The 122,278-nt window shown below is 42.5% G+C and overlaps 1 protein-coding gene, 1 long non-coding RNA gene and 1 pseudogene across 2 annotated transcripts; 1 reads left to right on the plus strand and 2 right to left on the minus strand.

The window, feature by feature from the left end:
- The first annotated feature begins 20,804 nt into the window (after positions 1 to 20,804).
- Positions 20,805 to 22,386, plus strand: LOC118664107 (annotated as a pseudogene).
- A 20,337-nt stretch (positions 22,387 to 42,723) lies between these two features.
- LOC118662617 lies at positions 42,724 to 71,484 on the minus strand. The gene is made up of 3 exons (XR_004969810.1): positions 71,320 to 71,484; positions 69,769 to 69,886; positions 42,724 to 42,869 (listed from the first exon to the last, which is right to left on the minus strand). It is a non-coding gene; the product is annotated as an uncharacterized LOC118662617 (long non-coding RNA).
- A 10,087-nt stretch (positions 71,485 to 81,571) lies between these two features.
- On the minus strand, positions 81,572 to 94,690 carry REXO2 (RNA exonuclease 2). Its single transcript, XM_036324279.1, has 7 exons — positions 94,480 to 94,690; positions 93,425 to 93,508; positions 89,982 to 90,059; positions 89,305 to 89,416; positions 87,437 to 87,545; positions 85,564 to 85,617; positions 81,572 to 81,995 (listed from the first exon to the last, which is right to left on the minus strand). The coding sequence occupies exons 1-7, from the start codon at positions 94,624 to 94,626 to the stop codon at positions 81,866 to 81,868; spliced, it is 714 nt and encodes a 237-aa protein (XP_036180172.1). The 5' UTR covers positions 94,627 to 94,690; the 3' UTR covers positions 81,572 to 81,865.
- Between the last annotated feature and the right edge of the window lie 27,588 nt (positions 94,691 to 122,278).

Consider the following 122,278-nt stretch of genomic DNA (forward strand, 5'->3'; position numbering starts at 1 on the left):
CAGTCATTCTGCTGTTCGGTCATTTGGTCAATTTGCATATTATGCTTTTATTATTATAGATTTTGTAATTTTCAGATTATAAGATTTTTACTTACTTTATTTAATTTATGCCTAAGTATTAATTATTTTTTATGCTACCATAAATGAACTTATTTTCTTAATTTCACTTTCAGATTGTTTAATGATAATTTATAGAAATACGGTTGATTTTTTGAATATTGATCGTTTACCCTGTACGCTTGCTGAACTCATTTATTTGTTCTAAGTGGATTTTTAGTGGATTGCTTGGGGTTTTCTATATAGGGCATTGCCACCTGCAAACATAAATAGTTTTACTTCTTTCTTTCCTAGATGAATGCCTCATTTCCTTTCTTGCCTGATTGTCCTGCCTTGACTCTCCAGTCCAGTATCAAAGCACAGTGGGGGAAACAGACATTCTTGCTTTTTTTTCTGATTTTAGGAGACGCTTTCAGTCTTTTACCACCAAGTATGATGTTGGTTGTTTTTATAGATTCCCTTTATCAGTTGAGGAAGTTCCATTCTATTACTAATATGTTGAGAGTTTCAGTCATGAAGACTATTAAATTTTGTCAAATGCCTTTTTTTATTATCTATTGAGATGCATATGTGAGTTGTAGCACATTCATTTTCAGTGTTAAACTCACCTTGCATTATTAGGATAAATTCAACTTGATCATAGTATTATGAGTTAATGGATTTGGTGTGCTTATATTTTATTGAGATTTCTGTGTTTATATTCATGAGACATTGGTCTATAGTTTTCTTGCAGTGTTTTGTCTGGTTTTGTTATCAGAGTAATGCAGGCGTCATAGAAAAGATCTATTGTTAGATGCATGCATTTTTCTAATTGATTGTTATATTCCTGATGTATTCAATCTTTTATAATTAGAAAATGTTTTTCTTATCTCTAGTGTCTCCTATTGACAGTTTATAGTTGGAGTTTTCCCTACTAACCAATCTGGCAAGCTTTGTTGTTGTTTTTTTATTTCACATTTAGTATTACTATTGAGAGTTACCTTATGATTTGTTTTCAATATTTTCCATATCTTTGTGTTCCTTCCCTCTTCACTGCTTTATTTTGTATTAAATGAATATTTTCTAGTATAAGTCTTAATTTCTTTAATAATATTTTCACTATTTTCTGAATTTTTAAGGGCTGTTCTAGCAACATACACAGTAGATTCTCATTATTTATGATAGTTGTGTGTGTGTGTGTGTGTGTTCTGTCAAATTACTATCTGGGCCACTTACCATCAGCCAGAAGAACTCCTCTTACTGTTTCTTGTAAGTCAGGTTTGTTAGCAATAGATTCTCTTCATTTTCATTATCTGGGAATGTCTTTTTGCTGGATTCAAAATTCTGGTCTATGAGTTTTGTTGATTTTTTTGTTTTTGTTTTTCCTCTCAGCACTTTGAATGTCATCCTACTGCCTTTTTGCTTCATTGTTTCTGATAATAAATCAGCTGTTGAAGAATGAACTGGTGATTATAATAGAATCAGTTACATAGAAAGGGAATGGACTGACTATTCTTGGGGGGGAAAGGGGTGTGGGAGATGCGGGAAGAGACTGGACAAAAATCGTGCACCTATGGATGAGGACAGTGGGTGGGGAGTGAGGGCGGAGGGTGGGGCGGGAACTGGGAGGAGGGGAGTTATGATGGGGAAAAAAGAGGAACAAATGTAATAATCTGAACAATAAAGATTTAATTTAAAAAAATAAATAAATAAATAAATCAGCTGTTGATCTTACTGTGTTTAGTCAGTTTTTTATTTTTTTGTCCCTTTGTCTTTGTCTTTCCAGATAAAGATCTCTAAACTCTCCTCATTGGGGTGAGGTGAGCTTCTGGCATGTATAGATTATAGTGGGGTGTTTTTTTTTCCATCAACTTTGAGAACTTTTTAAGCATTATTTCTTAAAATATTTTTTCTAGCCCAAGCTGGTTTTGCTCAGTGGATAGAGCGTTGGCCTGCGGACTGAAAGGTTCTGGGTTCGATTCTGATCAAGAGCACATGCTCGGGTGGTGGGCTCAATCCCCAGTACGGGGGCGTGCAGGAGGCAGCCTATTAATGATTCTGTCTCATCATTGATGTTTCTCTCTCTCCCTCTCCATTCCTCTATGAAATAAATAAAAATATATTTTAAAAATATATATTTCTTCTTCCTCTCGTTTCCTATGGTTCTTCCATTGTGTTTGTTGATGTACTTAAAATTGTACCACATATCGCTGGATCTATTTTTTTTCTCATTATTTTCTATTCTTCAGAATGTGTTATCACTGTCAATTTTTCAAATGTGCTTATTTGCCCATTCAAACCTAGTTCACTGCTAGTGAACTTTCCTTTTCGGTTATGGTACTTCCAACTTTAGAATTTCCATTTGGTTATTTGTTTCTTCATTTTTTATAATTTCTCTTTATTGATGAGCTCCCTTTTATGAGCTATTGTCAGAAGTCTTTTCTTTATATCTTTAGGCAGTTTTCTTTCATTCTTTGAACATATTTATAATGCTTAACTACTAGACCTGACACCTTGTTCTCTCTGAGGTAGTTTCTGTTTTTGTTTTTGTTTTTCTATTTGAGGCGGGGGTGGGAGGGGGGCCAATACTTGTCCATTTTATTGCATGTCTCATAGTTTTTGTTGAAAACTAAATGTTTCAGATAATATATTATAGTGACTCTACACTCTGATCTCCCCCTATGGAGCTTGCTGTTGTTCGCTTTTTGTGTAGTGACTTGGAGAGACTATGTTAGCAAAGTCTATTTCTTCTGGATTACGCAGCCTATCATGCTGCTCCTCAGACAACGTAACCGTGGGTGTATGCACCATCACCCTGAGATGACTGGTTTTATTAAAGCTTCTTTGACTGTCTCTTATACTGATCCCTCCATTAAGCTGTCTGCATCTGTTGCTATAACATTCAGCCATTAGACTTCAGTGATTGCTGACTTGATGGCTCCATTATTTTTGACTGATCCAATTAAAGTGGGCCCCTTTGCAGGGGCAATCTTTGAGACTAGTCTTTTTTCAGAGCGTCCTTAGGCTTGAACTTTCCAAATAAAATTAGGTCCCTTTGGGAAATCTTTGAAGTATTCTGTTCTATATCCTGCCCTTCTCAAACCTCTGCTATTGCCGCAAAACTGAGGACAAGGGCAGCAGCCCACTTTTCTCAGAGTGAGACCCTAGCTTTGCACACAGATCTTCTCAAGTCACCTCTCCCAGCAAGTAAGTTGGCATGGGGGTGATGATTATTCTGCCACATCTGGAATAGTGAGGGCAGGGTGGAAAAGTTCTAGACTCAGCCACTCTTGCCTGGATTGGCGCTTCTGCAACATGAAGCCAGGAGTGAGAAATGCTGGTGGTTTGGCCCTTCTTGGAGATGCCCTCTACTAGGAGCTGGGAAAGGCAGCCCTGCGTTCCTGGTTGTGCCACCAGAGTAGTTTCTGTCATTCTGATGGGGCGGGGGGGTGAGGAAAAGAAACATTTTTTGGCTCAAATGCAATAGATCTTGCCGTTCATACCAAGATTTAGATTTGTTTTAACATGTTTATTCATTTGCTGTATGCCTTCACAATAATTTCCAGAGACTTTAAGTAATTGTTTGCTTTATAATTTTCACCAGTTATGGTTCTTTCCCTGGGAGGAGGGTCCATGTTGCCCCATCACCCTGCCATTCTAAGAGTTGTCTCTGGACCGTCCCTGAGCAAAGGGCTTTCCTGCGGAGCTCTGAACCAGGTCACCCCTCCAGCTGCCACTCACCATGGCCTCTGCTCCGTGGAGCTGGGTGTGGTATGAGAGCAGCCCTGAGAGTGTCAGAGATTCCGCTCTCCTGATCAAGATTCGTAGTTTTCCTCAAATAAACACTATTGTATTGATTGTACCATTTGGTTATTTCCAGAGTTCTAAAATGGTTGTTTTTGATCATTTTTTCCAGTTGCTTTGGGAGGGGGGATTTTCCAAGGGTTAGTGCTACTGCTCCATAAATCATGCCTAATAGTCTGATTTTATACTTAGAATATTCATTACAATATGAACTAACTATTGACATGTTGTGAAGAAAACTACAAAGATAAGTCATAATTCCTGCCCACATCCATTTATCTTCCTAGCTTGTTCCTTTTCCCACTTGCCCCCTATGTCATACCAGGTTCTAAAAATACCGGTGCTCTCATTCAGGCCTTCGTGGATTTGGTCTTCCTCTTCCTTCTCTCTGGAGTAGCCTTCACCTTCTTTCACCCGGTTAATTTCTACCTGTATCTACCAGAGTCCACGCAAAAACAGAATCCATACACTAGATATTTCAAGAGAGAAGTTAAATTAGAGAACAGATGTTGGCGGATTTAAAAAGCTGGGGCCGGGGGGGGGGGAAGGGGGGAGAGAGTGGGATACCTGAGACTAACTGCAGGAGGAAGCCACCACTCCAGAGCTGGGGGAGCACAGGGAAGCATGGGCGGGGGGGGGGGGGGGGCGGGGGGGTTCAAAACCCCTACACTTCAAGGAGGGTCCCAGAGAAGTAGGGCTCAGGACACTTAAAACAGGACATTGCTCTGTGGATGCTTACAATCAGAAGAGAGGTCACTGAAAGTAGTTCTGGAAAAGCCCAAAGAAACTAGATGCTACTGCCAGGAAGAAAGGCTTTTTACTCGTTTTTCCTGGCAGAATAGAAAGCAGAGAGGAAGGAACAGTTCCTTCTTCTTTCAGCCCCGAAGTCCCTTTCTAGTGCCCTTTAATGGCAGACCTAGCAAGGGCCCAGCTGACTTCTGCAAAGTCCCAGCCCCAACTCCCCAAAGCAGAATAGAGCTAGTTTGGATCTGCAGGGCAATAGCTTAATAATAAGCACATTATCCACCTGCCTAAACATACCTCAAATGTCATTTCTAAGAACACCTCCTGGACATCCTACTCCTGGTCAAGGCTAGAGCCCCTCCTTTGTGTACCCATAGAACACCAACCGTCAGTGGAACATCCCCCAAGGGCTTCCGAACTGTGAGAGGGTGCAGGTCAGGCTGAGGGACCCCTGAGTGCACAAATTTTGTGCACTGGGCCTCTAGTATAATATATTGAACAATGAATTTAGGATACAACAGACATTTTTTTAATGTTTTTATTTATTCACAGAGAGAGGAAGATAGAGATAGAACATCAATGAGAGAGAAACATTGATTGGCTGCCTTCCACATGCCCCCCCCCCCCCACCACCCCCCCCACCCCCCCACCCCCCCCCCCCCCCCGCACTGGGGATTGAGCCCACAACTGCAACTGGGGCATGTGCTGATGGGGAATCGAACCAGTGGCCTCCTGGTGCACAGGACAATGCTCAACTAATGCACACCAGCCAGGCAGAACAGGTCTTTTAGTTACCAATCCAGTCAATTTCAGTTATACCATGTTACCTTTTGAAAAATATCTATATATATAAAAAGCTAATTTGCAAATTAGCCTCGGGAGTTTGACCGGGAGACTGGGAGTTCAACCCCTCGCTATGACATGTGCTGACCACCAGGGGGCAGCACGGAACAAAGGAAGGCCCCAGCCAGCAGCCGGAAGGCTCCCATTGGCCCTGATCGCTGGACAGGCCTAGGGACCCTACCCGTGCCCAAATTTCATACACCGGGCCTCTAGTATATATATAACTACCTTTTGTTTGTGAGTCCATGGATCATATTTCAAAACAAATCAGAACTGATCTGGATATACACCTTTTAAAATCTGAGAATAACATAATTAAATTATGTTTAGGGGGAAATTTTCCCCACCCCCAAGTTAAGGGTAATTATCAACCTGTGGAGCTTTCACTGTAAACATGCTGCCGGTGGCTCCAAACAAACAAAAGCGAAATGCTGCTGTGAGTCAGGAAGATGATCTTATAAAGGGGAGTGAACCTGCTTCGGGGGAGAAAAGGTACGACACTGTCCTGGCCTTAGAGAGAAAGGACCTGTCTTTTCTGAGTCCAGATGTGCTAAGGCAGGAATGTTTGTCCAAAGATGTGGAGACGCTTCAGAAATTTGGAAGAAGTAAGTCTGGATGCTGGGAGGTTCTCAAAAGATGCAGGATATTGTTGAACATTGGAATCAAAATTATGTAAATTCAATTCTTGACCCTGCCTATAGTTCATCTCTTCTTCTGCAAAATGAGAATGATAACAACAAACAGGTTTGTCAGGAAGATACATGTTTTAGTGCAAGGATAGGTCCCAGTTCATTGTCCGTGCTCCATAAATAGTAGCTTTCCTTAGAGCGATGTGGTGTAGGAGGGGGCAGTTCTGAGGAGGAGCTTCTAATTTTGATCTTTTTAGCCCTCCTCTGAGTCCCTAGATTTTGACCTTCTCTTTGTCTTGACATTTGCCACCTACACACTCTGCCTTTCTGACACCCGATTATAAATGCTCTCTAGCACATCAGCTGCCTCCCACCTACACTGTACCCATAGCCGTCAGTTCTGGCTCTCCGTGTCCTGCTAGCACTCAGTGCTAACAAGGAGGGCTTCTGAGATGTCGTCACAGGGTTTTCAAAGGTACATGTCTCTGCATGCTTGGACATCTTTGGACTTTTCAAACCTGTTTATTTTTAGAACTGATATGTTGAGTACTGGTAGAATCCTCAGGAAAGTATGACTTTCAATGGGATAAAAAATAATGTATTGTGTCCATAAAATTTTTAAAGTTTAAGACACATTTTTGTTAACAGATCATGAAGATGTCGTTCCTGAAACATAATTGGAGGGATTATTGGGAGGTGAAAATCAGTATTTCAAATTATTTATCATATAACTGGTTAAAAGAATTTTTTAGAGAATATCAAGCATTTTTAAAATTATCTCAAAATGTATGGTAAAGCTATCGTATATATCTATAATAAAATTCTAATTGATGTTTTCATTGAAAATGGGGATATAAGGTAATATGACGCTATGTATTTAAGTGTGTAGAAAACAACATTTGTCCCATATGGAAGCTGTACCTTCAAAGAGCTGTGTGTGTGTGTGTGTGTGTGTGTGTGTGTGTGTGTGTGTGTGTGGTGGTGGTGGTGTGCAGAACAGTCTGACAGGAGCAAAGGTGAAAAATGAGTCTCTTCTAGGTTTTTTTTAAAGTCAATATATTGTGGTATAATTTATATGCGGTGAAGGTCACCATTTTTCTATACAGTTCTATGAAGTTTTGAGTGACGTGAGCATTACCACAATCAAGATATAGAACAGTTCCATCACCTGAAACGTGATTTCATGGCCCTTTGTGGTCCGTCCTTGTCCTATGCCCAACTGCTAGCAGCCCCTTCATCTATTTTCTGTCCCTGTGGTTTTGCCTTTTCCAGAATGTCATACGTATAAGCTGTGTTTGGCTAGGTTCTTTTTCTGAGCATAATACATTAGTGATTTACACATGCTGTGGGTCTATCCGTAGTTTCTTTTTATTGTTGAGTAGAATGGGCCTGGGTATACCCCAGTTTATTAGTATTTATCCAGTTGAAGGACATTTGGATTATTTCCAGTTTTGGGCAATTGTGAATAAAACCTCTATAAACATTCATGTACAAGTTTTTGTATGAACATACATTTTCATGCTTCTTGGGTGGTGGTCGTGCTGGCTAACATGGTAAGTGCACTTTAACATGATAAGAAGCTGCCACACTGTTTTCCACCGTGTCTGCACCGTTTTCGCATACACCAGCAGCAATGTCTGAGAGTCTCAGTTGCTCCACATTCTCGTCAGCATTTGGTTCTGTCAGGTTTTTAAAAAAACATTCTAATAGTTATGTAGTAATATATCTTCATAATTTTAATTTTAATTTCCCTAATGTGATGATGTTGAGCATCTTTTTATATTTTATCATCTGCATATCATCTGTGGTAAAATGTTTAAATTTTGCCCATTTTTAATTGGATTGTTTATTTGATTATTGAGTTTAGGAGGAATACATATACATGTAAGTCCCCATCCAAGTCCAAAGGCATAGGAACCAGAAGCACTGAAGCACTGATAGAAAAAGAGGTGTCCTGACTAAAGCAGAGAAACCGAATCCCACCCCCTCCACCTTTTCATTCTCTCCTGGCCCTCAGTGGATTGGGTGATACCCACCCACATGAGTGAGGAGTGAGGGTGATCTTTACTCAGCCTACCTTAATCAATAATCTCTTCTAAAAACACCCTCACAGATACACAGAAATAATGTTTTACCAGCTAACTGGGCAGCCTTTAGCCCAGTCAAGTCGATATGTAAAATTAGCTATCAAAGGCATACTTCTCTGTAACTGTACCATCTGATACTTCTAACATCTAGGTTATCTCTAAGTCTGATTCTAATGATTGCTTTGCTCCTTTACTGGGAATTTTTTTCCTTGAGTTTTTATTTATCAGAAATAAATTTTAGAATAGCATAGACTGAAAATTAACTGTATTTATACATAGAAATAGTACACCTCTTCTCCTAGGCCAGCCGTGGGCAAACTACGGCCCGGATCCGGCCCGTTTGAAATGAATAAAACTAAAAAAAAAAAAAAGACCGTACCCTTTTATGTAATGATGTTTACTTTGAATTTATATTAGTTCACACAAACACTCCATCCATGCTTTTGTTCCGGCCCTCCGGTCCAGTTTAAGAACCCATTGTGGCCCTCGAGTCAAAAAGTTTGCCCACCCCTGTCCTAGGCCATTACTATGGGGGGAGGAGGAGGACTTCACTTATTCTAGTCAGTTGAGCTGGGTTTGGGGTTTTTGTTGCTATGGCGACCTAAAATTCAACATCAGCTTTAAATTTCTCTGGAATTACTTGGTGTTTAGGGTGGGGATTATTTTTTTTAAGTATTTTTTAAAATTTTTCAATTAGAGTCAATGTATAATATTATATTTTAAAATATTTTTATTGATTTTTAGAGAGAGAGAAACATTGGTGTGACAGCACAGCATTGATTAGCTGCCTCCTTGCATGCCCCCTACTGGGGATCAAGAACACAACCTGGGTGTGTGCCCTGATTGGCAACCTTTTGGTGCACGGGATGATGCCCAACCAACTGAGTCACACTGGCCAAGGTCATACAAGAGATAGAAAAAGATATAATACAATGTAAATCAATATTATATTAGTTTCAAGTGTTTAGCCCAGTTATTAGACATTTATACAACTTACAAAGTGATCACCCTGATAAATACAGTATCCATCTGACATAGTTATTACAATATTACTGACTATATTCCCTATGCTATAATTTACATCCTCATGACTATTTTGTAACTACCAATTTGTACTTCTTAATCCCTTTACCTTTTTTGCCCATCCCTTCAATCCCCCTCCTATCTGGCAGCCATCAAAATGTTCTCTGCATCTATGAGTCTGCTTCTGTTCTGTTTGTTTGTTTATTTGTTTTTTACATTCCACATTTAACTGACATCAAATGCCATTTGTCTTTCCCTGTCTGGCATATTTCACTCAGCACAGTACCCTCTAGGTCAGGGGTGGGCAAACTTTTTGACTCGAGGGCCACAATGGGTTCTTAAACTGGACCGGAGGGCCGGAACAAAAGCATGGATGGAGTGTTTGTGTGAACTAATATAAATTCAAAGTAAACATCATTACATAAAAGGGTACGGTCTTTTTTTTTCAGTTTTATTCATTTCAAATGGGCCGGATCTGGCCCACGGGCTGTAGTTTGCCCACGGCTGCTCTAGGTTGTTGCAGATGGCAAAATTTCATTCTTTTTTATGACTGAGACATATTTCATTGTATAGATGCACTACTTCTTTACCCATTTGTAGGGCGCGGCTATAGGGTTAAGCCTCAGGCTGACCTGTTGGCAAAGCCACAAACAAGTCCCAGCTTAGAGGGCACAGTCCTCTTAGGATAATTAGGCTTGACCTTATGACCCTCCCTAGATCCTTCCTAGGTAGTTAATTGGCTGCGGAAGGTGCAGCAAGTGCTGCCAAAACAAGTGAAACCCACAAGAACATTGTAACTATGGTGACCACTACCTTGTTTACCTCTGGCTATAAAATAAAGGCTCAGCTTGCCTCTGGATCTCTCTCTGTGAGGCCTCAGCCAGGCACAGGAAGATCCACCTAGACCCAGCTTATTCTCTTTGTCTGTCATTTCTTCATCCTTCACCACCCTCCCTCAGGCTTGCAGAACCCTTGGCTGAGCTGGCTCGGCACACCCATTCATCTATTGATGGACACTTAGGTTACTTCCATATCATGGCTATTGTGAATAATACTGCAATGAACATATGAATGCATGTCTTTTCAATTTAGTGTTTTGAGTTTCTTCAGATAAATACCCAGAAGTGGAATTGCTGGTTCCTTTTTTTGTCTCTTGTTATAGTCTATTTTATCTGGTATAAATATTGTTACCCTACCTTTTTATGTTTCCATTTTCATGAAATATCTTTTTCTATCCCTTTACTTTCATCCTGTGTGTGTCTTTCACTCTGAAGAGAGTATTGTAGACAGTATATGTGAAGGTCTTCTTTTATCCATTCTGTCACTGTGTGTCTTTTGATTGGAACATTTAATCCATTTGCATTTAAAGTAATTGTTGATAGATACTAGTATGTATTTATTGTCATTTTATAATTATCTTTCATTTCTTCTTCTTAAAGATCTTTTAACATTTCTTGTAATACTGGTTTGGTGGTGATGAGCTCCTTTCACTTTTTCTTTTCTGGGAAGCTCTTTGTCCTTTGATTCTAAATGATAGCTTTGCTGGATAGAGTAATCTTGATTGTAGGTCGTTGCTTTTTATCACTTTGAGTATTTCATGCCTATCCCTTCTGACTTGCAAAGTTTCTGTCGAGAAATCAGCTGACAGTCTTATGGGAGCTCCCTTGTAGCTAACTGTTTTTCTCTTGCTGCTTTTAAGATTATCCCTTTGTCTTTAACCTGTAGCATTTTAATTATGTTGTGTCTTGGTGTGGGCCTCGTTGGGTTCATCTTGTTTGAGACTCTGTGTTTCCTGGACTTGTATGTTTATTTTCTTCACCAGGTTAGGGGAGTTTTCTTTTATTATTTTTCCAAATAGGTTTTCAAGTCCTTGCTCTCTCTCTTCTCCTTCTGCAGCCCCATGAAGCAAATGTTGGTAGATTTGAAGTTGTCTCAAAGGCTCCTTTTAGACTTTTTTTCTTTTTGCTGTTCTGACTGGGTGTTTTCTGCTTCCTTATCTTCCAATATACTTTACTATTGATTCCCTGTAATAGAGTCTTTATTTCATTTCTGACTTTTAAAATGTTTTCTATTAGTGGGTTTTTAAATTCTATTTGTTGAAGTTCTCACTAAATTCATCTACCCTTCCCCGAAGTTCATTGAGCGTCCATATAACCAGTGTTTTAAACTCTGCATCCGGTAGGTTTCTTGTCTCCATTTTGTTTGGGCTCTTTTTTTCTAGAGTTTTTTCTGTTCTTTCATTTGGGACATGTGTCTTTGTCTCCTCATTTTGGCCGCCTCCCTGTGTTTGTTTCCATGAATTAGGTAGAGCTGCTACATCTCCTAGTCTTGGCAGAGTGGCCTTATGTAGTAGGTGTCCTATAGGGCCCCGTGGCACAGCCTCCCCACTCATCTGTCCTGGGTGCGCCCTCCATGTGGGCTCTGTGCACCCTCCTGGTTTAACTGAGCTTTTATTGCTACTTGTCCATTCATGAGTGGGGTACAAGCCGCTGTGTGGGGGCTGACCACACAGAGTGGACTTTGCCCCACCAGACTCTGGTGCCTACCAAGGTCTCCCTTTGGGTGTGCCACTTGTGGAGCTAACTGAGTTGGGCTCTGGTGTGGTCTTTATCCAACTACCAGGTGTGTTGGTCTGGGACCTCTTGGGAGGGAAACCAGTACATGTCAATGTCAGGTGCTTCCTATGACTGGTCCTGAGCTACTTGTTTAGAGCTATAAAGGCAGTTTGTGGGGCTGCCTCTGCTGGGCCTGGGTGCGTGTGGCTGGGGCCAGCTTCCACTAGCACCAAGCCCTGGGGCAGGTCAGGAAAAGGTCCAAGTCACCCCAAGATTCAGCTTCACCTTCTAGCTGCATATTAGGCACAGTCACTAAAAGAGCATTAGGCAGAGCATGAGTTGCATGAGGTAGTTTCTCAATGAGTCACCAGGTGGGGGTGAATGGTGTTCACTATGTTAATACAGATTCACACTCAGTGCCAGTGCTGGCTCTGAGGCCACTCGACCGAAGTCTCAGGGTACACTGAGACCATCGCCACTGGCCAGGGGCCTGCAAACCTTTGTGGTGAAGTGGCGCCTTGGGGAGCCATCAGGATGAGGCCAGCAGAGTTCATCAGGCTAAAATAGGCCAATATTTGGTCATATGGAGGGAGGGCTCTGCACAGGAATGGTGGTGCCAGCCTGCAAAGGAATAATGGTCCTTGCTTTGGGGCCACACAACTCAGACTCTGCCACCCCCTGAGTCTGCCTGGACCTCCTCGAGCACCTTCCTAGGAAGTCTGCACCATAGGCTCTGGCTGGTGGCAGCCAGCTGAATTCTCTGCAGGGCTAGAGCTTGGCAGGGCACGGCCACAGCAAATCAGAGGGATGGGGCTAATGGATTTCCTGTGGGGCTGGCACCAGTCAGGCATGAGGCATAAAAATGGTCTTCACCCTAGAGCCACACAACTCAGTCTTTCCCTATTCATCTCTGATACCCCACGTCTGCTTGAACCTCCTTAAGAGACCTCTAAGAAAGTCTGTTCTATGGACCAGGCTGGTGGCAGCCAGCACACTCCTCCACATGGCACAAGCTTGGCAGGGCAGGGCTGGGCCACAGGGAGCAGGGAGGGTGGGTCTAGTGCATTCCCTTAGGCTGACACCGTATTGAGGGGAGTGCTCAATCCAGGAAAGATGGCACCTGTGGGTGATGTGGGTGAGGAGCTCAGCACAGGGTCCTTGAGCAGTGTCCCCTTCACCTTCTCCCCAAAGCCACACCTTCTCTCTGAGCCACCTTCCCTCTGCTGGAGCCCAGGGTGAATGGCTGCAAATAAGGTTTTGTGTGCTGGCCCTTTAAGAGGGCCCTTGAGTTTCTAGCAGACTCCTGTCTCTCCCTGGAGGACAGAATCCCTGCTGATTTTCACAGCCTGATGTTATGTGGCCTCCTCTTCCCCGTTCTGGTGCTTCAGTCTGGGGAGCCCATGTTCCCCAGGGGTTGAGAGTAAATGGGGTTGAGATCCCGCGTTCATCAGGGTACACATTTACATCTGAGATAGCCTCCAGATCCTCAACCACCACACATGCATATGGGGCCAGCTCATTTTGCATCTCCGCCCTTCCTACCAGTCTCAATGTGGCTTCTTCTGTAAATCCGTGGTTCAAAGACTGTTCATCTAGTTTTCAGTTAGTTATTCCGGCTGATTTGTTTAACTTGTAGTTAATTTGCAAATTAGTACTATAATTTCAGTTTGGTCCTGGAGGAGGTGGTGCAGCTTCCACCTACTCCACTGCCGTCTCCTCTATTTTTTTAATATATATTTTTATTTTATTGATTTTTTTACAGAGAGGAAGGGAGAGGGATAGAGAGTTAGAAACATCGATGAGAGAGAAACATCGATCAGCTGCCTCCTGCACATCTCCTACTGGGGATGTGCCCGCAACCCTGGTACATGCCCTTGACCGGAATCGAACCTGGGACCCTTCAGTCCGCAGGCCAACGCTCTATCCACTGAGCCAAACCGGTTAGGGCTGCCATCTCCTCTAATTCTTTTATTTCTTCTTCCATCAATTATGTTGTTATATTTTTTTGAAAATATTTTTTTGTCAGACTTTAAAATTTATGATATAAAGCAGGGGTGGGCAAACTTTTTGACTCGAGGGCCACAATGGGTTCTTAAACTGGACCAGAGGGCTGCAACAAAAGCATGGATGGAGTGTTTGTGTGAACTAATATAAATTCAAAGTAAACATCATTACATAAAAGGGTACGATCTTTTTTTTTTTTTTTTAGTTTTATTCATTTCAAACGGGCCGGATCCGGCCCGCGGGCCGTAGTTTGCCCACGACTGATATAAAGTCATTCCGGTATCCTCTAATGATTTAAAAAATAGTCCTGGTATCAGCTATGATATACCCTATTTTATTCCCCAAATAATTATTTGTATATTTGTTTCTCCATCAAATTTACTGGAAAGTTGCTTGGTTTTTAGTTTTGTTCTAAGAATTAGCTTTTTATTCTGTTGATTATTTCTATTGTTTCTTTGTTTTATCTTTCATTAGTATCTCTTCCTATATTATGATTTTTCTTTTACTTTCTTCAGCTTTACTATGCTCGTCTTTTTCTATTCCTAACTTGGACATCTAGCTCATTGTAATTCTCATTGCTATTTAGTGGCTGTATTTACAGTAATATATTTCTCTCTCGGTATAATTTGGTTGATATAAAGTGTTTTCATTGCTATTTACTGTCAAATATATTGCAATTTCATTGTGATTTACATTTAAATTATGAATTTAAAAGTTGTTGAGATTTCTCTTGTGACCCAGTATGTAGTCTTTTATTTTCACATTTACTTGAAAATAATGTAGTTTCTCTGTTTGTGTCTTTGGTTTTTACCCTTCTTTTCTAGGATTCTTGTTAAATACAGATATTGACCTTTTTATGTCTTTGCTGCATATCTTTTAGCATGTTTTTCATATTCTTTCAAATCCATACTTCCTGATGATTTCAGGGAGAGTTCCTCAACCTGATTTTCCAGCTCACCAACTTGATTTTTGTATACCTTCTACTCGTGCACCAGACTGCTATTTTTTCAGTTATTATATATCTGAGATCAAGAATCTTCAACTAGTTCTTTTTGACTGCTTGTTTCTGCTTTACAGTTAGACAATCAGTATTTCTATCTCTCTCATGATAATGATGTTTATTATGCTTAATTCTAACTCTTGCTCTATGTGGTCTGTTACCTTTTTCCTTTCTTATGTTGTAGTTGTGCTCCTCAAATGTCTCATTATTTTTTCCTGTGAGATCACATTTCTCTTGGATTATCTGTTACTATCAACAGTAATGTCTCCTTAGAAAAAGAAGCCAAATTCCAAGCTTTAGCTTATGCCCTTGGTACTGAGATTCTTAGATGGGTTCTTCAGTGCTAAGGTCCTGCTTTGATCTGTCCTCAACAGTTTCCCATTCTGTCCCTCACACACAAAGTGTGACACTGACCTCAGGTGACTTTTTGTACCTCCACCCAAGCACACCTTTTCTCAAGCGCTGTAGTCTTCTTGGGATCTAATCATCTAAACCAGAGGTTCTCGACCAAAGGTGGTATTTGGAAATGTGTGAAGGAGATTTGGGGATTGCTATAAAGATGCTGGGTTACTATATGCATTTTGGGCAAGGGGTTGGGGATACTAAACATACTATAGTGTATGTAAACCCCCACACAATGAAGTACTGTCCCAAACAAAATGACAGTAGCGCCCCTATACATAGAAATGGGTGAGGATTTAAACTTTAGGCCTAGCTCATTCATTTACACATGTAAGTCTCTCCTCTCTACCCGCAGGTTCTCTAGTTGTATCTGACGCTACTGCACTGCTTCCAGTCAACTACTTGGTAGATGATATGGGGGGAAATCATTTCATGGAGAAATAAATTATTTTTTTTAAAAAAAACCTTTGTTTTTAAATGTCTTGTTTTGGAATAATTTTATAATTACAAAAATGTTTCAAAAATAGTACCAAGCCCTAGTCAGTGGATAGAGCATCAGCCTGCAGACCCGGCTCCCAGGTTCGATTCCGGTCGAGGACATTTACCTTGGTTGCAGGCTACTCCCCAGCCAGGGCTCTGATCTCGGCTTGTGCAGGAGGCAACCAATCAATGTGTTTCTTTCACATCGATATTTCTCTCTGTCTTTTCCTCTCTTTTCCGCTCTGCAGTCTCATGCAGTTGGTGCATGAGATTAACCAGGAACTTATATGCATATATAAACACAGAGTAGTGTGGTGAAGACCTGGGACGAGTGGATGCAGGTTAGGGGGCTAATGGAGGGGAAAGGGGCACTTCTATAATACTTTCAACAATAAACTTAAATTTAAAAAATAATAACAACACCAGCCCCATGACACAATCACCACACACACACACACACACACACACACACATGCACATGTGTGCACATTGGGGGAGGGGGGCTGCAGAAAGAGTAGGTCACAAGTTTGAGAGTCAGGTTGCCTGGATCTGAATCTTGACTCTGGCAATTATTAATGTTATGGCCATAGGCAAATTTTTTAACTTCTTGTTTCATTTCCTAATCTATAAAATGAATAGAAGTTTGGACCCACCTCATAGAGCTGATTGTTTCCCCACATTCACTGAATAATTATGTAGTTGGCTAGGTCTTCATCTTCTCCCAAAATCCTTCTATTGCCCTGAAAGAATTTAGCTCCCATTTCCAGAGCAATTCAAACCTCGAACCTTCTGGTGATTTTTCTAAATACTAGTGGCCTTCTCATCCAAGGCGTCTGGACAACCCACTTTGAGGACCAGCCTGGAACCTTGTTATCATCACAGCCTCTTTATCTTCTATATTTCTTATACTTTTACTCTCATTACACCTCCCAGAAACCTGGATCCACCCTCTAATTCAGTAAACAAGTATGTGCCAAATGCCTTTTTGGTCCCAGGCACTGTTTCCTTGATTCTTCTATTTTTGTTCAATGTATAGGACACCCACTAGCCCCAATTTCCTTTTCCTCCTGTAGTTAATTGCTTGAACTTCTTTTCTCCCTAAGCCCTCAAATGAATTGAACACATATTGTTTTTTCTGTTTGAAGTCTCAGTTTCCTCAAAGGAAAGCAAATATTAAATCTCAGTTTGTCCTTGGACAGTTTCATCTTTCTGAAGTTAAAGAAGTAATCAGCAGAGGTGTTTTACTAGATATCATACATTACTGGAGGTTAGACGTTAATTTGTATCTAACTTCATAACACATATCAAATAAATCTCAGAGTATTTATAGACTCAAACTCTTTTTTTAATCCAACTATTACAACAAACTCAGGGAACATAGTCCCAATGAGCCCCTCTTTTAAAGATGTAGAAGACCAACTTCAGCTAAACAAGAGATAAATGGCAAAAACTCTTTAAAACAGAATGGTGACTATTACTGAATCCACTTAGTTATAGGACTCTCCAAACAAACAAAACTGTGGAGATTATTGCTAGGAAACAGAATGGTAGATTATAAACTGAGGAATGCTGTACATAACAAAAGTGGAAGAGGGTGCGAGAGAGATCCTTATCACTTTTAGTCTGGTATGAAAGGATACTTTCTTGTCCAGCCAATGTGGCTCAGTAGTTGAGTGTTGATCTATGAACCAGGAGGTCATGGTTTGATTCCTGGGAAGGGCACATGCCCGGGTTGTGGGCTCAATCCTAAGGAAAGACTCATGGAAAGAATATTCCCCATTGATAATAGCTTGTTGTAACTTTATGCCTGAAAATCATTTTGGCTAGATATAAAATTCTTAGTTTGTTTTTTTTTCTTTCAGTATCTTAAATATGTTTTCCTATTGTTTTTGGAATAAAGCATGCTATTTAAACACACACACACACACACACACACACACAAACAAAAAACAAACAAACAAAAAAAAACAAAAAAAACCTGCAATTATAGACACAGAATAAAAGTCCAGAAATAGACCCACAAAATACAATCAACTAATTTTCAGTGAAGGCACCAAGATCATTAAGTAGGAAGTGGACAGCCTTTTCTACAAATGGTATTGGAACATCTGGATATCCAATGGGGTGGGGGAGGGGAATAACAAATCCTGACATATACTTCATCCCAAGAGTTATTTTGGGATCAATATAGGATAAAACAAGAAGATGAAACAGTAAATCTTCTAGAAAAAAAACATATTAATATATTTGTGGTATTCAGGTAAGTAAATATTTCTTAAATGAAACACAAAAAGCAATGATTCTAAAAGGAAAAAGTATTAAACTTAATTAAAATTCAAATCTTCTATTCTTCAGAAAACGCTACAGACTAGAAGAAAATATTTACAATACATACATCTGACAAAGAATTTATATCCAGAATATATAAAGAACTCCTAAAATAAATAACAAAAGGCAAAAGGCATGAACAGACATTTCACACATGCAAAAATGTTATGTGAATAGCCAATAGGCATACAAAATGATGCATATCATAAGACACCAAAGATATACAAATTAAAACCACACTGAGATCCTATTTTATACTCAATAAAATGGCTAAAATTAGAAAGACTGACAGTACCAATTGCTGATGTGGAACTACTGGAGTCTGTGCAGTTCCAGACATAGTATATAATGGTACAACAACTAGAAAAACAGTTTGGGAATTTCTTATGAAATTACTCAAACATCCACGTCCTTCCTCAGAAATTCTACCAAGTATTTACCCAAAAGAAATGAAAACATGTGCACAGAAAAACATTGACAGAAATGTCAAAGTAGCTTTATTCATAAGAGCCAAAAACAGGAAAAACCCCCAAAGTCCATCCCAAGGAAATAGGATAAAGAAATTGTGGTAGTGTCATACAATAGAATTTTTTAAATTCAGTATTTTAAAACTCAGCAAGTTTTTTAAAAAATGAACTGCTAATACAAGCCATAATGTGGGTTAATCTAAAAAGCATTATGTGAGATTCCAAAATAGAGGCAGTGTAAATAGAAGTTAACTGACAAGCCCCCAGGACCAAACTGTAATTACAACTAAAATACAGAAAAACCACCCTGAAAAATCAACTGAAGACTAGCTGGAGAGAACCCTGATAACCAAGGATGGAAAGTGTAGACCCCATAGAGACTGATAGGAAGTACAGAATCATGAAAGAGTAGGCCAGGCCCCCAGACAGCAGCTGAAGGTCTGGAAGTATATCTCAGTTGTGGGGGGTTCCCACTGAGAACTCTGAGGTCTGAACCCCAAGCATGGCCTCCCAGCCCAGAGCACCAGAACTGAGGAAGTTTCCCACACAACATCTGGCTGTGGAAGGCAGCAGATTGCCCTCTGCCAGGGAGAGATGGCTGGAGATGCAGGCACCCTCTTAAAGGGCCAATGCACAAAATTCTGTGTGCAACCACTCACCTCGGGCTCCAGCAGAGGGAGGGCAGAGTGGACTGGAGCTGTGTGAGCAGAAGCCAGAGTTGGGGGTTATGGGGTTAGAGCTCTGAAGGCCGACACCCTGGTTTTCCTATGCTAAGTCATTCTATCATTCTGCAGAGGACATCTTCCTCCAGTAGGCAATACCATCCAGGCAGCTTTTGCCTGGGGGGGAGCATTTGGAAATTGGAAAACCCCTGGCCCCACCCTGTGGAGTTTCTGAGGCCAATTAAGAAACTGAGAATCACAATCCGCCTGTAGGCAGAAGCAATTGCCCCACCCTGTGTAGCCTATGCCTTGCTGTGCTCTATAGCCTGAGCCTAATCAAGACTGAATAAGGCCCTAGCCAGTTTGGCTCCATGGATAAAGTGTAGGCCTGCAGGCTGAAGGGTCCCATGTTCGATTCCAGTCAAGGGCACACACTGGATCAGATGGATTAAATTGACATGTATAGAACATTTCACCCCAAAGCTGCAGAATATATGTTCTTCTCAAGTGAATATGGGTCAACATAGTACTGGAAGTGCTAGCCACAGCAATAAGATAAGAATAAAAAAAGCTGTGGTATATTTACACCATGGAATACTATGCAACCGTAAAAAAGAAGGATCTCTTGGCCTTTGAGACAGCATGGAGAGACCTGGAGAGTATTATGCTAATCAAAATAAGCCAGAGAAAGACAAGTATTACATGATCTCACTCATATGTGGAATCTAATGAACAAAATAAACTGATGAACAAAATAGAGTCTGAGACATAGAAGTATGGAACAAACTGTCGATCTCAGAGGGAAGGCAGGGGTGGGTGGGAAGTGATCAATCAAAGAACTTGTATGCATATATGCATAACCCATAGACACAGACAATAGGGTGGTGAAGGCCTGGGGTGGGTGGCAGGGATGCGCTAGAGGGAGTCAAAGGGGGGGGGGGGGGACGGTGGGGAGAGGACATTAAATAATCTATAATAATAAAAGTGTACTATGCTAATTAGGCCAGACGTCCTTCCGGATGACCTTCCAGATGAAGCCAGGGCTGCTAGGGAAGCCCAAATCCTGGGTGCCAGAGGGAAGCTGGTGCCAGCAGCCAGGGGAAGGAAGGCCTACTCTTGCATGAATTTCATGCGTTGGGCCTCTAGTCCTATCTAATAAAAGGGTAATATGCAAATTAACTGTCACTTCATCACAAAGATGGAGGTGTCCAAAGCTGCCGGGGTGCTGGACGTTGGCGGTGTAGCCCCAGCGATGAACCCCAGCGTCCCACGTGCCCCGGCCCACAGAGGGAGGGAGGGTGGGCTGGTGGGCCTCTGGCCAGAGGCCAGCCGGGGCGTGCAGAATGCTGGGGTGGTGGTGCCCTGGTGACGAGCCCCAGTATCTCACATGCCCCAGCCCATGGAGGCAGGGATGGAGGATGGGTGGGCAGGCCTCGGGGCGTGCAGAATGCTGGGGTGGTGGTGCCCTGGTGACGAGCCCCAGTATCTCACATGCCCCAGCCCATGGAGGCAAGGATGGAGGATGGGTGGGCAGGCCTCTGGCCAGAGGCCGGCCGGGGTGCGGGATGCTGGTGTTGTTGCAGGCCAGGCTGAGGGACGCCCCCCCCCCCCCCGTGCACAAATTTCGTGCACCAGGCCTCTAGTAAAATAATAAAAAGCATTATGCTGAGCAGGAAATGCCAGGCATGAAAGAGGATACACTGTGTGATTTCATTTATATGAAGTTCATGAATCGACAAAATGACTGTGGTGATAGAGATTGTAACAGTGGTTGTCCAGAGCAGGGGACTGATTGAAAAGGGTACAAGGGAACATTCACAGGAGTGGGAAGTTAGGTATCTTGCTTGGTGTGTTGGTTACACAAATTTGTCAAAACTCATCAAATTGTACAATTAAGACAGGTGCATTTCACTGTGTGTAAATTTTACTTCAATTAAAACCTTAATTAGGAACCAGCCTAGGGCCTGATGGGATTGGGGCAGTTCTCTTCCAACCTGAAACCCACTGGGGCCTCAGAAGCTCTCAGGATGGCAGCCTCTGCAGAGCTGGGAGGATGCGGGCTTCGCCATTCTTGGCCAGGTGTGTCTTGGAGAAAACGCATATATCTGAATAACCAAAGAAAGGTATGGGAAGGAATGCAAAATCTGTGCCAGGCCATTCACAGTGTGTCGCTGGTGCCCTGGGGTCCACGTGCATTTTGAGAAGACTGACCTGTGCCAAACCTGTAGTAAATTGAAGAATATCTGTCAGACCGGCCTCTTGAATCTAGATCCGTGGTTCTCAACCTTCTAGCCCTTTAAATACAGTTCCTCATGTTGTGACCCAACCATAAAATTATTTTCGTTGCTACTTCATAACTGTAATGTTGCTACTGTTATGAATCGTAATGTAAATATCTGATATGAAGGATGGTCTTAGTCGACCCCTGTGAAAGGGTCATTCCACTGCCAAAGGGGTCGCGACCCACAGGTTGAGAACCGCTGATCTAGAGCATAGCTTGCCCATCCAGGTTCCTGATGCAGGGTTGTCTTTAAGGATGACATGCCAAAGCCAGATGTCAACAAGTGATACTACACACAGACAATGGAGAGGGAGATTTCTAACTCTTCTGGAACATGGCCAGTTGGCATGCTGGGGAAAGCCATGTCCACCAGCAACATGCTGCTCACACTGGCCCGGGCCACACCCTACTACAAAAGGAACCAACCCCACATTTGCACTTTCTGGGTGAAAGGAGGATGTAAGAAATGAGAGGAGTGTCCACACAGACTTGAGAAGCTTATGAATCCAGATGACCCCCCTTGCTGATCAGAACATTAAAAACCAGTATTATGGACTCAAGACCCTGTGGCAGATAAGCTCTTATAGCGGGTTTCAACAATGCCTCGTCTGGACCCACCAGAGGACAAGACTCTCACCACACTATATGCTGGTGGTCTGGGCGATACCACTACTGAGACCGATCTCAGAAATCATTCCTACCGGTTTGGAGAGAGCCGGTGATCGCCGTTGGGCAGAGACAGCAGTGTGCTTTCATCCAGTCTGGAGAGATCCGGACGATCGCCACGGTGCACAGAGAGCCGTGTGCTTTCATCCAGTCTGGAGAGATCCGGACGATCGCCATGGTGCACAGAGAGCTGTGTGCTTTCATCCAGTCTGGAGAGATCCGGACGATCGCCATGGTGCATAGAGAGCTGTGTGCTTTCATCCAGTGTGCCAAAAGGCAGGCTGCAGAAGTGGCCGGGGAGAAGTCCTTTACCAAGTTCATTGTCAATGGTGTAGACTCAACATGAAATGGGGAAGGCCGTTTCAGGGCTGTTAGGAGCTCCTCCTCTTCCTCCTGCAACAGAAGAAGCCTCTACCACAGCGGTTCTCAACCTGTGGGTCGCGACCCCTTTGGGGGTCGAACAATCCTTTCACAGGGGTCGCCTAAGACCATCAGAAAACACATATATAATTACATATTGTTTTGTGATGAATCACTATGCTTTCATTATGTTCAATTTGTAACAATGAAATTGGGGGTCACCACAACATGAGGAACTGTATTAAAGGGTCGCGGCATTAGGAAGGTTGCAATCTACCCCGCAGTGGCCCTCCAGCTGGTGACCACTGCCCTGCCGCCACACCCTGGCATTGTCCGGCCCCACACTCAGGTTTGGAGCCACACATGCTCCACCCAATGGGACCACCTCCTCCTTTCATGATGGCTCCAGGACTAATCCACTGTCCTTCTCAGGACCCTCAGAGAATGGGAGCTCATGCCGGGAACAGCAGCCCCTAGCACATTGTCACCACTCGGGCTCTACAAAAGACAGGGCACTGAAAAATCCCAGTACACAAATCTTGGAATAAATATTTATTTCCCTTTAAAAAAAAATCAAATTGTACACTTCAGATACTGCATTTTAATGTCTGTAAATAATACTCAATTTTTACAAAAGTTTAAAAATGCCGTGACAGAATAGTTTTTAAACTTATAAAAACAACAAAATCTAGCCCTGGCCAGGTGGCTCAGTTGGTTGGAGCATCATCCAATACGCCAAAAACTTGCAGTTCGATTCCTGGTCAGGGCACATACTTGTTTCAGGCTTGATCCCTGGGAGGCAACTGATCAATGTTTCTGTCTCACATCAATGTTTCCTTTTCTCTCTCTCTCTCTCTTTCTCTTTCTCTCTCTCTCAAAACAACAAAAACATATTCTCAGGTGAGGATTAAAACTAGTTTTTTAAATCTACAAATTAATATTGATATGATTAGGAAAACTATATTCAGAAAAAAATCTCATAGCCTTAAGTTTATGTATTTTAAAAATAGAAAATGATAAAATAAAATAAATAGAAAATGAAAATAAATTTTTTTAAAAGTGTCAAAAAAGAAAAGTCTAAGAGATCAGGAGAAGCAAATTAATAATAATATGAAGATAGAAATTATTAGAAAATAAAAGCAATAGATTTGATCAATCTACAGCTAATTTCTATGAAAATATCAATAAAATGGGCAAACACCTCATAGATTTAAACCATAGAAAACACACTGAAATCATTAAAATTGAGAATTGGGCTTTATGCACAGATATAGGAGCATGTTATAATGGCATAGGAAATTTAAATGTACCACTCTAAATTAAAAATTCTGAAAATAATGATGAAACACATGATTTTCTAAAAACCCATAAACTCCCAGAAATGATGAGAAAGTAGTCCATCTGGATACCAATAGCCATGGAAGAAATGGGCATTTCTGCCTAAATAACTCCAGATGCTGCACCACGTCTAGACAATTTATAGTGAGCTCTACCAAAGCTTTAAGGAAAGATAATTCACATATAATTTAGACTGTTCCAAATCACAGAAAAAGATGGCACACTTCCCAATTCATTTTCTCAAACCAGCAATACCAATTCCAAAGTCTAACAAATGGAGCACAACAAAGGAAATCACAAACTAATCTCCCTATTAATATAAATAGCATGCTAATCCAGGAGCATGTTAATATACCAGTCAATTAATTAGTCACTTCAATACATCAGAAGATTAAAAAGTAATTACTTTAATAAACACAAAAATCAAAAATAATTAAATGCAATATTTTAAAAATACAAAAGCTTCCTGATACTAGAAGAAAACCTCCTTAATCTGTTAGAAAATAGTTATTGTATATAAATAGCCAATATTATAGTTAATAATGAAATACGATAGCCTATTCCCATTAAACTCAAGACCAAGAATGGTGTGCTCATTATTAGTTAACATTTTTCTGGAAGTTCTAGTGAATTTAATAAGACAAAGAATTTTTAATTGATAAATTTTAGAAACACAGGAGAAAATTAATCTCTATTTTCAGATAATGCTTTTCTAAATAGAAAACCTAAGTTAATCAAATAAAAATTCACTAGTAGGAGAAGTCAGTAAGGAACTAGTTTAAAAATATACAATACTCAACAATTTTTTTCCTATAAACCACCAATAATCAGTTCAGAAATTTAACAAGTAAAATTCCCCATTTTATACAACCACCACAATCAGAATGCTTAGGAAACATACGAAATGTGAGGTTTTAAGAAAAATGGCTGCAGAGTAAGTGGAGCTCACAGACCCATCTCAGGACCAAACTGGAATTACAACTAAAATACAAAAAACAACAGACACACAAACACACACACACACAAAAAAAAAAGCCCACAAAAACCTGAATAATCAATTTAAGACTAGCTGGAGAGAACCCTGATAACAACGAACTGAAAGTGGAGACCACATAGAGACTGGTAGGAAGTGCGTAGGCGTGAAAAGTATGGCCAGGCTCCCACACACAGGAGCTGAAGTTTTGGAGAGATATCTCAGCTGTGGGGGGTTGCCACTGAAAACTCTTGGGTCTAATACTCACACTGGGCCCCCCAACAGAGAGCACCAGAACTGAGTGCTATGAAACCATAGCACCATAACATCTGGCTATGAAAAGCAGCAGGGATGCTGTCTGCCAGAAAGAGACTGCTGGAAATTCAGGCACCCTCTAAAGGGCCAATTTTGAGTGCAGGCACTCACCTTGGCCTCCAGCACAGGGAGGGCAGAGTGGACTGGAGCAATCTGGGACTGCTGGCTTCTAACTGCTCACCTGCCTGCCTGCCTGATCGCCCCTAACTGCCTCTGCCTACCTGCCTGATCACCCCTAACTGCCCTCCCCTGCCGGCCTGATCGCCCCTAACTGCCTCTGCCTCAGCCCCCACCACCATGGCTTTGTCCGGAAGGAAGTCGGACATCCGGAAGATGGCCAGTCAACCCGATCAAATTAGCATATTACCCTTTTATTAGTATAGATCAGCCGTGAGCAAACTACAGCCCACGGGCTGGATCTGGCCAGTTAGAAATGAATAAAACTATTGAAAAAAAAGACCGTACCCTTTTATGTAATGATGTTTACTTTGAATTTATATTAGTTCACACAAACACTCCATCCATGCTTTTGTTCCGGCCCTCCGGTCCAGTTTAAGAACCCATTGTGGCCCTCCAGTCAAAAAGTTTGCCCACCCCTGGTATAGATAGATTATATAGGATAGGATTGCTTAAATGGGATGGGAGGAGCCTTTTTCAGCAGGAGGAGATGCTCTTGGCAGAAAAAAACACATAATCCCTATATCTGGACTGATAGCCAGCTATATGCACTATACTGCCAAACCGGTCATTAAAAAATTGAACCGCTTTTTTACACCTTACACCAAACAGCTGTTGCCCTTAAAACCCCTCCTCAGGCCCCACCTTAGGTTCTGTCTTTGCAGTTCACCCAGATTAGGTTCTGACTGGTCAATTTCTACGCCCCTCAGTGTCAAAGCTCCGCCTCCCAGGCAGCCATTGGCTCCTCGCAGTTCATTCAGATTTGGTTCTGATTAGTCAGTTTTTATGCCAGTCAGCGCCTCCAGGCCTGATCAGAGAGGCGGGGCTGATCAATAGCCACCCCAGGCTGCTGGCGAGCGGGCTGAACTGCTGACCTCTCAGAGAGAGAGAGAGGCTCGGCTGCTGGCAAGGCCTGGAGAGGGAAGCAGGGTCTGATCCACAGCCTGAGCTATGAATCAGACCGCCTTCCCTCTCCAGGCCCCGCCAGCAGCTCCAGCAGCTGCAACAGCTGGTGATAAGCCCCACCTCTCTCTCTCTCCGAGAGGTCAGCATTTAAGCCCGCTGTCCGTGCAGCCTGGCGTTCAGTCGAGCCTTTGGTCGTTTTGGACGTTACAGACCCTGGCTCTTTACATATATAGATATGTATAGCCCGTGGACACAGGCACTAGGATAGTGAAGACCTGGAGGGGTGGGTGGGCACTGGGAGGAGGGGCAGGGGCGGAAGGATAATAGGAGATATCTGTAATACAATAAAAAGTATATTTAAGCAAAAAATAAATGTGAGCCTGGCCAATGTAGCCAGTGGTTTAGCGTCAACCCATGCACCAAAAGATGGCGGGTTCAATTCCCAGTCAGGGCACATGCCCAGGTTGCAGGTTGGATCCCCAGGAAGAGGTGTGCAGGAGGCAGCCGATCAATGTTTCTATCTCTCTCTTTCTCCCCTCTCCCACTCTCTCTAAAAATCAATAAAAAAAAATTTTTTAAAGAAATGTGAAACATCTTATATGATGCAAACTACCAAACATTACTGAGGCCCAGGAAAAAAAAACTGCTTATTAGAATGTTTGATATCATAAACATTAAGGCAGTCTTAATGAAAATACCAATGAAATGTTTAATTTTAAAGAACAAACAAGTTATAATTGGCAGAAGTTACTTTAAAAGATGTATCATATTTGTTTTACCAAATGTTAAAATGTACTAATAAGATATATACATTCAAATAATAGAGTACTACAAGAGGAATAGATAGAATCAGCACCAATTACATATAATCACTGCCTCTGTAATAAAAATGCCATCTTAAATTAAAACAACCCTCTATGGTCAGGCTGGCGTAACTCAGTAGTCGGAGCTTTAGCTGCGCACCAAATGGTCACAGGTTCGATTCCCAGTCAAGGGCACGTACCTAAGTTGAAGGTCCCTGAGCGCATTCGGGGGGCAACCAATTGATGTGGCTCTCTTAGAATGATGTCTCTCTCTCTCTCTCTCTCTCTCTCTCTCTCTCTCTCTCTCTCTCTCTCTCTCCCTCCCTCTTTCCCCCTCACCCTACCTTCCACTCTCTTTAGAAAGTGGAAAAATATCAATGAGAAAATATCCTCAGGTGAGGGTTAAAAAAAAACCCACCCTCTGTGAATGGAGGAGGAGCTATTCCCATTTAACAGAGGAGGAAACTGAGGATCAGATAGTAAAGTAACTTACGCTAGATCACCCAAATAGCACCCAGCTAGAAAACATTACGAACAAGGATTATTTCCTGGAGGTGGAATTACAAATATTATTTTTCTACTTTGTAATGATCCCTTTCTATAGCAAATTCAAATAATAAGGATAATTTTTTTAACTATTAAATGATGTCAATTTTATTTCTGATATGTTGTGTTATCCTGCCTAATCAACAGCATTCATCACTTTGAGGAGGAAACGCGTATTTCTCAGTGCAAGGACAGGGAAAAGCCTTTCTTTTTCCTTACTGTAACCTTCCACAACTTATGAGAAGCATCTTGTAATTAAACCCCAAGATTGTTAGCTCCCCTGATTCAAACAGCCATTCCGTTCAAACTGCAAGACAAGATAAGCTATTCGCAAAGCTACATTCTTGCATTCCCTCTCCTCCTGGCTGTTCTCATAACTCAGGGATAATTTGCACCAAGAAGTCTCTAGTTCAGTGGTTCTCAACCTTCCTAACGCTGCGACCCTTTAATACAGTTCCTCGTGTTGTGGTGACCCCCAATTTCATTGTTACAAATTGAACATAATTAAAGCATAGTGATTCATCACAAAAACAATATGTAATTATGTATGTGTTTTCTGGTGGTCTCAGGTGACCCCTGTAAAAGGGTCGTTTGACCCCCAAAGGGGTCGCGACCCACAGGGTGAGAACCGCTGCTCTAGTTGGTAGAAAGTTCCCTTCTCCCCTCCCCTTCAAACAAGCCTCTTTTGAACTCTTCATAACTTTTGCTCTAAGCATGTTTTACAGGCTTGGAGGAAATACTGACAAGACACCTCCCTAGGACATCTGCCCAACTGTCTCCTGGAAAGCAAACAAACTGTGACTTTTCAAGACAGCCCCTGGTATCTGCTCAACTTCAGCCCCAAGTCCTCCTCCCTTCCACGTCACCTAGCAAGAGCAGCCACTACTCTTTACAAATGGAAGCTGCTTTCTGTTCCTGCTCTTATTGACTAGCGATACACCAGCCCTTCCCTCTCTTGGAAAGTGAAATAAACTCCTCTCTGCACCTCTTCTTTCAGTTGTGAATTCTTTCGCAGCCGGTGTCACCGGCCAAACCCTAACACTCAGTTTTGATCTTCAAACCAGAATTCTAGCACACAGAAAGAGAAAAGACGTGAAAGCTAGGGTGGTTGGTTGGTTGGTTTTCTGAGGAGAAATACTCTCAAAAAGGAATTTAATACCCTCCATACATCAAAATAGTCCAAGTATGGCCAACTTAATCAGAGTCTTACAAAATCCATAGAGTATGCGAGAAAGCAGACATGGCATTCCCACAATTCAGACTCGAAAAATAGAAAGCCCACGGGGCCCTGGGGAGAGGGCAGAAAGAGGTCATCCAAGAAGTCCTCGATTCTGTCCCCACACCCCACGGCCAATGAAAGTGGGGAAGGTGCACTAAAATGCCCCAGATGGTTTGAAGTCATGCCAAAATTCAAAGGGAGACGCAAACCCCACTTTCTATTTGGAACTTTGATAAAAAGATCATCTGCAGGTCCCTTGTACGGTAATATACAGTAGGATGAAAACAATGACATGGGTAAACAACACCAAGGGATGGGGGTGTGGAAAGGGAATGATGCTACTGGGTCACATGAGGTCATCCACACAGTGAGCATGAAGAGGGGCTCAGGCACCAGTGGGACACGATGGAGACCTTTTCCAAGAGCAACCATCTTGAATTTCCCTTAACTGGAAAACGGGTCACAAGCTACACCAGCCACAAAAGCATTAGCAACAGAAAGGACAAAAGCATCTGCAGAAAGGACAGAAGCAGACACTCAAAGATGAGGTGGTGCCCTGGCCAGGTGGCTCAGTTGGTTGAGCATTATCCCCTGCACCAAAAGGTTGTGGGTTCGATTCCCAGTCAGGGCACATACCTAGATTGCAGGTTCAATCCCAGTCTGGGCAAGTGCGGGAGTTGATCAATGTTTCTCTCTCACATTGATGTCTCTGTCTCTCTCTGTGTCTCTCTTCTTTCCTCTCTCTAAAATCAATAAACATATCCTCAGGTGAGGATTAAAAGGAGGGATGAGATGGCATGAGTTACACATCAGAGTTCAGTGGGAACCAACAAAGGAAGATCTGTTTTAGGACATACATCTCTCCAGCTGCCAGTTGGTCATACAGCTTCTCTCTGAGCCCAGAGAGCAACCAGACACAGGGAAGAGGAGGAAGGGAGGGTGCCCAAGAGGGACATGGCAGGGAGAGGAATCCGCCAAGACTGTCCATTTACCAACAAAAGAAAATGGAAAGTAATCTGGAAGAAACCATCTGAAAACTGGAAGAGACATTGACCTAGGATGAGAAGTTTTATCTTAGCCCCCTCAACACAGGAAAGTCAGAGGAGCTACATTGCTTTACATATATGAGTTTTAGTTCATCAATTTTGATGCTGCTATGTGTCTTTCTAAGAATATCTATCATGTGTTTAGCACTTAAGGTGTTTCAGGCACTGTGGTAAATGCTTTACATGCAAATCATAGTCTATACAGCAATCTCAAGAGGCAGGTGCTATCATTAACCTTGGACTACGGAAGAGTAAACTGCGATTTAGAAATGTTAAATAAACTTCAGGTTAGACAGCAAAGAAGTGATAAAGATTTGAATCCAATGCCAGAACCCACACTCAAAACACTATGTAATCCTACCTATGTACTACCATTATGCTCACTCTTCAGATGTTAAATAACCCAACCAGCAAGTGGCAGAGCTGGGTTTCAACCAAGGCAATCTGGCTCAAGATATGCCAGTTTCTATTTCTTGAACAATTTTTAAGTATTTTAACAAATCTATTTATTTTTACAATTTTTTTTTATTGATTTTGGAGGAGAGAGGAAGAGAGGCAGAGAGACATCGATTTGTTGTCCCACTTATTTAAGCATTCACTGGTTGATTCTTGTATGTGCCCTGACCGGAGACTGAACCTGCAACCTTGGTGTATCGGGACTGTGGACTGTAAGGTCTGGGGCTGGGAAAATAGGGTCTTTCCTGATCCCACCAGCTGAGTTGGACAAAACAACCCAGAACTGCCGAGCCACATCCTGCTGGACAATAGCTGCCATCCTGGGACCCACCAGAGCATCCTGTTGTGCTGATGGCCAATGAATAACCACCGGAGACTTCTCAAGATGGCCAGGGTGCAGCTGCACCAACTTCCTGCTCATCAATCACCCGCCACAAGCTACCTCAGATAAACCTGATTGGTCCAACAGCAGCATAAAAATCTCTGCCAGGCACAGGCGGATGTGACTCCCCCGGCCTGCACCTCCAGACCATGGGACCTCACCCAAGAGCTTCCAATAAACGCGATATTTCGCTCTTACCCTGCTTGTCTTGGTCAATTTATTGAAACCTTACATTAAACGTAACATGGACGAGGCGGGGGGGGGGGGGGGGGGGGGCACATGCTAACCTGACCAGCTCAGGGAAGGCCTGCATGGCCGTCTTACAAACTTAAAGACCTAAAGTAACCACAAAGGATGGTCTGAAACTAAAACATTAACTAATAGCTATTATGGTGGGTAGTTACATCCTAGGTTGGTATCTTCATTGACAAGGTCAGCCTTTACCTTAACTGAGCCTATTGTCTTTTTGCATCTATGATAACATATCCTTGAAATGTCTGGGTAACTTCTAACTTCCCTTTTTCTGGATGCCCTTGGGGCACAAACTAATGTGCTGGGCGCCAGGACAGAGACCACAAATTCCTTCACTGTTATCATGTTAATTGTTCCTGCACCCACCTAAGTATATATCTATCATTTTACTTTTTATCCAATCCCAGGGGTTTCTCCCCCCCACCCCTTTGCTTTCTCCCGCCTCTCTCATTCATCACCAATGGATTTCATGTAGCCCACCTACGCCCCCTCCTTTGATTGCAATGTATAAAAATAGATGAAAACCCGCCATTCTCTGGAGCACTATCCCAATCCCTTGAGATACTGCTTCCCAGCAATTGTCGACAGCTGGCTCAAATAAACTCATAAAAACTCTTTACAGGTTCGAATGTTTTTACATTAACAGGACAATGCTCTAGCCAACTGAACTACTCAGCCAGGGCCTATTTATCAACATTTTAAATCTGCCTGCTGCTGTTATAACTATGAAAATCACAGGGAACACAAACTAGATTAGGGTAGTGGGTGAAAAATCAGACAGAAGCCGAAAACCAGGACCACAGGCTTTATTAGAGGAGAAGGACCTACGGGCTGCCTCGCAAGGGGAGGACAGCAGCATGCAGGGTGGGCACGCCTTTTGAGGGGCGGAATGGGAAGGGGTGGGGGCTGAGTGTACTCGGCGCGCACTGATTGGTGGCTCACTGCATGGTCCATATAGGACAAGGGCTTAGGGTATTTGGCAGGTGTGGATTGGTGGTCCAATGTATAGTCCATACCTGGTTAGTCACTCAGGTATTTCTGGGCTGCAGGTTACGTCATACTCTCCACCCACCAGTTGGGGGAAGGGAGGATCTATCAGTGGGAACTAAAAAATAACAGGATATTAAATTCAGCAAGGTTGTATGAATAGAAACTTTTTGAAAAAGAGACAAGCTGTAGGAAGGAGTGAAATTGTTGCTAGCGGGACACTAGGAGCTATGAGAAGAACTGTTATAATCTAGCAACGCAGCATTACAACTAACAGCCAGCTGCGTGAATCAGCAGGGAGCCCAGAAAGGTATGCTGAAAACCCCTGTGCATGGTACACGCTCACATCTCCTAAGACAATCACACCTCCTGCTGGAGAAAAGCTGAAGAAATGACAAGCATGCCGAATGGTGCAGGACAACCAGGATCTTAGTGCACACAAATTCAGAATACAGGGCGGAGGCGTGAACGACGGGTTGGACAGTGTGACAGTGTTTGGTGTGCACTGGGGGGAAGGTGGCTGCTCAGGACCACCAGTTGCCAACTCATTAGCTAGGGCACCTTGCACCTGCTTTCATGATAAGGATGAATAATACAGGAACATAATTTGCTGTACTGTACATAGGGAGAGAGGGAGGAAGGGAGAAAGATTTGCAACTGTTCAAAATACCGCTAAACCTAAGGAATAATGCTCCGAAATTACAACTAAACAAGCACGTGTAGATTCTTTTGTTTGTAAGGAGATTTCCTGAGAGTTATTTTCCAAAATCCTTTCATGAGTACTTAGTTAACATCTAGACTTCACAGGTAGCTCTACTTGTTTAACTCTGGTTTGTTAAATCACAGTTTTGACTAGGCTAATGCCTTGAGTGCCCCAGGGTGGTTAACGGCCTTGTCTCAGAGCTAAAGGCTGCATTCCTAACCTCAGAATCTCAGAAACAGTGGTGATGAGCCTTTATACTATTGTCTTCCACACTTGGATTTACACTAGGCTGCAGGCCACTTAAGAGCAGAAGATATTTTTTTCATCTCTCTATCCCTGAACCTTACATAGCTACAGTGTCAGCCCTTGATAAGTGGGTGAGGAAGGAGCAGTCTTATAAACCACCCCTTGGTAAAGAGCACAAATTGAGCAATTCTTTTGTAAAAAAAATATATATATATTTTTATTGATTTCAGAGAGGAACAGAGAAGGAGAGAGAGGTAGAAACATCAACGATAAGAAAGAATCATTGATCAACTGCCTCCTGCACATCCCAAACTGGGGATCAAGTCCACAACCCAGGCATATGCCTGACCGGAAATCAAACCCTGACCTCCTGGTTCATAAGTCGACACTCAATCACTGAGCTACAGGGATGGGTGTTGTAATGTACCCTGCGAATCACACAAGGCCGCCTCAAGAAGTCGAATTAAGGAGTCACATTTATTGCAAATCTGGGACTATGAGAGGGCATTTTGCTCTCTCAAATCTCGTAGTGATAAGTTGGCTGCAACACCAGATTTATATAGGCAAAAATCACAAAGGTATTGATTACATCTCAGGGTTTGGAATGAGGAACCTGGTTTGCAAAACAGCAGTTTACAGAAGCAGAATTTGAGCAAGTTAGTTAAATTATAGTTTTGGGTCTCCGGATCACTGAATCAATGGAAACACATTGCCTGGAGCCATGGGTCTTGGGACCACTGAGTTGACAGAAACACATTATCTGGAGCCATCGAGGCAATTTAGGATAATTGTGCAGTCCTGGTCTTGGGACCACTGAGTCAACTGGAACACATTATCTGTGGCCTCTGAGGCAATTTAGGATAATTGTGCTGTCCTGGTTCCCAGGTACAGAAGAATGTGCTTTCTAAAACCAGGATGACCACAACCAATGGGGTATTCACAATCAATAAGGTATTCAATCAAATGGGATGATTTATGTAATTCAGAAAATCAAAAATAACTTTTCTATTATTTTAACAAGCAAAGAATGGCAGAAGCCAAGTCAGCAGGGTTAAAATATTAAACATTTACCCAAACATGGTTGCTACCATGCTTCATGGGCTTGAGCGATTCTTTAATGCGTCTTCCCGCTACCTGTGCATGGATCCTAACAGTACCTGTGCTACATTCCTGCAGAGACCATAGTGAGGAGGGCTGTGCAAGTGCACAGGAAGGGCTGTGACAAAGGTGGTGCTAAATGCTGCTGATGAGGGCTGTTTGTTTTGCCAGAGAGTGAAAAGGTGGAAGAAAAATGCAAGGCTGAGACGAGCCCTCAGCTCCCAGTAGTTTGGAATGGAGACAGAGTTCACACATTTGCAAACAGCTTGAATTAAGTGCGTCAATGACCACTTGACGGAAAAACTTACTTCCTGGGAGATTCTGCACCAGCAGAATTACTGCTCCTCAAACGTTTTTAAAAATACATTTCTTCTAAATTTTAAAATTCAAGCTTTGTTTTTTTAATTTCTTTGAATGAGATCTTTCTATGCTTTTGGTCTTATTTGGATTTATTCACCTTTTTGACTTGTTTTTGTTTTTTAAATTTCACTTCTCCTGCCACAAGAAACATTAATTACTGAGTCTTCGTCACGGGTTCTGGTAAAAAGCCCTGTCACTGCCCTTGCCATTCACCTGAGCTGGTGTTCTGCATTTTCGGGCAACAATGCTCCAAATTTGAGTGTCTTGTGTGTGTGTGTGTTTTTCTTTTCTCAAAATAATTACACTTATTTTTTCATTTTTTATTAAACATATTGGGGAGACATTGGTTAATGGTATTATGTAGATTTTAAGTGTACAATCCTATGATACAATCTGGAGTGAGTTTCTTTTCAATGCTGGGCTTACTTTAAAATTTGTTAAACAATAAGATGGAAATTTCAGGACACAAACCAAAGGTCTCTGTTCTCTCTTGCCCAAAGCCACATTAAGCTATATCCCAACATTACATCACGGTTTCAGCTGTCTGCCACAGCGACACCTTCAACTCGCCCCACGCTACGCTAAGCACTCACTTGGCGCCAAGGGTTAGACACACAACTGCACAACAGGATGTGAGTTCTGACTCTACTTCCTCATTCCCTGGGATAGAAATAAATGGTCCTTGGTGAATCCAATCATATCTCTAGAATCGTGTTTGGGGCGAGTTCAATGGGCAGAATCCCTCTCTCTTTTCTAATTAAACACTAAAATAGCAAGCATGATTTCTAGAAAAAGATTTCTTAAGGGATCTAGCAAATATTGTGTATTCTCTACTAAATATCATTTATTTTTCTGAAAGGAAGCTTACCGTTCTTCAGGGACTTACCATTAAAATGCCACAACTTGATGATCCTGTTTTTGTCTTGGTAAGTATAGGGCAGTGCTGGCGAACCTATGACAGGCGTGTCAGAGGTGACACGCGAAGTCATTTTTTTTGGTTGATTTTTCTTGTTAAATGGCATTTAAATATATAAAATAAATATCAAAAATATAAGTCTTTGTTTTACTATGGTTGCAAATATCAAAAAATTTCTACATGTGACACGGCACCAGAGTTAAGTTAGGGTTTTTCAAAATGCTGGCACGCTGAGCTCAAAAGGTTCGCCATCACTGGTGTAGGGGGATAGAGTAGTAGGCTTTAGGCCCAGAAAGGAGTTTAATAAATGTCTCCCAGAACATTAGAGTGAATACTTTAACCACCGAGTCACTGGGTCAATTAGGACTCCTTCAGTTGCTAAGGACAAAAGTCCATGTCCAACCAGCCTAAGTGAGAGGGGCTGTTATCACATAACTGGCAAGTACGGGATTCAAAACGAGAGCCGGGCACACCACACGTGAAGTGTCACCAAGCTCCCCTGTCTCCGCCTCAGCTCCACGCCTGGCTGTGGCAGCTTCCTTCTCCAGAGCAGCCCTTGCCCTGCAGCAGGAAAGGAGGCTGCCCAGGGACCCAGATTTGCTTTCTTCCAGCTCAGCAACCACAGAGCAAAAAGCATCCCCGAACATCCATGTACCTATCCCAAGAGGAATCTGCGTTAGCCACGTGCCCATCCCTCAACCATCACTGGGCCTGGGGACAGAGTCGTGTGTCCAGAGCCCATGTGGTGGAGGCAGGGCACTAGGCTGGACAGGTTGACAGCCTGAACTTTTCCTGGAAGAAAGAGAGGAGATGGTGCCCCAAGAGGGGCAGATGTGGCATAGCTATGGCTACTACAGTCACCCATTTACCGGAAGCAATAGCTTTGTGGTTTGCTTTTTATTGTCATGGACCTGGATTACTTAAGAAACATGCACTTCTTCTGTCCCAAGCCCCCTTAGATGGGGCCAGTGCCTGCTTGAGACACAGACAGACACACCCAGCATCATTCCAGGAGCCTAGCACCGCCCTCAGTTCTGTTCTGAACACCCAGGTCCAGGCTGAGACAACTACGGGCCAATCCCACAATCCTGTCCCTAAGTGCCAATTAATTGTGGACACTGCCAACTTAGGTCAACCACATCCATCCCAGGCTCCCCTGGATTCACCAGAGCAGCACAGCTAGAGATGCGAGGCAGGCAGCGGGCCAGCCCCGGGGCAAGGGGTGTCAGCATCTAGACCGCGGTGCCACTGCTAACAGTCCCCACAGAGGCAGGTGGAGCCCACCGGGCTTGGGTTCAGATATGGAGCCAATGACGGCAGCCACACCGAGAGGGCACGAGGATCAGGAGGCATTTCTCACAGGAAACCCGTCTTTGGAGGAAGCCGCCTCAGCAGTCGTCATAGTCCCCTACTGTGGTATGTAAAGTCAGCAGGGGACTGTCACTGTGGACTCAAGTGCCTTTAACATAGTGCATCACAGTAAAGTTCAGGGGTCGGTCTTTAGGGGTGTTGGTTTGGGAGGCTTATTTTTAGCTTAAGTTGCTGCCTATTTGACCAGTGAAGATCTTGTATCTTTAGACACTGATCTCTGAGTCTCCCAGTTCCCAGCTTTCAGACACAGGTGCTCCTTCCAGCCTGAGATGTGGAGTCCGGCTTCTGTAAGGGACCACAGTTCCTTCTGGTGGTGGGGTGTGGTACTTAAGAAACCAAGATCTGGGTTACAGAAATGCTCATTGGTGCTGAGATGTCATTGCTTCTAGACCATTTTTGCAGACAGGCCTTGGAAATATAATTTTAAAAAATATATATAATGTCTAAAAAAAAGAAAAAGAAACATATACTTATGGTAAGAGGCTAATATGCAAAATATTTATATAAAGAACTTATACAACTCAATATGAAAAAACAAAACAGCCCGATTAAAAAATGGGCAGAGGACCTGAACAGACATTTTTCCAAAGAAGTTATGCAGATGCCAATAGACATGAAAAATGATGCTCAACATCACTAACCATCAGGGAAACCCAAAGTAATGAGATGTCACCTCACATCTGTTAGAATGGCTATTATCAAAAAGACAAAACCTGCCCTGCCTGGTGTGTCTCAGTTGGTTGGAATGTCATCCATGCACCTACAAGTCATGGATTCGATTCCCAGTCAGGGCAGGTCCAGGAGGCAACCAATCTGTTTCTCTCACATTGATGTTTCTCCCTCTCCCTCTCTTGTGTTTCTCTATCTCTAAAATCTAAAAACATATCTTTGGGTGAGGATTTTAAAAATTAAGTGTTGGATAAGATGTAGAGGAAAGAAACCCCTTGATGGTGGGAATATAAATTGGTGCAACTACAATGGAATACAGTATGGAGGTTCCTCAAAAAAAAAAAAAAAAATAGAACTACCTTATGATTCAGCAATTTCACTCCTGGGCATTTATCTGAAAAAAAGCAAAATACTAATTTGAGAGAATATGTACATCCCCATATTTATTGCATCATTATTTAAAACTAGAGGCCCAGTGCACGAAATGCGTGCACTAGGGGTGGCGGGGGGTGGCCTCAGCCTGGCCTGTGCCCTCTCGCAGTCCAGGACTTGTTGGGGGGTGTCCGCCTGCCGGTTTTCTTCTGACTACTTTTAAGATGTTCTCTGCCTTTGTTGTTGTTTTCTTTGGGGTTTTTGGGGGTTTTGTAGTTTCCCTCTAATGAACCCAGGTATTAATTTTCTTTCTCCTCACAGTCCTTGCAGCCCAGGACCCCTCACTGCTTACCACCCACCTGCTCGCTGCTCCTTACCACTCGGCTCTCTGCTCCTTAGTGCTGCTGCAGAGAAGCTCCCGTCACCGCAGCTGCTCTCGCCAGCTGTGAGCCTGGCTTCTGGCTTAATGGCGCTCCCACTGTGGGAGCGCACTGACCACCAGGGGGCAGCTCCTGCGTTGAGCATCTACCCCCTGGTGGTCAGTGCATATCATAGCAATTGGTCATTCCGGTTATTCCACCGTAACGGTGGCTTGGGCTTTTATTATATACACTAGAGGCCAGGTGCACAAAAATTTGTGCACTCAGGGGGGATGAGGGGTCCCTCAGCCCAGCCTGTGCCCTCTCGCAGTCTGGGACCCCTCAGGAGATAACGACCTGCTGGCTTAGGCCTGCTCCCAGGTGGCAGAGGGCAGTCCCAATCCCTAGGTGCAGCCCCTGGTCGGGCTCAGAGCAGGGCTGACTAGGGAGTTGGGGCACCACCCCCTGTCATGCACAGAGCACGGCGGATTGGGAGGTTGTGATGCCACCCTCAATCACGCTCAGGGTAGGGCTGACTGGGGGGTTGGGGCACCGCCCCGTCACACTCAAGGCAGGGTCGATGGGCAGGTTGCGGCGCCACCCCCTGTCACGCACAGAGCAGGGCCAATCAGGGGGTTGGGGCACTGCCCCCTGTCACGCACAGAGCAGGGCCAATCAGGGGGTTGGGGTGCTGCCCCCTGTCACTCACAGAGCAGGGCCCATCAGGGGGTTGGGGAGCTCCCCCCTGTCACTCACAGAGTAGGGCCGATAGGAGAATTGGGGCACTGCCCCCTGTCACACACAGAGCAGGACGGATCAGGGGGTTGGGGCACCGCACCCTGTCACACTCAGGGCAGGGCCGATGGGGAGGTTATGGCTCTACCCCGACACACACAGAGCAGGGCCTGTGGGGGGCGGTTGGGGCGCCGCCCTCTATCACCCACAGAACAGGGCCTATCAGGGGGTTGGGGCGCCACCCTCTATCACCCACAGAGCAGGGCCGATCAGGGGGTTGGGGCACCGCCACTGTCACACTCAGGGCAGGGCCGATCGGGGGTTGGGGAGCTCCCCCCTGTCATGCTGATCCCAGTGCTGGGAGGCTTCTCGGCTCCGCTGATCCCGGTGCTGGGAGGCATATTACCCTTTTACTATATAGGATAGAGGCCTGGTGCACGGGTGGGGGCCAGCTGGTTTGCCCTGAAGGGTATCCTGGATCAGGGTAGGGGTCCCCACTGGGGTGCCTGGCCAGCCTGGATGAGGGGATGATAGCTGTTTGCTATCACACACCCTTCAGGATGGGGGTCCCCACTGGGGTGCCTGGCCAGTCTGGGTGAGGGGCTGAGGGCTGTTTTCAGGCGAGCGGGTGAATGAAGCTCCCAACCGCTCCTTTCTTTCTTTTTTTTCTTTTTTTATTCTGGGCCAGCTTTAGCTCTGAGGCTTGGCTCCAGCTCTTAGGCCTCCACTACTGAAATCAGGTATCTGGTTTGTTTGGGTTCTATAATCGAAACACTGTTTCAACTCCAGCTCTGAGATCCCGGCTGGCTGAAAGCAGGTTTCTGGGGTTTTGTTTAGCTTCTATATTTGTAACAATGTTTCAAATGCAAGCTCAGAGGCCGGCAGCAGCAGGCGGGGAACGTTGGAGTCCTCCGTCACTGAAGCAAGCAAGCCAGATATTCACTTCAAGCTGCCTGGCTGCCGGCCGCCATCTTGGCTGGCAGTTAATTTGCATATCTTGCTGATTAGCCAATGGGAAGGGTAGCGGAGGTACGGCTAATTACCATGCTTCTCTTTTATTAGATAGGATAACCAAGACATGGAAACCACTAAGTGTCCATAATGGATGAAGGATAAAGAAAATGTAATACATACACACACAAATGGAATATTATTCAGCCATAAAAAGAATGAAATCTTGCCGTTTGTGACAACACAGATGGACCTTGAGGGCCTTATGCCAAGTGAAAATAAGTCAGACAGAGAAAGACAAATACTGTGTGATCTCATATGTAGAATCTTAAAAAAGAAAAAAAAGGAAAGGAAAAAAGAGCTCACAGGTACAGAGACAAATTGGTGATTGCCACAATAAAATGGGTGAAGGGGGTCAAAAGGTACAAACTTCCAGTTATAAAATAAATAAGTCATGGGGATGTAATGTACAGCATGATGACTACGGTTAAAAATACTATGTTGCATATTTAAAGTTGCTAAGAAAGTAGAGCCTAAAAGTCCCCATCATAAGAAAAAAAAAGTGTCACTATGTCTGGGGACAGATGTTAGCTAGACTTACTGTGTGGTCATTTCACAATACATACAAATATAAAACTAAAATAATATTATGACATGTTATGTCAAATATACCTCAAAAATTAAAATTAAAAATAAATAACTACCACTTCTCTGGACCCACTGCAGACATCAGACCGGGCGGCCATCTCCATTGGAGCATGCCCTCCAGGGAATTCTGACCATGCTCACATTTAAGAAGCACTGTCCTGGCTGACTTTCCCATTTGAGTTAAAAGATTTCTTTTCACTCTGAAGTAGCTAAGGAGTCAAGAACAGGGATTGCAAAATTTTTCCATTAAAGGCGACACGGTGAACATCTTGGGCCAAGAGGCAAAATCAAGGTATGTAGGTAATCCTTTAAAATGCAACCGTTTAAAAATGCAAAAATCATTCCTGGCCAGAGGGCTGTACATAAACAGGCAGCAGGCCACATTTGTTGACCCCCCGGGTCAAGAGTTTTGGGTCAGGCAGACTTATAAAAAAGAAAAGAAGAAAATACACCTACTTCTAAATGCAGGGGGAAAAAAATTCACATTCAGTAGAAAAGGCATGGACTCCCATGCCTCACTGTACAGCATTTCTCAGTGAAAGATAAATAGATCCCCCAAAGAAAGACATGACCCAGTAGCACAAACAATGGAGTCATGATCATCACCCTTGGACAGCACTTTAGAACTTTCCTATCAATGTTTTCATTCAGAGAACCAAAAAGCCATGAATGTCTGCTCTTGAAGGCCAGACCTAAGGTGAGTGGAAAACATTAACCATGTGCACACGGAAGGAGAGACTCGGTGACTGTCCTGGCTATAGTAACTGGCTTATGCTGAAGCAGATATTTTAAGATCTCGGTGTGAATGTGATTGATGCCTGGGATAAAACCACTGCATGTGGCACTAAGAATATCCGCCTTCCAGATCATGTGATTGGAAATCCGATTGAAATGTTTTTAACTTGCTTTTGCTAAATTACAAATACAGAAAAATCACCAGGAGCCACTCTCCATAGATATGTCTATGAGAAAACTCCCCCAGTTTTCCTCCCATCTCCCTAGCCATTTCTTTTCAATTTTTACTGCTGGCTCCTATTCATACCAAAATGTAGTCTGACACAGTCCATGTTTTGTTCCAGACCTTCTCTCCTCATCTCTGACCTTCCTCTGGGTGATCTCAGCCACTCCCTTTCAATTACTATCAGCTGACCACTCGCAAATGCACATCGCCAGTACAGACCAGTCCCGGAGCTCCTGAGCTCCCAACTGCTGTATCTAACTGCATACCAGCCATCTCCACAGGCTCTGTGTCCTACCCCTCAATGTCAATGTGCTTGTCACTAAAATTTGAAACTTGGGAGGCAGCCTTGATACCTCCCTCTCCTTCAGCATCCCCTTTCACATTTAAATGATCAAAAAACTCACTCAGTGGCTAGATAGAGCATCAGCCTGCAAAATAAAGTGTCCTGAGTTCTATTCCAGTCAAGGGCACATGCCTGGGTTGCGGGTTCAATCCCCCGTAGGGGGTGTGCAGGAGGCAACCAATCAATGATTCTCTCTCATCATTGATGTTTCTATCTCTCTCCCTCTCTGAAATCAATAAAAATATATATTTTTTAAAAATCACAAAACCCTATTCTATCTCCTAAATATCCCAAAACTGTCCACTTCTCAAGCTACCAAGAATTCCTTCTTTAATTACTGCAATAGCCATCCAACTGCCCTATGACAATTACTGTCCCCTCCCTCCACCAATCCATTCAAATCCAATTATTTCAATCTCTGCCTTTATAAATCCTTCAAAGGCTATAAAACCCAGAATGTCTTGAAGGGAAGTGTTGAAACTAACTATACCAGGGTTCTACAGAGGAGCTTGTTAAAATATTGGCTCTTGAGTTGCCCCAAAACCAGAGAATCTAAACCTCTAGGGATAGGCCCAGACACTGAAAATTTAATCCCAAATCCTTACTATGGCTTAGAGGTCCTATATCATCTGGCCTCTGGCAGCCCCAGCCAAGGGTGGGGCCCTTTCTTCACCATGCTGTGCCCCGGCACCTGTACTTCCCTGGGAGCAGCACTCACGGCATTGGTCACTGTGATATATGTCTGACTCCCGTCCCGAGGGTAAGCTCCGGGGCGAAGGCTCATGCCTGTTGTGTTCACCAATTATTCCTAGAGCCCAGCACAGTGGGCACAACAACAGTATTATTTAATTCATTGCCATTCAGAATCCAAGAGAATTTAAGGCAAAGGACTTTCTCCACGGTAAAGTTGGCTAAACATGCCTGAAAACATCCTCATTTGTTGAAATAGTGTATAGACCAAGAAGAAAAAAGGGCTCAGGTAACAATGACTGGAGAAATTAATGAGTGGCCTTGAGGAGAAAGTTTAATCTTCAAAATCAAAGTGCTTTTTTGAAGGTTGATAACAAGCTCTTTTCCTATCTCCAGTGAGATCAAATGAACAGAAATGAGCTTGGCACTACATTCAGCAAGTTTTTGATCATAATGAAACCAAAATGTGGGGTTTGAGTCTGAGTTTGCTGTCTTGTGAAATCGAAGATTGAAGTCGCAGACAAAAACAGTTAGCAGAACCAAAGTTTATTGAGAAGCCAGTCCTGGAAAAGGTGCAGCAGGGTTCAGGCCAGTGTCACGGCTTCTGTTCCATGTTGTAGCGGGGTGTCCTTCAGCATCCAGGCGATTAAAGCCTGTTAATCCATAGAGCAGGAACCTAGTGAGCAAGGGAGAGAGAAGAGAAGAGAGAGAGGAAGCACTGGCTTTCTAATCTAGGGGGTAGATACAGCCTTGCGAGCTCTTGATTGGTCCTTTCAAATAATTTTGCCTTAGCAACACCTTTGGGATTGGTTTATACCTGATTGCCTTGTGATTGGCTATCTGCAAGCTACCTGTTTTAGCAACAATCCATATATTTTAAAGTTTGTCTCTCTTCTTTCCCCTCGTCCCTCCCCCGCCCCCCCCCCCCCCGCCCCCCGTTTCCTTCTCCCCCTTCCCTCCCATGGTCCCTGTCCCTGTCTACCTAGCTTCCTTTTGTGTACTCAATAAATACTGTAAGGGTAAATACAAACCTTAAAAAATAAAGTTGAATTTTCTTGGGTGTGTAAAAAAGGAAAGAGATCCCCATCACACATACCTTCTCTTAGAGCATTTCCTTTAGAAAACTTATGAATTCTTTGTTTTTCCTTAAATGTATGTAAATATTTTTAAAAGCTAAACAAGCCTGCTATCAGTTTAACAACCCAGGAGCCATCTCTAAATGTAAACATCAGGAAGATAGCGCTGTGAGAGCTTAAAGTGGGCATCTGGCTCCAGTCCGCCTGTCTTGGGTATTTGAAATTTTCATGCTTCTTCTACATCATTGCTACGAGCAAACACAGGTGGCCACCACATTTCCAAGTGAGTTTAGGGTGAACTATGTGTGAGACATGGTGCCTGCCACCAGGTCCTCTTTTCCTGAGAAAGTTATTTTTGTCCTGGCAACATGGATTGACAGGCTGTATCTGCCTGGTTATACCGAAGGGTGAGATGTCTTTACATTCTTTGGCTGACTCCCTGTGATGCACATCACATTTTGGTTAAATGCTTATTCAATAATAAAACTGTCTTCTATGTTTATGGAGAGGTTTTCTGTGTAAAGAGATTTTGCTTTCAATTTTATTTCTCCACTGTTAGGGTTTGGCCAATGATGCGGGCTGTGAAAGAATTCACAACTAAAAGAGGAGATGCAGAGAGGAGTTTATTTCACTTTCTAAGAGAGGAAAGGGCTGGTGTATCGTTAGTCAGTGCAGGGCAGGAACAGAAAGCAGCTTCCACTTTTGAGGGTAGTGGCTGCTGTTGCTAGGTGACATGGAAGTGCCTGGTTCTTGTCCCAGCATCTAGAAGGGTTCAGGAATCTGGAGAAGGCTGTGCGTAGACGTTAAATAGGAATCCAGAGACTAATAAAGAGTCCGGAGACGAGATATAATTTGAAAGGCATTTGGGGGTCAGAGGAGCTTAGCTAAAGGAGCTAAGTTCTAAGGTCTTAAGTCTAAGGTCTTATCAGTGATGGCGAACCTATGACAGGCGTGTCAGAGGTGACACGTGAACTCATTTTTTTGGTTGATTTTTCTTTGTTAAATGACATTTAAATATAAAAAATAAATATCAAAAATATAAATCTTTGTTTTACTATGGTTGCAAATATCAAAAATTTCCTATATGTGACACAGCACCAGAGTTAAGTTAGGGTTTTTCAAAATGCTGACACGCCGACTCAAAAGGTTCGCCATCACTGTCTTAGGTTGTCTCCTCGTCCCCAGGACCCCATGCTTGTTATTAACACAACTTGTCCTGAGGCTAGGCAGAGATACACACTTCAAAGGGCCAGGGTTTGGTACAGAGTCCATTGTCAGAATGGGGGAATAGCCTACGGCTGTTCAGGTGTTTGGCCAGTAGGAGGCAATAACATGTAGATTAAGATGCCCTTTAACTGTCTAGCAGCCAAGAAATCAATTTAATGTATACTATTCAGGTTTGGGGAAATGCCTTTAGGCATTCCCAGATGCAGCCCTGCTGTCATGCTGGAATTGGTCTCAGGCATGGAAGGGAGGAGGATTTGGGGCTGAAGTTGAGCAGATACCAGGGGCTGTCTTGAAAAATCACAGTTTGTTTGCTTTCCAGGAGACAGCTGGGCAGATGTCTTAGGGAGGTGTCTTGTCAGTATCTCCCCCAAGCCTGTAAAACATGCTCAGAGCAAAAGTAATGAAGAGTCCAAAAGAGGCTTGTTTGAAGGGGAGGGGAGAAGAGAACTTTCTACTAATTATCCCAGAGTTCTGAAAACAGCAGGGAGGAGGGGCATGCAAGAACGTGGCCATTAGAGTAACCTGTCTTGCAGTTTGAACAGAGGGGCTGCTTGAATCAGAGGCGCTAACAATCTTGGGGTTTAATTACCAGGTGCTCCTCATAAGTCATGCAAAGCCACAGCAAAGAAAAAGAAAGGCCTTTTTCCTGTCCTTACATCCACCAGGACCAATCCCCAGCCAGAATGACTACATGAAAGGTGGTGGATAACTATCCAACAGCTGTTTACCAGTGGTGAAAGCGGGGTGCAGCAGCTGGAGCACTGCAGCTGGGCCTTGCTCTGGGGAGCCTGCGCCGCTGAGCAGGGGGAGAGTACGCTGCCCTGAATAACGATCCATCCACTTTTGGGTCACTTCTTTTGCCCCCTGCACTCCTGTCTCCACTGACTCCTACCTCCTGGTCTCAGCATGTCTTTAAACCAGCGGTTCTCAACCAGTGGGTCGCGACCCCTTTGGGGGTCGAACAACCCTTTCACAGGGGTCGCCTGAGACCATCAGAAAACACATATATAATTATATATTGTTTGTGTGATTAATCACTATGCTTTAATTATGTTCAATTTGTAACAATGAAATTGGGGGTCGCCACAACATGAGGAACTGTATTACAGGGTCGCGGCATTAGGAAGGTTGAGAACCGCTGCTTTAAACGCTCTGGCATGTGAGCACTGGAAAGCTCAGGCAGGATACACGCAGACCCAGACCCACAGAGGAGCATAAATGAAGCCCAAGGAACTCGGTGAAGGCAGATTTATAAACATAAAGAGGAAAGTTGTTGAGATGAAAAGGATGAGATGGCCCTAGCTGGTTTGGCTCAGTGGATAGAGCTTCAGCCTGTGGACTAAAGGGACCCGGGTTCCGTTCCAGTCAAGGATACATTTCTCGATCCCTGGCTCCAGTTGGGGCAGGAGGCAACCAAACAATGTGCCTCTCTCACATCAATGTTTCTGTCTCACTGTCTCTCCCAGTCCCTTCCACTCTCTCTAAAAATTAATGGAAAAATATCCTCGGGTGAGGATTAACATTAAAAATAAATTGTTTTGTGGTTTGTTTGTTTTAATTTATTTGTATTGATTTTAGAGAGTAAGGGAGAGGGAGAGAGGGATAGAAACATCAATGAGAGAGAGTCATTAATTGGCTGCCTCCTGCACACCCCGCACTGGGGATGGAGCCCACAACCTGGGCATGTGCCCTTGACCAGAATTGAACCTGGGACCCTTCAGTCCCCAGGCCGATGCTCAGTCCACTGAGCCACACTGGCTAGGGCTGTGGTTTGTTGTTTTTTTTAATGCCCAGCCAGCATGGCTGAGTGGTTGAGCGTCGACCTATGAACCAGGAGGTCTCGGTTCGATTCCAGGTCAGGGAATATGCCTGGGTCGTGGGCTCGATCCCCAGTGTGGGGTGTGCAGGTGTGAGTGATTCTCTCTCATCATGGATGTTTCTATCTCTCTCTCCCTCTCCCTTCCTCTCTGAAATCAATAAAAATATTTAGAAAGAGAGAGAGAGAGAGAGAGAGAGAGAGAGAGAGAGAGAGAGAAAGAAAGAAAGAAAGAAAGAAAGAAAGAAAGAAAGAAAGAAAGAAAGAAAGAAAGAAAGAAAGAAAGAAAGAAAGAAAGAAAGAAAGAAAGAAAGAGATGGATGAGATGTACCAGAGGGAATGACACCAGCAGAAGTTTCATGTTAGGTGAACTCCCGGAGATACTGCACAGCATGGAAAGAGGAAAGGATACAAGGTTGGAGACTGATCCAAACACAGAAAGGAGTGTGGCAAACACTGAAAGGACGCTCTGTATTGTAAGTTGTGTCACGAGAAGGCAAGCGCTGTCCAAACTAGCCTTCGTGAGTTTTTTTATAATGAAATAAAGTAATTTACAAGTTTCTGATGTTTTAAATTACAGTGCACAGGAGATGAATCAGTTTTACTATTTTCTTCACTTTCCAATTCATTAATAACCAGCATTAGGAGCTAGTTAAAATGTAGAATGTTTTGACAAAAATTTTTAAAAGTCACATAACACTCAGAATCTTTCCCATATGGTTTTAGCTGGCATGGTCTTGTTCTATCATGCAAAGCAAGGACTATCTATATTTCTTATTCCTCATTAAACAAGTTAATAGACGTGCCTAAAAGAGTGTTTGTCACACAGTAAGTGCTCAGTAAATGTCACCTATTAATTAAAAGACAATACATTACTGTTTTTCACCTTTAGTACAAAACTCTTCCTTTTAATGTCCATACTTGCTTCCTCAACATCTCTCCTTCCTCTCCTTCCATTCTCTCTTAAAACCATTCTAATGAGGCTTTTGTCCAAAATTGTTCTCCTCAAAGTAATCTCACAGAACTAGAACAAATAATCCAAAAATTTATATGGAACAACACACACACACGAAAGGATAGCCTTGGCAATATTGAGAAAAAGAACAAAGTTGGAGGAATCATGCTACCTGATATCAGACTATACTACAAGGCCCTCGTAATCAAAACAGCATGGTACTGGCATAAAAACAGACATATAGATCAATGGAATAGACTAGAGAGCCCAGAAATAAACCCATGCCTTTATAGTCAATTAATATTTGACAAGGAAAGCAAAAACATACAATGGGGTAAAAACAATCTATTCAAAAATGGTGTTGGGAAAATTGGACAGGTACATGCAAAAAAAAAATGAAATTAGACCACCTCTTACATCATATACAAGAATAAACTCAAAATGAATTAAAGACTTAAATGTAAGACTCAATATAATAAAACTCCTAAAAGAAAACAAGGCAGTAAAATCTTGGACATTTTTCTTAGCAATATTTTTCTGATATATCCTTTGGACAAGAGAAACAGAAAAATAAAATAAACAAATGGGACTACATAAAACTAAAAAGTTTTTGCACAGCAAAGGAAACCATCAACAAAATGAAGACACAACCAACTAAATGGGAAAACATATTCGCTAATGATACAACTAATAAAAGGTTAATATCCAAAATTTATAAAAAAAACTCATAATACTCAACACACACACACAAAAAAAAATCCAGTTAAAAAATAGGCAAAGGACCTGAATATACCTGATAGAATGGCTATCATCAATAAATCAACAAGCAGTAAGTGTTGGCAAGAATGTGGAGAAAAGGGAACCCTTGTGCACTGTTGGTGGGAATGCAGACTGGTGCAGCCACTATGGAAAGCACTATGAAGTTATCTCAAAAAATTAAAAACAGAACTGCCTTATGACCCAGCGATTCCTCTTCTGGGAATATATCCAAAGAGACCTAAAGCACTAATTCAAATGAATATAGGGCCATAGCTAGTTTGGCTCAATGGATAGAGCATCGGCCTGTGGACTGAAGGGTCCTAGGTTCGATTCTAGTCAAGGGCACATGCATGCCCAGTTGTGGGCTTGATCCACAGTAGGGGACATGCAGGAGGCAGCTGATCAATGATTCTCTCTCATCATTGATATTTCTACCTCTCTCTCTCCCTTTTCCTTCTTCTCTGAAATCAATAAAAATATATTTTTTAAAAAAGAATATATGCACCCCTATGTTCTTTGCAGTATTATTTACAACAGCCAAGCTATGGGAACAACCCAAGTACTCATCAATAGAAAAGTGGATAAAAGAAGCTGTGGTACATATATACAATGGAGTATTACTCAGCCATAAAAAAATGAAATCTAGCCCTAGTGGTTTGGCTCAGTGGATAGGGCGTCAGCCTGCAGACCAAAGGGTCCCAGGTCCAATTCTGGTCAAGGGCACATACCTTGGTTGCAGGCTCCTCCCTGGCCCAGGTACTGGCCAGGGCTCATGCAGGAGGCAACCAGTCAATGTGTTTCTCTCACATTGATGTTTCTCTCTGTCTTTCCCTCTTTCTTCCACTCTCCCTAAAAATCAATGGAAAAATATCCTCAGGTAAGGATTAACAAAAAATAAATAATAATAATAAAATTAAATTTTAAAAAAAGAAAAATGAAATCTAACCATTTGTGATGGCATGGATGAAAGACCCTAGCCCAGGGGTGGGCAAACGTTTTGACTCGAGGGCCACAATGGGTTCTTAATCTGGACCGGAGGGCCGGAACAAAAGCATGGATGGAGTGTTTGTGTGAACTAATATAAATTCAAAGTAAACATCATTACATAAAAGGGCCGCATGTCTCAAGTTTGCCATGCTTGCCCTAGAGCAGCGGTTCTCAACCTGTGGGTCGCGACCCCTTTGGGGTTAAACAACCCTTTCACAGGGGTCGCCTAAGACCATCAGAAAACACATATATAATTACATATTGTTTTTGTGATTAATCACTATGCTTTAACTATGTTCAATTTGTAACAATGAAAATACATCCTGCATATCAAATATTTACATTACGATTCATAACAGTAGCAAAATTACAGTTATGAAGTAGCAACTAAAATAATTTTGTGGTTGGGGGTCACCACAACATGAGGAACTGTATTGAAGGGTCACGGCATTAGGAAGGTTGAGAACCACTGCCCTAGAGGGTATTATGCTCAATCTCATGAAATAAGTCAGTCAGAGAAAGACAAATACCATATGATTTCACTTATATGTGGAACCTAAGGAACAAAATAAACAAACAAAATTGAAACAGACTCATAGACACAGAAAGAGAACTAGTGGTTGTCAGAGGGGGAAAGCTGGGGAGATGGGTGAGAAAGGTGAAGGAATTAAGAAGTACAAATTGGTAGCTTCAGAATAGTCATGGGGATGTAAAGTACAGCATAGGGAATATAATCAATAATCCTATATAATAAGCCCTGACCGGTTTGGCTCAGTGGATAGAGCGTCGGCCAGTGGACTCAAGGGTCCCAGGTTCAATTCCGGTCAAGGGCATGTACCTTGGCTGTGGGCACATCCCCAGTAGAGGGTGTGCAGGAGGCAGCTGATCGATGTTTCTCTCTCATCGATGTTTCTAACTCTCTATCCCTCTCCTCTCCTCTCTGTAAAAAATCAATAAAATATATATTTTTTTTAAAAAAGGGTAATATGCAAATTGACCCTAACAGCAGAATGACCGGGAATGACAGGTCCCTATGATGTGCACTGACCCCCAGGGGGCAGATGCTCAATGCAGGAGCTGCCCCCTGGTGGTCAGTGTGCTTCCACAGGGGAAGTGCCACTCGGCCAGAAGCCAGCTCATGGTTGGCCAGTGCAGCAGCGGTGGCACTAAGGATGGCTCCCCCTAGGAGCAGGCCTAAGCCATTAGTCAGATATCCCCGGAGGGCTTCTGGGCTGTCAGAGGGATGTCTGACTGCCAGGTTAGGCCCAATCCCCTGGGGAGTGGGCCTAAGCCATCAGTTGGACATCCCCCAAGGGGTCCCAGACTGCAAGAGGGCGCAGGCTGGGCTGAGGGACCCCCACTCTCCAAGTGTTGGAATTTTCGTGCACCGGGCCTATAGTACTGTAATAACTATGTATGGTGTCAGATGGGTACTAGGTTTATTGGGGTGATACCTTCATAAGTTATATAAATGTCCAATCACTAGGTTATACATCTGAAACTAATATAATACTGTATGTCAACTGTAATTGAAAAATAGAACATTAGTTTTTAAAACATCACTGATCACTACTGAATAGTTAAATCCAATGATAGGTGTAAACCTTAATGTATTTGGCAGCAGCTTTTAATTCGATTAATCACAACCGACCTTGGCTTCCAAACACCACACTCTCCTGGTTTCCTCCTACCCTAGGGGCTAATCCTTTTCAATTTCCTTTGCTAGTTACTCCCCTGCCTCCCTGACATCCAAATGTTAGAGTACCCCCAGGGCAAAGTCTTTGAATCGCTTCTCAACCCCCCCCCCTTCTCATTTCATCATTCTCTCTCACACACACATAACCTACTATATTTTTCCATGTACAAGATGCTATTTTTTCTAAAATTGTGAGACTGGAAATTGAAGGGTGTCTTATACACAGAAGTCAGCCAAGGAGGGAGGGGGCGGGTGCGTAGCTGTCCATACCTTGTCAAACAGGCTTCCTTCAATCATGAGCCTTACTGTTACTGACATCAGCTGATGCCGTAATTGGAGGTGGAGGTGGAGAGTGCACAGATGCAACAGGGACCAGAGCAGTCTGAGCCCATAAAGATGCCAAAAAATAAAAAGATAAATACCAGTAAGCGATTGTCTTACTCTGTAAAATTCAAACTGAATGTAATCAGCTGTGCAAAGGAGCGTGGAAATAGAGCTGCAGAGAGACAATGTGGACCTCCTCCCACTGCGTGTAGGATCAGACAGTAGAGAAAACAGGAAGAACAACTTAAGATGCCAAAAAAAGAAGGTCTTAAGAGGAAAAACAGCAAAATGTTTAACATATTGATTTCTTCATTTTGAGTTGGAAAAGTGGGGGGCGTCTTATACACAGAAAAATGCAGTATATCAAAGCCACTGATATTCTGTCAACCTGGTACTGTTTGGTCATTAGAACTGTCCCCATTTTAGAGAAGAGGAAGCTGAGCTTCAGAAATGTTACATACTTCTAAAGTCACACAAGTTATTAGTGGCGGACTGGGATTTGTGCTAGCTTTACAATTTTTAAATGGCAAATTTCCGCAATTCTGGTCCTCAAGGTTTCAAAAAAATTGAGGTATAATTTCAAGAATGCTTTTGATACAGACAAAAACAAATAATTTCTAATAGTTTTTTCCCAATGATACAATCCAATAACTTAATATTATACCCATAAACCAAATAGTATATAATAGAATTTCTCACTCAGTTTTATAATCTTTGAGTTGGTCTATGTAATTTTTTAAATTGGGGTCTTTTTACTTTTTTTGTTTTATAATCTTTTCAATTCAAAATGTATCATAACATTTTATTCATTATAACAAAAGTACCCTTGTTAAAATTAAACTTCAATTTTTTTGGAAATCTTCTTGAGTACTAGAAGTAAGGAAATTTGCCATTTTTAAACTACAAGCAGTTTTTCTGTTTCTCTGAAAACAGAGGATTAAATTCATTGTAGGGAAGAAAAAATAATTTTCCTCCATTCTCTTAGGTTTTAGGCCGAGACTTCCTGTAATGAAAAGACAAACTTAAAAAAAAAAGTTTTAATTATATACATGAGATCTCCATAAATATATGAGAATTAAAAGGCAGCCAGGCAATTACATACACCCTGAGCCAAAGACAGGGATAGGAATCTAGAGCTTCAAAGTCGGGGAAGGTAATTCACAGGAAGGTGAGGAGAGGAAATGTATGGTAAACAAAGTTTGCCCTACCATGTAGGTAAGTCTTTCCCATGAACAAGTAATCTCTGGTAACAAATCTCTTCCTGGTGCAGGCCCCAACTTATGTAAATCTCCCTTCTTAAATCCCCACTGTTTCAGAGTTTCTCCTGTGTCTGCAATTTCTCAAAATAATTATGCCAAAGAAGCATAGTTGGAGGTATCCCACTTGCTACCCTACATCACCTTTAACACACTGACTGGGCAAAACCACACTTTCATTTTGCAAAGAGGCAAAGATCCATTTTGTCAAAGAAAATATTGACAAAATGAAAAGAATATTGCTGGAAAACTGACGACACTTCATCTAATCTGATTTCATCACTGTCCCAAGGCTGACCTGAGGAAAGTGGTATTTTGGGAGACCCTCAGAAAAATCCTGACAACTTTCAACATCTAATATTTCTTTTCTGAGAGACAGATGAAATTAGCAGACTATGGTTATTATCTTCAGTTATAGCAATACTTGTGAGCTTCTTTTCCAAATAGTATTCTACACTTAAGGATGAGAAAAATAGCACCTCAAAATGGCTAACTCAAGGGCCTTTCAGTCACCACGAGAGGAGGGAAGGAGCCAGCAAAAGACGGTGAGTCAATCCTGATTCCTCCTTACGGTGCCTGCATCCTCTGGTCAGATTCCTTCTTCCCCAGGCACCTAGATGCAGCTGTACGGGAGACCTAGTCCTGCTCTACAGAGAGCTCAACTTCCAGGCCAAACACCCTCACTGGGTGATTTTTCTTTAATTAAATTTTTATTGTTGAAAGTATTACATGTGTCTCCTTTATTCCCCACTGACCTCTTCTAGCCCACCCCACCCCCTACTCCAGGCCTTCACCACCCTGTCTGTGTCCATGGGCTATGCATATATGCATACAGGTTCTTTGGCCGACTTCTCTCAATGCACCCACCCTCCCCTGTCTTCCCTCTGAGATTTCACAGTCTGTTCCAATGCTTCTGTGTCTCTGGATCTGTTTTATTCCACAGTTTATTTTGCTCATTAGATTGCACCTATGAGTGACAGCATATAATACTTGTCTTTCTCTGACTGGATTATTTCACTTAGCATAATACTCTCCAGGTCCCTCCATGCTGTCTTAAAGGGTAAGAGATCCTTCTTTTTTACTGTTGTATAGTATTCCGTTGTGTAAATGTACCACAGCTTTTTATCCACTCCTCTACTGATGGGCACTTGGGCTGTTTCCAGATCTTAGCTATTGTAAATTGTGCTGCTATGAACATAGGGGTGCATACGTTCTTTCTAATTGGTGCTTCAGGTTTCTTAGGATATATTCCTAGAAGTGGGATCAAATGGCAGTTCCGTTTCTAATTTTTTAAGGAAAATCCAAATTGTTTTCCATAATGGCTTCATCAGTCTATATTGCCACGAGCAGTGTACTAGGGTTCTCTTTCCTCCACATCCTCACCAGCACTTGTCATTTGTTGATGGCAGTCATTCTGACAGGTGTGAAGTGGTACCTCATTGTCATTTTAATTTGCATCTCTCTGATGATCAGTGACTTTGAGCATTTTTTCATGTCTCTTGGCCATCTGTATGTCCACTTTGAAAAGTGTCTATTTATGTCTTTTGCCCATTTTTTAATTGGATTGTCTTCCTTTTGTTAAATTGTATGAGTTCCTTATATATTTTGGATATTAAACCTTTATCAGATGTATCAATATGTACTCCCATATAGTGGGCTCCTTTTTCATTTTGTTGATGGTTTCTTTTGCTGTGCAGAAGCTTTTTATTTTAATATAGATTCATTTGTTTATTATCTCCTTCGTTTCCTTTGCCCTAAGAGATGTATATGTAAACATATCGCTATGAGAGATGTCTGAGATTTTGCTGTCTATGGTTTCTTCTAGGATTTTTATGGTTTCACCACTTACATTTAAGTCTTTGCTCCATTTTGAGTTTATTCTTATGGTGTAAGTTGGTGGTCTAGTTTCATTCTTTTGCATGCAACTGTCCAATTTTTCGAACAGAATTTGAATCATGTCCAGCATGGTCAGTAGTAAACCTGAGGGGGTGGGGAACTGAAGGATTAAAGAAAACAGACAAGACACTATAGCTGGGGCCAGATGGAACGCTGTTCTCGGATGGAGAGACAGTGACACAGCCTGTAAACCGAGTCTTTATTTTAAAGTCAGATCCCACGAGGCAAAGCAAGAGCATGGTCAAGATCAAGGGTCCTCAAACTATGGCCCGTGGGCCACATGCAAATACAAATATTGTATTTGTTCCCATTTTGTTTTTTTACTTCAAAATAAGATATGTGCAGTGTGCATAGGAATTTGTTCATAGTTTTTTTTTAAACTATAGTCCGGCCCTCCAACGGTCTGAGGGACAGTGAACTGGCCCCCTGTTTAAAAACTTTGAGGACCCCTGGTCAAAATGTTTAAAATGTTCTCACAAATTTCAAATCTACTTAATTACATGCACCTGAGAACTCTGTCAAGCTTTGTTTTGGCAGCACTTGCTGCACCTCCTGCAGCCTACATCACTCAGCCACCTGGGACCACAGTTTTGGACCATAAGGTCAAGCTTACAACCATAGCCTTTGGCTATAATTGTGCTGGGAGGGCTTTGCCATCCAAGATGGGACCTGCACGGGGCTTTGCCAAGAGACAACCATGCCCTCTCATTAGTCTGAGGCTTGAACCTGTCCAAACGCTGTAGCCACTCTCCACAACAATTTATTGAAGATTGCCTCCTTTGTCATATATCAATTGAGAGTAATGGCTAGGGTCAATTTCTGGGATCTCTGTTCTAGTCCATTGATCTATATGCCTGTTCTTGTGTCAGTACCAGGCAATTTTGAGTACAATGGCTTTGTAGTGTAACTTGATATCCAGTATTATGATCCAACTTTGTTCTTTCTCAAGATTGCTGCAGTTATTTGAGGTCTTTTTGGTTCCATGTACATTTTTGGAGCGTTTGTGGTAGATCTGTGAAATATGTTGCTGGTATTTTACAAGAGATTGCATTGAATCTGTAGATTGCTTTGGATAGTATGGACATTTTAATGATGTTAATTCTACCAATCCATGAACACAGTATATTCTTCCACTTGCTTATATCTTCCTCGTCACTTTTTTCAGTGTCCTGTAGTTTTCTGAGTACAAGTCTTTTACCGCCTTAGTTAAGTTTATTCCTAAGTATCTTAATTTTATTGTTGCAGTAGTAAATGGTATTATTTGTTTAGTTTCTTTTTCTGAGAATTCATTATTAGTGTATAAAAATGTCATCAATTTCTGGGTGTTAATTTTGTATCCTACTACATTGCCAAATTCCTTTATTAAATCTAGTAGTTTTTTGGTGGAGTCTTTAGTATCTTCTATGTACAATATCATGTCATCTTCGAATAATGAGAGTTTTATTTCTTCCTTTCCAATTTGGATGCCCTTCATTTCTTCTTCTTGTCTGATCACTGTGGCTAGGATTTCCAGTACTATGTTATGTTAAATAAAAGTGGTGAAAGCAGACATTCCTGAGTTGTTCCTGTTCTTAGGAGAAATAGTTTTAGTTTTTGCCCATTGAGTATGATGTTGGCTGTAGGTTTGACATATATGGCCTTTATTATGATCAAATATGATCCCTCTATTCCCACTATGCTGGGATTTTTATCAAAAATGGGTGTTGTATTTTGTTGAGTGCTTTTTCTGCATCTATTGATATGATCATGTGATTTTTGGCTTTCAACTTGTTTATGTGATGAGTCATGTTTATTGATTTGAAAATACTGCACAAGCCTTGCATCTATGAACTAAATCCCACTTGGTCATGGTGTATGATCTTTTTAACATATTGCTGTATCCAATTTGCTAATATTTTGTTGAGGATTTTAGCATCTATTTTTGTCAGGGATATTGGTCTGTAATTCTCTTTCTTTGTAGTGTTTTTATCTGGTTTTGGAATTAGAATAATGCTGGCTTTACCAGAAGAGCTTGGAAGTGTTCCCTCCTCTTGGATTTTTTGGAATAGTTTGAGGAGTATAAGTGGTAGTTTTTCTTTGAATGTTTGGTAACGCTCCTCTATGAAGCTGTCTGGACCAGGGCATTTGATTGCTGGGAGTTTTTTTGAATACTGCTTCTATTACATCAGTTGTTATTGGCCTATTCAGGTTTTCTGATTCTTCTTGATTCAGTTTTGGGAGATTGTATTTTTCTAGGAATTTGTTCATTTCACCCACATTGTCCAGCTTGTTGGCATACAGTCATTCATAGTATCTTCTTACAATCTTTTGTATTTCTGTGGTATCAGTGGTTACTTCTCCACTTTCGTTTCTGATTTTACTGGTATTTATTTGGGTCCTCTCTCTTTGTTTCTTGATAAATCTGGCTAAAGATTCATCAATCTTGTTTATCCTTTCAAAGAACCAGTTCTTGGTTTCACTGATATTTTGTATATATTTTTAGTCTCTATGTCACTTATTTCTGCTGTAATCATTATTATTCCCTTCCTTCTACTTCCTACAGGCTTTTCTTGCTGCTCTGTTTCTAGTTCTTTAAGTTGTAGGGTTAAATAGCTTATTATTAATTTTTCTTGTTTTCTGAGGTAGGCCTGTAGTGCTATGAACTTCCCTCTCAGGATGACTTTTACTGTGTCCCAGAGATTTGGGGTTGTTTGTTCATTTTTATTTGTTTCCAGGAAGTTTTTTCTTTCTTTCTTGATCTCATCAGTAACCCATTCATTGTTTAATAGCATGCTATTTAGCCTCCATGTGTTTGAGTGTATTTGCTGTAGTTGATTTCTAATTTCATTCCATTGTGATCTGAGAAAATATTTGATATGATTTCAATCTTCTTGAACTTGTAGAGACTTGTTTTGTGTCCTAGCATGTGGTCTATCTTGGAGAATGACCCTTGTACACTTGAGAAGAATATTCTGCTGATTTTGGATGCAATCTTCTACAAACACCTATTAAATCCATCTGATCCAGTGTGTCCTTTAGAGTCACTGTTTCCTTGTTAATTTTTTGTCTGGAAGATCTATCCAGTGAAGTCAGCAGGGTGTTCAAGTCCCCTACTATGAGTGTATTGCTGCCAATCTTTCCCTTAAAGTCTTCTAGAAGTGTTTTTATATATTTAGGTGCCCCTATATTGGGTGCATATATGTTTATCAGAGTTATAGCCTCTTGTTGGATCAATTCCTTTAGTATTTTGTAGTGACACTTGTTGTTTCTTGTAATGGCCTTCATTTTGAAGTCTGTTTTGTCAGATATGAGTATAGCTACCCCAGCTTCTTTGTTTGTTTCCAGTGACATGGACATTTTTTTTCCATTTCTTCACTCTCATCCTGTGTGAGTCTTTTGTTCTGAGGTGTATCTCTTATAGACAGCATATAATGGGGTCATGTTTTCTTTATCCATTCAGCTACCCTATGTCTTTTGATAGGAGCATTTAATCCATTTACATCTAAGATTGTTATTTATAGGTACTTATTTATTGCCATTTTAATTTTGTATGCCTTGGTTTATTTCTATATATATTTGTTCTCATTGAAGCAGTCCCTTCAGCATTCCTTGCAGTGCTGATTTGGTGGTGATAAACTCCTTTAGGCTTTGTATGTCTGGGAAGTTCTTTATTTCACCATCTATTTTGAATGATAGCCTTGTTGGATATAGTAATCTTGGTTTAAGATCCTTGCTTTCCATTACCTTGAATTCTTTTTTTTTTTTTTTATTGTCTAAAGTTTTACATATGTCTCCTTTTTCCCAGATTGAACCCCTGCCCTCCCAGGCATTCCGAACCCAGGCAAGTCCCCACTGCCTCAGTGTCTGTGTCCATTGGTCGTACTAATATGCATCCATACAAGTCCTTTGGTTGCTCTCTAACCCCCCAAACCCCTGCCATTTGTCTCTGGATCTATTTTTGTTCATCAAATTATGTTGATCATTATTATCCCACATATGAGTGAGGTCATGTGATATTTATCTTTCTCTGACTGGCTTATATTGCTTAGCATAACGCTCTCCAGTTCCACCCATGCTGTTGCAAATGGTAAAAGTTCCTTCTTGTTTATAGTGGCACTAGAGGCCCAGTGCATGAATTCGTACACGGATGGGGTCATGCCGGCCCGGCCCCAATCGGCGGATCAGGGCTGGGCCTGTTGGGAGGCAGAGATAGCAGCAGGTTGGCTGGTCAGCCCGCCTCAATCGGGGCCTGATCAGGGCTAGGCCAGCTGGGGGAGAGGCCACAGGTGTTTGGCCAGCAGGCCCCACCTCCGATTGGGGTGGGAGGGGGGCCAATTGGGGGTGGGGCAGGCCGTAGAGAAGGGCTGTGGGTGGTGGGATGGCTATCCCCACCCTCAAATGGGGCCAGCAGAGGGGCCGTGGGAGATTGGCTGGCCAGCCCCAGCCCCAATTGGTGTTGGGGGGGGGGGGGGGGGGGGGCAGTCAGGGGCAGAGTGGCCGCATGCTGATCAGGGTGGTGGGAGCTGATCAGGGGTGGGGCCAGCTCTGGGGAGGGGCTGTGGGCCATGGGGAGGGACTCTGGGTGGTGGGCTGGCTGGCCCTACCCCTGAATGGGTTGAGGGGGCCTGATCAGGGGCCAGCGGCCTGGGGGAGGGGCCATGGGTAGTTTGCCTGCCAGCCCTGCCCCTTATCAGAGTGACCGGGTCAATCGGGGGTGGAGCTGGCTGGGGAGAGGGGCCATGGGCCAATCAGGGTGGTGGGGGCCCATTGGAGGTGGGGCTGCAAGAGGTTAGCCAGCTGGCCCCACCCCCTGATTGGGCTGGTTCGCTGGCCACAGTGGGCATTATAGCGACTGGTCATTCATTCTGGTCATTATGGCATTCTGATCGCTGGATATATATATATTATTCCATTTTGTAGATGTACCACTGCCAGGGGTCTTATTCCAGCATCTAGAAGTGTTCAGGAATCTGGAGAAGGGCTGTGGCGTAAATTAATCAAGAGTCCAGAGACGAAACATAATTTTGGAAGGCATTTTGGGGAGCCAGAGAAAACTTAGCTAAAGGAACTAAGTTCTCCTGAATCTCCGGACCCCTTGCTTTTTATTAACACAATTTGTCCTAAGGCAAGGTAGATAATACACATCAAAGGGTAAGGTTTGGTATACAGAATCCATTGTCAGATTGGAAGAACTGCCTTTGGCTGTTCAGGTGTTTGGCCAGCAGGAGGCAATAACATGTAGATTGAAATGCCCTCAGCTGTCTGGTAGAAAGCAATCATTTATGCATCCTTTTCAGGTGTGGGGAAATGCCCTTAGCCATTTCCAACAGGAAATAACATATGTGATTCAGCCCTTGCTGAGTCCCCAAGTTCCATCAACCTTTTGATGAAACCCTTGCATTTATGACATGCTGGAATCAGCTTCTGGCATACCACAGTTTTTTAATCCAATCAACTGCTGATGGGCACTTAGATTGTTCCCAAATCTTAGCTATTGTAAATTGTGCTGCTATGAACATAGGGGTTCAGATATCCTTTCTGATTAGTGTTTCTGGTTTCTTGGGATATAGTCCTAGAAGTGGAATCACTGGGTCGAATGGAAGTTCCATTTTTGGTTTTTTTGAGGAAACACTATACTGTTCTCCACAGTGGCTGCACCAATCTGCATTCCCATCAGCAGTGTATGAGGGTTCCTTTTTCTCCACATCCCTGCCAGCACTTGTCATTTGTTGATTTGTTGATGATAGCCATTCTGACAGGTGTGAGGTGGTATCTCATTGTTGTTTTGATTTGCATCTCTTGGATGATTAGTGACTTTGAGCATGTTTTCATGTCTCTTGGCTTTCTGTATGTCCTCTTTCGAAAAGTGTCTATTTAGGTCCTTTGCCCATTTTTTGATTGGATTGTTTATCCTCCTTTTGTTAATTTGTACGAGTTCCCTATAAATGTTGGAGATTAAATCCTTATCGGAGATAACATTGGCAAGTATGTTCTCCCATGCAGTGGGCTTTCTTGTTGTTTTGTTGATGATTTCTTTTGCTGTGCAGAAGCTTTTTATTTTGATATAGTCCCATTTGTTTATTTTCTCCTTAGTTTCCATTGCCCTAGGAGCTGTATCAATAAAGGTATTGCTACAAAAAAATGTCTGTTATTTTGCTGCCCACAGCTTCTTCTAAGATTTTTATGGTTTCCCATCTTATGTTTAAGTCCTTTATCCATTTTGAGTTTATTTTTGTGAATGGTGTAAGTTGGTGTCCTAATTTCATTTTTTTGCACGTATCTGTCCGATTTTCCCAACACCATTTATTGAAAAGATTGTCTTGACTCCATTGTATGCTCTTCTCTCCTTTGTCAAATATTAATTGAGCATAATGGCTTGGGTCGATCTCTGGGTTCTCTGTTCTGTTCTATGGTCTATATGTCTGTTCTTGTGCCAGTACCAGGCAGTTTTGAGAATTGTGGCTTTACAGTGTAGCTTGATATCTGGTATTGTGATCCCTCCAATTTTGTCCTTCTTTCTCAAGATTGCTGTGGCTATTCGGGGTCTTTTTTTATTCCAGATGAATTTTTGGAGTTTGTTCTACGTCTTTGAAGTATGCCGTTGGTATTTTAATGGGGAGTGCATTGAGTCTACCATGTTCATGGGTTGGCAGCATGAACATCATTAAAATGTCCACACTACCCAAAGCAATCTGAATCTTTCTTGTACCTCTCCATTTGTTTAAGTATCCCTTAATTTCTTTTAACATAGTTTTATCATTTTCTGTTTTGTAAAGATGTTTGTTAAATTTATTCCTATGTGTTTCATGTTTTTCTGTGCTGTTGTAAATGGCATGCTTTTAAATTTTCACTTTCTAACTAATGTTTGCTGGTACATAAAACTTGTTTTTGTACATTGATTTTTTTATCCAGACAACTTGCTACATTCTTATTATTTCTAAAAAAAATATTTTGTACATTCTTTTGGGTCATCTATGGATAATAGTTTTATTACGTGGCTCCCAACACTAACAAATTTTTATTTTTTACTGACTTACTAGGTTGGCTGACTCCAGTATGATGATCAATATTATTGGTTGTGGCAAGCTCTCATTCTCAATGGGAATTCTCTACATTTTCAGTCTATGTTAAGAACGATGTTTGGGGGAATGACCAAGACGTCCTTCTGTAGGTGCACAAACTGGTATATCCAGACAATAAAATATTCCTCAGTGCTAAAAAAAAATAAGTATTTCCTAAATTTTGTAACACTTCCATACACACACACATACCTTTAGTTCTATCCTCTGATTTTGGTTATATGTGCCTTCTTTTTTCTTTCCCTTTTTTAAAAAATTAGGAATGTCAATCTTTATTCTTTTTGCTATTGTTGTTAATCCTCACCCAAGGATATTTTTCCATTGTTTTTTATTGTTGTTGTTGTTTTTTTAGAGAGAGCAGAAGGGAGGGGAGGAGAGAGAGAGAAACATTGATGTGAGAGACACACATTGACTGGTTGCCTCCTGTACTTGCCCAGACCAGGGCCGGTGATCAAGCCTGCAACTGAGGTACATGCCCTTGACCAGACTTGAACCTGGGACCCTTCAGTTTGCAGGCCGACACTCTATCCACTGAGCCAAACCAGCTAGGGCTCTTTTTTTCTTGAATACTCTTTTCTTTTTAATTGATTCCAGAGAGGAAGGGAGAGAGAGAGAGGTAGAAACGTCAGTGATGAGAGAGAACCATCAATCAGCTACCTCCTGCACACCCCCAACTGGGGATCAAGCCCGAAACCCAAGCACTGTCCCATCGGGGAATCGAACCATGACCTCCTGGTTCATGGGTGAACACTCAACCATTGAGCCACACTGGCCGGGCTTCTTCAATAATCTTAACAAGCATTTGTCCATTTTGTTATTCCTTTCAGCTTACTTGATATTGCCCACTCAATATTCATTTCTATTTCAATAATTTTTGCTCATAACTTATTATTCCCTTTGTCTATCATCCTTTCTAATATATGGATTTACAGCTATAATTTTCCCTCAAAGTATTGTTTAGCTAAACTTTCTGTCTGTAGTGTTCCCATGAACCTTCAATTACAAAACAATTCTAATTGCTCTTTAAAATTGTGACCTGTGTTTTTGGGAACTATAATGAATTTTTCTAATAACCCTTTAATTACTGATAGCTTAATTGAATTATTATCAGATAACATTTTTTCAATAACTCCAATCTTCTAATATTTGTCTAAACTATTGAGTGCTTGAAAAGAAGGTTTATCCTGAAGTTGTTGGTAGCAATGGTCTCTCTGTATGCTCATTAGGAAAAGTTTGTTAGGAGAAAATTCTGGCTCTAACAAATAAGAAAAGTTGACCCTAGCTGGTTTGGTCCAGTGGATAGAGAGCGTCGGCCTGCAGACAGGGTTTGATTCTGGTCAAAGGCATAAGCCCAGGTTGCAGGCTCGATCCCCAGTAGGGGGCATACAGGAGGCAGCTGATCAATGATTCTCTCTCATCACTGGTGTTTCTCTCTCTCTCTCTCTCCCTATCCCTTCCTCTCTGCAATCAATAAAAATATATTTTAAAAAAAGAAAAGTTGAAAAGTAACCAAGCATAACAGAGAATGTAAGCAAGAGAATAAACCTAAAGAAATTAGAAGATAATAGAAGGTAGAACCCAATTTAAAACAATAAAATGGATAGAAAAAATATTCATAGTACCAGAGCTCTTTCATTAAGAAAAACTACTATAGACAACTTTAGGAAAGGCTATTCAACAAAATAATAAAGTGCAAGTAAATGTAATACATTTAAATCAGGGGAAATATAACTATCACACAGATTTTAAAAGCAAAGTTCTATTGTGTGAAATACTATACTTATGTCCCTCCTGAGGGAGCTAGAGTTGGAGACTCTGGCAGAGACTGAGTGGTGTGGGTCTGGAGTGGTATGGCCTCTCTCTCCCATTGAGTGCCTGACCACACCGGCCCCAAGTAGGGAACACACTAGCCCCATCCTCTTGAACCCAGTTACCCCGCCCTACTGAGCTTCCAACCTGTGGCAGGGTCTATGTGTAGGGCCCCCTCTACAGTATTTCTTTGGCAAGCTCTGGAGGAAAACCAGGCAAACTCAGGGGAAGGCGGAGTAGCTGACAGTGGAGGACTCAGACCTTTTATAGATCTGCCCCCAGCTCTAAGCAGAAGGATGCCAACCCTTGTACACAGATTGGCCCCTCCCATACACACCCAGGCCCAGTAGACACAGGCACCAGACCCTATTGGAAACAGCTCCACCTTAGGGATAACCTGGTAGCCCCTAAACAGCAACTCATACATAGTGATTAAGGTTTATCCTTCAAATCAGCCTACACCTAAAAGAACTAGAAAAAGAATAACAAACAAAGCCCAGAGTAAGTAGAAGAGGAAATAATAAAGATTATAGTGGAAATACTAGTAAATGACATAGAAACTAAAAAAAAAAAAAAATACAAAAGATCAATGAAACCAAGAGCTGGTTCTTTGAGAAGATAAATAAGATAGACAAACCTTTAACCAGACTCATCAAGAAAAAAAAAAAAAAAGAGAGAGAGAGAGAGGGCCTAAATAAATAAAATCAGAAATGAAATAAGTAACTGACACCACAGAAATACAAAGGATTATAAAAAGAAATACTGTAACAACTATATGCCAACAAATTGTACAACCTGGGCAAATGGATAAATTCCTAGAAACATACAATTTTCTAAAACTGAATCAGAAAAAATCAGAAAATCTGAATAGACCAGGGGTGGGCAACCCCTGGCACGCGTGCCAAACATGGCACGCCAGTAACTTTTGCTGGCACGCGAAACCCTCTCTTAAATCTTCCATTTACAATTTTTGTGAACATTTGAATGACTTAAATGTTAAATTACAAGGAACTGGCAAGACATTTGCTGTTATGTTTGGTTACATAAAGGCTTTTGAAAAGAAACTGGAAGTCTTTAAGGGGGATGTGGATGGTGAGAGATTTAGATATTTCCCAAACCTCAAGAGGCACATCAAAGACCTCCCAAAAGATGACAGAACAGACTGTCAAAGCCTTCAAAAGCTGTTTTTAAACATCATCAAGTCAACTATTGAGCAGTTCTTCTCAAGATTTGCGAAATTCAGAGAACTGGAAGAGACAGCAAAATTCATGAGGTTTCCAGACAGTATGAAACTGCAGGAACTAAACTTACAAATGTTTTCATGCATAGACATGGCTGACTTTGAAATGCAGTTGATTGAATTTCAGAGTAGCTCAATTTGGAAGCAGAAATTTATTGACCTTAGAGTTGACTTGAAAAAAGCGATTAGAGACAGGAGTACCAGAGAGAAGTGTCGAAAACGAACTATTGAGGACTTAGAATGCCATTCCAGAAAATTTTTTCTGTTTAAAAAACTTTGCAACAGCATTACTCTCCATGTTTTCATCCACATACGCTTATGAATCTTTGTTCTCAGTGATGAATTTTGTTAAGTCTCGTAATAGGAGTAGCCTGACGGATGAAAGTAGTAGCTCGTGCATATCTCTGAAGGTCACGAAATATAAACCTGATGTAAAATCTCTGTCATCAGTGATGCAGTAGCAAAAGTCCCACTGATAATATCAAACGGAGTCATAAAGTTTTCTGTCGGACTATCAGTGTACATGTATACATTAAAAAATAAATGTATTTTTCATCATCATATACTGTGTTTTTGTCGCTCGAATGAATTTTATTATTTCTTCAAGGTTCTTCACATACGTACACCTTAAGAGATATCAAGTAGGCATAACATGTTCTCAAAAAATTAGGGTTGGCACGCAGAAGAATTTTGAGTCAGAGATTTTGCTGGTTTTGGCACGCACTCACAAAAAGGTTGCCCATCCCTGGAATATACCAATTACAACTAAAGATAATAATTACAAAATAATAAAATAAAAAAACTCCCAGCAAATAAAAGTCCTGGACTGCAGGGCTTTACAGACGACTTTTAACAAACATTCAAAGAACTAACATCTATCCTTCTCAAACTATTCCAAAAAATTCAAGAGGAGAGAAAACTTCCAAGCTCTTTTTACAAGGCCAGCATTATCCTAATTCCAAAGCCAGAAAAAGGCACTATGAAGAAAGAAAATTATAGGCCAATATTCCTGATGAGCATAGATGCTAAACTGCTCAACAAAATATTAGCAAACCAGATACAACAATACATTACAACATGATCATACAACATGATCAAGTGGGATTTATTCCAGAGATTCATGGTTGGTACAATATTCACAAATTTCTAAACATGATACACCACATAAACAAAGTGAAGGATAAAATTCATACAATCATATCAACAGATGCAGAAAAGGCATTTAATAAAATCCAAAACCCATTTATGATTTAAAAAGGAAAAAAAAACTCACAGCAAAGTGGGAATAGAAGGAACTTACCTCAACATATAAAAGGCCATATATGACAAACCCACAGCAACATCATACTCATTGGGCAGAAACTAAAAGAGCTTCCCTTAACATCAGGAACAAGACCAGGATGTCCGCTTTCACTATTCTTATTCAACATAGTATCGGAAGTCCTATCCACAGTAATCAGACAAGAAGAAGAAATAAAAGGCACCCAAATTGAAAAGGAGAAAGTAAAACTGTCATTATTCATAGGTGACATTACACTGTATACAGAAAACCTAAAAAACTCCACCAAAGAACTACTAGATCTAATAAATGAATTCAGCAAAGTAGTAGGTTACAAAATTAATATTCATAAATCAGTGGCATTTTTATACACCAATAATAAACTATCAGAAAGAGAAATTAAGAAAACAATTCCTACCCTGGCCCATGTGGTTCAATTGGTTGGAGCATCTTCCTGTACATCAAAAGGTTGCAGGTTCAATTCCTAGTGAGGGCACATACCTAGGTTTTGGGTTCAATCCCCAGTCAGAGAGAATACACGAAGGCAAGTGATTGATGTCTCTCTCTCTCTCTCTCTCTCTCTCTCTCTCTCTCTCTCTCTCTCTCTCTCTCTCTCTGTGTGTGTGTGTGTGTCTTTGTCCCCCTTCCCCTCTCTCTAAAGTCAATGAGATGTACTCATGTGAGTATTTTAAAAAGAAAACAATCCCATTTACTATTGTAACAACAAAATAAGTAAGGTACCTAGGAATAAAATTTAACCAAGGAGATAAAAGACCTGTACTTGAAAAAGTATAAGATACTGAAGAAAAAAACTGAAGAAGACACGAATGACTGGAAGCATATACCGTGTTCATGGACAGGAAAAAATAACATCATTAAAATGTCCATTCTACCCAAAGTAATCTACAGGTTCTAGGCAATTCCTAGTATAATACCAATGATATATCTCACAAATCTATAACAAATATTGCAAAACTTGATATGAAACCACAACAGACTCAGCAATCTTGAGAAAGAAAAACAATGTTGGAGTTATCAGAATACCTGATATCAAACTATATTACAAGGACACTGTAATCAAAACTGTAATCATGGTATTGGCACCAGAACAGGCATAAAGATCAATGGGACAGAATAGATAGCACAGAAATGAACCCACATCTTTATGGTCAATTAATATTTGTTAAAGGAGGCAAGAACATACAATAGAGTACAGATAGTCTCTTCAATAAATGGTGTTGAAAAAATTAGAAAGATATATGCAAAAAAAATGAAACTAGAACATCAACTTACACCATACACAAGAATAAACTCAAAATGGATTAAATACTTAAATATAAGTCACAAAACCATAAAAATCCTAGAAGAAAACATAGGCAATAAAATTTCAGACATTTCTCCTATTTTTATTGGTATATCTCCTTGGCCAAGAGAAAGAAAAGAATAAATAAATAAATAAATAAATAAATAAATAAATAAATAAATAAATAGATAGGATTACATCAAGCCAAAAAGTTTTGCACAGCAAAGGAAACCATTAACAAAATGAAGATACAATCTACTAAATGGGAGAACATATCTGCCAATGATATATCTGACAAGGAGTTAATATCCAAAATTTATAAAGAATTCATACTACTCAACACCAAAACTTAATTAATCCAATTAAAAATGGGCAAAGGACTTGAATAGACACTTCTCCAAAGAAGACATACAGATGGTCAATAGACATATGATATGATGCTCAATGTCATTAATCATCACAGAGATCCAATTAAAATCACAATATCACCTCACACCTGCCAGAATGACTATCATCAATAAGTCAACAAACAACAAGTGTTGGTGAGGATGTGGAAAAAAGGGAACACTCATGCCCATTGGTGGGAATGCAGATTGATGCTATTGCAATGAAAAATAGTGGGATCCTCAAAAAATTAAAAATGGAACTGCCTTATGACCCAGTGATTCCACTTCTGGGTATTTATCCGAAGGAACTCAAAACAATAATTCAAAAGAATACATGCACTTCAATGTTCATTGCAGCGTTATTTACAATAGCCAAGATATAAAAGTAACCCATGTGCCCATCAATACAGGAGTGGGTAAAAAAAGATGTGAAAAATATAAACAATGGAATATTACTCAGCCATAAAAATAGATCTTACCATTTGTGACAGCATGGATGGACCTAGAGGTTATTATGCTAAATGACATAAGTCAGAAGAAGACAAATACCACATGAGTTCACTTATCTGTGGAATCTAAAAAACAGTATTTACAAACAAACATAATTGAAACAGACTCATAGATACAGAAAACAGACTGATGGTTGCCAGAGAGAGGTTGGGGTGGGAGACTGGGTAAAAAAGATGAAGGGATGAAGAAGTACAAATTGGCCTGGCTGGTGTGGCTCAGTGGTTGAGCATCGACCCATGCACCAGGAGGTCATGGTTCCATTCCAGGTCAAGTCACATGCCTGGGTTATGGGCTTGATCCCCAGTTGGGGGCGTGCAGGAGGCAGCCAATCAATGTTGATGTTTCTCATCAATGTTTCTATCTCTCTCCTCTCCCTTTCTTTCTAAAATCAATAAAAAAAAATTTAAAAATCTGTCTCTAACTTGCTTCTATTTAAAAAAAAAAAAAAAAGGTACAAATTGGCCTGGCCAGCATGGCTCTGTGGTTAAGTGTCAACCTATTGTTTTTTGTTTGTTGTTTTTTTTTAATATGTTTTTTGAGCATCAACCTATGAACCAGGAGATCATGGTTCAATTCCCGGTCAGGGCACATGCCCAAGTTGCTGGCTCAATACCTAGTAGGAGACGTGCAGGAGACAACCAATCAATGATTCTCTCTCATCATTGATGTTTCTATCTCTCCCTCTGCCTTCCTCTCTGAAATCAATAAAAATATATATATATTTTAAAGTAAGTACAAATTGGTAATTACAAAATAGTCACAGAGATATAAAGTACAGCATAGGGAATATAGTAAGTAATATAATAATAGCTATGTATGATGCCAAGGTTCGTACTGGAAATATTGGGGGAACACTTTGTAAAGTATATGATTGTCTAACCACTATTTGGTACATCTGAAACTAATACAAAATAATATTAAGTATGAACTGTAACTTAAAAATAAATTTTTAAAAAATATATATCATTGTAATCCCCGCATAAAAGAGAAAAAAAAAGAATGTGGTATAAGATCAAAGAACAATGGAATTAAAAGCCCAGAACAACCCAATCTCTGTATATGAAAACATGATATGTGATAGAAGTGATAACACAAGTCAGTAGGAAAGGATGGATTATTTATCAAATAGAGCTGGAAAATTGCATGCTCTATGAAAAACAATAAACTTGGTTCCTTACCTCATATAGTCTCCAGATGTAGGTTCGAGATCAATTAAAAGCCAAAACATGAAATGCAAAATTAAAATACAAAGCTAATAAAAGGTTAGAAAGGAGAATATCTTCATGATCTTGAGAAAGAGTATGATCTCTCATGCAATATTCTCAAAGAACAAACCTTAAGGAGGAAAACTGACACCTGTTACAATAATAAAATTAAAAATCCCCGTTTAAGAAAGTCAGTACACAAAAAGTCAACAGATGGGTAACAGACCTGGGCCAAACAACTGAAGTAAAAATCATTGCCCTGGCCGGTTTGGCTCGGTGGATGGAGTGTCGGCCTGCGGACTCAGGGGTCCCGGGTTCGATTCCGGTCAAAGGCACGTACCTTGGTTGCAGGCACATCCCCAGTGGGGAGTGTGCGGGAGGCAGCTGATGGATGTTTCTCTCTCATCGATGTTTCTAACTCTCTATCCCTCTCCCTTCCTCTCTGTAAAAAATCAATAAAAATATATATTTTTAAAAATCATTAAAAAAGACAAAAAGTCCCATAGAAAAAAGGACAAAGGATACAAACAATTTACAAGAGAAGAAACAGAATTGCAGTACATGTAAAGACATCCTCAAACTGACACACCTTCAGAGAAATGCAAATTTAATAAGAAAATACTGTTTTCTGCATACAAAATGGCAAAAATTATAAATTCATGTAATTCCAAGCACTGACACAGATCTAGGATAATGGTACTATTGTATGTCTGATCATAATTTAAACTGCTGCACTCATTATGAAGAACGTTTTGTCAGTACTTAGGGAATTAATATAGAGCTATCCAATTACCTGGAAATCCAACTCCTTGCCATATAATTCCAAGAAAACTCTTGACAGGCGCAGGACACATGTGCAAAGATATGGATGGCAATATTGGTTGTGGTAGTAAGTAAAATGAGGAAAGTGCCTATAAAGAAATATTTTAAAGGAGTGAAATTTAGCCCAGTTGGCATGGCTCAGTGGGTGAGCATCGACCTATGAACCAGGAGGTCACACTTCAATTCCCAGTCAGGGCAAGATTGCAGGCTTGATCCTTGGTGTGGGGCGTGCAGGAGGCAGCAATCAATGATTTCCTCTCATCATTGATGTTTCTATCTCTCCCTCTCCCTTCCTCTCTGAAATCAATAAAAATATTTTTTTTAAAAAGAAGTGGTATTTAGTAAGTTATAAACCTATTTAGTGATATATACAACTTCATAAACACAATATGGCATTAAAAAGATGTAAAATAAGATTCGTATCATAATACAATATATGCCAAGTTAAAATACACACATACAATATATACATTAAGAATAAAAAAGGTAGTCCTAGCCAGTTTGGCTCAGTGGATAGAGTGTCAGCCCGCAGACTGAAGGTTCGCAGGTTCAATACCGTTCAAGGGCATGTACCTTAGTTGCACACTTGATCCTGGGCCGTGGGCTGGGCGCTTGTGGGAGACAACCAATCTATGTGTCTCTCTTGCATCGATTTTTCTCTCTGTTTCTCCCTCTCTCTTCCACTCTCTCTCTCTCTCTCTCTCTCTCGCTAAAAAAAAAAAAAAAAAAAAAAAAAAAAAAAAAAAAAAAAAAAAAAAAAAATCAATGGAAATATATCCTTGGGTGAGGATTAACAAAACAAACCATAAAAATTAAAACTGTAGAATGGAGGAACAGAGAGTCAATAAAATAGGAATTGAGGTTGGGAATGTAAGTAGAAATGAAGAATGTAATAATATAAAACAAAAGAAGGCTTTTGCATTGACCAATAATGTGCCATGAATGAACTGAGGGTACCTTTAATTCAATTCAGTGAATGTGGAAACCAAAAAGGAAAGTAAAAATATTTTGTAAAATCTGAACAGTACCGGTAAACAAATCTCATAAGCCTTTGAATATACAAACTGAGGAGATTAAAAATGGTGGCGGAGTAAGTGGATGCTACACTGACACACTCCCAGGACCAAACTGGAATTACAACTAAAACACACACAAAAAAATCCTAAGTAATCAACTGAAGACAATCTGGAAAGAACCCTAATAAACAAGGACAAAAAGTGGAGACTGCAAACAGAAAGATCGAAGTGCGGAAGCATGAAAGGGCTGGCGGGCTCCCACAGACAGCAGCTGAAGTTCTGGAGAGAGATCTCAGCTGGGGAGGGTGGGAGGATTGCCACTGAGAACTCTGGGTCTAAACCCAAAACTGGTCCCCCCAGCCAAGAGCACAAGAACTGAGAAAGGTGCCCACATTACATCTGGCTGTGAAAAACTTAAGAGTTGCTGTCTGCCAAGGAGAGACAGCTGGAAATACAGGCACCCCCTTAAAGGGCCAACACCCACAATTTCGTGTGCAGGCACTCACCTCAGGTTCTGGCAGAGGTAGAGCCAGGGTTTGGGGCTCTAGGGTTAGCGCTCAGAAGGCAGACACCCTGGTTTCCTGTGCTGAGTCATTCCCTCGCACTGCACAGGACATCTTTCTCAGACAGACCTTTGCTATCCAGGAGGTTTTTGCCTGGGAGAAGGTAGTTGCCACATCCCATTGCAAAACATTTGCCCCACCCTGTGGAGTTTCTGAGGCCCATTAAGAGACTAAGAATAACAATTTGACTCCAGGCAGAAGGAATTTCCCCACCCATTTGGAAAACTCTCACCAAACCTGTGGGCGATAGCCTGAGGCTACTCACAAATGAATACAAACAGTCTGCAGGCAGAATGCGGGTCTCAGGAGGCTTTGAGTATCTGCCTGATCTAATTAGTCAGAAACACCTTTTGACAATGTCCTGCACTAGAGAATGGGAGGCATAGCAATCTACTGAACACAGCCACAAACCCAAAGAGGCAACCAAAATAGGGAGACAAAAAAAAATAACCTCCAAACGAAAGTCCAAGAGAATTCTTCAGAAGAAGAGCTAAATGAAGTGGAGATAAGAAATTTATAAGACATGGAGTTCTGAATAATGATGGCAAAGATGCTGAACATCATAAGAAAAGATATAGTAACTATGAAGAATGACATATCAGTAATAAAGAACACAGTTGAAGGAATATACAGCAGAATAGAGGGAAGCTGAGGATCAGATCAATGAATTAGAAAAAGGGGTAGAAAAAAATCCCTCAATCAGAGAACCAAAAGGAAAAAAACAATTAAAAACCAAAAGGACAGCTTAAGGAAATTGAGGGACAACCTGAAATGTAACAATATTTGCATAATAGATGTGGCAGAAGGAGAAGAAAGTGAGCAAGGGATAGAGAATGTGTTTGAAGAAATAATGGCAGAAAACTTCCCTAATGTGGTGAAGGAAAGTCACACAAGTTCAGGAGGCACAGAGAGTCCCAAGCAAGAAGAACCCAAACAAGCCCACGCCAAGGCACATCGTAATTCAAATGCCAAAAATTAAGGACAAAGAGAGACTCTTAAAGGCAGCAAGAGAAAAGCAATTTGTTAGCTACAAAAAAAGCTCCCATTAAGGCTATCAGCTGCTTTCTCATCAGAAACTCCACAGGCCAGAAGGGAATGGCATGAAGTACTCCAAGTAATGAAAAGCAAGGATCTGAAACCAAGATTACTATATTCAGCAACAGATGGTGAAATAAAGAGCTTCCCAGACAAAAAAAAAAAAAAAAGAAGAAGAAGAAAGGGGCTTATCACCACCAAGGCAGCACTGCCGCTTTTTTAATCAGGAGGAAGATCATCTCTGCAGAGGCCCCTTGTGAGGAGCAAGGGGTCCCAGCCCCACACCAGACTCCCAACCCAGGCCCCCAGAGCAGGGAAGAGAAGTCCCCAAACTATGGGCTATAAAAACCAGTGGGGATTGGGGCTCAGTGACACAGAGGATGCTGAGACCCAGCTGTTCCTCTTAAAGGGTCAGCACATGAACTGAACTTACAAGGTCACACTTCCTCTGAGCTCCAGCACCAGGGCGGGGCTTAGGGGAAAACAGACACATACAAGGAGGAACTGGATTATCTGGCATCGGGGCAGAACTCCGGAGCAGCTTTCTCTCAGACGAAGGTGCTCCCAGGGGTCATTATTACAATGCTGGGACCTCCCTGTCACAGGGCTTTCTGTTTGCTCTGCCCTGGTGATTCTCTGAGACTCCACCCCATCCAATTTGCAGCCCCACCCAACCCGTGTACAGCAGCTTTTACATATGAACGGCCTGTCCTGGCTCAAGCTTCAGACTTTCCTAAATCTCTCAAACAAGCTGCGGCGGGGTCGGGGAGCCCCAAAGCTATCAATAAAGGCCCAAAACCTAGCACTAGTACCAGCCTGCCTTGCTTCACAGCTGGACCTCACCTGGACACTTCCAAACCTGATACAAATAGGAGGAATCTGCAGATCTCTCTGTAGCTCCTGCTGGGTGGCCCAGGGAGTGGCTGATTTTGCACCTCCCTGGAGACCCAAGAGCCAGTGCACCCAGTGGTCAGCATCAGATCATACCAGATTACAACTCTATACATCCACAAATGACATGTTCAAGAGGCAAACTCAGTGAGCACCAAGGACCCACTGAAGCAAGTCCTGCTCCATAGGGGTGTTTCCTGCACAGCAACTCTCCCTCTGTAGTCACAGCTTATCCTCACAGCCAACTGGCCTAGAGGTCAATTCCTCCCAGTGACACCAACAACAATCAAGACTCAACTACATGACTGTGTGTGCAGCCCACAAGGGGTGCACTTAGAGTGCCTGGCTCAGATGACTGGGGAGGCTGAGCTCCTGGGCCCTACAGAACACGTACTACACAAGGCCACTCTACCAATTCCAGGAGACATAGCAGCTCTACCCAATACATAGAAACAAACAGGGAAGCAGCCAAAATGCAGAGACTAAGAAATATGTCACAAATGAAAGAAATGGAAGAAAGCAAACTACTGGCTATAGAGTTCAAAACCACGGTTATGAGGTTACTTGAGAATCTTCTAGAATCTCCAAGAAACTTAGTGAGACTTTCAAGGATCTTAGTGAGAATGCCAAGAATATGAAAAAGGATCAGTCAGAAATTAAGCATACACTGACTGAATAGAGAATAATATACAGGGATTCAACAGTAGACTAGAGAATCCCGAGAATCAAATCAACAATTTGAAATATGAGGAAGCAAAAACACCCAATCACAAAAGAAAAAAAAAAAAGAATCCAAAAATATGAAGACAGTGTAAGGAACCTATGGGACAACTTCAAGCGTATCAATGTTTGCATTATGGGGGTGCCAGAAGAAGAGAGAGAACAAGATACTGAAAACCTATTAGAAGAAATAATGACAGAAAACTTCCCCTACCTGGTGAAAGAAATAGACTTACAAGTTCAGGAAGCACCAGACTACCAATGCTGAGACCCAGCTGTTCCTCTTAAAGGGTCAGCACATGAACTGAGCTTACAAGGTCACACACTTCCTCTGAGCTCCAGCTCCAGGGCGGGAGGAATCCAAACAAGAGGAATCCAAAGAGGACCACACCAAGACACATCATAATCAAAATGCCAAGGGCTAAAGACAAAGAGAAAATCTTAAAAGCAGCAAGAGAAAAGCAGTTAGTTACCTACAAGGGGGCACCCATACGACTGTCAGCTGATTTCTCAACAGATACTATGCAGGCCAGAAGGGAGTGGCAAGAAATATTTAAAATGATGAATAGCAAGAATCTACAACCAAGATTACTCTACCCAGCAAAGCTCTCATTTAGAATTGAAGGTCAGATGAAAAGCGTCACAGACAAGAAAAAGTTAAGGGAGTTTGTCATCACCAAGCCAGTATTATGTGAAATGCTGAAGGATATTTTTTAAGAAGAAGAAGAGGAAAAAGATAAAAAAAAATATGAACAATAAGAAGGCAATAAATGCATATATATCAATAATTGAATCTAAAAATCAAAATAAATGAATAAGAAATATAATGAACAAAATAAACTGGCGAATAAAATAGAATCAGAGGCATGGAAATAGAACAGATTGCTGATTCTAGAGGGAAGGGGGGGGGGCGGGAAGAGATTACACAAAGATCTTATATGCATATATGCATTACCTAATGACACAGACAATAGGGTGGTGCAGGCCTGGGGCAGGGCAGGAACTGGGTGAAGGAAAGCAATGGGGGGGGGGGGGTGAAAAACAGGAATATCTATAATACTCAACAATAAAGATTACAAATAAAAAAATACAAAATAAAAAAACTGGAAACAACTAAAAAAATAAACTGCAATGCAAAAAATAAGGACACAACTGGATTTTTCACAAAACTACACGCATTCAATTTAAAGTACCTATCCTCTATTTTGAAATATAGGTTTGAAATGTCTTTTCTTTTATGAAATTGTAGTGATAGGAGATGGTATTTTTTAACATCCTTACTTGGCAAGATAAAAGTTGGCAACCTCTATGGAGTATCCAACCAATGTAAACAGTTTCGCTATTTATAAAACCCAACGCCGTTTCAAACAAATACTGATAGTCTGAGGAGGGAATAGGTTTCCTGGAAAGAGCTGGTCCAGGGCACAGAATGCTAATCCCACATTCTGGAAGTTCATATTTCACATAAATAGTCCGAACAGGAGCAACCTTTGCTCCGATCTCACTCTAGGGAGGGCTAGGACTTTTCTTAACGTGTCCCTAACATCTGTCCTACTTTCTAGTTTTTCTACCAATTCTTTCTGCTGGTTGTTAAATCCTATATAATAAAAGGTTAATATTCAAATAGACCAAACAACCGAAAAACTGGTTGCTATGATGTGCGCTGACCACCAGGGGGTGTGTGCGGGACATGGCAGGCATTGGCCACGGCAGAATGGTGGAGCAGGTGAGTGGGAGCGCCAGATCAAGGTGGGGCGCCAATCGCTGTCTTCAGGGGGAACCTCTGATGGTTACTGAAAATTCTTTGCTTCTCCGTGCTGCGGTACCCGCCAGGCACTCGCACCTGCTGCCGGCACTGGCCCCACTCGCACCCGCAGCCAGTGCCACAGCTTCTGCTCACACCTGCTGCTGGTGCCCAGCGATGGTCCTGATCACTCAGTGCCATCAGCAGGTATGAGTGGCAGCTGCCAGCCCTGATCGCCCCTTAGGGCTTCTCCACCTCCCCGTGCTCCTGAGGGGCAATCAGGGCAGCAGCCGCCACTTGCACCCGCTGCTGGTGCTGGCCCCAAGCACTCTGGGCCGTCAGCCGGTGCAAGCAGGGCTGGTGCCGTCAGCACATGGGAATAGCAGCAGTGGGAGAGGGGCTGCCCTGCAGGCCAACCGGGGACCAGGGGCGCGGTGTGAGGGACCAGGCGGGGGCATGGAGGATGGGCCAAGACCCGCCCCTGTGCCCACCGCAGCCTCGAGGCACAGTTCCTTTCAAGGTACATGAATGTGTGCACTGAGCCCCTAGTATAAACATAAAATGATTGTGCTAGCCCTAGCCAGTTTGGCTCAATGGATAGAGTGTTAGCCCATGAATTAAAAGGTCCCAGGTTTGATTCTGGTCAAGGGCACGTACCTTGGATGCAGGCTCAATCCCAGTTGGGATGCATTCAGGAGGCAACCAATCAATGTGTTTCTCTCACATCGATGTTTCTTTCTGTGTCTTTTCCCCTCCCTTCCACTCTCTCTAAAAAACAATGGAAAAAATATCCTCAGGTGAGTATTAATAAAAAATAAAATTTTTTTAAATGATTGGGCTATCATGTCAACCTATTTCATAAGACTCTAAAGACAAAATAAGGAAGCAGAAAGATATATTAAAGTACTTTAGAATCCCTAGAATGGTAAAGACAAGAGTGTGTATAAGAAAAATAAATGAGCCCTAACCGGTTTGGCTCAGTGGATAGAGCATCAGCCTGCGGACTGAAGGGTCCCAGGTTCGATTCCGGTCAAGGGCATGTACCTTGGTTGCGGGCACATGCCCAGTAGAGGGTGTGCAGGAGGCAGCTGATCGATGTTTCTTTCTCATCAATGTTTCTAACTCTCTATCCCTCTCCCTTCCTCTCTGTAAAAAAATCAATAAAATATATTTTTAAAAAAAGAAAAAGAAAGAAGAAAAATGAATGAGGCTGGCCAGAGTTGAGGCCATGCCAGGTCCAATTCTCGGGCACATACCCAGGTTGCGGCTTCAACGATTCTCTCTCATCATTGATGTTTCTATCTCTCTCTTCCTCTCCTTTCCTCTCTCTGAAATCAACAAAAACATTTTAAAAAGAAAAAAATAATTTAAACAAAGAGCACACAACCAAGATGAATGAAAGTATAAAACTATATATAGCCTCCAATTCAACAATGAATTCTATTGTTCAATATAAGTTGTGAGCTGGTGAGATGGAATGCAAAATGAGTAAGGTTTTTCACAGAAACAAAACAGGGCTGGGTTCCAGGGCAGTATGCATGAGCCTGTGAACCTAGATTATCCAAGAAATATCCCTAACTCAGAATTAAAAATCATCTCTGTCCCAACAGAGATGGCTAAATTTAGAAACAAGGAGATGAGATGCTCCCAAAGGATAGTAATTTGTCTAATTTCCTTTGTAGACCAAACCAGCAGTTCCTTATACCACTTTAAGCTGACACAGTAGACAACAATGCCCTAAATTGCCCACTTCCTTCTATTACATATTGGGAATCAAAAGATTCTAGGAATGCTTTAAATTCCTTGGTTTTTCCTCCTCATATTGTTGTGCAACCCAAATTATGCAACTTACTCTGGGTCCCCAAGGATTCTGTAGGCTGTTCATGGTATGTTTTCATTTGCACAAGAACATATTTTTGCTCCCCACTCCCCAATCTTCTCATTCTCTTAGGGCTTATTCCAAATGAGAGACTTTTGTTTTCTGCATCATAGATTATCAGTGGTATTATAACCCACGCACAAAACTAAATGAATTAAATCATCCTGAAGACCAAGTTAAGTCTATGCATTCAACTTGACAACTCAATTATGAAAGCAACTATTATAGCTGCCTGCATTCTAGTAAAATGAAAATTTTTACTCCCTTCTTGTTAGTAGTGTTTGAAACACATGTTAACAACTTTATTGAGATATCTTTGACATACAGAAATATGTTTAAAGTATACAACTTAATGATTTTATGTAAATGTATACAATGCAGGGGAAAAATTCACCATCAAGCTAAAAAATCTATCCATAGTTACCCTAGTATGGTGCGTGTGTGTATGTGTTGAGAACGTTTAAGACCCACCCTCATAGAAAACTCTTCTTTTCAACAGAAAATACTCAACGAGGGAGGAACTCTTTTACCAGCATGGCAATGGTTTTATCAGGAGCCACATAAAGAGGGACTCAAAAGGTAAAAAAAAAACCCCAAAACAAAGACCCGCATAAAATTAAAAGCTTTGCTCAAATAACTAAAATCAATTCATTCTGACAACAGAAACACAGTATCAATAGGTAGCATAATAGCTTTTGCCTCATCAATAGACATATGGTAATATAATAGCTTTATTCTCATTAATCTGATTCAGATGTCTTACCCTAGCCACAGCCCATTTGCTGCTACTGTCCTTGCTGGAGTGTACTAGGACTTTCGTGAACTGTCACAAGGCAATCAATGTGTCAAATTTTATTTAATGACAAAATTGAACTTCAACACTATGACAAGCTATTATTTATTTTTTTAAGACTTGCACATATAAGAACACTAGTTCTGCCAAAGGAAACTATAAATTTCCCCATGAATTTGTCAGCTGGTTTATTAATAAAGGAATATATTGTCTGGTAAACAAAAAATAACAGGTGTCTCAGGTTCCGTTCCTATCTCCCCTGGCGAAGCTGCTGAAGGAGGGAGTCCTTCCTGCCCAGGCACTCAGTACAATGGCTAGGCCAGTGATGGCAAACCTATGACACGCGTGTCAGAGGTGACACGCGAATTCATTTTTTTGGTTGATTTTTCTTTGTTAAATGGCATTTAAATATATAAAATAAGTATCAAAAATATAAGTCTTTGTTTTACTATGGTTGCAAATATCAAAAAATTTCTATACGTGACACGGCACCAGAGTTAAGTTAGGGTTTTTCAAAATGCTGACACGCCGAGCTCAAAAGGTTTGCCATCACGGGGCTAGGCAATCATGAGCTCTGGAGGAACACTGAGACTCACCACAGCAGACGCAGCTCCTGCGTGCAGGCAGGGAAACATCCTGGGTGATCCTAAGAATAGAGCTTGCAGGATAATTACAGCACAGACAGAAGGAACCACTAACTGAACAGCCCCCGGGAGCACTGGATTGGCCAACTCTGCTAAACAAACACTGATCATTTTTAAGGCTGCAGATATATTTAAACCAATTTGCATTGCAGTTCATTTCACAGAAATTACTTCATAGCTTCAGGAATCCCTGTGAAATCATAGTTACCTGCACTACAAATGGATATTTATTTGTAAGCAAACTAATGAATAATGGACTAACCACTGAACCATCATGTCTTCACACAGACTTGCATCAGACCAGACTGGCTTCTCTCACAGCTATCAATTATTTCACTAAAAATGAACATGCTCCATTAGGGGTAACGGAGAATTCTGCTATGTAATGAAGATACCAAACAGAAGCTTAAATCAACTGGCCATTCACGTGACACAAGATTTAAATTGAACACCAGAAGTTAAAACTCGTAAGAAAACTAAATGGGCCCTGGCCAGTGTTGCTCAGTGGTTAGAGTGTCGCTCACACACCAAAAGGTCGCAGGTTTGATTCCCAATCAAGAGCACGTACCTGGGTTGCAGGTTCAATCCCCGGCCCCAGTTGGCCAGTCGGGGCCCGTGCAGGAGGCAACCAATCGATCACATCAATGTTTCTCTCTCTCCCTCCCTCCCTCCCTTCCTTCTTTCCACTCTAAGCAATCAATGGGAAAAATATCCCCAGGTCAGGATTTAAAAAAAAAAAAAAGACAGAAAACTAAATGGCAGGGCTCAGTTAACATGGCACACAGGCCAGCTACGTGGGAGAAATCCTACAGCAATTACAGCAGTATCTGCTTCCTGTGAACCTCTTTCGCAAGCCCAGTGTTTTCATCTTTTCTTACATTACAATTTATAGCATTCCTGAGAGTCAACTAAGGACAAAGACTATCCTGCCAAATTTTAGTGAGAAGCACTAAGCCCATCAAAGTCACACTGTTAGTGAAGTTCATAACAGTCCTCAGCATCATGCAGTCACAGGCATGGAGTGGCCCCTGACCGAGGCAACGCCCCGGCCAGCACAGCCCCTCTCGCAGAGGTGCTGGCCTGAGACCAGCCATTACCATGACGCGTTAGCTATCTCCAGGGGCGCTCACTGTGCCAGGCACGGGGCTCAGCACTACACTACTGGGAGCAGCATTTCATTTACTTCTAACCATTCATTCTCATTGCACAGATAAGAAAACTGAGGCTTGCCCTGACCGGTTTGGCTCAGTGGATAGAGCGTCGGCCGGCGGACTCAAGGGTCCCAGGTTCGATTCCGGTCAATGGCATGTATCTTGGTTGCGGCACATCCCAGTGGGGAGTGTGCAGGAGGCAGCTGATCGATGTTTCTCTCTCATCGACGTTTCTGGCTCTCTATCCCTCCCCCTTCCTCTCTGTAAAAAACCAATAAAACATATTAAAAAAAAAGAAAACTGAGGCTCAGAAAAGTGAACTCGCCAAAGTGACTCTGCATGTCCCGGAGCTCGGTGTGAGCCCAGTCTGACTGCGAGCCCGCTTCTCAACGATTACACAATCCTGTCTTCCAAAACGCTGACGTCGGGACAGGGGCTGAAGCCCAGGCCATTGCAAACGGCCAGAGAAGTCAGCAGACTTCTGTTTTCATCACTTCACACATACACTTGTGAACTGGGCCTGAAATTACACATTTGGGAAAAGTTACACTAAAACCTCTCTCCACTCCTGTGGCTGCCCTGTAAGTAAAACAGCTTAGGAAATGAAACTGGGAGAGAATTCTGGTGTGCCATCGAGCGATTTCCGTGTAACTCTTCCACAGTAGGGTCCCACTGCTATGTTCACTCACACAGTGGCCATCATCAAGTTGGAATGGAACTGGAGATCTCTACTCAAGTCTTCCAGTCCAATGGACCTCTAGGAAACACAGGTCACCTGCGGGCCTTTCCCAAATCTGATTTCTTAAGGAGAAATGAGACGTGTTCTACATGGTTCTAATGGACACTCCGGCTAAGGAATCACTTTAGTACTAGGCTCTTAGGAGTTAAGATATTCAAACCGAAATCCCTTCTCAAATACTTACTGACCATCAGACCTAGGGCAGCCACCTATACATATTTGCGTTCTATAAATATAGCAGAATGATAGCCATGCACATAGTATTTACTCAATAAACCTGAGTTATTACCTAGAGAATCCCTGTCGGATTACTTACTTGAATTTCTTGAATATAGTGAAGAGCAGCTATTCCAAGCCTCTGTTAATCCGATAACTGTAACAATGAACCCAAATCTGCTTCTCTGAATCTACTTCAAGTTGTTCTATTCTAGACTTGTAAAGCAAAGCAGAACAAGTTCCCTTCTTGTTTCCCTTAAGAAACTTAATCTGTCCCTAATGGCACTATGAGGACTTAAACATTAGCCACACCAGTTAAAAAGAAAGAAAGGGTCATCGTTTATTAATGATTAAACTACTAAAAAATAGATGGGACACAAAGGTTTGCATTTCAATAGAACTAGATTTATTCTTTTAAAAAAACAAAACAAAAGAAATGGTCTAAAAGCAAATGCAGATTTGTACCAAGGGGTGGACAAGACCTGGTACTTACAAAGGTGCTGCTGTGTCATAAATGAAAACGGCATGTTAGGAGAAAAGTAGTATTTCAGGTGCTGTCTGCTTGCACAACCGGGAGCTGCGGGTTAACTGAGAGAAGGTGCTCTGCCAAGCCTCCGCGTGAACAAAACCACCAGCAGCTGCTCCAGAGAACCGTGGTGGCAGCACGAACACTGGCATCAACTCACAGTCTTCTCGTTCTCCCCATTTTCCATAATTTTCCTCTTCTTTTCATCTGTTTTTTTCTTGAAGATGTTATTTCGGTAAAACTGAAGTTCTCTGATGCTTTCGCTAATGTCATCAAGTGCCCTACAAGCAAACATACTATACTGAGTTGAAGTGCCCCAGAGCAGAGACAATGGTCACTTTACAATGCACAGCTTCGTATTAATAACTTAAGAACAGGCCACCAGCTGACATCAAACACGGGAATATTCTGCCTGGCAGCTGTGGCTCGGTTGGTTGGGTGGGCATCGTCCCATGCATGGAAAGGTTGCTGATTCCTGGTCAAGGGCACATACCCAGACTGCGGGCTGTATCCCCAGTAGGGGGCGTGCAGGAGGCAGCGATAGATGTGTCTCTCTCACAGCCCATGGATGTATCTCTCTCATTGATGTTTCTATCTCTCTCTCCCTTCTTCCTAAAAAAATCAAGAAAAAAAAATCTTAAAAAAAAAACTGGAACATTTCAGTAAAGCATATGTAAGTGCTTTTCTAAAATGTTTTTTTAAAAAATCTAATATATGACATTAGTCTCCCAAAAACAATTCCATAAGATGGTGATGTATTCCACAGAAAAAAAGAATTCCAGGCTCAAATAAGCTTACGAAAAACTAGATTAAAAATTTCCTTTTTGGCCGAAGCCGGTTTGGCTCAGTGGATGGAGCGTCGGCCCAGGTTCGAATTCCGGTCGAGGGCATGTGCTTGGGTTGCGGGCACGTCCCCAGTGGGGGGTGTGCAGGAGGCGGCTGGTCGATGTTTCTCTCTCATCGATGTTTCTAACTATCTCTCTCCCTTCCTCTCTGTGGAAAATCAGTAAAATATATTTTAAAAAAAAAATTTCCTTTCTGAAATCCTTTGCAAAGCATTTAATGCACAACGTGTACTGTGAATTGCCAAGAAAAGGTTGTACTATACACAGTATTTCTAAAACTTAAGTGACCACATTTGTGGAAAAATAAACAGCTCAGCTGGCTGGTGTGACTCAGAGGTTGAGCGTCAACCTATGAACCAAGAGTCACAGTTCGATTCCAGGCCGATCAGAGCACATGCCCGGGTTGCAGGCACCGCCAAGTGCAGGTGGCAGCCAATCAATGATTCTCTCCCATCGCTGATATTTCTCTCCTTCCTCCCTCTCTCTCTCTCTCTCCCTCTCTCTCTCTCCCTCTCTCCCTCCCTCCCTCTCCCTTCCTCGCTGAAATCAGTAACAAAATATGTTTTATTTTGGAGAAGAAACATTAACAACTCATGAAGCACAGTCCGGGAGACAATGGGCAACACTTAGTGACGGCCCGCAGTAAGCACACCAACACCCTGGAGCATGACTGGTGACTCAATCACACAATAACCATCGACTGTCAGACCGCATAGAGGAGGATCTACTCCTCTCTGTGAGGGTTTGTGCCATAACCAGGGGCGGCCTGCCTCCATCTAACCGCCGCTCTTCTCCTCCAACAGCTGCTTCTCATCTGTCACGGTCTGAGAAATCAGGTACCAGCATTATAAAACAGGTAAATCAGTAAGCGCAGAACGATGGGCCACGGGTCTCTTCTAGAGAATAGACTGCACCAACTTCAATGATTCCTGTGGTATGGCAACAATTTTGCTTTCTTCCCAGGTCCTAGATATGTGGTAGAGAGCTAAAACTATAAAAAATACCACCTCTGGCCTGGCCAACGTGGTTCAGTGGTTGAGCATCAAACCTATGAACGAGGTCATGGTTTGATTCTCGATCAGGGCACATGCCCAGGTTGTGGGCTCAATTCCCAGTATGGGGCTTGCAGGAGGCATCTGATCAATAATTGTCTCCCATCATTGATGTTTCTCTCTCCCTCTTCCTTTCTGAAATCAATAAAATTATTTATATATATACATATACATATACATACACACACACACACACACATATATATGTGTGTGTGTGTGTGTGTGTGTGTGTGTGTGTGTGTGTGTATATATATATATATAAATAGTCTCTGGCTAAATCAAGGTGCACAACACCCTATCCACAATACTGAAATCCAAGAGAGATCTGAAAACCCAAAGCACTTTCATAATCCAGAATGTGGTAAAACCTGACCAGTCTTGATGTGAGGCTACTTATAGTCACCAGCAATGCCACTTGATGCGAATGCCCATATATTTCACTGCAGAAGTATCGATGTCTGTGATTATGCGGTGCTTCCCCAGACCATTAGGAGTATTACATAATAATCACTACAGACGTACTATTACCTCTCTAAAACCTGAAAAATTCTGAAACACATCAAGCCCCATTTATTTCAGATAAAATATTCTCCCCATGTATTACTGTGCTGTAGTCCATGCAAGTCCAATCAAAGAAAACAAAAAAAAAACCCTAAGAATGCCAGACTCTTTAGAGCAGGGACTTTGTTTTTCTATGTTTGCCTATAACTGTTCCTGGCACAGAGTAGGAGCACAGTAAATGGATGAACCAAATGCTGCCTTAAGCCAGCTGCTATATCCCCCACTAAGGTGTATGTTCCTCCTGAAAGATTACAGAAATCAAAAAGTAAAAGAGGACACTAAATACATAAGATCTTTAAGTTCCTTATGTACTTGTTCCTAAAGCTGCAAACATAAAAGAAACAATCTGAAAAACTAAAGTGTCAAAGTTAGATACACAAAGTGTTCTAATTTTAAATGGCTACAAGTCTATAGTCTTGCTGGGAAGGAAATTAATACTGCTTATGACTAGAAAAATTAGACAGTTTCACATACCTACAGGCTAAGGTATCTAAAATTTTTAAAACTGCAATAAAGACTTAAGACCCGCCCAGTTGGTGTGGCTCAGTGGTTGAGCATCAACCTATGAACCAGGAGGTCACAGTTCAATTCCCAGTTAGGGCACATGCCTGGGTTGCTGGCTCAATCCCGTTTGGAACGGGCAGGTGTGCAGGAGGTAGTCGATCAATGATTCTCTCTCATCATTGATGTTTCTATCTCTTTCTTTCTCTCTGAAATCAATAAAAACATATATATACGTATATATGTATATATACGTATATATATGACATAAGACCCTATATAACTCAGAACTAGTGGCCCGGTGCACAGATTCATGCCCATTGAAAGGAAATTAATTAGAAGAAATATTTTAATATCACTATTCGCCCTTTCTCAACATAACCCACGGCCAAAGGTGGAATCACGCAGCCCCGCAAGGAATCGGGCTCCCTCCTCTCTGGTTCCGGGGTGCATCACCCGAGAACCTCCGCTGCCAAGTCACCGCACCTCAGCAGTAAACCAGATTCAGGGCCGACAGTGCCACAGCAACAACATAACCCATGGCCAAAGATGGAACTGCACAGCCCCACGAGGAATCAGACTCCCTCCTCTCTGGCTCTGGGGTGCGTCACCTGAGAACCGCCACTGCCAAGTCCCCTGCGTTGAGCATCTGTTCCCTGGTAGGCAGTGTGTGTCATATGTACATGCCGGTCAGTCACTTAGCCTTTAATATATATAGATGGGATGCTAGAATCCTGGCCAGAATTTCTGCTGGTCTTAGCAAAAGGAAGTTCTTCTTATGTGAGTTGTCCTTTATTTTCCCCCAAGGAAAAGGAGTGGGGAAGAGACATTATTTAATGCAGCCAGGCATCTGGCATGCCCGATTGCTACGCAGCGGAAGGCAAACTTACCTGTGAGAAGCAGCCTTCTTGGGTGCAAATTCATATTCTTCTGGATACCAGCGTCTACACAGCAAAAATGGAACTCTCAAAGGCGTCTCAAATATACTGAGTCACTCAAGCATCTTATTAACTGAAAAAGGCATTTGGGTTGTGACTATCAAGTTGCCTCCTTGCCTGGGCCTATCTCCCACCCTCTCCTCTCTTCAGTCTCTGTACTCTTTGGGCAAGCTCATCAATGCCTAAGACTCCTGCATCTGCGCTCTCCGGAGTTTGTCTTGGATGTCCAACTGACCGCTGCAGACAACATCTAAAAATCCACCAGACACTTACAACTCAACTATATATAACCACACCCAGCCTCCTCAAGATCTCCCTTCCCCCATCTACCAAAGCCACTTTCTCCTACTTTCCTCTGTATCTCTGAACATCTACCTAGCTGCCAAACTAGAAACACTAGAATCTTCTTACATCTCTTCCTTCTCCTCACTCCCCCATTCAAACATTCAATGCCAGCCAAATGACTTCCTCAAATACTTTATTCCCTACCCTCTCTAGCACCCAAGTGTCATTTCCCTAGCTCATTCTTCTCTCCAAGATGATACAAGTCTCCTTTCTTATCTCCCTACCTTTTCTTGCCACCATCTAATCACTATGATCTAATCACATCACTCATTCCTCTAAACCAGCGGTTCTCAACCTGTGGGTCGAGACCCCTTTGGGGGTCGAACGACCCTTTCACAGGGGTCGCCTAAGACCATCGGAAAACACATATATAATTACATATTGTTTTTGTGATTAATCACTATGCTTTAATTACGTTCAATTTGTAACAATGAAATTGGGGGTCACCACAACATGAGGAACTGTATTAAAGGGTGGCGGCATTAGGAAGGTTGAGAACCACAGCTCTAAACATTTCAAAGGAATCCCATCCCTTACAAGAGAATTCCAACCTCCTCAGCATGGCATACCAGCCCTTCCTAATGGGACCTCATCTCCTACTTTCCCCAGCCTTGAGCTTTGCACTCCAGCATTCATGAACTATTTGCAATTCTTTAAACTTTGTTGTCCTTATCTTCCTGCTCCCTCATATCTTTATACCTCCTCCCGTTCTCTACAATGCCCCTCCTCGATACCTAGAAAATTTCTACTCTTCTTTAAATCTCAACTTGAAAAGCCATTGCCCCTAGTTTTCCCAGTCCCCTCACTCCAGCACTTAGAGGCCCCTGCCCTGGGGCCTTCAATGTTCTGTACGCACATTTCCATTAGAGAAGTCACCAACGGTGTATTTTTAGGGTGAATTTTTTACACATCTGTCAACTCATTAAATTCTAAGCTACTTAAGGGCTTTTCATCTATATATATGTCCCCGGTACATCAGCCAACACGTGGCACAGAATGGGTACTCGATTTTCTGAATTAATGAAACTTATATGGAAGATTTTTGACATTGTTTCCCCCAATTGTCACCAGCACAGAATAAATTTAGGTCCTGGTCCAAGTGACTACGGATTGAGGAAGTTAAATGTCCACTTTGCATCCCAAGTTTTACAGCTCTATTCAATTACTTTTCACAAGTCCTCAATTAAACATGCTAAATGAGCCCAGAGTGTGGCTCAGTGGTTGAGCACTGACCCATGAACCTGGAGGTCACGGTTCGATTCCCAGTCAGGGAACGTGTCCAGGTTTTAGGCTCGGTCCCCAGTAGAGGGTGTGCAGGAGGCAGCCAATCAATGGTTCTCTCTCATCATTGATGTTTCTATCTCTCTCCCCCTTCCTCTCTGAAATCAATAAAAACATATTTTTTAAAAAAGACAAACCCTTAGAAAAAAACAAAAACATGCTAAATGAGAGTTTAATGGTTCCTCAATATAGCCCTTACCTGCACAGTTCCTTAACAGTGCTCACATCAATTATTCTATAATGAAGATGTTTCATGAACTGGGGCATGTATTTGTCAAGAAACTTCTTATCTGCATGAACTGAATTTCCTAGAAAGACACGAAGTATACCGCATCTATGTATTTCTAGTAGCATACAACAGGATATAAAAATTCATAAACTATATTTGAAATGGAGATAATTTTTTTAATTCAAACAAATCCTAAAAGCACCTCAAGATTTGAGTGTCTGATTAGGTTACAAGTGCAGATTCTGAGCATTTAGTTAGTCTAGCTCACAAATTTGTAAACAAAAGGATAAATCTGGACAAAAGGGTAAAGCTATCCTTCCACATACTTAAAACAATGCACAAATCTATCTGTTACTTTTTTATATCAACCAGATGTGCAAATTTTCTCCCAGTGTCACAAAATCCACACCACTAACACTAAAAATTTAACTTTTAATGAATCACATAAGTTGAAACATTTATTTACATTCCAATTTTAACAAATCATATCATTCGTGTTTCCATACAGTAATTTATATTAAAAACACTAAATTTTAAATGAGAACTGTAAAACAGACATCAGCTCCATTGGCAAAAGGGGAAATTTATACAATATATGCTCTAGTACTTAATGTCAAAACTTTTTTTGTGAATGTTTAAGAAAAATGTCAGTTACTATATCAATTTACATATACAAATTCAAATACATCTCCATAAAACATTAACTTCCCTGACAAGGCATTGCTTTCAAAAACCTAGAATTAGCTTTGTTTCTTTAAAAAGTGAGTGTCACAAAGAAAAAACACAAAGGTGGACATTTTAGATTAAGAGAAGAGACATAATAACTAAATGAAATACATGAGCCTTAATTAAATCCTGGTTCAAAAACAATCAGACATTTTGGATGTGGACTAGATAGCAACTGTTACTGAATAATTTTAATTACCTTAATGTGATAATGCTATTGTGGTTACATAAGAAAATGTCCTTACTTATTGGAAATGTTTGATGAAGTATTTAGAAATAGAGTATTATGGTGCCTGCAATTTACTTTTTTTAAAAATATATTTTATTGATTTTTTTTTACAGAGAGGAAGGGAGAGGGATAGAGAGCTAGAAACATTGATGAGAGAGAAACATCAATCAGCTGCCTCCTGCACAACCCCTACTGGGGATATGCCTGCAACCGAGGTACGTGCCCTTGACCAGAATCGAACCTGGGACCCTTAAGTCCGCAGGCCGATGCTCTATCCACTGAGCCAAAGCGGTCAGGGCTGCAATTTACTTTTAAATGTCCAACAAAAATAGACAGGTAGCCCTAGCTGGGACTTAAGGGTCCCGGGTTCAATTCCGGTCAAGCAGTCAAGGGCACATGCCAAGGTTGCCAGCTGAATCCCCAGGAGGGGGCGTGCAGGAGGCAACACATCAATGATTCTTTCTCACCATTGATGTTTCTATCTCTCTCTCCCTCTCCCTTCCTCTCTGAAATCAATAAATATATTTTAAAATGTATTTTAAAAAATATATTTTTAAAAAGACAGGTAAAACAATCATGGCCTAAGGTTAACAATTCCTAAATCCAACTTTTCTGTACATTTGAAAATTCTCCATAATAAAAATACAGGGGAAATGTTTACTGAGTTAATCTGTACCTCAGACCTCTTATCAGGTTTCAGGGCATGTTCCCAATATTCATGTATAAGTTATACAAGGACACTGAAACACGAAAGTAAGATGCATAATCCAAATCAGGATAAGCGGAAGACATGATGGTCTTGGCTGATCTTTCTGGAACGGCAGTCTCTTGAGCTCCTAGAATGGAAGACTACCTACAAGGCACACAAAGGACTGAACTTTACCTGCGAGCGGACAGAGCCCCGGAGGAGTCTGCTGTCGCACAAAGGACAGAAATTCATACTCTGCCTGCTGCAATGTCACTGTACTCTCCTTCACTGCTTTGGTTAGACCGGACTGCAAGAGAGAATCCCCGCCCCACCAAAAACACATGAAGTCGGTATTCAAAGGCATCCAAATGACACTTCTAAAATGAGCAAATACTTAGACCATTTATAAAGCTCAAGTTTAAACTGAAACTGCTATCTTTGCACAGATTTTTTTCTTAAGAATCCAAGTCAAGCTATGTTCCTGATAGTTAGTAGCATTTCCACACAGTCAACAAAGGTGCTACTTGAAGTCCAAGGATATAATCTCTGGGAAGAGATTGTATCAACAGGAGAGCAGCATTCCCCCTTGTCTGAAAGTTGATGTCTAACCTTATCCAAAGACTGATCTGCGCAATACTTGGCAATCCACAATGTGGTGGCGACAGGCTGAATGCAGGAGAGGGAAAAAGAGGACCTGCGGAGAAGATGCTCTCCAGAGGTCCCAGAGGTGGAAAGCAAACAAAAAAGCGGCTTTCCAGGCTCGCCAAGCAATCTTCCGCTCACCCGCCTTACAATACCGTCCACCAATGGTATCGGATTCAGATGCTGCTACTGATCCCCAGGGCAGGAATCCTGCTATTGGATAGTGTTACCTTCCCGTGATGCTCCTTGCACCAATCTGACATGCTGTCCAGTAACTCATCTGGCTGTTTTATAATCAGGTTAGGACCCTGTGGATGGGAAAAGCCATTAGTCATCCAGAATCAACAGGGATCGCCTTGGTTTCTGAGGTTAAGTTGAAACTATCTTAAGGATTAAATATATATATACCAGAGAAAGTAAGAGAGGAACGGCAGTCTTTAACTGTTATCTGTAACAATTATCTGTTAACTCTAAAGTGGTCCTCATTCATTCCAGCACTGTTTATTTTTTTTTTTTCATGGATCGGTGAGGGAGGAGAGGGACACCCGCCTAGCCAGCCAGATCAGCTGAATCAACCCTGGCGATCAATGGGGTGACAGATGTAGCAGCCAGATCGCCCTCACATCCATTCCAGCACTGTTTAAAGTGGCAAAATAGACTCAATGAACACACACACACACACACACACACACACACACAAACTGAAACAACTGCTTACTGAGAAGAACTAGTTATCTATCAAGGGTCAACAAACTATAGCTCAGCCTGTGACTTTTTTTTGCTTTATTGCCAAAAAGCTAAGAATGCTTTTTACATTGGTAAATAGTTGTAAAACAACCAACCAAAAAGGTAATAGTGAGGTATATGGCACTGTAAGCCTAAAATATTTAATATTTGGTCTTCTTTAAAAAAAACTTGCCAACCCCTGATTATGAGTTCATTTTGAAGTGTCTATATTGCTAACTGAAAAAGAAAATTGCAGAACAGCATACACACGCATGTGATTTCACTTACGGTTGTTTAAAAAATAGTGTGTGTGTGTGTGTGTGTGTGTATACATATACACACACAAAATACCAAGAAAAATACCAAGAAAGTACATAAACTTTGGGGAATATTATAGAGCAGAAGAACAGGATGAAAAACCAATATCTTCATATGTAATACTTTCAACAATAAAGATTTTAAAAAGAAATAAAGAAAAAGAAAAACCAATATCCTAATATGTGTGTGTGTGTGTGTGTGTGTGTGTATGATAGTTATACTATTTAACTATGTTCTCGTATTAAAAAGGTAACTGTTTACAACTGAAAAATGAAAGTGCCTTTGAGCCTTAACCGGTTTGGCTCAATGGATAGAGCGTAGGCCTGCAGACTCCAGGGTCCCAGGTTCGATTCTGGTCAAGGGCATGTACGTTGGCTGCGGGCACATCCCCAGTAGGGGGCATGCAGGAGGCAGCTAATGGATGTTTCTCGCTCATCGATGTTTCTAACTTTCTATCCCTCTCCCTTCCTCTCTGTAAAAAAATCAATAAAATATATTAAAAAAAAAAAAAAAAAAGAAAGAAAGAAAGTGCCTGTGAGTTCTCAGTCCCTGTAATAGAACATTCAACTGCAAGTGTCTTGGCTGAGGCCCAGCAGTAACAGCCCGACTTAGGTCGTCACTGCAAGTCACCTGGCCTCGGTTTCTCCTTCCGGACAATGGAGCTATAAACTGGCCCCCTTCCCTCAAAGGGATGTTAACAAGATAAAAGAAATTATAGGCTGAAAGTTCTTTGAACTCTCTAGAAGAAAAGTACTATAAATCCAAGGTATTACTACTACTAAGGTGGTAAAAATAGTATGCAGTCACTGAAAGGAATGGCTAAAATTTGACTAAAATATGCCTCACTTCTACAACTAACAAGTTTTAACCAAATAAGAAAACTGGTAATGGTAAACTCCATGAAGCAAAAAATGTGCTCTGATACCATTTAAACACACACACACACACACACACACACACACACACACACACCTTATATTGTAAAAAACAGTTCTAACAAACTCTGATGGAAAAAACTACTATCAATCTAAGGCTAACTTAGTCCAGACCCCAGTAAGCCACCCACAGAAAAATTTCCAGAGTAGGATACTTGTTCTTCTACCAGCATAAGACATTTTCCCTCAAACTCTCATACAAAAATAAGACTTATTTTCCACGGAACTGACCCTCTAGTGCCAACAGCCCCTAAGCATTTTTTTTTTAACATCCTTATCCTCATCTGACTGAGTCTATTTACAAATGTCGCACTCATCGGCAGCTGGGGAACAGACCCAAATTTCCTCCAGAGTCCACATCAACCGACCGGCCCATTAAACTGTCAGGATTTCACATTATATCAACAGTCTACGGGAAACTCTCCTTCAGCCAGGGGTAAGCAGGGCTGGTAAGTACAGGCACTTCTCTTCACTATTCATCTCTCGTAAATGCCAAGTGGCAGGGTAAAACCACCAAACCTAAACCTCGGGGCTTTATTTATTTACATTACGTTATTTATTTATTTAAAGTTTTTTTTAAAGTTAGTTGTTACAAGAAGAAAGTCAATCTAATGCCTCTCCTGCAGCTGATCTCTTAGGGGGGACTCCAGGATGTATGCCTGCTGCTCTACAAAAGTAGCAATTCCTCTATAAGTGCCTTCTCCCCTCTTCCCCACCCAGGAAAAGTTAAGTCCTAACTATAGATTTATTAAACCTATCCAGTGCCAGTAACACATCAACCGTACCCTCTGGGAACTTATTTTAACAAGACTCTCTTCCCCACAAACATAGCTACTGTGTTTCTACTCTAGTCTCTCACTGCCTCTGATTATTGCTGACAACTGGAAACAGAGTTATTCCACGCCAGGGATTTCACCCTCTACCAATCAGATGCTGTCACACACTTATTAAATGTTTCACGAGTGCCCAAAAGGCAACAAGTGTGTTTTGTTTTGTTTAATGTTTCGGTTAAAGGCATCATGTTAAAACTTTAATCACGTCCAATGTCAACAAGAGAGTGTTTTATGATTCTGCACCAACAGATTTTCTCTAAAATCTTCATACAGATCTAGAAAAATCACATGTCCTAGTTGAAAAGGCAAAACCTGGACATATGGAGTCAAGTTAAATTTAAAGTTATGATAGAAAGATGTCAGCTTTGGCGTGAGTCACCACTCCTGGTGGCACTGTATAGTTAGTTGGTTGTCTTACTGGTTAGGGGCACGTCATTCAGACTGCCTGGGTTAAACCCCTGGCTCCTGCAGTAACTAGCCTGGTGGCCTTGGGCAAATTACCCAACATCTCTGTGCCAACATGTCCTCCTCCATAAAATGAGTATAACAGTGCCTACCTTATCATCATTCTCCCCATTAAGAGTGAATCCATGTAAAGCACTTAGAGAGTTGTGCCTGGCACACAGTAAGTGCTCAGAAAATGGTAACATTTATGTTTCTGTAATTTGGGGCATGGCTTATTGAAAAATAATTAGGCTGTGAGATGAATTACTCTGATTCTAGTACCAACCTTATCATGCATGACCTAGCACATTACTCTGTACCTTAATCTTATTTTTTAAATAAAGAGATAGGGAAAAACAATCTTTGGATCTCCAATATACTCTAAACAGTACGCAGGGATAAGGGGGCATTGCGTACTTCGGCCAAAATGTTGAGATCAGAGTCAGTGATCAGACAGGCCATCTCAATAATCTGGTCCTTCTCAATGTCCAATCCCGTCATCTGGAATAAAAAATATACATCTATTATACATAACACACACAAACCATCTTTCTGGACTATTTTACCCAAATTCATTTAACAGGAATTCCCTCAGGCAAACTCAATTCATACCCCACAGCCAAGATAGAAGAGACAATGACGCTCCCCGGCGAGCCCTCAAAGCATTCAATATTCGTCGTCTATTCATTCACATTTACCAAAACCCTGCTCTGTGTCAGGCAGCCTGGTTCTACTCTAGGACAGATGCAAAATAAGCAACACTGCGTGCTGACAGCATCCAATTCTGGCAGCGTCAGATAACCGACATCGCCACGTCTCCGCAGAGTTCACAAAGTTTTCGTACTGATTACACGGCTTGATCTTCATCGCAATCAAATGTAGAAAAAGTACTGTTATTATCCTCATTTCATATCTGAGAAAACCCAGGCTGCAAGGAAGGGGATGTGCTTGGCAGGAGTGTGGAAAACCCCAAGGGAACAAAAGTGGGGTCCCCTCCCAGCTCAGCTGCTCCCTCACAGCCCGGCTGGACTGAGCGGACTCCTCTTTCGGGGCCTCAGTTTCCTGGTTTATGGGATGAAGGGGAAGGCTGAGTCATCTCCGGAGTCCCGTCCAGCTCCAGCCACCCAGGGTCCCGCGAGGCTGGGGAAGTGGGGCTAGCAGAGCCGCTGGCCCACCCCACCCCTGGCCGTGACCCTAAGCTCAACGCGACCGGACTTAGCGAGTTGGGGGGGCGGGGGGAGGGGGAGCAGCCATATGGATAACTCCTCCCTTCTGAAAGGAAACCCCAGAGTCCAGCAGAGTTCCCAACACCCCAACACCCGGAGAACTCCTGCCCCCCGCCTTGCCCCGCGCCGCCCACTCCCGGGAGGCACTCACCTGCCACCTCCGAGACCCAGACCCCCGCCGCTCTCCCCGGACAGGCTCACACCAAACCGCACTCGCCTGCCCGCACCCACACCGACCTCACTCACCTCCAGGTCCACCCAGACCATCCGCTGGGCCATGCTCTCCCCCGCCGCCATGGCTGCGCCACCTTCGCCGACACCCCGCGCCCCGAACTGCCCGCGGCTCCCACCCACACGTCGCAACAGCCCGGAGCGCAGGGAGCCGCCTAGCATCGCCCGGCACGCGCAGCCGCTACCCTAGCCTCAGCCGGCGCTGGCGCAGGCGCGGTAGTCGCTAAACGTCGCAAACCCGCGGGGAGGCGCAGGAGCCAAAACCTCAAGTCCCAGCATCCAGGGCGCCGGCTCGCCCCTGAACAGCCCGGCTTCACTGCCGAATGGGATGATGGGATTTAGAGTCTCGCCTGTTATTGCGACCGATTTCTCCGCCCCCGCCACGTGTTTTCAGAGGTTATTGGACGCGCTTGTTTTTTCAGAACTAAGTTTATTCGTTTCGAAGAGTCGTTTCCTGAGTTTGGATTAGTTGCAAACTGCCTAGTTGTCAAAGAACTTCCTTACGTTGTTGGGTCAAAAAAGACCTGGTTATCTATTTGTAGGTTAGGAGGGTCAAATATATCTTTGCTTTTGTGCGCGCACTCCCTCCCCCACCCCTCTTTTTACTTAACTGCCCCTCCACTAGGCGCACTGGGTATTTTTCTCGTTTGATACGTATTAGTTGTGGAAGTCCTTTCTTTCGTTGGCAGAGTTAGTCCATGTTTCTTCCAGAGAGATGGTGTCTGTTTCGTTCAGCTGTTGGGTATCTCTGGTAATGACGACTCTTCCTCCCTTACAAGTTCTCAAAGTTAAATAGACTTTGTATGACGAATCCAGGCGGCAAATTAAATGAAAAAGAACTAAAAACTGCTAAATTTGCTCTGTAATCTGCTTTGCTTTTTGTTGTTTTTACAGAGAGAGAGATGGAGGGGTGGGGCGGGGGGGGGGGGGGGGGGAAATACCGTTGCCTTAGGCTCCAGGCTCGTCGTGGCACCGGCAACATTGGCTTATTGGGAGGGTGCTCTAACCAGCTGAGCTACCAGGCCAGGGTTGCTTTGGTTTTAATGAAACTATATTTACTCCATCATTTCCACAAGTAAAGATGGCCACCAACAGGCCCTTTCAAGTCTCTTCAATGCTGGCTATTCAGTAGCAAAATTCTGTGCAGAGTGCAACTTTGTCACAAGCATGGGATTCAGCCTAGAATTGTATGTATCCTCTATATATTCTCCTGAAAGTCGTATTGCCACTAATTACAGAGCTTGTGATCCTTCCCATAGTGGTTCCTACCTGGTGAGCTGGCTTGGTGAGAGAGAAACTTTGTTGCCTTATGAGACTGTAACAATAGAGTGGATTTCACCTTTAACTCCTTGGTTGTACCCAACCCACCACCAGCCCAGGCTCAGAGAAACTCTCTTTGAAGGGTCATCAAATTGTGTGCACAGATTACAGTGTGAAGACTTTCATTAAGCAGAATGTGTCTAGTTGGAACCGCATTGCCTGATGAGTCACATTGTTTTGCTATAGCTTTTTATTCATTTGTAGCCTACTTTTAGGTGAATGGCATTATAATGTAAGATTTACAGTTTACTGGTTTTTTTGTGTGTAATATCATTAGATTAGTCATCTTAAATAGTAATGCCCCAAAGCAGAGCAATGGATGCATCAAATTAACAAATCAAACCCGTGTGAAGAAGCGAGAGGACAGACTCAAGAAAATGGAGCCCTGGAATCTGAAAGCAGCCTCGTCCCACAGTGGACTCAATCGCTTCTTTCTCTTTTCCTTAACGGAATTTATCTCAAAGCTACGCCACTCTAAGAGACTTCGTTGTGTTTTTTTAAACTGTTGTGAAACCATAAAAACTGCTTTTGTTAATTAACATCAAGTGTACAGGGCCAAGGAAGCTTGCTCTTTAACATCCTAGACAATGAGAAACTGCTGTTTGCTGTTATTTCAGTGAGAACAGAACACCTCTTATTGAAAGAAGCTGAGCCATGTAGGCCACTTGGACACAGAGAAGCTGCTTCTATTGCCAACCCAGGGGCAGAGATTCAGATAAAAAGTCTTCGGCCAGCATTCCACATTTATCTTAACTTCGTATTTTCTAGGGAAACAAGACCCTGAGTCAGCATCTCAACACTGCGGGTAGTCAGGCTATAATGATCCTAACAGAATCTATGACAATTTTTCTAACAGGACATGGCCACAGCCACACAAACCCTCCCTTATAATAAGCGATCTCTAGATCTTTTTCTTTTTTTCAGTTTTTTACTTTCATTTTTTAAATTGTGGCCAAAATATACATCACATAAAATTTCCCATTTTAGCCATTTTCAAGTGTGCAGTTTAGTGGCATTAAGTACGTTCTTATTGTTGTGCAACGATCACCCCTATCCATCTTCAGAATTTTATCTTCCCAAATTGAAACTTCATATCCATTCAATACTAACTCCCCATTTCTGCCCAGTGCTGTTCACCGACATTCTATTTATCCCTATTAATTTAACTACACAGGTACCTCATATAAGTGAAATCATACAGTTTTGGTCCGTTTGTGTCTGGCTTATTTTACTTATCACAATGTCCTTAAGTTCATCCAAGTTGTAGCATACATCAGAATTTCCTGCCTTTTCAAGGCTGAATAATATTTCAATGTACATATACAAATACCACATCTTATTTATCCATTTATCGATTAATGGATACTTGGGTTGCTTCTACCCTTTGGCTATTGTGAATATTTACATGGGTTTTAATTTTATTTTTTTACTGTTTCTTTCTTACCAGGACTTCCCCAGCCCTGCTTTTTCCCTCTCACCTCCTAAAAAAAGATTACTGTAAAAACAATCCATAGGTGATCCTCGCTTCCCTTAGCTCTTCTTTAGAATCATCCTAAAACCTATTCTTTTCTTCATTGATTTTTAGAGAGTGGAAGGGAGGGAGGAAGGGAGGGGGAAAGAGAGAAAAAAAAAGACACATCGATGTGAGAGACACATTGATTGGTTGCCTCCCGTAGGCACCCTGACTGGCTGGGGAGGGAAGCTACAACCCAGGTACATGCCCCTGACTGGACATCAAATCCATGACCTTCAGTGCATGAGCCAATGAGCAACACCAGCCAGGGCATCCTAAACCTTTTTTTTTTTTTTTTAATCTGTCTCTATTTCTTCTTAGGAGAGGTCTCTGGTTCTTCATGCTAATTATTACAGAGTTCACAAGCCTAATATTGTTAATGTTATGTTCCTAATGAGTTTTATCTGATATAAAGCATATCAGATTCCTACTAAAATAGACTTTAATTTCCAGAATATATGTATTTTTATACTTTTACTAGAGGCCTGGTGCACAAAAATTTGTGCACTTGGGGCAGGGGGATCCCTCAGTCCGGCCTGTGCCCTCTCACAGTCTGGGACCCCTCGGAGGATGACCACCTGCTGGCTTAGGCCTGCTCCCCGGGGGATTGGGTCTAAGCTGGCAATGAGACATCCCTCTGGCAGCCCGGCAGCCCTCGGGGGATGTCCACTTGCCAGCGGGGAGCAGACCTAAGCTGCACTCTGACATCCTTAGTGCTGCTGAGGAGGCGGGAGAGGCTCCCACCACCACCGCTGTACTGGCAGCCGGCAGCCTGGCTTGTGGCTGAGCAGAGCTCCTCCTGTGGGAGCGCACTGACCACCAGTGGCCAGCTCCTGCATTGAGCGTCTGCCCCCTGGTGGTCAGTGTGTGTCATAGTGACCAGTCATTCTGCTGTTAGGGTCAGTTTGCATATTACCCTTTTACTATATAGGATAGAGGCCTGGTGCACAGGTGGGGGCTGGCTGGTTTGCTCCGAAGGGTGTCCCGAATCAGGGTGGGGGTCCCGCTTGGGTGCCTGGCCAGCCTGGGTGAGGGGCTGATGGCTGTTTTCAGGCTGCCCGCACCCCCTTCAGGGTGGGGGTCCCCACTGGGGTGCCTGGCCAGTCTGGATGAGGGGCTGAGGGCTGTTTTCAGGAAGGCCAAGCCTGCAACTGAAGCTCCCAGTCTCTCTCTTTTTTTTTTTTTATTCTGGGATTTATTTACCTTTTGTTATTGAAACTTTTTTGCGGCTCCAGCTCCAAGGCCTGCTGGCTGAAAGCAGGTATCTGGGGTTTGTTTAGCTTCTATAATTGCAACATTGTTGCATTCGGAGCTCAGAGCTGGGCCGCGGCAGGCAGGGAACCTTGACTTGCTCCATCGCCAGGGCAACCAAGCCTCATGTTTGCTTCAGCTGCATGGCTGCTGGCTGCCATCTTGGTTGGCAGTTAATTTGCATATCACCCTGATTAGCCAATGGGAAGCATAGCAGAGATATGGTTAATTGCCATATTTGTCTATTATTAGATAGGACTAGAGGCCCGGTACACAAAAATTTGTGCACTCGGGGGGAAGGGAGGGTCCCCCAGCCCGGCCTGTGCCCTCTCGCAGTCTGGGACCCCTCGGGAGATAATGACCTGCTGGCTTAGGCCTGCTCCCGGGTGGCAGAGGGCAGGCCCAATCCCTAGGTGTAGCCCCTGGTCGGGCTCAGAGCACGGCCAATTGGGGAGTTGGGGCACCGCCCCCTGTCACACTCAAGGCAGGGTCGATGGGGAGGTTGCGGCGCCACCCCCTGTCACGCACAGAGCAGGGCCCATCAGGGGGGTTGGGGCTCCGTACCCTGTCACACACAGAGCAGGGCCCATTAGGGGGTTGGGGAGCTCCCCCCTGTCACACACAGAGCCTGCAGGGCGATCAGGGGTTTGGTCGCTGCCCCCTGTCACGCTGATAACTGGGGCCGGGAGGCCTCTCGGCTCTGCTGATCCCAGGGCTGGGAGGCCTCTCGGCTCCGCTGATAACTGGGGCCGGGAGGCCTCTCGGCTCTGCTGATCCCAGGGCTGGGAGGCCTCTCGGCTCCGCTGATCACGGGGCCCGGAGGCCTCTCAGCTCCGCTGATAAACGGGGCTGGGGCCTCTCAGCTCCGCTGATCCCGGGGTCCTGAGGCCTCTCGGCTCCGCTGATCCCGGGGTCCTGAGGCCTCTCGGCTGGCTGACCCCAGGGTCCTGAGGCCTCTCGGCTCCCCTGTTCCCAGGGTCCTGAGGCCTCTCGGCTCCGCTGATCCCAGGGTCCTGAGGCCTCTCGGCTCCGCTGATCCCAGGGTCCTGAGGCCTCTCGGCTGGCTGACCCCAGGGTCCTGAGGCCTCTCGGCTCCCCTGTTCCCAGGGTCCTGAGGCCTCTCGGCTCCGCTGATCCCAGGGTCCTGAGGCCTCTCGGCTCCCCTGATCCCGGGGTCCTGAGGCCTCTCGGCTCCGCTGATCCCGGGGTCCTGAGGCCTGTCGGCTCCGCTGATCCCGGGGTCCTGAGGCCTCTCGGCTCCCCTGATCCCGGGGTCCTGAGGCCTGTCGGCTCCGCTGATCCCGGGTCCCTGAGGCCTCTCGGCTGGCTGATCCCGGGGTCCTGAGGCCTCTCGGCTCCCCTGATCCCAGGGTCCTGAGGCCTGTCGGCTCCGCTGATCCCGGGTCCCTGAGGCCTCTCTGCCCTGCCGCTTCAGGGCTGTTTGGCTTCGCTCTGCTTGGAGCCTGAGTATGCAAATTAACCGCCATCTTTTAGCTTCTATAATTGAAACGTTGTATCTTTTGGAGTTGTTGCTTCAGGAGCTCAGAGCCCCGCAGCTGCAGACGGGGAACCTTGGCTTCCTCCATCACTGGGGCAACCAAGCCTCCTGTTCTCAGCTGCCTGGCTGCCCGCCGCCATCTTGGCTGACAGTTAATTTGCATATCTCGCTGATTAGCCAATGGGAAGGGTAGCGGTCGTTCGCCAATTACCATGTTTCTCTTTTATTAGTGTAGATAGCACTAGCACAGCACCATATTGTACTGGTAGGAGTACTAGTTAGTAGTCGCCAAAGTAATGAGACTATCTCACAACTATAAACTGTCCTGTGGTTTATAAAGCATTTTCCAATGGGCAGTAGGTTCCTCACAAGGAGTTACTCATTGAGGATACTATCTCTTCTTTCACTCCTTTGTGGAACTTTCTCTTGAGAAATGTTGACATCAAGTTTGCTGCCAATACTGATAACTGCTGTTTACTTCCTTCTAGAGGTCTGGGGAGGAATAAAGGATGATAAATCTTTTGCCTTTACCTTATATCACTGTGAAAAAAATATAAAACAAACATAATCTTCAAAATGCACCTTGGTTTAAATGGACACCTTCAAGGTTTTCATAAAACTTGAATTGCATTTTATCCCAGTTCAGTTCAACAAACATTTACAGAATCTTAGTGTGTATCAAACACTTTGCTAGAATGCCAAAGTAAAAATACATTTATTAAGCTGATATTTATTATACCCCACACTATAGGCATTTAAGATATTAATAGTTCATTTGGGGTTTAGAATCGTTTATTTAGCCGATAAGGAAATAGCTTTAATATGTCCATCTGTGAGATGAGTTGTATGATTTTTTTTGCATAACACGTGTTTCGAATTTTATTGAACTTTTCCCACAACCATTGAATCCTGCTGGGCTCTGTGTCCAGGGCTCTGTGTCCAGAGCTCTGTGGCCTGGAAGGGCGGAGCTATGCAGTGAGCAGGTCACATGGAGGGACTGCCCGAGGAGAGCAGCGACCAATGACCTAGTCGCAATGGTTGCAAAAACCCCTTCAGGACTGAACCCTATCCTTGGTTGCTGTCAGCCATCGGTCCTTGACTGTCCCTGGGTCACAGGCAGGAAGCGTGGCTGGCGGCTGCAGCTCATGTCCACAATATTAAGGTGAAACAGTGGATTCCACAAGCCTAGCAGCACAATGTCAGGTCTTTGAACCCCTTCTCCGCACTGCCTCCTGGATGCTTCCCTCAATCAGGGAGACTCTTTCTGTCAGAAGCAGGCGAGTGCCACTGTCGGAGTCTGGGAACGTCTCTGGAGGCTGCTGCAGGGATTTCCAGAGAACCTGCTAGAAAATGCTGGAGATCGATGCGAGGGCCAGCCCAGATCAGGGTCCCCTGGATGAGCCCACCGGTGGTATGATGATTAAATAAAAACACGAACATCTAATATGCTACATAGTAGGTAACCTTGAGAAAAATGAAAATAAGAACACAACAACACAAAATCTATGGAACACACCAAAAGCAGTCCTAAGAGGGAAATTCACAGCAATATAGACCAACCTCCAGAAGCAAGAAAAATTTCAAATATGCCATCTAAATTACACCTAAAGGAGCTAGACAAAGAACAATAAACAAAGCCCTAAGTAAGTAGACAAAGGGATATATAATGAAGATCAGAGTGTAAATAAATGAAATAGAGTCTTGAAAAATAAAATGAAATCAATAAAACCAAGATCTGGTTCTTGTAAAAGATAAACAAGATGGACAAACCTATAACCAGCCTCATGAAGGAAAAAAGATAGAGGCAGGTTTTTTTTCTTTTTTCTTTTTAAATTTATTTTAAAAAGGATGGGGGCGAGAGGAAAAAAACATTGATGTGATAGAAACATCGATCAGTTGCCTTTCATACACACCCGACTGGGGATCCAACATGCAACCTAGGTATGTGCCCTCGATCAAGTATCAAACCCAAAACTTTTTGGTGTATGGGACGATGCTCCAACCACTGAAGCCAGGCAGCCATGGCAAAAGATGCAAGTCATGTGTTAATTAACTTAGTGAGGGAATGCTCTCACAATGTACATCAAACCATTAGGTTGTACACTTTATTTTTATTTAATTTTTCGTGTGTGAGGTCCGAATTTATTTCTATTTTTAAAAAATGCTCAAGGAGCGTCCAAGATGGCAGGCCAACAGGACGGCAGCGAGGGAGATAGTTTGAGTGAGTGAGAGAGCAAAAGGAGAGTGCGTGGACATGCAGGGAGTGTGTGTAGGTGTGAGTGAGGGACAGTTATATTCCACAGGACTGTCAGGGACTGGTTGACTAGGCTCCCCTGGCTGGGCAGCCTCTATTACTGCTGAAATCTCTCCTGGGTGGCCGGCTCTGCCACAGAGACCTCACCATCTTGAAGGGGAGAGCGGCTGTGGTCAGAAACCCAGACTTACCTTCACCCGAGGAGACCTCGGATACCACCCGAGACCCTACAGCAGTGATGGCGAACCTATGACACGCGTGTCAGAGGTGACACGTGAACTCATTTTTTTGGTTGATTTTTCTTTGTTAAATGGCATTTAAATATATACAATAAATATAAAAAATATAAATCTTTGTTTTACTATGGTTGCAAATATCAAAAAATTTCTATATGTGACACGGCCCCAGAGTTAAGTTAGGGTTTTTCTTTTTTTTTTTTTTTTTTTTTTTTTTTTGAATGTTGGAATACTTTTATTGAAGTTATAATTCCCACTGGCATCATGATGGGAGATTGTAGCTAATCTCAAGTGTGACAAGAGTTGGAAACACAAATATTTTTCTAGATGATCCCCTAAATATGTTACAATATCTTCTATAGGAGCATAACTCCAACTCAAGCAAGCCTTTTTTTTATCTTAATAGCTAACATACAATAATAAACACTTTGTGCAGGGTAGTAAGGCCACAAGAATACAGGTGAAAAAAGAGAATGTACATTTGCTGGTAGCTGGAGGGTCAGTCAGAAATTGAGATGGCTCACTTCCCTACCCCTTCTAATAGCAGAAATTTTATGGGTAATAAAGGACATAAAGGAACAAGAAAACAAAAATGTAACCTGTGCACCCAGCTGGCATGGCTCAGTGGTTGAGCATTTAATAGGGAAAATGAGACATTTTCGGGGGGCTAGCAATCTGAATTAGTCCCAGTAACCTGCTTTCTACTGCACACTCTTGCTAGCCGATAATTAACTCCATTTGTGAAAGAATGTGGGAGACAGGTCTGGTCCGTCCTTAGTTCCTCCCATGCCAGGTGTCTCCTGGTTATCTGAGTGATGCTGTGCTTAAGGCTGCAAGCTTTCTACAAGATACCTGCTAAGCACAATAAATCTTTCTCTGCCCTGTTTTGTTCTTTTTAACTCCTTCAATATATATAGAGAAAATCTCATTGTCCAGGCTATTCAAGATCTGGATCTTAGAGTCCCCTGAACCAGCAGTGCTGCATTAAAGGCTCTTTTCCGAACCTCACAGTGTCTGACTGTCACTTCCGTGCCAATTTCATAAATTCCATATTTCATAAAATATTAGCCAGTCTATTATTATCACCCCTTTACCACCAGTTGCCGGGGTCCAACCCCAGCAGGTCCAGGGGTCCCCAAAGGTGTGGACGGAGTCGGCGAAGAAGGAAGGGCACGGAGACAGTGTTTAGTTGATCAGCAGCCTAGCAAGGATCTCCAGCCAGGATCTCCAGCCAAGTTCTGGTCTGGATCTCCAGAGAGGTTCTGCTTAGGATCTCTAGCCAGGTTCTGTGTCCATGTTGTCTTGCTAGGTTCTCCAGCCAGGTTCTGTCACTAGGTTCTAGTCAGGTTCTCTTGCCAATTTCTGTAGTCAGGTTCAGTCCAGGATCTTTTGCCATGTTCTCTCCCTAGGTTCTGTCTCTAGGTTCTGAGGCCAGTTTCTGTCCAGGATCTTTTGCCATGTTCTCTCCAGCGAAGTTCTTCTGTCTCTAGAGAACGTTCTGTGTAGGTTCTGTGCCTAGGTTCTGTCTCTCTTGGTTCTGTATTCTTTTTTTTTTTTTAATTAAATCTTTATTGTTCAGATTATTACATTTGTTCCTCTTTTTTTCCCCCCATAACTCCCCTCCTCCCAGTTCCCGTCCCACCCTCCGCCCTCACTCCCCACCCACTGTCCTCATCCATATGTGCACGATTTTTGTCCAGTCTCTTCCCGCATCTCCCACACCCTTTTCCCCCCCAGGAATAGTCAGTCCATTCCCTTTCTATGTCCCTGATTCTATTATAATCAACATTCTGTTCATCAGATTATTTATTCACTTGATTCTTAGATTCACTTGTTGATAGATGCATATTTGTTGTTCATAATTTGTATCTTTACCTTTTTCTTCCTCTTCCTCTTCTTAAAGGATACCTTTCAGCATTTCATATAATCCTGGTTTGGTGGTGATGAACTCCTTTAGCTTTTCCTTATCTGTGAAGCTCTTTATCTGACCTTCAATTCTGAAAGATAGCTTTGCTGGATAAAGTAATCTTGGTTGTAGGTTGTTGGTATTCATCACTTTGAATATTTCTTGCCACTCCCTTCTGGCCTGCAAAGTTTCTGTTGAGAAATCAGCTGACAGTCGTATGGGTATTCCCTTGTAGGTAACTGAGTTTCTTTCTCTTGCTGTTTTTAAGATTCTCTCTTTATCTTTTGCTCTTGGCATTTTAATTATGATGTGTCTTGGTGTGGTCCTCTTTGGATTCCTTTTGTTTGGGGTTCTCCGCGCTTCTTGGACCTGTAAGTCCATTTCTTTCACCAGGTGGGGGAAGTTTTCTGTCATTATTTCTTCAAATAGGTTTTCAATATCTTGCTCTCTCTCATCTTCTGGCACCCCTATAATTCTGATGTTGGTACGCTTGAAGCTGTCCCAGAGGCTCCTTACACTATCCTCGAATTTTTGGATTCTTTTTTCATTTTGCTTTTCCGGTTGGGTGTTTTTTGCTTCCTCGCATTTCAAATCATTGACTTGATTCTTGCGCTCCTCTGGTCTGCTGTCGGGAGTCTGTATAATATTCGTTATTTCAGTCCGTGTATGCTTAATTTCTAGTTGGTTCCCCAATATAAGATCGAGGGTCTTATTAGTTTTCTTGTAGATCTCATTAAGTTTATCGGCGGCTTCTAAACAGTTCTTGAGAGACCTTAAAAGTGTGGTTCTGAACTCTATATCTTCCATTGACAATTTTGTCCTGTTTCTTTGTCTCCGCATTTTGTTATGCTTCCTTGGTGCACCCCCTAGTGGTCTTTGTTCGCAGTCTTATAGTTAAATCTTGATTGTTGTAGCTAATTCCAGGGAGGGTTTGACCTCCAGGCCAAGTGGCTATGAGAATCAGCTGTGTCAGCAGTGAGAGAACTTCTGTCCTCTAGGGAGGTGCTAATCTAGCCTTTGCCTGAGGCTATCTGGCAAATGCCTGTGTGCAGGGCTTGGGCTGGGCGGGTCGCACAGGATCAACAGGGTGGGCCGGAGAGAGCAGTTATGGCGGCTCTCAGTCCTGTCCCCAGGGGCTCTGCCTCTCTGAGTCCCAGCACCCACTGCAAAGCTCAGAGAGAAAGCTGCACTCGCTCTGACCGAAGCCAGACAGTCCCGCTGCTCCCGTTTAAGTCTGGGTCCCTAAAGACTCGCCCGTATCTGGAGCTCAGAGTCTGCGACTCCCTCCCGATTGAAAACGCCAACCGCGCCCTCCGCCGCCAGCCCGCTCCGCGCACTCCGCACCTCAGAATTTGACTTCAGCACTGCGCCTCCTCTGAGTGTCCGTATGCGTTTCTCTTTCCTCCTAGTTGTAGGACTTCCACTCAGCCAGCGTTCCTGTGGTTCTGGGTGATGTCCCTTCCGTTTTTTGGTTTCACTTTTGAAGTAGTTGTTCAAAGCAGCAAACTCCGGCGTTAACCTATGCCGCCATCTTGGTTCTCTCCTGGTTCTGTATTCTAAGTTCTGTGTGAAGTTAGGGTTTTTCAAAATGCTGGCACGCCGAGCTCAAAAAGTTCGCCATCACTGCCCTATGGCCACAATGCCCAGGGACCAGCTGCCTCGGCTGCGAACCCGAGACTCCAGCCTCCCCAGCCGTGGGCACCTAAGAAGTCTGTCCAGTGGGGGACAAGGTGGCGGCCAAATAGGCGGACAGGCCCTACACCTTCTCACAGAGCAGATAGAAGAAACAGTTGAATCAAATAACATCCACCTGGAACTGGCGAATTAAACACAGCTGGTGAGGCGATCCATGGACGGAAAGGTCAGAGATTGCCTGGAGAGAGGTGGGATCGGGGATCTGGGCTGGAGGGAGACACATGCACAGCCAGGACTAGAGTCTCAGAGGGAGCCTGCGCTGAACCAAATTCGTGTCCCTTGGGGTCAGTGTAGCCCTCAAATGCGGAAGGGGGTCCACAGGGCTGCTGGCATCGGGGACTCTAGATCTAAGCCCACAGCTTTGGGAGGCTGCGCCCAGAAAGGCAGCCTGAAGTTCTACACCGGCCGCACAGTGCTGGAGGGTGGGGGGAGGGTGAAGGGGGGGAGCAAGACGCGGGGCGGCATGGTTGCTCTGTCTTTATAATTTCCTTGTTTTTCTTTGCTAAACCCAGTGCATAGGATCTTTCAAATAAAAACACTCACCAAGACTGCAGGGGAAGGTGGTTTTTGTGGAAACTGGGGAGCAGAATAGGGAGAGATGATCAGGAAGCTAGCTCTGGGACCGTCTGTCCCTCCAACCCTGAACAGACATTTTTCTCCTGAAGACCAGGGTCCTCCAGCCTTGAGCTCAGCAGGGAAACAAAGATTTGAAATACCCCCAGGGAGTCCTCAGGGACTGGGTTGAGGGGCCATTTGGTCCCGGAACCTAATACAGAAACACCGCCACCTAGGGGCCATGTCAGAAATAGACTCTTGTGTAAATAGAACTGAAAGCGGGCAGAAAAACAAAGTGGGCAGATTGATCCCGCCTGGCTGAAACCAAGGCTGTGGCGTCTGACACAGAGGAGCGGTGCGTCGCTGGGAACTTCAACACTGTGCTGACTACCTGACAGGAAACTGACATGTGACAGGCAGAACAATAGAGAGGGGTCTTAAACCAGCCTCATGGGACAATGAAGCTCCGCTGAAGCTAACAAACTTCATTACTTCACTTTTTTATTTTTTATCTTTTACATAAGAAACTAAAAATTTTTTCATTTTATTTAATTTTTATATTATTTATTATTATTATTTAGCTTTTAATTTTTGTATTTTTTTGGATTAGTGTTCTACATTTTATTTTTATCATTATTTTACTCTAACTCATTTTTTCCTTTTATGCCAACACTTTTTTCCTCACTTTTCCCTTTCTCATCTTGTTTCTCTTCTCCTATTCCTGCTTTAAGTTTTTCTCTCTCCTTTCTTTTACTCCTTGTTAAAAATTGATCTCCTTGCCCTGGCCGGGTAGCTCAGTTGACTGCAGCATTGTCCTGATATGCCAAGGTTGCAGATTCGATCCCCAGTCAGAGTACAGACAAGAAACAACCAACGAGTGCAGAAATAAGTGGAACAACAAATCAGTGTTTCTCTCTCCCTCTCTCTCCCTCTTTTGTTCTCCCTCTCTCCTTCTCTCTCTCTAAAATTCAATAAATAAAAATTTAAAAAATCATCGATCTTCTTTATCTGCTTTATTGACACATTACCATTAAAGTAGTCTCTGTTGGCCTACTCGTATATCTAATTTCCTCTCCCCTGCTCCAAGTCCATGCACACTTCTCTTTTCTCTTTCTTTGCTAGCCAAGTTTTTTTCTTTTCTTTCTTGTTGTTCTTGTTTGATTATTTATTAGTTTTTTGTTTTTTGTTTTATGCTTTTGTTTTTACTCTCCTCACTTGTTCTCTTCTTCTACTAATAGTTTACTTAGTTTCAGTCACCAACTCAGGCCTATCTGCTCTCTATACTCCTTTTCCAAAAATAGATGAATACATAAATAGATAGATTAAAGAAAGAGAAAAATTTATATATATTTTTTTCTTTTATATATATACTAGAGGCCCGGTGCACAAAATTCATTGGATGTGAGGTGTGTCCCTCAGCCTGGCCTGCACGCTCTCACAATCTGGGACCCCTCAGGGGATGTCCAACTGCCGATCAGGATGTCCAACATCCTTCTTGCAATCCAGGACCGCTGGCTCCTAATCGCTTGCCTGCCTGTCTGACTGCCTGGTCACCCCTAAACACTCTGTCTGCCTGCCTGACCCCCCCAACCACTAACCTGCCTTCCTGATCACCCCTAACCACTCTGTATGCCTTTCTGACCCCCCTAACCACTCTGCCTGCCTGTCTGACCTCCCTAACCACTCACCTGCCTGCCTGATTGCCCCAACTACTCACCTGCCTACCTGCCTGATTGCCCCTAACAACTCTGCCTGCCTGCCTGATCGCCCCTAACCACCTCTGCCTCAGCCCCTGCCACCACAGCTTTGTCTGGAAGGACACCTGGAATGATGTCTGGAAGGTCGTTCAGCTGTCGGGTCTAATTAGCATATTATGTTTTTATTATTATTATAGATTTTTAATATATATATTTTAAGCTATTTTTTCAATTATTATTTTTTTAAATAAATCTTTATTGTTCAGATTATTACAGATGTTCCTCTTTTTCCCCCCCCATAGCTCCCCTCCACCTGGTTCCCACGCCACCCCATGCCCTTACCCCATGCCACTGTCCTCATCCATAGGTGTAAGATTTTTGTCCAATCTCTTCCCACACCCCTCACACCCCCTTCCCCCCAAGAATTGTCAGTCCACTCCCTTTCTATGCCCCTGCTTCTATTATATTCAACAGTTTATTCTAACTTAATTTTTCGATTCACTTGTTGATATTTATTTATTGTCACTTTGTTGTTCATAATTTTTATCTTTACCTTTTTCTTCTTCTTTCTCTTCTTAAAGAATATCCTGCAGCATTTCATATAATCCTGGTTTGGTGGTGATGAACTCCTTTAGCTTTTTCTTGTCTGTGAAACTCTTTATCTGACCTTCAATTCTACATGATAGCTTTGCTCTGTAGAGTAATCTTGGTTGTAGTTTTTTCCTATTCATCACTTTGAATATTTCTTGCCACTCCCTTCTGGCCTGCATAGTTTCTGTTGAGAAATCAGCTGACAGTCGTATGGGTACTCCCTTGTAGGTAACTAACTGTTTTTCTCTTGCTGCTTTTAATATTCTCTCTTTGTCTTTAGCCCTTGGCATTTTGATTATGATGTGTCTTGGTGTGGTCCTCTTTGGATTCCTCTTATTTGGGGTTCTCTTTGCTTCCTGGACTTGTAAGTCTATTTCTTTCATCAGGTAGGGGAAGTTTTCTGTCATGATTTCTTCAAATAGGCTTTCAGTATCTTGCTCTCTCTCTTCTTCTGGCACCCCCATAATTCGGATGTTGGTACGTTTGAAATTGTCCCAGAGGCTCCTTACATTATCTTCATATTTTTGAATTCTTTTTTCATTATGCTTTTTCAGGATGGGTGTTTTTTGCTTTCTCGTATTTCAAATCTTTGACTTGATTCTTGGGATCCTCTAGTCTGCTGTCGGATCTCTGTATATTATTCTTAATTTCAGTCAGTGTATGCTTAATTTCTGACTGGTCCTTTCCATTTTTTTTTGTATTCTCATTAAGATCTTCGAAGGCCTCACTAAGTTCCTCGGAGGCTTGTAGAAGATTCTTGAGTAACCTTATAACTGTGGTTTTGAACTCTATGTCCAGTAGTTTGCGTTCCTCCATTTCTTTCATTTGTGACATGTTTCTTTGTCTCCGCATTTTGGCTGACTGTGAGGACCTGCTGTGTCTATAGTGGAAGAACTGCTGTGCTGGAGGCACCCTTATGGGGTAGGACTTGCTTCAGTGGGGCTTTGGTGCTCACTGAGTCTGCCTTTTGAGTGTGTCCCTTATGGATGTGAGGAGTTGAAATCTGGTATCTGACCACTGGGTACCCTAGCTCTTGGATCTCCAAGTCAACCACTGTGTGAGTCCACCCAGCAGGAGCTACAGTGATATCAGCAGATTTCTCCTCTTTGTTTGGGGTTTGGAAGATTTGGAGCTCTCTGACCCAGCTGCAGTTTGTTAGATTAGGCTGCAAAAGGGCAGGCAGTTCCTTTGCCCTGCTGCGCACAGCTTGGGTGGGGATGTAACTTGAGTTGGGTGGGGTCTCAGAGAATCACCAGGGCGGAACAAACAGCAATTGCTGTCGTCAGCCGTCTCCACAACTCCTCGCATCTTGGCATCTCTGCATCCTCAAGTCCCGCGCCCCCACAGTAACAATGATCCCTCCAAGCAGCTCTGCGAGAAAGCCACCCTTGCTTTCTGACCCTCTGCAAGACAGTTCAGTTTCTCCTGGAAGGAGTCTGGGTCCCCAGAGTCTCGCTGTAAACAAGTTCAGTGCATTCGGGAGCTTGTATCCCCTTCCGATTGAAAAAAAACTGCACACCTAGTTGCAGCCCACCTCATGCGCGCCTCTGTACCTCTGCTCTTGGTGCCTCTGCACCTCCTACCCAGTCTCAATGCACTTTTTTCTTTCCTTCTAGTTGTAGAACTTCCACTTGGCCAGCTTTCCTGTGGTTCTGGATGATAGCTGTTTTGTCTTTTAGTTGTAGTTTTAATGTGGTTGTGGGGGGCAGCACGTACAGTTTTATACCTTATACTACCATCTTGGTTCTCCTTCAATTATTATTTTCTACTATTTTTTGAGTATTTTGTTTTTTACTTTTCTTCTTATACACTCATTCTCTTTCTATACTGAATCTTGGCCATTTCCCCCATTCATTTGATTTCTTTACCTTACCTTCTGGAAATAAGCTCTGTCTCATCAGATTCAGCTTCCCTCCTTCTTTTCTGGGTGTTTGTTGTTTGCATTTTTTGGATTAGTTGTTGGTTTTTTGGAGTTTTCTCCCCAAATAAATATATTTTCCCCTTCTTTTTCTTTTTCTTTTCTCTCTTACACTTTTTCCTTTTCTCAATATCATTTTTTCACTCTTTTATCTCCCCTAATTCTCTTTTCTCTGGTGGTCACCTTTATTTGGGGTTATTGGTATCATGAATACATTCGTGTTTTATGCCCTCTGTGTTGTGTCTTGTCAAGTTATATTTTGTTCCTTTAAGTCAATGCAGTAGAGAGTGAGCCACATAACCAGACACCTTGAGAGGAGTGAACATGGGGAGACAAAGAAACAGCCCCCATACGAACGAAAAAGAGGAATCACTGGAAAGGGAAGTAAACAAAATGGAGGCAAGTAATTTGTCAGAGAATGAATTCAGAGCAATGATCATAAGGATTCTGAAAAGGATGGAAGACAAATTCTACAACATGTGTCAGAATCAAGAGGATATTAAGAAGAACCAAGAAGAAATGAAAAATGACACAGCTGCAATAAAGAACACAATAGAAAGCATCAACAGTAGACTAGAAGAAGCTGAGGACTGCATCAGTGAGCTGGAAGACAAGGTAGAAAAAAATACCCAAGCAGAGCAGCAACTGGAAAAAAAAAACTTAAAAAATAGGAGGAGAGCCTAGGGAGCTTTGGGACAACATGAAATGAAACAACATCCGCATAATATGGGGTGCCAGAAGGAGAAGAAACTGAGCAATCAATAGAAAACCTGTTTGAAGAAATGGCAGAAAACTTCCCTGATATTGGGAAGAAAAAAAATCACACAAGTCCAAGAAGCTCAGAGTCCAAAACAAGATGAACCCAAAAGACTGACACCAAGACACATTATAATTAAATTGACAAACACCAATAACAAAGTAAGAATCTTAAATGCTACCAGAGAGAGACAGAAAGTTACCTACCAGGGATCTCCAATTAGACTATCAACTGATTTCTCAACAGAAACACATCAGGCCAGAAGGGAATGGAATGAAATACACAATGTGATGCAAAGCAAGGGTCTGAATCCAAGAATAATATACACAGCAAGGCTATCATTGAAAATTAAAGGTGAAATCAGGAGTTTCAGAGACAAAAAAGGACTAAGGGAGTTTATTACCAACAAACCAGCAATGCAAGAAATGCTAAAGGGACTGCTATAAAAAGAAGAAATAGGAAGGGAAGAAGGAACACAGGTATAAAGAATAAAAATGGCAACAAACAAGTACCTATCAATAATAACTCTAAATGTAAGTGGATTAAATGCCCCAATCAAAAAACAGAGAGTAGCTGAATGGATAAGGAAACATGACCCATATATCTGCTGTCTACAGGAGACCCACCTCAGAACAAAGGACTCACACAGACTAATAGTGAAGAGGTAGAAAAAATTTTTTCAGGCAAATGGAAATGGAAAAAAAAAAAAAAAGCTGTGGTAGCAATACTTATATCTGACAAATTAGACCTCAAAGTGAAGGCCATAATGAGAGATAAGGAAGGCCACTTCATAATGCTAAAGGGAGCAATTCAACAAGAAGATATAACTCTGGTAAACATATATGCACCCAATACAGGAGCACCCAAATACATAGAAAAACTTCTGGAAGATATCAAGGGACAGATTGACAGCAATATAGTCATAGTAGGGGACTTTAATACCCCACTAACACCATTGGATAAATCCTCTAAACAAAAAATCACCAAAGATGATTATGTTGAGGGATCAGACCTCAACATAATAAAAGCCTTATATGACAAACCTACAGCCAACATCATAAATGACTCACTAGAGCAGATGGAATTATTTGACATCTTCAGAACATTTCACCCGAAAGCCACAGAATATACATTCTTCTCAAGTGCACATGGGACATTTTCAAAGGTAGACCACATATTGGGATACAGGCAAAGTCTCTTCAAATTCAAGAAATCATATGAAGCATCTTCACAATGGCATAAAATTAGAAATCAACTACAATGAAAAAAAAATCAAACACAAGGAGGCTAAATAGCATACAATTACACAAGGATTGGGTTACCAAAGAGATTTAAAAAAAAAAGAAAAAGCATCTTGGTAACAAATGACAATGAAAACAACAACCCAAAATCTATGGGATACAGTGAAAGCAGTCCTGAGAGGGAATTTCATAACTCTACAGGCCTACCTCAAAAAACAAGAAAAAATGATAATAAAATACCTAACCCTACAAATCAAAGAATTAGAAAGAGAGCAACAAGAAAAGCCCAGTAAACAGAAGGAAGGAAATAATAAAGATCAGAGTGGAAATAAACGACATAGAGAAAGAAAGAAAAAAGAAACCAAAGTTCAACAAAACCAAGAGCTGGTTCTTTGGAAGGATAAACAAGATTGATGAACCTCTAGGCAGGCTCTTCAAGAAACAAAGAGAGAGGACCCAAATAAAAAAATCAGAAATGAAAGAGGTGAAGTAACAACCGATCCCACAGAAATACAAAGGATTATGAAAAAATACTTTGATCAACTCTATTCAAACAAACTGGACAACCTAGACAAAATAAACATATTCTTAGAAAAATACAAGCTCCCAAAACTCAATCAGGAAGAATAAAAGAACCTGAATAGGCCAATAACTACCGAAGAAATTGAAGCAGTTATCAAAAATCTTCCAGCAAACAAAAGCCCTGGTCTGGACAGCTTTACAGGGGAGTTCTACCAAGCATCCAAAGAAGAATTAAACCTATTCTCCTCAGACTATTCCAAAAATTTAAGAGGGAGACACACTTCCAAGCTCTTTCTATGAAGCCAGCATTACCCTAATTCCAAAACCAGATAAAGACACCACAAAAAAAGAGAACTACAGGCCAATATCCTTGATGAACATAGATGCTAAAATCCTCAAAAAAATTCTAGCAAATCAGATCCAGCATTACATTAGAAAGATCATACACCATGACCAAGTGGGATTTATTCCAGGGATGCAAGGATGGTACAATATCCACAAATCAATAAATGTGATATATCACATAAACAAATTGAGAGACAAAAATCACATAATTATATCAATGTCAAAAAGCATTTAACAAAATCCAACATCCTTTTTTTTTTATAAAAACTCTTAGAAAAGTGGGAATAGAGGGATCAGACCTCAACATAATAAAAGCCTTATATGACAAACCTACAGCCAACATCATACTCAATGGGCAAAAATTAAATCCATTTCCCTTAAGAACAGGAACAAGGCAGGGATGCCCACTTTCACCACTCCTGTTCCTCATAGTACTGGAAGCGCTATCCATAGCGATCAGACAAGAAGAAGAAATAAAAGGCATCCAAATTGGAAAAGAAGAAGTAAAACTGTCTTATTCGCAGATGACATGACACTGTACATAGAAAATCCCGAAGACTCCATCAGAAAACTACTAGACTTAGTAAATGAATTCAGCAATCTAGCAGGATATAAAATTAACACCCAGAAATCTATGGCTTTTTTATACACCAATAATGAACTCACAGAAAGAGAAACTAAAAAAACAATCCCATTTACCATCGCACCAAAAACATTAAGATACCTAGGAATAAACTTAACCAAGGAGGTAAAAGAACTGTACTCAGAAAACACAGGACATTGAAAAAAGAGATAGAGGAAGACATAAACATATGGAAGAACATACCATGTTCATGGACTGGTAGAATCAACATCATTAAAATGTCCACACTACCCAAGGCAATCTACAGATTCAATGCAATCCGCATTAAAATACCAATGGCATATTTCAAAGACCTAGAATAAACTCTCCAAAAATTCATCTGTAATAAAAAAAAGACCCCAAATAGCCACAGCAATACTGAAAAAGAAGAACAAAGTTGGAAGGATCACAATACCAGGTATCAAGCTATATTGCAAAGCCACTGTTCTCAAAATTACTTGGTACTGGCACAAGAACAGACATATAGACCAGTGGAACAGAACAGAGAACACAGAAATCAACCCAAGCCATTATGCTCAATTAATATTTGACAAAGGAGTCAAGAACATACCATGGAGTCAAGATAGTCTCTTCAATAAATGGCGCTGGGAAATTTGGTCAGATACATGCAAAAAATGAAACTAGATCACCAACTTACACCATACACAAAAACAAACTCAAAATGGCTAAAGGATTTAAATGTAAAATGGGAAACGATAATAATCTTAAAAGAATCCATAGGCATCAAAATAGCAGACATATGTCGTACCAATACCTTTACCCATACAGCTCCTAAGGCAATGGAAACTAAGGAAAAAATAAACAAACGGGACTACATCAAAATAAAAAGCTTCTGCACAGCAAAATAAAACCATTAACTAAACAACATGAAAGTCCACTACATTGGAGAACACATTTGCCAATGCTATTTCAGATAAGGGTTTAATCTTCAAAATTTACAGGGAACTCATACAACTTAACAAAAGGAAGATAAACAATCCAATCAAAAAATGGGCAAAGGACTTAAATAGACACTTTTCGAAAGAGGACATACAGAAAGCCAAGAGACACATGAAAACTTGCTCAAAGTCACTAATCATCCAAGACATGCGAATCAAAACAGCAATGAGATACCATCTCACACTTGTCAGAATGGCTATCATCAACAAATCAACAAACAAGTGCTGGCAAGGATGTGGAGAAAAAGGAACCTTCCTGCACTGCTGGTGGGAATGCAGTCGGGTGCAGCCACTGTAGAAGACAGTATGGAGTTTCCTTAAAAATGAAAATGGTCCGAAACCGGTTTGGCTCAGTGGATAGAGCGTCGGCTTGCGGACTGAGGGGTCCCAGGTTCGATTCCGGTCAAGGGCATGTGCCTGGGTTGCGGGCACATCCCCAGTGGGAGATGTGCAGGAGGCAGCTGATCGATGTTTCTCTCTCATCGATGTTTCTAACTCTCTATCTCTCTCCCTTCCTCTCTGTAAAAAAATCAATAAAATATATTTTAAAAAAAAATGAAAATGGAACTCTCATTTGACCCAGTGATCCCACTCCTAGGACCATATCCCAAGAAACCAGAAACACCAATCAAAAAGGATATATGCATCTCAATGTTCATAGCAGCACAATTTACAATAGCTAAGATTTAGAAACAGCCTAAGTGCCCATCAGCAGATGAATGGATTAGAAAACTGTGGTACATCTATAAAATGGAATGCTATGCTGCTATAAAGAAGGAACTCTTACCATTTGAAACAGCATGGATGGACCTGGAGAGCATTATGCTAAATGAAATAAGCCAGTCAGAGAAAGATAAATATCACATGATCTCACTCATTTGTGGAGTATAATGAACACCATAAACTGATGAAAATAGATCCAGAGACAGAGAAGCATCGAACAGACCATCCAACTTCACTGTGAATGGGGGAGTGGAGAGGGAGGGTTAGAGATCAACCAAAAGACTTGTATGCATGCATATAAGCATAACCCATGGACGCAGACAGTAGGGGAGTAAGGGTATGTGCTGGGGGGTGGGAACAGCCGGGCAGAGGTCAATGGGGGAAAAATGAGACATATGTAATACTTTAAATAATAAAGAATTTAAATTGAAAATAATAAATAAACAGCACATCAATGACATCAATGAGTTATGGGACATCAATCAACATCGTATAAGTGTAGCTGGAGTTTCCAAAGAGGAAAGTGAAGACAAAAAAAAAAAAATTCTTTTGGCCATGGCCAGGTATCTCAGTTGGTTGAGCATCAACCCAATACACCAAAGTTGTGAGTTCAATCCCTCATCAGGGCACATACAATAATCAACAATGAATACATAAATAAGTGGAACAATAAATTAGTGTTCTCTCTCCCCTCATCCTCTCTCGCTCGCTCTCTCTCTCTCTCCTTCTCTCTCTCTCCCTCTCATCAATAAAAAAAAGTTTAATGTTTTAAATAATGGCTAGATTTTTCCAAATTTGATGAAAATGATAAACCATGCAGGTTAATGAGTCCCAAGCAAAAGGACATGAAGAAAATAACACTAAGGCATATCACAATCAAATTGCTCAAACTCAACCAGAGAAAAAGAACACATTATGTATATGACAGTAGGTTTTTTTCCCATTGAATTTTTTAGAACGGGTGGAAGGGAGGGAGAGAGAGAAAGAGATAGTGATGTGAGAAACATCAATTGTTTGACTCCTGCATGCGCCCTGATGGGGGCCGGGGATCAAACCCACAACCTAGGTATGTGCCCTGACTGGGTATCAAACCCATTACCTTTTGGTATACAGGATGACACTCAACCTACTGAGCCACATAGGCCAGGGTTGGAGCCACATTTTTATAGTATTGAGAGAAAAAATCTGTCAACTTAGAATTCTACATCCAGCAAAAACTATGTATTTTTAAAAGGTGAAAAAGACTTTTTCAGACATACAAAAGCTAAAATAATTTATCACCATCAAGCCTGCACTATAAAAAAATATCAAGTTCTTCTAGCAGAATACCAGATGGATAAACGGATCTACACAAAGGAAAGAAGAGCTACAGAAATGACAACTATTGGAAAAATATGTATGGCTTTCTCTTATTTAAATCTCCTTAAAAGAAAATCTGTTTTTAACACCAATGCAGTGTGGGGCTTATACATATGTAAATGTAAAATGTATAAACAGCACAGCCACTCACAAATCTGGGTGCAGGATGGAAGTTGAAATACATCAGAAACTAAAACTGAACTATCATTAGAGATAGTCTTACAAAAATTATAAGAAATACTACATACAACACAATTAATGTGGAAAGATACAAAAAATGTTTGATTTTTTTGAAGGATGTAAGGCATCCACATTGACTTCTGAGAGAGTAGAAAACATGAATAGAATAGCTGTAAAGGAAATTGAGAAGGGAATAAAAGAGTTACTTCTAAGACCCCAATCCTATGTAATAAAAGCCTAATATGCTGTGTATTGTTGTCCGTTCAACCAATCAAAGCATAATATGTTAATGATATGCTAAGGCCGCTCAACCGCTCACTATGACGTGCACTGACCACCAGGGGGAAGACACTCTGACTGGTAGGTGAGCTTGCTGCTGGGGTCAGGCCGATCGGGACTGAGCAAGATGGGCAAGACACGCCCTGGAGCCTTACCCTGGTCCCTCCCTGGCTGGCCAACCTCCCAAACCTGATCGTGCACTGGTGGGGTCCCTTGGCCTGGCCTGTGCCCTCTCACAATCCAGGACCCCTCAGGGGTGTGTCAGAGAGCCAGTTTCGGTCTGATCCAGCAGGGATCCCATTGGTGCACGAATTTGTGCACCGGGCCTCTAGTAGGTATATAAATGAATTCAAGTCTTCTAGAAACAGAGAATTTCTATATGATTCAAATTTTTCCCAAGGCACTGAAAAAGATAAGCTTATCAACTTGCTCTACAAAACTAGCAGAACCGTAATTCCAGAAACAAATTAAAATAAACATTTTTTAAAGAAAGCCTAATTAATACAGATCAAAAACTTCTTAAAAATTTGAAAACCTTGCCAAAACCGGTTTGGCTCAGCGGATAGAGCATCGGCCTTCGAACTGGGGGGTCCCGGGTTCGATTCCGGTCGAGGGCATGTGCCTGGGTTGCGGGCACATACCCAGTGGGAGATGTGCAGAAGGCGGCTCGTCAATGTTTCTCTCTCATCGATGTTTCTGGCTCTCTGTCTCTCTCCCTTCCTCTCTGTGGAAAATCAATAAAATATATTTTTTTAAAAAATTTGAAAACCAAATAGAATTCTAGAGTGAATTAAATGCACAATATATTGAGATACAGTTTTAATAATAAAATGCAATAATGGTTCAAGGTTAGCAAATCTATTTTAAGAAAGTTTTCTATGTTGAAGCCTTCTTTTTAAATTCAATAATTTGATAAATGTTCCTTCATCTATTCATCAAATATTTACAAAGTAGCCCTGTCTGGGTGGCTCAGTTGGTTGGAGTGGCATCCCATACACCAAAAGGTTGCAGGTTTCCCAGTCAGGATACATATCTAGGTTCAGGTTCCATCCCCAGTTGGGGTGTGTACAGGAGGCAACTGATCGATGTTTCTTTCTCACAGGGATGTCTCTCTCTCTCCCCTTCCCTCTCTCCCTAAAATCAAGAAAAACATATCCTCGGGTGAGGACTAAAATAAAAAATTTGCCTGGTCAGTGTTTCTCGGCGGTTAGAGCATCAGCCCATGGACCTAAAGGTCTTGGGTTCGATTTCTGGTCAAGGGCACATACCTGGGTTTCAGGTTCAATCCCGAGCCCCATTTGGGGCCCATATGGGAGGCAAGCAATCGACGTTTCTTTCTCTCTCTCTGTCTCCTCTCCCTTCCTTCCACTCTCTCTAAAACTCAATGGAAAAAAATATCATCTGGTAAGGATTAACACACAAAAAAAAAATAGAAGAAAAAAATTTGCCAAGTATATATACACTGAGTGGCCAGATTATTATGACCACCCCATCAGTACTTCGTTGGGCCACAGTATTGAAGGCAAAAGATGGCCCAACGAAGTACTGATGGGATGGTCATAATAATCTGGCCGGTCATAATAATCTGGCCACTCAGTGTACGTGCCAGGCACTGGACACTGTAAATTCAGCAGTGAATAAAATATGGTCTCTGCTTTCATAGAGCTTAGATACACAAATAAAAAGAAAATGAAAATACAGTATAAAGGCTATTAAAGAGAAATACAGAGCAGTACGAAAATACATAAACTGATACTGAAACATTAGGGTACTGTTGGAATAACCCTGTTGTGATGATTGCCCAGTCTAAGATGGTGGCAGTTGGTAAAAGGAACATGGGCTTGTACAACATTACTAGAAAGTGGTATAAAATGTTTACGGTTGATTGGATGGAGAAGGGTAGAGTCAAAGAATATTTGGGGGTGGTGTGTGTGTGTGTGTGTGTGTGTGTGTGTCCGCGCGCGCACGTGCCTTAATATACATCCTATATAATAAAAGAGAAACATGGTAATTAGCTGTCCGGCCGCTACCCTTCCCATTGGCTAATCACTGAGATATGCAAATTAACTGCCAACCAAGATGGCGGCCGGCAGCCAGGCAGCTGACGTGAACAGGGAGGCTTGCTTGCTCCAGTGACAGAGGAAGCCAGGTTCCCCGCCTGCCTTGCTGGCCTCTCAGCTGCAACTCTAAGAAACATTGTAACAAATATAGAAGCTAAACAAAACCCCAGAAACCTGCTTTAGTCAGCCAGGCTTCAGCCAGCAGGACCACAACATTGTTTCAAATACAGAAGGTAAACAAAGGCCAGAAACCTGCTTTCAGCAGCCGAGGCCTCAGAGCTAAAGCTGGCCCAGAATAAAAAAAAAAAAGAAAAAAGGAGCGGTTGGGAGCTTCAGTCACCCGCCAGTCTGAAACGGCCCTCAGCCCCTCACCCAGACTGGCCAGGCACCCCAGTGAGGACCCCCACCCTGAAGGGGGTGTGACCAGATGCAAACAGCCATCATCCTCTCACCCAGGCTGGCCAGGCACCTCAGTGGGGACCCCCACCCTGATCCAAGACACCCTTCAGGGCAAACCAGCCAGCCCCCACCCATGCACCAGGCCTCTATCCTATATAGTAAAAGGGTAATATGCCTCCCAGCACCGGAATCAGAGGAGCCGCAAGGCCTCCCGGCACAGGGATCAGCATGACAGGGGGCAGTGACAAAACCCCCTGATCGCCCTGCGGCTCTGTGTGTGACAGGGGGCAGGGCCAAAACCTCCCTATCCGCCCTGCTCTGTTTGTGACGTGGAAGGCACCTCAACCCCCTGATCAGCCCTGCTCTGTGCCTGATAGGGGGGAGCTCCCCAACCCCCTGATTGCCCTGCGGCTCTGTGTGTGACAGGGTACGGAGCCCCAACCCCTCTGATGGGCCGTGCTCTGTGCGTGACAGAGGGCAGCGCCCCAACCCCCTGATCGGCCCTGCTCTGTGCGTGATAGGGGGTGGCGCCGCAACTCCCTATCGACCCTGCCTTGAGTGTGACAGGGGGCGGTGCCCCAACCCTCCAATCAGCCCTACCCTGAGCGTGACTAGGGGTAGCATCGCAACCTCCCAATCCGCCCTGCTCTGTGCATGACAGGGGGCGGGGCCCCAATTCCCCAATTGGCCCTGCTCTGAACCTGACCAGGGGCTGCACCTAGGGATTGGGCCTGCCCTCTGCCACCCAGGAGCGGGCCTAAGCCAGCAGGTCATTATCTTCCAAGTGGTCCCAGACTGCGAGAGGGCACAGGCCGGGCTGAGGGACCCCCTCTCCCCCCGCCCGAGTGCACAAATTTTTGTGCACCGGGCCTCTAGTCCTATATAATAAAGAGCTAATATGCTAATTAGACCAAACAGCAGAACGACTGTCCATACATTCCGGACAACTGTCCCGACAAAGCCAGGGCTGTGAGGACCGCTAAGGCTGCAAGGGGCTGTGAGGGCCAAGCCCCTTGCACAAATTTCGTGCATCAGGCCTCTAGTTATGTATAAAAAGATAAAATAAGGGTCAAGCAAATTTGGAAAATCTGAGGTTAAGTATAAGCTGATTTCTTTTTTTTTTTGTTAATCCTCACCCAAGGATATTTTTCCATCGATTTTTAGAGAGCAGAAAAGAGGGGGAGAGACAGAGAAACATTGATGTGAGAGACACAATTGATTGCCTCCCATATGAGCCCCAACCAGGGCCAGGGATAGAGCCTGCAACCGAAGTACATGTCATTGACCAGAATCGAACCTGGGATCCTTCAGTCCACGGGCCGACTCTATCCACTGAACCAAACAGACTAGGGTAGTGGTTGGCAAACTGTGGCTTGCGAGCCACATGCAGCTCTTTGGCCCCTTGAGTGTGGCTCTTCCACAAAATACATGCGGGTGTGCACGTACAGTGCGATTGAAACTTAGTGGCCCATGTGCAGAAGTCGGTATTTTGTGGCGAGCCACACTCAAGGGGCCAAAGAGCCACATGTGGCTTGCGAGCCGCAGTTTGCCGACCACTGGTCTAGGGCATAAGCAGATTACTGGAGTACTGGCCAATAGCTTTATGGTGCTGTTCTTTATCATTCTCTAACAGAATTAGTGCGTTTGCAAAACATTTGATTATAGAACCCTTATTTCATAGAACATCACGTGAGAGTAGTATTTCATGGAACACTCTGGAGAAGCTGCTCTCTGCAATCTCCTTCTTACTCCTGCACTCTCAACACTTAAATTGTCCCCCAACTAGACTCAACTCTTCAGGAATGTCTTGTTCTATCCCTTAACACAGTACATAGCTTAGTTACTTTCAATGAGGTGAGATTAAAGTGAAAAAGATTATCTGGACCCTCACAGGTGTGCCCCAAAAGCACTGGAAAAAGATTATTCTGAATCAG

Source organism: Myotis myotis, unplaced genomic scaffold (assembly GCF_014108235.1).
Source record: "Myotis myotis isolate mMyoMyo1 unplaced genomic scaffold, mMyoMyo1.p scaffold_m19_p_10, whole genome shotgun sequence".
Classification (NCBI taxonomy): Eukaryota; Metazoa; Chordata; class Mammalia; order Chiroptera; family Vespertilionidae; genus Myotis; species Myotis myotis.

What these genes read in the sequence shown, in the direction of transcription:
- REXO2 (XM_036324279.1), bottom strand. Translation starts at nt 94,626, where the DNA reads ATGCTAGGCGGCTCCCTGCGCTCCGGGCTGTTGCGACGTGTGGGTGGG. An exon ending in ACTGTTAAGGAACTGTGCAG is followed by an intron (nt 85,618 to 87,436) that starts GTAAGGGCTATA and finishes TTTGCTGTGTAG; the next exon opens with ACGCTGGTATCCAGAAGAAT. An exon ending in AAGAAGGCTGCTTCTCACAG is followed by an intron (nt 81,996 to 85,563) that starts GTAAGTTTGCCT and finishes GTTTGCTTGTAG; the next exon opens with GGCACTTGATGACATTAGCG.